At 42.8% G+C, this 144179-nt stretch overlaps 1 protein-coding gene and 1 pseudogene across 2 annotated transcripts; both read left to right on the top strand.

Moving 5' to 3' along the window:
- Positions 1 to 52897: 52897 nt before the first annotated feature.
- On the top strand, positions 52898 to 125306 carry Kbtbd12 (kelch repeat and BTB domain containing 12). 2 transcript variants are annotated; one of them, XM_004665118.2, is made up of 6 exons: positions 52898 to 52954; positions 61014 to 62194; positions 66900 to 67170; positions 70051 to 70201; positions 90297 to 90494; positions 124952 to 125306. In XM_004665118.2, exons 2-6 carry the CDS (start codon positions 61125 to 61127, stop codon positions 125131 to 125133), a joined length of 1872 nt encoding a protein of 623 aa, XP_004665175.2. In that variant the 5' UTR covers positions 52898 to 52954; positions 61014 to 61124; the 3' UTR covers positions 125134 to 125306. The 2 variants fall into 2 exon arrangements, with proteins under 2 accessions (XP_004665175.2, XP_045008578.1); XM_045152643.1 differs by lacking the exon at positions 124952 to 125306 and adding an exon at positions 107359 to 107408.
- On the top strand, positions 119870 to 122023 carry LOC123461422 (annotated as a pseudogene).
- Positions 125307 to 144179: the final 18873 nt, after the last annotated feature.

Raw genomic sequence — 144179 nt, 5'->3', positions numbered from 1 at the left:
GCACCCGCCCCCCCTTGTGCATCTGGCATACATGGGTCCTGGAAAATCGAATTGGGATCCTTTGGCTTTGCAGGCAAATACCTTAGCCACTATGCCATCTCTCCAGCCCTTGTTGGGATCTTGATTGGGGTCAGATTAAGCCTATGCATTGATTTGGGAATAACTGATATTTTAATTACATTGAGTCTTGTGATCCATAGTCATGGTACATCTCTCTTCATTTCTTTAGCTAACATCTCTCAGCCATCTTTCATATGCAAAAAAACATGTTCTAAACACACAAAAATGTGAATTATTTAAATGTAAATGGTCAGCAAGCAATGAAGTGTTTCATTTTCTTAAGTCTGCAGTTCTAAGTGGAAGGCAAAGCCCAGCACAAGAAGACAGCCCTCTGTAAATGGTGCCCTGGTAGGCAGCACCAGACACTCTGAAGAGCCAAGTTCTATGATCATAATTCACTTTTCAAGGGGAGCAATAACTACTGAAGAAAGTTGATATTAAAGATAGAATATCCACTGGATTGCAGACTGGTGCAAAACAATCCACTCAATTTTATACCCAAAGATTTGTTCCAGCGTTCACCATCAGCTTTCTCTGATGTCTTTCCCCTTTGTCCAGTAAGGATATCCTCTTGTTTCCACCTCACCACAGCTACCCAGGTCAGATGTCCTCCACTGTTCCCAGACTACTGAAGGAACATCCTAACTCATTGCTGCCTTCCTCTTACAGTTGCCCATGCATTCAAAGTTACTTAAACAAATCCACTTACATGACTGCCCTATCCAGTGAAGAAAGAAACTCAGCAGTATCTTGGGTTTTTTGTTTTGTTTTGTTTTGTTTTTTATTTTTTGGTTTCTCAAGGTAGGGTCTCACTCTAGTCCGGGCTGACATGGAATTCATTATGGAGACTCAGGGTGGCCTAGAACTCACAGCAATCCTCCTACCTCTACCTCCTGAGTGCTGGGATTAAAGGCGTGTGCCACCATGCCCAGCACAGCTGTACCTTCTTGAGAGTACTGTCTTTCATAACTGAGATATGCAAACATAGCCTCCACATACCAATGATCATTGAAGGAGACATGCTTAATTCCTCATTCATCAAAATTAAAAGCAAATGCTTCAAAAATTTGTCTAGGCTAAAATATTTGAATCACCATTCCAATTACTGATCTAGTTATAAAGTTAATAACTTGAATCCATATACTACATGAAATAGGCTATGCCTTCTGCCTCTGAGAAAAGCACCCATTCACTTGCTGCTGGACTGCTTCCTCTGCAGAAGAACACACAGAAAATTGAGTCTCCTTGATTAATGCTTTTAGTCGAGGTTTCTGACTATGACATAAATCATGATTTACAATGTGATTAGCACTGACTCCATGTAAACAAAACCCATACCACCTGGAAGCCTCGTACCCTGGGACAGATAGTTGGCCATCATACAAAAGACTCAGGAGAAGGCCCCAAGTAATTTTCAAAATGTAATCAGCCAAAGGAAATCTTTATTCAATAGAATTACAGCTTTTGACTCAAAGTGGTATGTCTGCTGGAGGACTCTGTGATCCACTCTATAAACCTGGTGGTGTAAGATGAAGAGAGGAAGTACAAAGCAAGGGAAGGATGCAGTGTTGGGCAGCATTTCCTCCTGCCAGACTGCAGGAGAAGAAAAGGAGTAATCATGCTGCTTGGCGGTACTGTTGCATTCCAGCAGTTTCCATTGACAAGATAGCATCCATCATGCTTTGCATGGCAATTTTTCTTTGCCTTTCTCCTCCAGCTCATCATAACGTAATTACATTCCATTTTTTCCTAGCCAGGGGCTGGTATTTTTCTCAGACAGGACAACAGCTGCAAAGCTCAACCTTGATGCCACCTTAAAGAGGTGAAATGCGTTAGCTTCTGTCCAGCCTCGGCAATTCTGGCGTTCACACTTTTATCAGGAGAACCCTCCTGCTTAGCAGATTTTTTTCCTGTCCCTACCAAAAATGCATTCACCTCTGAGACTTTCATAGGAATGTGCAGAAGAGCTTCAGGCACTTGGCCTGTACTTGTCTGTACTGTAATTTATCTTGAGCCATGCTATTTTCAAATGTGTTGAGAAGACTAACACTGCTCTCATGCTTTTTATAGCCCATAATTGCTAAAGGAGAATTGTCTTTGTGTCCAACCAATCTGAACGTCCTTATTCTTCTCTCAGTTTATCCCTACTCATGTATACTAGCATCAGTGCTGTCTGAGAGTTAAGGACATCAGGCCAAGATCTTATCATTAAAATGCCTAGGTTTTATGGCAAAAATTCCAAGACAGGGCCTAGAGAGATGGCTTAGCGGTTAAGGTGTTTGCCTGCAAAGCCAAAGGATCCTGGTTCGATTCTCCAGGACCCACATAAACCTGATGCACAAAGGGGCTCATTCATCTGGAGTTTGTATGCAGTGGCTGGAGGCTCTGGCATGTCCTCTCTCTCTCTCTCTCTCTCTCTTTCTCTCTCAAATAAATAAAATATTAAGAAAGAAAATATTTTAAAATTCCAAGATAATAACAACAACTAATTTTATGGGACTTCACTGAGACAAGCATGTTCCAAAGGCTTTTGGAGAAATGTCTGTTTGTCACAAAAGCCACAAAGATAAGACCCAGGATTCCTCTCAGTTTTTGAAGGAGGGAAAGGAAACAGAGAGAGGGACAAACCTTGAAAGACCAGAACATATGTGTTGAGCCAGGAGTTAAATTTGGGCAGCTGGAGGCCAGTATAATGACCTTGCCATTCTGCTTCTACTGGTGCTCAATGTCAACTCCAAAATCCTCAGGTGGGCCAGACTTGTCCTTTGTAGTCCTGCCAGGAGACGTTGGGCTCATTCCTCAAGTAGCAGTAGATTGACATTAAAAACCTGTTTGGGATGTGGAAGTGTGACAGTGGGGAAAGCTCTTGAGGCATGAAGATCAAATTCATAACCCAGCACCCAGGTGCAAAGTCAGGCATGGTGGCACATGCTTGTAATTCCAGCACCAGGGAGGCAGACAGAAGGATTCCCGGGGCTTATTGGCTAGCTAGTCTAGGTAACTGATGAAGTCTAGGTTCAATGAGACACATTGTTTCAAAAAACAAGAAGAGAGCACTTGAGAAAGATGCCCAATGTCATCCTCTGGCCTCTATATGCATATGCACACAACACACATGTGTATATATCCACACACAGCTTTGTTATCCAACTCTCCATCACTAACAAAATACCTGAGAGAAACAACCTCTGGGAAGGAACAGCTTATCTGGGCTCATAGTCTGTTGCAGTCAGATTCGAGTTGCTGGCAGAAAACATCCAACCAAGAACAACAGAGGGTGCATATCACCTCCTGGCCAACATTAGATGGGCAACAGCAAAGGACAGTGTGCCAAACACTGGCAAGGGGAAGCTGGCTATAATACCCATAAGCCGGCCCCCAACAATAATACACCTCCTCTAGGAGGTGTTAATTCCCAAATTGCCATCAGTTGGGAACCTAGCATTCAGAACACCTAAGTTTATGGGGGACACCTGAATCAAACCACCACACAGTCTCAGTCTATAATCACTTGGTCCCATTGTCTTTGGGCCTACAACAGCACAGGACATCACAGCAGGAGGGTATGGCTATTTATCTCATGTGGCTAGGAAATATGATAGAAAGGAAGGGATGAGGACCCAATATCCCTTTCAAGGACATGTCCCCCATGACCTCACTTCCGTCTACTAGGCTCCACCTCCCCATGTTGTACCACCTCCCAATAGCTCCATGGACTGGGGACCAAGCCTTTGCCACATAAGCCTTCAGGGAAAATTCCAAAGACAAACTAGCAAAACTGACAGACACTAAAAATAAGCTATGCTTTACACACTAGACACCTCGCTGATGGTGAGGAGTCTAATTGGCTCAGTCTTGGCTGCACACTATTAGCCTGAGAACTAGCAGTTTCCCTGTCTTCACATGGGGGGACTGAGGAGTCATGAAGAAGCTCACAGGTCCATGAAAAGAGGGGTCTAGCTGGCTGAAGTGGAACTCACTCATGACAAGAGGAGAGACAGAGACAAAGAGATGCCTGAGGTGTCCCAGCTGTTCAGCCTTCCTAGCCCAGCTGCCAGGCGTGACTAAAGAGACTTCAGGGTTACAGTCCACCACCAGCTGGTCAGTCTCTCCAGTTACCTTCAGCAAGGCCTTCTCAGGTGACTCAGCAAACACCCAGACAGACCAAAAAAGAAAAAAGAAAAAAGAAAAAAAAAAAAAGGTTGCACCTGTCTAAAACCCTCTTTTGTGTGGCTGGATACTGAAACACCATTCAAGACAAATGCAGAGAATATGTAGGACAATAAATCTCACAGGCTCAGATATGAGCTACCTGTTTGCAGAGGACCTGTTGTGATATACCTATGATATCTGCTATGTGGACGCTATGTGGAAAGTAGCATAGTTGAAAATTTTGCCTACCACCTGGAAACAAGGAAAAACATGTGAATCCTGAAACAAGACTATGTGGGAAGGAATTGTAGAGAGGGGTAAGTTAGAATTCTCTTGCCCAGCAATGAGTAACACAGCATGTCTGAGAGGCTGGCTGGGTCTCTCGCCCCTTGCTAATGCCTCCTACATGGACGCTGGTTAGGAGCAGGAAGTTAGAACACAGCTCAAGAGTCTTTCTGCTGTTCAAAAGAATGATAAGGTCTGGGCCCAAGTGTATAAACTAAGATCAGTTGTAAGCTGAACTCATTCTACTCTTTCAAGGTTCTGTTTTAATCTTGGCATTAAGGTCTTTTTGAACACTCCATCCTACTTGGGCTGTGTGATGGAAAAATCAGATGTCCTACCACCTTAAAAGGTAAGGAAACTGGGCATGATGGTGCCTGCCTTTCATCCCAGTACTCAGGAGGCACAAGTAGGAGTATTGATGTAAGTTCGAGGCCAGCCTGAGACAATATGGTGAATTCCAGGTCAGCCTGGGCTAGAGAAAGACCCTACCTCAAAAAGTCAAGCAAACAAACCACAATAAAAAGGTAAGGAATAGTGTAAGAGTTGCCATGTGGTAGTGTAAGAAAAAAGAGAAACACCATTTCCCAATCCTTAGGATGGCTATCATGAGAGTAAACAATGATAAAAAAAAGAGTGGAAGATGGAGAAACTGGAATATATGTTCACTGATGGTGAAAATCTAATTGGTGCAGCCACTATGTAAAGCAGGTAGAAGCTTCTACAAAGATTAAGAACAGGGTTACCATATGATACAGAAACTCCTCCCAACTCAGAGACTCACACAGGTCCATGTATACCAGTATTACTAGCAGCTTGACTTACCAAAGCCAAGAAGTAGAAACAGCCCACATCCATCAACAAATAAATGGTGAAACAAAACATGTGCTGCATATAGCTGTCTCTTGGTATCTACAGGGGATTGGTTCCAGGACCCCCATGGTTACCAAAATCTGATGGATGTTCAAGGCCCCTTATAGAAAACAGTACAGTATTTACACAGAACCATCCTACACACATCCTCCTGCATACTTTCAATCATCTCTAGGAGACAATATATATGCCTGGGATAACATAGATGCTGTGTAAATAATTGTTACTGTGTATCTGGAAGACATCTGCATGAGTTCAGTGCAGACAATGTTTATTCCACAGTTGGTTAAGTCTGTAGGCTTCATTGTGTGTAGGTGCAGAGGGATGGCTATTTATAAACAACAGAGCTTTCTTCAGCCTTAAAATGGAATGCAATTCTCACAGGTATTGTATGGAAGTGCCCTGAAACATTATGCTAAGCGAAGTAATCCAGACACAAAGAACAAATACTCTATAATTCTCCTTACATAGAATTTCTGGAACAGGCAAATTCATGCAGACACAGGTAGACTGGAGGTTCAGGGCTGAGGGTGGAAATGATGGGAGTCATTGTGCCCAATGTTGAATGGACCCAGAATTTCTATTGGGAAGATGGAAAAGTTATGGACATGGGTGGTGGTGCTGGTACATGGCATTGTGGATATACTGAATGCAAAGGGTAGATTATATGATATATGTTATATTTTTTTTTCACATAGTCCTCCACTCAACAGAAACTGGGGACCAAAGGGATTCAGAAGCAGCAGAGCCACCTGGCTCACTGCCTTGGATATAGCAGTTCTACTAGTTCTCAAAGACCTTGAGTCTCCCTGAGTACAGAATCCCTTAGCAGAGGACAGCAATGTCGACAGCAATGAAGACGATTTAACAAGTACTCTTACTGTTTCACACAGATGAACCATTCAGTCACCACAGCATCCTCATGAAGGTTCTAGTATTATTCTTGGAGGGGTGTGTGTGTGTGTGTGTGTGTGTGTGTGTGTGTGTGTGTGTGTCAAGTGAACCAATCCGCAGAGAGATGCAGTTCCTTGCCTGAAGTCACAGACCTGCTGTGCGACTCAGCACCCAGCGCCTGGGTGGCTGGTCTCCAGATTCACTGTAGCCAGAGCCTCCCACAAACAGAGACAGATGGAGGACGCCCCATGCAGGCAGTGATGCAACCATCCCACATTTTTCTTATGTCACCAGTGTTCTGGTGACTTGCCCATCAGCTCCTGGAAGGCAAGAGTCTCATCTTGCCCACCTCCACTTCCCAAACAACCTGCACGGTCACACACTCAGCCGGATGAATGGATGATATACTGAAAGGTTTGGATTCAGGTTAAAATAGATTCTGAAGTCTCTGCACGATTTGCTCCTTAACTTTCTTTTGCTCCAATCCACAAAAAAAAAGGACACATTGGCTATTTACCATGAAGCTTGGAATGATAACATCTCTAGGAGACTTGCAGGCATCTAACTTCCGCTCTGATTTCCTGACGGGGAAAGGACTCAGGTGGCTCCAGTTCTGTAGGTATGCTCCCTCGTCCCTTCCAGGGCCATTTTCCATCAGGACCTCCCCTTCATGTTCAGCTTGAAGACCAGAAGACAGGATGACTTGGGTGGCTCAATCTGCTCATCAGGCCTTTGCTTCAGCAGAGGGTGCATTGCACTTCTGATGGCCAAGTGACTGGCTGTGCCCTCCTCCTTCTGCACCCCTGTCCTCGGCACTCCTTCTTAGAGTGCCTGGAACTGCTTTCTGCTCCCTGGCTGTGACAAGGCCAGTCCCTGGAACACGAGAGGATGTGGCTGGGAACTATGAGGAGCTTTTGGAAAGAGATTCTTGTGTGGTTGCTGACTGAGATGAACTCAACACAGGGCGGGACTGACAGAGACATGAAGCCAAGCCGGGACTCCTGGCCAGCCCACTCTGGAGTCAACCCTGACTCTAGGCTTCTAGTCACTCTGGTACTGTTATGTGTGTTTTGTTTAAACAAGCCACCCAAGTTTTCTAACTGTAGCCAAGGGTATCTAGTTCATACATTCTTTCATAGCTTTGGGCACAAAAATGAAGTTTCTTCTTGCTCTGTGGCCCTAAGATCAGTGGTCTCCCCCTCTGCTTTCTGTGGCTTTAGTTACCCACTGTCAGCAAGAAGGGTGAGTACAGTGCAATATGATATTGAGAGAGAGAGGGAAAGAAGAGAGGGAGGGGGAGAGAGAGGAAAGAGAATAGGAGTGGGAGAGAAAGAGGATATACAATACCTTTTTTATGACAACATATTTTGTAATTGTTCTGTTTTATTATTGTTGCCTTAATTGTATTGTCTCTGGTGTGTAAATTAAATTAACCATAGGTGTGCATGTGCAGGGGATGCATCATACATGTGGAGCTTCATACCACTGGGAGCTGGGAAGGTAAGGGGCACACTATTCACTTACATGCAAATGGAGACTCAGTGGTATTACATGCTATGGTTCAAGTAAGTTTGAAGTTAATGCAAGCACTGGGTCAGACACAACTATTATAAGTTGTCACCAAGTAGACTGCAACTGCTGAAACACTATCACAGGCGCCTAGTGTTAGCACATACTCCTGCCAAGTGTGGTCAAGCACTCTGTAAGACCACAAACTCGAGCAGGAGGCAAGCCAGAGTCTCTGCCACATGTGGGCTGTGTCCTTTGTACCTGGAGTGGGGTTGCAAGGGGCAACTTCGTTAGTCTCTCTGAGTCTCAGTTAGATAAGTTTAAGTTATCCACAGAAGGCCCTGAGGTTATCAAATTAGAAAGTCAGAACTTGAACCTATAACCTTCTTGTTCCAAATCTACAATAACCAAGACCATGTGGGATTGACAAAAGAAGAGGAAAACAGGTTAACAAAACAGGAGAGAGCCCAGAAATAAATTCACATGTGTATTGCCAACTGATCTTTGACCCAGGAATAAAAGTGATGCATGGAGAAAGAAACAATCTTTTCAAATAATACTAAAACAACTGGACATCCATGTGCAAAATAGTGATGTAAATACATTTATACCCATCACAAATATTAACTCAAAATGGGTCAAAAAGTGCAAAGATATAAAACTCTTAGAAAATAACACAGGAGAAAACCTGGATGATTTGGGGTTTAGCAATAACTTTTTAAATTCAACACCAAAGCCCCCCCCCACACACACACACATACAAATTGATAATTTAGGGCTGCAGAGATAGATCAGTGGTTAAGGTGCTTACCTGTGAAGCCCAACAACCATAGTTTGATTCCCCAGTACCCACATAAAGCCAGATACATAAGGTGGTGCATGTTGCTGGAGTTCATCTGCAGGGCCTGGTATATCCATTCTCTCTCTCTCTCTTTCTCAATCTTTCTCTCTCTCTCTCTCTCTCCCTCACAGACTTGGTGGCACACACCTTTAACCCCAGCACTCAGGAGGCTGAGGCCAGCCTGAAACTGCATAGTAAATTCCAGGTCAGTCTGGGCTAGAGTAAGACCCTACCTAAGGGCTGGAGAGATGGCTTAGCAGTTAAGCGCTTGCCTGTGAAGCCTAAGGACCCCAGTTCAAGGCTCAGTTCCCCAGGACCCACGTTAGCCAGATGCACAAGGGGGCACACACGTCTGGAGTTTGTTTGCAGTGGCTGGAGGCCCTGGCATGCCCATTCTCTCTCTCTATCTACCTCTTTCTCTCTCTGTCTGCCACTCTCAAATAAACAAATAAAAATTTTTTAAAAAGACCCTTCCTAAAAAAAAAAAAAATTGGGGGCTTCCGGTTAAGATGGCGGTGTAGGTACCACGCCGAAGTAGCCTAGGGGGGAAAAAAGACCAAAAAAACTCAGCAAAATACACACTTTTACTAAAAAGTGAGGTGTATAGGAAATTGAAGCGGCAGCAGAGAAGTAGAAGAGTTCCAGAGCATCTAGAGCCTGCACAGGCGGGAAAAGCGGCTCCGACAGCTTGGCCAACCGCCGCGGCTGCAGCGCACCAGAAAGCCGCCAGACTCAGCTCGAGCCACAGGAAAAGCCAGGTGCGGGAGCTTCCCCTCACACCGCACTCTCCGCAACTCAGGAAACATGAGGGGAGAGTGGCAGCGAGCAACGGAGGAGCAGACCGCGAGGTAGAAGAACGCTTGGAGCAGCGAGAGAACCAGAGCAGCTGCGGCTCCCTCCCCTCCCCCACCGCCTGAGCCCAGCTCCGGCGAACAGAACAGCAGCCCGGGACCCGGCCACGCCAACAGCGGGACCCAAGCAGGAGCAGAGTTCAGCAGCAACATCAGCGGCTCCAGCACCGGTAACAGCGGCCCCAGCAGCAGCAGACCCAGGAGTGGCAGCAGCAGCAGACTCGGCAGCAGCAGCTTCAGGGGGAGCAGCGGCAGTGGACACAGCAGCAGCAGCTTCAGCAACAGTGGTGGCTCCAGCAGTGGCAGCTACAGCAGCAGCAGAGGCAGCAGCAGCGGTGAGTCCAGCAGCAACACCGTCAGCAGCAGTGGCTACAGTCCCAGCAGGGGCAGCTTGAGCAGTAGCAGTTCCAGCAGCAGGGGTGCTGATCTGCAGGGCCACACTTGCCAGGCTCGGTTTGCCCCGCAGGAAAAGCCAGTGCCAAGCTCCAGAAATCAGAACAGCAGCCCGACGGCCCAGGCAGCAACTTGACTGAGACCAAAATCATCCAAGGTAACTGGGATTGCACCAGGGAAGGGTCTCACTTGGTCACAAGCTGACTTGGATCCCTCAACAGACCAGAAATCTTAACCTCTTTGTCAATAAAGGATCTGGTCGTTATAATAACTACTCTTGCATACATATTCAGGGCTGTTTTTGATTGAATGTGTACAGTGTTTAGTTAAATTTTAGAATCTACCTGTATTTTATTCCACTCAGCCTGCTTGAATACTCCTATAGCAGGGAAACTCAACCCCTAAGAACATCTTTGTAGATACTCTGAGAGTCTTAAGAGCCACACCTAACACCTTAAGGTCCTACCCTGAAAATATATTACATCAAATCAATTGATACAGCTAAGAATACATAGCTAGCTAGAAAATCCAAGCATTAACTTAATCCAAGATGCAAAAATATATACGTTATAACACAAGAAACACTAAAAAGCAAGACGATATAAACCCACCTAAAAATATTAATGCATCAGAAATGTCCTCCAGTGAGAAAGAGTTAGAGGAAATGCCTGAGAAAGAGTTCAAAAGAATGATTGTAAATATGTTCAAAGAAGTCAGAGAACAAATCAAAGGAGTCAAAGAGGAACTTAAAGAGGAAATCAAAGGAATCAAAGAAGATGCAGGACACCAATTTCATGAAATGAAGAAGGCAATACAAGACATAAATAAGGAAATAGAAATAATAAAGAAAAACTAGTCAGAATTACTAGCAATGAAGAACACAGTTAATGAAATAAAAAACTCTGTAGAAAATCTCACCAGTAGGATGGATGAGGGAGAGGACAGAATATCTAAGCTAGAAGGCCAGGTGGCAGACCTAATGCAGTCCAACAAAGAGAAAGACAAACTTATAGAAAAGTATGAGTGGGAATTTCAAGATATTCAGGACACTATGAAAAGATCCAATATAATAAATCAGGGCATAGTACAAGGAGAACTCCACTCCAGAGGCATAGTAGGCATCTTCAACAAAATCATAGAAGAAAATTTCCCCAAATTGGGAAAGAGGTGCCAATGCAGATACAGGAAGCCTTTAGAACCCCAGCCAGACAAAACCCAGAAAGAACCTCTCCTCGCCATATTATAATCAAACTTCCAAACACACACACCAAAGAAAAAATATTGAAAGCAGTTAGAGAGAAAAATCAAGTTACCTACAAAAGCAAGCCCATCAGGATTACAGCAGATTACTCAACACAAACTTTTAAAGCCAGAAGGGCTTGGAGTGATATATTCCAAGTTCTGAAAGATAACAACTGTCAACCAAGGTTACTTTATCCTGCAAAGTTATCCATTCAAATAGATGGAGAAATAAAGACATTCCATGACAAAAGCAGGTTAAAGTAGTATTTGAAGACAAAACCAGCTCTACAGAAAATACTTGATAGAATCCTCCATGCTGGAGGAAAAGCACACATATAAGGAACCTAGAAAAAACAAGCAATACTCAAATACTAGTTAACAGAAGAGAGCGCAGGTAGAACCAAACACACACACACACATACACACAAAAATGGCAAACAAAAATACACACCTTTCAATAACATCTCTTAATATCAACGGCCTCAATGCCCCAACGAAAAGACATAGATTTGCAGACTGGGTTAAAAAGCAGGATCCTACAATTTGTTGTCTCCAAGAAACTCACCTTTCTACAAAGGATAGACATTATCTTAGGGTGAAAGGTTGGAACATGGTGTTTCAAGCAAATGGGCCTAGAAAACAAGCAGGGGTTGCTATCCTAATATCAGACAGGGTAGACTTTAGTCCGACGTTAGTCAAGAAAGATAAGGAAGGTCACTTTATATTGATTAAGGGCACACTCCAACAGGAGGACATTACAATCCTAAACATATATGCACTTAACATGGGGGCTCCCAAATTCATCAAACAAATACTATTAGAACTAAGGTCACAGATAACACCAAACACAGTGGTGGTGGGTGACTTTAACACCCCACTCTCATCAATTGACAGGTCATCCCAGGAAAGAATAAACAGAGAGGCATCTGGACTAAATGAGGTCATAGAAGGAATGGACTTAACAGATATATACAGGACATTTCATCCAAAGGCTGCAGAATATACATTCTTTTCAGCAGCACATGGAACATTCTCTAAAATACACCATATATTAGGACACAAAGCAAATCTTAACAAGTTCAGGGAAATTGAAATACTTCCTTACATTCTATCTGACCACAATGGAATTAAACTACAAATCAGTAGTAAGAAAGGCTATAGAGCATACACAAGATCATGGAAACTAAACAATGCACTACTAAATGATGAATGGGTCAATGAAGAAATCAAGAAGGAAAACCAAAAAGTTATTTAGTCAAACAATAATGAGAATACAACAAACCAAAATCTCTGGGACACAATGAAGGCAGTTCTAAGAGGTAAATTTATAGCCTTAAGTGCCTATATTAAGAAATTAGAAAGGTCGCAAGTAAACGATCTAATGCTTCGCCTTAAAGCCTTGGAAGAAGAAGAACAAGGCAAACCAAAAATCATTAGACGGAAGAAATAATAAAGATTAGGGCAGAAATTAATGAAATAGAAACAAAAAGAACAATCCAAAGAATTAATGAAACAAAGAGTTGGTTCTTTGGAAGGATAAACAAGATTGATAAACCCTTAGCAAATCTGACCAAAAGAAAGAGAGAAGAGACACAAACTAATAAAATCAGAGATGAACAAGGTAACATCACAACAGATTCCAGAGAAATTCAAAAAATCATAGGGACATACTATAAAAGCATATACTCTACAAAGTATGAAAATCTGAAAGAAATGGATGATTTCCTTGATCTATATGACCTACCTAAATTAAATCAAAATGAGATTAATCACTTAAGTAGACCTATAACAAACATGGAGATCCGAACAGTTATCAATAATCTCCCAACTAAGAAAAGCACAGGCCTGGATGGATTCACTGCTGAATTTTACCAGACTTTTAAGGAAGAGCTAACACCATTGCTTCTTAAGCTTTTCCAGGAAATAGAAAAAGAAGGAATTCTACCAAACTCCTTCTATGAGGCCAGCATCACCCTGATACCAAAACCAGGCAAAGATAGAACAAAAAAAGAAAATTACAGACCAATCTCCCTCATGAACATAGATGCAAAAATTCTCAACAAAATATTGGCAAACAGAATACAAGAATATATCAAAAAGATCATTCACCCTGACCAAGTAGGCTTTATCCCAGAGATGCAGGGATGGTTCAACATACGCAAATCTATAAATGTAATACATTACATAAACGGGTTGAAGGACAAAAATCACATGATCATCTCATTAGACGCAGAGAAAGCATTTGACAAAATCCAACATCCCTTCATGATAAAAGTCCTACAGAGACTGGGAATAGAAGGAACATATCTCAATATAATAAAGGCTATTTATGATAAGCCTACAGCCAACATATTACTAAATGGGGAAAAACTGGAAGCTTTTCCACTAAAATCAGGAACAAGACAAGGGTGTCCACTGTCCCCACTTTTATTTAATATAGTTTTGGAAGTCTTAGCCATAGCAATAAGGCAAGAGACACACATAAAAGGGATACAAATTGGAAAGGAAGAAATCAAGTTATCATTATTTGCAGATGACATGATTCTATACATAAAGGACCCTAAAGACTCTACTAGCAAGCTGTTAGAGCTGATCAAAACCTACAGCAATGTAGCAGGATACAAAATAAATACACAGAAATCAGTAGCCTTCATATATGCTAACAACAAACACACAGAGGATGAAATCAGAAAATCACTCCCATTCACAATTGCATCAAAAAAAAATAAAGTACCTTGGAATAAACCTAACCAAGGAAGTAAAGAATCTCTACAATGAGAACTTTAAAACACTCAAGCGGGAAATTGCAGAAGACTCTAGAAAGTGGAGAAACATCCCTTGTTCCTGGATTGGAAGAATCAATATTGTGAAAATGGCAATCTTTCCTAAAGCAATCTACACATTTAATGCAATCCCTAACAAAATTCCAAAGGCTTTCTTCATGGAAATAGAAAAAACAATCCAAAACTTCATTTGGAATCACAAAAAACCTCGAATATCTAAAATAATACTGAGCAACAAAAAAGAGGCTGGTGATATCACCATACCTGATTTTAACCTATACTACAGAGCCATAGTAACAAAAACAGCATGGTACTGGCACAAAAACAGACATGTAGATCAGTGGAACAGAATAGAGGATCCAGATGTAAGCCCAAGCAGCTATAGCCACCTGATATTCGATAAAAATGCCAAAATTACTCATTGGAGAAGAGACAGCCTCTTCAGCAAATGGTGTTTTGAAAACTGGATATATATCTGCAGAAGGATGAAAATAGATTCTTCTCTCTCGCCATGCACAAGAATTAAGTCCAAATGGATTAAAGACCTTAACATCAGATGGAAACTCTGAAACTGCTAGAGGAAAAAGTAGGGGAAACCCTTCAACATATTGGTCTTGGCAAAGACTTTCTGAATACAACCCCAATTGCTCAGGCAATAAAACCACAGATTAACCACTGGGACCTAATGAAATTACAAAGATTTTGCACTGCAAAGGACACAGTGAAAAAAGCAAAGAGGCAACCTACAGAATGGGAAAAAATCTTCGCCAGCTATATATCTGATAAAGGATTAATATCTTGGATATACAAAGAACTCAAAAAGTTAAATAATAAGGAATCAAACAAGCCAATCAAAAAATGGGCTATGGAGCTAAATAGAGAGTTCTCAAAGGAAGAAATACGAATGGCATATAAGCACCTAAAAAATGTTCTCCGTCACTAGTCATCAGGGAAATGCAGATTAAAACTACATTGAGATTCCATCTCACTCCTGTCAGATTGGCTACCATCATGAAAACAAATGATCATAAATGTTGGCGGGGATGTGGGAAAAAAGGAACCCTTCTGCACTGCTGGTGGGAATGCAATCTGGTCCAGCCATTGTGGAAAACAGTGTGGAGGTTCCTAAAGCAGCTAGAGATTGATCTACCATATGACCCAGCTATAGCACTCCTAGGCATATATCCAAAAGACTCATCACATTTCCTTAGAAGTACGTGCTCAACCATGTTTATTGCTGCTCAATTTATAATAGCTGGGAAATGGAACCAGCCTAGATGTCCCTCAACTGATGAGTGGATAATGAAGATGTGGCACATTTATACAATGGAGTTCTACTCAGTGGTAAAGAAAAATGAAGTTATGAAATTTGCAGAAAAATGGATGGACCTGGAAAGGATTATACTAAGTGAGGTAACCCAGACCCAGAAAGCCAAGCGCCACATGTTCTCTCTCATATGTGGATCCTAGCTACAGATGACTGGGCTTCTGCGTGAGAATGAAAATACTTAGTAGCAGAGGCCAGTAAGTTAAAAAGGAGACATAAAGGGTAGAGAAAGGAAGAGGGGAGGATACTTAATAGGTTGATATTGTATATATGTAGTTACAATGATTGTAATTGGGAGGTAATATGATGGAGAATGGAATTTCAAATGGGAAAGTGTGGGGGTGGGGAGGGAGGGAATTACCATGGGATATATTTTATAATCATGGAAAATGTTAATAAAAATTTTAAAAAATAAAAAATTAAAAAATTGCATTGTGAAGACAACAAAAGGAGAAGCTATATACTTGGAGAGCTGTTCTAAAGTATACAAAGAACTCTTTTTTAAAAAATTTTGTTTATTTATTTATTTAAGAGCAACAAACACAAAGAGAGAAAGAGACAGAGAAAAAGAGAATGGGCACGCCAGGGCTTCTAGCCACTACAAACAAACTCCAGATGTGTGCACCCCCTTGTGCATCTGGCTAAAGTGGGTCCTAGGGAATCAAGCCTTGAACTGGGGTCCTTAGGCTTCATAGGCAAGCGCTTAACCACTAAGCCATCTCTCCAGCCCCAAAGAACTCTTAAAATGCAAAAATTAAGGCTGTAAATGTAGTTCAGTTGGTAGTGTGCTTGAGCATTTAGGAAGCTCTGAGTTCCATCCCTGGCACCACATAAAACTGAGTGTGATGCACGTCTGTAATTCCAACACTCAGGAGGTATAGGCAGGAGAATCAGAAGTTCAAGGCCATCCTAGGCTATATACATAGGGAGTTGGAGATCATCCTGGACTATATGAAACCTTGTCTCATTCAAGGCAGGTATTGCCACATCAGTTAACCCTCTCTGGGAACACCCTCATGAGCATGCCCAAAGATGTCTCTCACTAATGCCCTAGGTGTGTGTATGTGTATGTTTAGGGTACATGGATTTTCATGTGTGTGCATGTGTGTGTAGAGCCCAGAAGACAACCTCAGGTGCCATTGCCCAGGTTATGTCATCTCCCTCTTTTTTTTTTGGTTTTTGTTTTTTGTTTTTTTGTTGTTTTTTTTTTTTTGAGGTAGGGTCTCACTCTAGTCAAAGCTGACCTGGAACTCACTATGTAGTCCCAGGGTGGTCTTGAACTTACGGCGATCCACCTACTTCTGCCTCCCAAGTGCTAGGATTAAAGGCGTGCACCACCACACCCGGCACATCTCCCTCTTTTTGAGACAAAGTCTCTCACTGACCTACAGCTCACCAATTACACTAGTCTAGCTGGCCAGTGAGTCCCAGGTATCCTCCTATCTCTGTCTCCTCAGCACTTGGTTACAGGTAAGTGTGACCATGTTCAGCATTTTTACATGGTTTCTGTGCGTTGAACTCAGGTTCCCATGCTTGCAAGGCAAACATTACCAACTGAGCCATCTCCCCAGTCCCACCCTAACCCTAACCCCAACCCCAATCCTGGTCAGGGTGTTTCTTAATCCAGTCAAATTGATTACTGAAATTAACCTTCACAATGGGCAAAAGACTTGAATATATATCTAACCAGAGAATCTATAGGCAGCATGTGAAAAGAAGCTCAACATCACATGTTCTTAGAGCTACAAACTAACACAATACTGAGGCACCCTGCACACGTACTAGGATGGCCCAAACTCGAAACACTGGCACAAGCACATGCCGGTTGGAATGTAGAGCAATAGAACTGCTCATTACTGAAGAGAAGGATGGTGCAGCCACTTTGGAAGATAGCCTGACAGTGTCTTACAGAACTCAACATACTCTGAGCATACAATCCAGCAGCCACTTCATGGTGTTTATACTAATGAAACAAAAACTCAGATCCACTAAAAAGAAACATATTAATAACTGCACACAAATGTCTATATATTTTTTACTCATAATTACTAAAACTTGGAATCAACCATGATGCCCTTCAGTGGGTGCATGAAAAATAACCATGATTCATCCAGACAACAGAATATTATTCAGCACCAAAAGGAAATGAGCTATCGGGCCATGAAAGACGGAGAGGGGAATGTCCCTAAGTGGCTTCTGGTTTTCTACGTGGAATAAGAATCACAGGCTGGGCTGGAGAGATGGCTTAGTGGTTAAGCGCTTGCCTGTGAAGCCTAAGGACCCCAGGTTCGAGGCTCGGTTCCCCAGGTCCCACGTTAGCCAGATGCACAAGGGGGCGCACGCGTCTGGAGTTCGTTTGCAGAGGCTGGAAGCCCTGGCGCGCCCACTCTCTCTCTCCCTCTATCTGTCTTTCTCTCTGTGTCTGTTGCTCTCAAATAAATAAATAAATAAATAAATTTTTAAAAAATAAAATAAAAAATAAAAGAAACTTTGTTTAAAAAGAATCGCAGGCTGAATGAGTTAGGAATCACTGTAAGTACAGAGGTTGGAAGGCAATGGCTTACAAGACAGAAGGGCACTCACTCTTTTTTCTCTGCTGCAGGAGGCTGCTAGGATAGTCCAAGAATGACATCATGATCCTTAGGCCTCTGTGCTCTGCTTGTCATCTCTTGGAAGCCCACAACCTTATGCAATCAGCCATACTCCTGCCAGTTCCTAGTTTTCAGATTCAACCAAGTGTAGATCCAAAATGTTTTCATTTTGCATGTGTACTGAAAAGATATAGATTTATTTCTTGTCACCATTCCCAGACAATTGAATGTAGCAAATGTTTACATGGCATTGACATTGCATTGGTTGTTATGATTTTAATGTCCTGGTTGCTGTATTTAGTATTGTTATTAGGAATATTTAAAATATATGGAGGGGGGGGCTAGAGAGATGGCTTGCAGGTTAAGGCACTTGCTTGCAAAGCCAAAGGACCCAGGTTCAATTCTCCAGGACTCATGTAAGTCAGATGCACAAGGTGGTACATGTGTCTGAAGTTTGTAGCGGCTAGAGGCCCTGGCATGTCCATTCTCTCTCTTTCTCTTTCCCTATGCGTCTTTCGTTTCTCAAATAAATATATTAAAATTAAGATATATGGAGGAGATGCCCAGGCTATATTCAAATGCTATGCCATCTTATGTGAAGGACTTGAGCACCAGAGGACTTTGGTATCTACAGGGAGGAGTTATCTTGGAATAGATGCTCTGAACGTTTGAACATGGATGTGGAGATAAGAACAGCCTTGGGGTGTTAGTCCTCACCTTCCACTTTGTTTGAAACAGGGTCTCTCGTGTTTTCTGTTGGTAATGCTAGACTAGCTGGCCCGTAAGCTTTGGGGTTCTCCTGATTCTGGCTCCTGCTTCCACAGGCAACCTGGGATTGCACACACATGAGCTATTTGTGTCTGACTTGTCATGGGTGATGGGGACCTGAGCCCCAGTGTCATGCTTGCATAGCAAGCACTTTTAAGCACTGAGCCATCTCCCCAGCCCTGACTTATCCCATCTTCAAGACATTTATTTTTCAAGCCTCTACATCCATCCAGCTACAGAGTCTATATAGAGTCTATATAATGACCAGATGCTAGTCACCTGGCACCCTTTAAGCAGGGTCAGCTGAGAATTTCTTTTTTTTTTTTTTTTTTTTTTTTTTTTTTTGGTTTTTCAAGGTAGGGTCTCACTCTGGCTCAGGCTAACCTGAAATTCACTCTGTAGTCTCAGGGTGGGCTCGAACTCTCAGCGATCCTCCTACCTCTGCTTCCCGAGTGCTGGGATTAAAGGCGTGCGCCACCACGCCCGGCTCAGCTGAGAATTTCTATGGATGTTTTGTTTGCTTTGCTTTTTGTCTTAAATCTCAGCCCTGTGTTTTCTGGAATAAAACTAAAACTAAAGGCATGAAATGTCCACATGGAAGCCTATGTCTTTGCTAACTAATTAAAAATATAATTTTAAAAGAGAGAGTTTAAACAGAAGTACCCTGGAGGGTTGTCATAGGAAAATCCCAGTGCCAGAGGTAGGATTCCTCCCAGTGAATTGTTGGTGAGGGAGGTCCCTGAGGCACCTAAAATAATACAGGCTATTGCTAATGGTCTTAGTTGCCAACCAGAACTAGATGTTAAGATCTTATTGTTGAAGATGCAACATACTTTGGTAAGAGGACACATAAATTAATCTGGAGTTGCAATGGTAACTTCCCTACTGACTAGATGTCACAGTGCTATGAAGGATGCTGGGGAAGAGAAGTCATCAATAGTCTTAACCAGCAATAGACCCTGAAAGGTACAACATCAAGCAGCCAAGCAAGATGTGCCCTCTAGCATAATAGTGGCACAGCTGTTATGTGGGTAAGCAACTCCTCTGATTGAATTTGAGGCCTGTTCCACGGTAGGGAATTCATGCCTGATTCTGAAAATCTAGTCAAAGTTCTATGGTTGGAAATGTCATAGATCCTAAGAAGCTACTACTGTTGTTTGGCTTAAAGGATAATATGTGGTGCCCATCAAATTGCCCTCTAAATATTTATGTTTATGCCCATAGATCAGTGCTAATCTCACCTTTGGTCAGGGAAGCTTGTTTTTGCAGATGGTAGTGACCCTTGAGGAAATTCCAAACTGATCAATCACAGTGTTGGGAATAAGTTACTACTGAGTGCTTAGCATTAAATGAGACACCTCTATCATGCCCTCTAAGGCTCAGAGAACACTGAGGAAGGGAGGGCAGAAAGAACGTAAGAGCTTGAGAACAGGGAGGGCTGCTTTGAAACGCTGCTCTCCAGACATGAAGTGGCTGCTGCACCCAGTTGCCTATCATTCCTTGCACAAGACATGACTTACAAAAATTATAACCTCTTTAAAAAATGTTTATTCTGGGGCTGGAGAGATGGCTTAGCAGTTAGGGCATTTGCCTGCAAAGCCAAAGGACCTTGGTTTGATTCTTCAGGATCCACATAAGCCAGCTGCACAAGGTGGCACATGCGTCTGGAGTTCGTTTGCAGTGGCTGAAGGCCCTGGTCTGCCCATTCTCCCTCTCATTCTCTCTCAAATAAATAAATAATAAAATATTTTTAAAAATTTTAATTCTGGGGATAAAATCCACTTGTTCATAATGATCTTTTCTTCACACATTCCTGGATTTGGGTTGGCCAACCCTTTGCTAAGGAGTTTCGCCTCTCTATGTTCATGAAACGTAGATGACATGTCATCTGCCTTTTGGTTGTTTTCTGTAAGATCTTTGTAGGGTTTTCATAGTGAAGTAGAATAAGCTCCCAAAATGAGTATGCAAAGGGTCTTCCTCCTTTATCTAAAAGAGTTTATAAGGTTGGCATGTATTTCTTTTCTTTGAAAAATTGGTAAAATTCACCACTGAAGCCATCTGTGTCTGGAGTTTTCTTTGTGGAAAGGTTTTAAATTATAACTTTAAGTTCTTTAACAAATATAGCTACTCAGATTTTTTTGCTTCTGTCAGATTCAAACAGTTGTGATTTTTTTTCAAAAAGTACTCTCTTCATTTCCAAAATGTCCATGAAATCTTGCCATTGTCTGTAGTGATGCCTCTTTTCAAGATGTAAGTAATTTGTATGTCTGTCCTTCAGTCTTTCTCCTTGTCTCTCTCCCTCCCTCTCTCCCATTTCTCTCAATATTATGGAAGTACCACTGGTATTTATTAATATTATTACAGTACTATTGTTTCTGTTTGTTTCTTTTTAAAAGTATTTTATCTTAGATTTTTATTTATTTATTTGAGAGTGAGAAAGAGAGAGAATGGGTGTGCCAGGGCTTCCAGCCACTGCAAACGAACTCCAGACGCATGTGCCACATTGTGCATCTGGCTTATGTGGGTCCTAGGAATCGAACCAAGGTCCTTTAGCTTTGTAGGCAAGGGCCTTAACCAATAAACCATTTCTCCAGCCCTCTGTTTCTTTATAGCTTAAATATTCTCGTTGTCATTCATTGATTTCTATCCTCATGGTCACATTCATCTGCTAACAATCTGGAAACCTGTCTCTTTTTCTAGCTCCTTGAGCCATAACTGGGTCACTAGTTTAAACCTTTCTTCTTTTTTTTCAAAAACTTTTTTATATATTTGAGAGAGAAAGAGAGAGAATGGGCACACCAGGGCCTCCAGCTACTGCAAACAAACTCCAGAAGCATGTGCCTCCTTATGTATCTGGCTTACATGGGTCCTGGGGAATCAAACTTAGGTCCTTAAGTTTCATAGGCAAGTGTCTTAACTTCTAAGCCATTCCTCTAGCTCCTTCTTCTCCTTCTCCTCTTCCTCCTTTTTTCTCTTCTTTCTTCTTCTTCCTCCTCCTTCTTCTTCCTCCTCCTCTTCCTCTTTCTCCTCCTCCTTCTTTTTTTCGAGGTAGGGTCTCTCTCTAGCTCAGGCTGACTGACCTGGAATTTACTATGTAGCCTCAGGGTGACCTTGAACTCACAGTGATCCTCCTACCTCTGCATCCCGAGTGCTGGGATGAAAGGTGTACACCACCACACCCAGCTTCCCTTTCTTCTATTTTTAATATATGTATTTAAATCTATAAAATCAAGGACTAAACTGACATTTTGATACACTGTATTTTCATTATCACTCAAGCTAAAAACATTTTTCAGAATTCCTTGTGATTTCTTCTTAAACCCACAGATGATGTAGAAATCTATTATTTAATTTCAACAGAGCTATAAAGTTTTTTTTCTTTTTGTTTTTGACTTTCAGATTAGTTTCCATATAATTAAGAAAACATCCTCTTGGGCTGGAGAGATGGCTTAGCGGTTAAGCGCTTGCCTGTGAAGCCTAAGGACCCCGGTTCGAGGCTCGGTTCCCCAGGTCCCACGTTAGCCAGATGCACAAGGGGGCGCACGCATCTGGAGTTCATTTGCAGAGGCTGGAAGCCCTGGCGCGCCCATTCTCTCCTCTCCCTCTATCTGTCTTTCTCTCTCTGTCTGTCGCTCTCAAATAAATAAATAAATAAATAAAAATTTTTTAAAAAAAAAAGAAAGCATCCTCTTATTTTAAAATGTTGATAGTTATTAAAGTTATTTATGAGGACTGGGGAGTTGGCTCCATGGTTAAAGGCATTTGCTTACAAAGCTTAACACCATGAATTCAAATCCTTAGTACACACATAAAGCCAGATGCATAATGTGGTGCATGCATCTGGAGTTTGTTTGTAGCAGCAAGAGGCCTGATATACCCATATTCTCTCTCTTGCTCTCAAATAAATAAAAAATAAATATTTTAAAAAGTTATTTGGTGATTAAGGTGCTTGCCTATGAATCCTAAGGACCCATGTTAAATTCTCTAGATCCCATGTAAGCCAGACACACAATGTGATGCAAGTATGCAAGGTTGAACATTTGCACAAGGTGGTACACGCATATGGAGTTCAATTGCAATGGCTGGAGGCCCTGTTAGGCCAATTCTCTCTCTCATAAAAAAAAAAAATTAAGTTACTTATGGGGGTAGAGAGATGGCTTAGTGGTTAAGGTGCTTGCCTGTGAAGCCTAAGGACCCAGGTTTGATTCCTCAGAATCCACGTAAGTCAGAGGCACATGATGGCAATGCATCTGGAGTTCATTTGCCCCGTCACACCTATTCTCTCTCTCTTTCTCTCTCTCTCTCAAATAAATAAAAATAAAATAGTATTTTTAAAAAGTTATTCATGGCCCAAAAATGTGATCTATATGTGATCCTATGAATTTGAAAAGAAAGTGTACTCTACACTTCATGAGCATTATGTTCTCATAGTATCTATAAAACTAAACAGGCTGGCACTGTGGTTTAAATCTTATATACCCTGAATCATTTCTTATCTTCTTGTTTCATTAATTATTGAGAAGAATCATGTAGTGTGGGCTGGGCTATTTCTTTTTCTTTTCTTTTTTCTATAGGAAGAAAGGGTTTATTTTGGCTTACAGGTTCCAAGGGAAGCTTCCTCGTGGAGGAAGAAGCTAGCTCACTTCCATAATCCATAGCAGAGAGAGACAAAATCAGTACCAGCAAGCACTAACAGCCAGAGCTCAAGCTAGCTCTCTACATGCCCAGTAGGGCTGGGCTCAAGATCTGTCTCCAGCAACACACCTCCTCCGGCAGGGCTTTGCCAGCTGAAGAATAAATAGGGAGCTTCGGTTGGGCTATTTGTTCTTTGAACAGTACACATTTCTGCTTCATGCATTTGGAAGACATTATGGATTTTATACACTCAGGATAGTGAAATTTTCCTGAAGAATCAGTCATTTTCTTCTCAAGAAAAGTGCATCTGCAGCCCCAGAAATGTGGCCACATTAGTTACCTCAGCGCAGCAATGATATCCATATAGCTGCACAGCTGTCTTATAGTTATTATGTTAGTCTCTTTTCTCATTGCTGTGACAAAGTAGTTGACAGAAGAAACTCAAGAGAGAAGCCAGGAGTGGTGAAGCACACCTTTAATCCCAGAACTCAAGAGGCAAAGGTAGGAGGATGGCTGTGAGTTCAAGGCCACCCTGAACCTACATAGTGAATTCCAAGTCAGCCTGAGGTAGACTGAGACCCTACCTCAAAAAAACAAAAACAAACAAACAAAAACAAACGAACAAGAAGAAGCTCAAGAGAGTAGAGGTTTATTTTGGATGGTGTTTCAGAGGGGATACAGTGCATCATGGCACAAAGGCATAGTGGGAGGAGCATGAGGCCAGTGATCGGCAGTCAGGAATCAGACAGCAATCAGTGCTAGTGCTAAGCTGACTTTCTTCTTTTTCCCCCCTTTTTAAATAAATACTTTTACTGATTTACTTGCAAGCATAGAGAGATAGGGAAGAGAGAGGGGGGAGAGAGAGAAAGAGAATGAGCATGCCAGGGCCCTAGCCATTGCAAATAAACTCCAGATGCATGCACCACTGTGCATCTGGCTTTACATGAGTAGTGGGGAATTTTTTTTGAACTCAGGTCATTAAGCTTTTTGGCTTCTTTTTAGCCACTGAGCAATCTCCCTAGCCCTTTCTTTTTTAAAAAAAGTTATTTACTTGTTTAGTTATGAGAGAGACACAGAGAAAGGAGCAGAAAGAGATAGAGAATGGGCATGTCAAGGCCCCTAGCCACTGCAAAGGAACTCCAGACACATGTGCCACCTTGTGCATCTGGCTTATGTGAGTACTGGGGAATTGAACCTGGGTCCTTAGGCTTTACAGGCAAGCACCTTAACCTCTAAGCCATCTTTCCAGCCCCCCCCCCCTTTTTTTCCTTTTTATATTCAGTCTGAGATCCTAGCTCCTAGGATGATGTCTTCACTCCTTTGTTAAACCTGTCTGGAAGCTTCCTCAAAACATATACCCAGAGGTGTATCTTCTAGGTGATTCTAAGTCCAGTCAACTTGACAATGATTACCCATCACAATTATACTTTTTTTTTTCATTCTCTTACTTTTAACCTCTCCATATCCTTATGTTTAAGGAGACTTTCTTATATACAAGATAAGGTTGGGTCTTATTATTTTCCATCTAAAGCAATACCCTTCATCTTTTCAAAAGTGGCTCTAGCCTAGTTATTTATTTTTATAGGCTATCATTTATATATATGTATAAATATAAATATATGTATATACCTATATATGTATATATGTACATATACATATATATATTTACAGGCAACAAACCATAGTATTTCCCTCCCCCACTTTCCCCTTCATAACTCTGCTCCCTGTTATATCCCCTCCCTTTCTCCATTAGTCTCTCTTTTAATTTGATGTCATCATCTTTTTCTCCTATTATGAGGGTCTTGTGTAGGTATTTCTAGGCACTGTGAGGTCTTGGATATTGAGGCCAATTTCTGTCCGGACAGTTGTATGTAAGGAATGGTACCCTTCCTTTGGCTCTTGCATTCTTTCCACCACCTCTTTCGCAATGGACGCTGAGCCTTGGAGGGTGTGATAGAGATGTCTCAGTGCTGAGCACTCCTGTCACTTCTTCTCAGTACTATGTTGCCTCTTGGGTCATTCCGGTGGTCACCACCATCTGAAAAGAGAAGCTTCTCTAACCAGAAGTGAGAGTAGCATTAATGTATGAATATGAACATTAAATATAGTGCTTTCAGGACAGTTTGGTGAGAGTAATATATGCATTTATCCAGACAAGAGCAGTCTACTCTATTTATATTTTTTCTTTCTTTGATTAGGTTTAAGTTTATCATCCTGCTATTTAGTCTCCATTGTCCATTCTGATCCTTTTTTCAGCTTTATAGGATTCTTCTGAATTGAGCACTTTTTAATTCTTTTTTTAAAATTATTTTTTATTAACAACTTCTATGATTATAAACAATATCCCATGGTAATGCACTCCCTCCCCCCACTTTCCCCTTTGAAGCCCCATTCTCCATCATATCCCCTCTCTTCTCAATCAGTCTCTTTTATTTTGATGTCATCATCTTTTTGTCCTATTATGATGGTCTTGTGTAGGTAGTGTCAGACACTGTGAAGTCATGAATATCCAGGCCATTTTGTGTTTGGAGGAGCATGTTATAAGGAGTCTTACCCTTCCTTTGACTCTTTAATTCTTCCTTTTTCTCTCTTCTATTGAATTTTTAGTCAGAAATCTTCCTCTTGTATTTGGTGGTTGCTCTGGGGACTGCCCATCTCCTTGCCATGCTCTGCCTTAAATTATTACCACACAACCTTAGGTGCAAAGTTAGACCCTGAGCCAGGTATGGTGGTGCACGCCTTTAATCCCAGCACTGGAGAGGCAGAGGTAGGAGTTCAAGGCCACCCTGAGACTACAGAGTGAATTCCAGGTCAGCCTGAGCTAGAGTGAGACCCTACCTCAAAAAAAAAAAAAAGAAAAAGAAAAAGAAAAAGTTAAAGCCTTGCGTGGTGGTGCACACCTTTAATCCCAGCACTCAGACTCAGTGTGCTAGCCTAATCTGGCCCTTGATGAGAGATCTCTTCCTGGGCTATGCCCTCACATGACCTCCTTGGGTATGTGAAGAGAGCTCTCATGTCTCTTACTCTTTCATAAGGGGAGTAATCACACAATAAAATCTCCATGCTCATGATCTAATCTACTTCTAGCTTCCACAGGCCTCACCCCAAAACATTACATTGAAACTAGGGTTCAACTTACAGATGTTGGGTGATATAAACAATACTAAGAACTTCCTTCAGTGTTTCGTATTTGCAGAATGAGTCAACAAACTGTTTTGGCTTTCCTTTTTGAAAATATCTTTACTTTTCCTTTGCTGTTGAAAGACATCTCACTGGTTTTAGAATTCTAGAGTTTTCTCCTTTTCATTTAAGCCCTTTAAAGAAGTTTTATGCCTGCTATTATTTCTGATAGTCAGCTCTCATTCTTTGTGTTTTTTTAATATGATATCTCTGTCACTATTTTTGTCATTCTTATTATTACTGTCTTTTTATTGCTCCTCTAGATACAATATAAATTTTTCATGCACTTAAGACTTTCCTTTTTTAGGGCCAGCATGGTGGCTCATGCCTATAATCTCAGCACTCAGGAGGCTGAGATTAGATCCCATGAGTTCAAGGCCTGAATGGGCTACATAGTGAGTTACAGGTCAGCATGGGCTATAATAGTATCTTGTCTTATATTAAAAAGATTTTCCTTTTTATTTTTTGCATCATGTGCTCAGGTCCTTACTGGGATCCTTCTTGGAGGCCACTGGACTCACTGGATCTATGGGTTAACACTTTCATCAGTTTTAGGAAATATTTGATCACTTTCCTCAAATACTTCTTTGTCTCATTCTTTCTCTGTTCCTTCAGGAACACTGATTAGGGAATCTGATACTGTCCCATAGGTCCCATTTTTAAGACTTTTCTCCCTCCTGTTCGTCACATGGTAATTGATGTCATCTGATTTGGTCTTCATGTATCGGTTGTACCTCTGCATTCTCTTAGCTGCATCTGATGAGATCAGCATTCCAGATGACTTTCAGTTCTGAGATTTCAAACTGGGTCCTTTACAGTGTTCATCTCCATCTGTTTACTCATTGCATCAACTTTCTCCACAAAGTTCTCTAGCACGGTTAAAACAGTTGTCTTCAAGCTCATTTGCCGATTTCAATATCTAGTTCTGAAGATCTCTAGCTCTGCTCACTATTGTCCCTCTTTGATAATAAACACAGTTTTCTCTCTCTTCACATGAAGAAATTATTATTGAGCCGGGCATGGTGATGCACACCTTTCATCCCAGTACTTGGGAGGCAGAAGTAAGAGGATAGCCGTGAGTTCGAGGCCACCCTGAGAGTACATAGTGAATTCCAGGTCAGTCTGGGCTAGAGTGAGACCCTACCTTGAAAAAAAAACCCAAAAATTATTATTATTATTTGGTTTTTAGAGGTTGGGTCATTCTCAGGGTGGCCTTGAACTCATGGCCATCCTCCTACCTCTGCCTCCCGAGTGCTGGGATGAAAGGTGTGCGCCACCACACCTGGGCTAAGAAATTTCTTTTGGTGTGAGCTGGACATTATGTGGCCCCTAATAGAGATCTGGAGTTTGTGGTCCTTTTCAAAAGATTGCTGGTTTTGTGCAGGGACACTGATCTGTCATCCTGGACTTACTGAGATTTCCAGTCAGGTCTACTTCAATATTTGCAAGTCATAGGGCATGACCTCAAGCCACAATCCTTACTCTTATTTATTTGTTTATTTATGAGAGAGAGAGAGAGAGAGAGAGAGAGGGAGAGAATGAACACATCAGGACCTTTAGCCACAGCAAACAAACTCCAGACTCATGTGCATCTGGCTTTATGTGGGTACTGAGGAATCGAACCCAGGTCCTTAGGTTTTTCAGGCAAGCATCTTAACTGCTGAGCCATCCACCAGCCCTGACAATTCCTACTCTTTTTTATGAGGGTGAGTGACAGAGAGAATTGGTGCACCAATGTCTCTAGTCACTGCAATCAAACTCCAGACTTGTGTGCCACCTTGTGCACAATGTGTGATCTTGTGTGCATGCGTCAGCTTGAGTGTCTGGCTTACATGGGTTCTGGGGAATCAACCCTGGGTCCTTAGGCTTCACAAGCAAGTGCCTTAATCACTAAGCTATCTCTCCAGCCCAATTCCTACTCTCAACAAGTGATCTTTAACTGAATGTCACAGATGCCCACCAAGATCTCCAGCATGGTGGGTAAATGACCTTTGAAACCTCTGTTTCACAGGAGCACTGTAGCATCTTGCCCTGGAAGTGCTCAGAGTAGGACCTGAAGGGAACTCTTATCTAGCATTAAGAGAAGACATTTCAGCTGCTCTCTCCCATTAGTTCCCTGCCACAAGCTGCAATGTCTTCACAGCCACCAACTATCTTGTTCTTCCCATCAGGAGACTGTTGTTCATTGACTATACTTTCCCATGGAGTGATTTAGAAATCCAGGTCAATATGCACGTTAGCCTGAGTACTCCTCTTAGTTCAGGATCATGGCTTTCAGTTACTCACTGTCCAATGTCTGAAACCATTATGTCATAGTTTTGCCCTTTTGTTCCAGTCGTATATGGTAGGAAGTTAAGTTCACACAGCTCTTGACATCTCAGTGAACAGTCTAGACATCTGTTGACTATGTGTGAGCATATGAGCGACAGGAAAGTTCACAGTTAGCTCATGTAAATCAACACCAAAAACTAAGCCACTGCTCTTCTCCCTCCAGACCTACCATAGAACTGAGTCAGGCCCCCAGCCTAGTTTCTGCTCCTTTTCTTTCCCATCAGACAATATCCTACAGCCAGTCTCATTCAAGGTCATATTCTATTCATTTCCCTTCTTTTCATTTCTAAGCCTTCTTCAGACACATGATTTAAAAAATGATTATTGGGAGGAAAGTGAGTTATTCCAGAAAAGCTCAAAAGAATCTCAAAACTACAAAGACTATGTAATATTAAAAAAAAATAGGAGAATAGCTTCTAAATTGTATAGTGCCCTGCTAAAAATCGAAAAGGCACGATGAATAAGATCCCTAAATAGCTATCAGCTTGTATTTCATTTTAACAAGGCAGAAAATTATCTTGATAATGCCCACAGAGGTGCAGCAGCAACAATTCTTACAAACATTAGTCTTTTGCATTCAAAGTGGTAATAAGTATTAAAGCTATCCCAATCACCAGTGGAGGTTAAAAATCAAAATACAAAGCTAAACACTAGGTAGGCCATCAATAAATCCCCAGGAATATTCTGGGCACCTGCTGAGGCTAGCTAAAAAATATATGATTTATCACAAAGAGTCTATGAATCAAAGAGAAACACAGACACACAATGGATAGCATTAACAAGCCATCATGTTCAATGTCGGGCATACTTAGGTGTTTTAAATAAATGTATAAGACCCAAGTCTTTAAGCATTCTTCACAATGGACCTGTGTTACTAGACCATTCTTAGACTCTGCCCTGGCTCCCTTGTTGACTCAAGCCCATCACCACGTTTACTGTTTACAAAAATTGGTTTAACTTGGAAAACAGTATAGCTTCTCCCCACAGCATTTTAGCTTCACATCTGGATGGGGAACCATCAGCTTACTGAGTCCATGCACGCCTGCTAATGTTTCCCCAAGCTTTATTTTGGAAATTTACTGCACTTTGGCTTTGAAACATGTGTATGGAAGATTTTTAACACAGAAGCCCTGGGTGCATTGTTATTCTTAAATAGATGTATGCAACTGTTAAATTTTTTATTTCTTGGGTTTTGTTTCCCACAGCTGACTGAGCACATTCCCTGTGAGGAAATAAGGTCAGCAAACAGCTGTGACAGTGAGAAGGGGGAGACTGCTGCTGCTGCTGAAATGTGATGGAGCTGGAGAAGCCACTGCCTGAACCACGTGATATGCTAAGGCATGGGAGCCTCACAAGAAAATAAATGTGTATCAACAACCCTTCGCAGAGCTATCTACGCATATAACATCTGTCTATAAAGTGTAACATTTATCCCAGTGTGTATGTGGCTGTAAGTCTAATGAACATTCAGTTTATGGAAGTTGAGGAAATTGAATGTTCTCTTCCTGGAAAGCAGCACATCTCATCCAAAACCTGCTCGCATGTGCTTGTCCACCAAAGGTGTGTCCTTTAGATAACCTGGGCCTCTGTTTCCTTAGGTGAAACCAAATGATGTCTCAGGACTGGGTTATCTTATCCCTTTCCCCACCCCACCCTCTTTAGAAGGACATAATTCTCTGGGGGTTTAATGTATGTGTTTCATAGACTTCTTTAGTTTTCACTCAGTGTCATGGATTTCAGTGAGAACAGTAGGAAGTGTTTTTCCCATGTCAGGCTAATGTTTAAAGCATAAGGAAGATGACATATGCATGACCCAGTTATAGACTTGTACTGCTTAGCCTAACCTTTCCAATTTTAAGTCAGAGGCTTAGGACTACAGTTTAGATCTGGAGTGTTAGCCAAGATTCATGATGGTTTGGTTGATTACCTGGGGTGCTATGCTACTGGGAGGTAGTGGAAACTGTAGGAAGTGGATGGGGCCTGGTTGGAGGAATGTAGATCATTGGGGATGTGCTCCTGGAGGGTATGTTGGGACTCTGTCCCTTCCAGCTAATCCTGCTTCCCAACTGTTGTGAGATGAACAAGCCTGCTCTTCAATGTACTCCTGCCATGATGGACTGCAACGTAACAGGCCCAAATCAACAGGGCCAAGCAACCATGGCCTGAAAATTCTAAAATAATGAGGTTTAAGTTGATTACCTCAGGAATTTTGTCAAAATAATGGAAATCATTAGTACTAGTAAGTAATACAGTAACCTAAGCATATGATAAAATAATTCATAAATGCCTATATCTCATGCTTTGATGTCCCTATATGTAACCTTGCCCAGATCTTCATTGCTATTCTCTACAATGAACATATTTATTTATCTTAAAATATCCATTGGCCCCAGATAATTATTAATTCAGCCCAACACAAAACCATAAACTCACTTTAAAACATTATCCATGCATGGTGGCACACACTTTTAATCCCAGCACTCAGGAGGCAGAGGTAGGAAGATCGACATGAGTTTGAAGCCTGAGACTACATAGTGAATTCTAGGTCAGCCTGGGATACAGTGAAACCCTACCTTGAAAAACCAAAAAGAAAAAAGAAAAACATTATTAAACTTACTTAAGGGCTGGAGATATGGCTCAGCAGTTAAAGGTGCTTGCTTGCAAAGCCTGATGATCCAGTTTCAATCCCCCAGTCCCCCAGTAGCCACTAGATGCATAAGGCAGTGCAGTGAGCAGTCATCATTTCTCACAGTGGGGGCTAGCTGAGTGGCTCTTTTGGTGTAGCACACTGTGATCACATCTTTAGTTATGGGCCCAGTGATATGGTTGGCCTGGAGAGGCCTTGCTGAAGCCAGCTGAGGCAGAGGCCATATGTCATCTGGGATCAACAGCAGGCAAGCCTGGGCTTCTCACCTAGAGGCAGAAGGAATTCCTAGCAGCCAGAAGGGCAACCCAGCAACACAGGCACTTGACAAGTCTCTCTGTTTGCCTGACATCTGCAGCCATTCCACTAGCCCACCTCATCAGAGCCCAGGCTCTATTGTAGGAGAAGGGCCACTTGACCAGGAGTCTACCCTTACTTGTTATATTCTTGTTTTCTTTGTTTCTGTCTCAGATCTATTGCCAAATATGTTCAACACTCAATGTTTTCCTGAAGTCTTCCAGTCACCTTTTGGCCGGCTGAGTTCATCCTCCAGTGGTCATCAGAAGGGGCTAAAATGATGAAGCCAGGGACATGGCCGTGGCATTCTAGCACACAAAGCACATGTTCACTAGCTGTAGCCAGCTCCACTAGTCAAACTTCCATTCCTGCTGTTAGTTAGGGTTCTCCAACAAGACAGACAGACAGAGACAAAGTCAGAGATAAGGAGAGAGACAGAGAGAGGGATAGAGACAGAGATACCAACAGTCACACAGGCAGGCAGGCAGGGTTAGAGACAGGGATAGAGACAGATGAAGAGAAAGTCAAAGGCAAGGACAAAGAGAGGCAGGGATATGGAGAGAGTGATAGAGAAACAGACAGGGGTAGAGGAAGAGGTAAGACAGAGAGACAGAGATACTTATGAGAATTAGCCCATGTTATCATGGAAGCCAAGAAATCTCAAATCTGCCCTTTCTAGCTGAAGATCCAGGAGAGCTGATGATGTTATTCAGTCCCAGTCCAAGGGCCTAAGAGCCAGGGGCACGATCATGTAACTCCTTATCAAGTGTGAAAGCTAGGAACCAGGGGCTGTCACATCCAATGGCAGGAGAGGTGGGTGCTCTCCTTAGAAGGGAACAAACTTCTTTCCTCTACACTTCTGTACTGTAGGTTTTCAGAGGCTTGGGTGATGTCTGCCATCAGACACACCTAGAAACAAGGTTTCACCAGGTACCTGGACACACTAAATCAAGGTGACATCCAAAATTAACCTCATGCCTAAGCGACTATGCTTTATTCAGTCAGCTGACAGCCCTCCGGTCTCACTGGATCCAGAAAGAACTTTCTCACGAAGAGGTAGGGCTGAGTTCTCAAAGCCCTGGCCTAAGGGAGGCAGCACCATCACTCTCAGACAGGCTCCCTCACATAGGGTAGTAGACTGGGTCACTGAACCCCCAAGTCAATAAAGGGGACATCCAGATCCTTGCTGTATAACCTCTAATCCGGACAGTGTCCTGTCCTATCTTTTGCTGAGCTTTGGCCAATGACAGGTTAAAGAGGAGGTACCAGCAGAGGCCTGAGAGTCCTTGAGTGGCCGGGCTCACCATCATTGCTGCTACCATTGCCATGAGCATATTCCTGGTTGATCCATTGATCCAAGGAGGATGAGAGATTCTCCACTACCAACTGGCCTACAATCTGCAGTGAGGGGTGACGCCACCCAAGCAGCCCAGGTGGGGCTAACCCAGCCAGCCTGCTGTAGCACCAAGGAGCGTTAAGCAACAGAGGCCTGAGTTGTTCAGAAGTATACTACTGCCATTGTGAGCTGCCACATGCTAGATGTAGCCTGGTAGCAAAACCCTCAAGGGTGCCAATGCAAGAATAACCTACTTCTTGTTTGAGTCGTCACCCTCTCAAGCCCAGGATGGAAATTCCTCCCCCTCCCACAGCAACTCAACACTGTGGCAGCATGGGCCAGCCATGCCCACAGAGTGGCAAGGAGCCCCACACATGATACCCATGGAGTTCTTATGTCCTCTGCGTTCTGCTTTCCCTGTCATGCTCAGACTCTGGGACATCTCCAGCTTCTTCATACCTATACAGAACTGTACAGCCAGCAGTTCCCTCGTATCTATTACTTGAATAGACTGATCAAAGAATATACTAGAAGGTCATTTCCTGAAAGTAACAATAGGACCATGGAGTTAAAAAAAAAACAAAAAACAGTTCTTGTGTAGAATACATCTAAATACACCAATGGCATTTTTTAAAAAAATTTTTGTTTATTTTTATTTATTTATTTGAGAGAGAAAGAGGCAGAAAGAGAGAGAGAGAATGGGTACACCAGGGCCTCCAGCCACTGCAAACAAACTCCAGATGCATGCGCCACCTTGTGCATCTGGCTTACATGGGTCCTGGGGAATCAAGCCTCGAACCAGGGTCCTTAGGCTTCACAGGCAAGCGCTTAACCGCTAAGCCATCTCTCCAGCCCACCAATGGCATTTTGAACAAATAAGTAAACTTATGGGAGTGGGATTTTGATTACATTTCATTTGAAACCTAGCTGTAGTGTTCACCACTGACACACATTCCAATGGGCTGCTGGGACTCCATGGCCAAAGAGGGAAACGTCCATTAAGTCCCCCAGAGTCCTTTCCAAAATTGGTGTGAAGGGAAACCTGCCTGGCTTAAAAGAACTTTGTCCTTTGGACTAATAAACTTGCTTAATCACTAGGCAGAATTAAAACTGGACCCTACTGCTGTACTTCTCAAAACTTTTAATATGCTAATGTACATTGTACAGCTCCAAGAGGGGTTATTAGCATGCAGCATTTCCTAAGCCAATTTGGCCCTGGAACCCTGAGAACTTTGTGTGCCTAGGACATTTGTATGATTCATATCAGCCTGTGGACCGTGGTTTGAGAGACTCTGATCCATTCCAAGGACCTAAGAGGTAATGAATCATTCTGTCAGTTGCACCACAGTTATATTTAACCCTCACCAGCCTGACTCTAAATTGACTACCCCAGTGGTTGTTCACCTTTTTATGGTCACAGCACATTGAAGGGATTGAAAGACTGGAGGCCAGGGGGAGGGGGATGGAAAGCCACCAAACAGGTCAGAAGTAATAACAATGAAAACTTCTCAGGCTGAACACAGTCTGTTTAAAAATATCCATGTTGTGTCACTCACTATCTGCCCTACAACACTGGATGTTTGACTAGAATAGTGCATGGACCAAACTAAAGTGACAAGGATGACAGGCTTCCAGGGAATGCTTTCTGTCCCTGTTGCCCACACAGCTCTCCCTTGGACTTTTCTTGCCCATAAACTGTCTCTTGCCTCTGGTGGCCAGAACAGTGATGCACAGTCACACAGGTACAGAAGCTCACAGCTCAGAAAGCCCAGGATCTTGGCCAGCTGCTGGCAAAGTGGAGGGAACCACAGAGCCAACCAGGGCACGTTACTTGGCACTCAAAGTACATAAGCACCAGGAATTAGATGGTATCAAACAATTGGCCTTTCCCCAATCAGTAAATCATCGAAAACAAAAGAAAAATACCTCCAGCCCCTTTGGCCCTCCAAGGCATAGGAATACATGGCCTTATATCTACATCAGTTGGGATTACCATCTGCATGTAGGGCATGGTGGTTTGAATACAAATTCCCAAAGACCCTTGTGTTAAGGCTTAGCCAACTGTTCATGGCACTAGAAGAGGAGACTTGTTGGAGGACAGTGAAACCCAGGCCCCTCATCTTCCTCTCTCTTTTCCATCCTTGCCAGCATACCTTCCCGCCATGATGTACTCCCTTATCACAGGCCCAAACACAACAGAACCAACCAACTATAGACTGAAACCTCCAACACTGTAAGCCAAAATAAACCTTTCCTTGTTTTAAGGTGATTGCCTCAGCTATTTTGTTACAGTAGCATGAAGCTGACTAACACCTATGGAAAACACAGAGACAGTCCAAAGTGCATGTCCTTAGTTTCTTTTCTCTGTGTATGAGGCAATGTGTACCTACTGCTTTTCCACTAAGTCAACCTTCTTGCCCTGCAGGGGAGCAGACAAGGTGGTCACCTTGCATGTAGGAGCCAATCTGAGAAGCAGCAGTCCAGTATAAGAAATATACTCATGGGAAGAGAAAGGAAGGGAGGAGGGTACTTAATAGGTTGGTAGTGTATATATGTAAGTACAATGATTGAGATGGGGAGGTAATATGATGGAGAATGGAATTTCAAAGGGGAAAGTGGAGGGGGGGAGGGAGGGTATTACCATGGGATATTTTTTCATAATCATGGAAAATGTTAATGAAAATTAAATTTAAAAAAAAGAAATATACTCATTGGTTGGGGAGATGGCTTAGCAGTTAAGGCACTTTCCTGCAAAGCCAAAGGAGTCAGGTTTGATTCCCCCATGCCTATGTAAAGCCAGATGTACAAGGTGGCACATGCATCTGGAGTTCATTTGCAGTGGCTAGAGGCCCTGGTGTGCCTATTCTCTCTGTGTATTGGCCTCTCTCTCTCTCTCTCTCAAGTAAGCAAATAAATAAATATTTTAAAATAAAAAAGAAATACACCAAGACAGCACAAACATGCAATGTCCATTATGCCCAGACAAGTGAAGGATGGTACTACTTTACAACTTACACCTGCAGGTGTCCAGCACCTAAGCTGCATATGGCCCAGAATAGCCATGAATACACCCCAACACAAAACCATACATGCTGAAAACATTATGAGGTTTTAAAAAGTTTTATAATTGTGCATGCGTGTGTGATATGTGTGTTCATGTGTGTGGATTTGGGGTGTATGCATGCTATGGGCACACATGAGGAGGACAGAGGACACCATTCCGGGGCCAGGCCTCTTCTGCCTAGTTTGAGGCAGGTTCTCTTGTTCTTGTCCCCCATGATGCAATTCTCCATGCTAGCTAGCTCACAGGCTCCTGGGAAATTCTCCTGTCTCTCCTCCCATCTCACCATCAAGGAGCTGGCATTAAAAAAGCCCACCATTGCTTCTGGCTCTTTTTCTACACGGAGTCTAGGGTTCCAAACTCAGGTCTCAGACTTGAGCAGCCAGCACTTTATTCACTGAGCCATCTCCACAAACCCCAATTATGAGATTTCTTGTGAATTAATTTGATGTAGTTCTCAAGTATGAATTTTGTAGAAGACAGCAATGTATGGCAGTGTGTGTAGGTGATGATGCTATATGGCAATGTCACGCAAAATAAACGTATGTGTGTATGCTCTTGCAGCCTGCAAGCTATGGGTTGGATACCCCTGGCACCAAGCTTTCTACTAGTAAATAATAAATACTTGGGGAAAAAAAAAACACTGGGAAATAAAAGGCCCTACTAATTATAACTACTGTCTGGAAAAGAAGCTGTACAAGGAATGCTGAAAAGGAAGAAAACAAACTACCAAGGACTATAACACAATATTCTAGAAGGTGTGGAGGTCTGCTCTAGATCTTGGATAGAATGCTCAGCATTGCAAAACTACTGTTTCCCTAACGTTTTAGTTTTGTTTTGTTTTTTTTTTAGTATTTTTGACTTGCATTTCCCTTTCCTACTTTCCCCAAGTTCCCTACTCTCTGTGTTTTTTTTCTTCCTTCTGTTTACATGTGACAAGTTGTTTTAGTTTATTTTGTGATTCTAATTAAATCATAAAATTATTCTTAGAAATTTAGACAAAATTATTCTAATATATAAATCGAAAAATAGATATGTAAGGATATCCAATAAAATTTTGGAAAAGCAAAAAAAAAAAAAATCTTATCCTAGCATGTGGTAAAGAATATGAAATAAACCTACATAGATTAAAGTGGAACATTAGTGAGCAAAATCCAATAGCACCTGAGGGAAGAAGAGAGTACACAAATAGACAGAAACATGGGAAATTTTGATACAAGAGGAAGCTATGTGATAAATATCTGTAAGGATAGACATGTTTGTCCTGATTTAAACCCATTACCTTATATCAACATACCACATGGTACCTCATAATATCTGTAATTTTTATGTCTTTTTTGTATCAGTTTAAAACTTTATAAAAGTATATCAAGGGGCTGGAGATATGGCTCAGCAGTTAAAGGTGCTTACTTGCAAAGCCTAGTGGCCCAGGTTCAAATCCCTAGATGCATGCATCTTGAGTTCACTTACAGTGGCAGGAGGCCCTGATATACCCATTCTCTCTCTCCCTCCTTGCAAATAAATCAATAAATTAATTAAAATATTAAAAGTAATATCAAGGAAGTTGAACATGAAATATTATAGGAGAATACAAAAGTATAATAACTATGTAAAAAGATATCCAAATGTATTAGTGATAAAAAAATACAATAGCACTTCATGCTTAACAGAAGAGCACAGACGAAAAAAGCCTGCACAATCCAGTACTGGCCAAAGGGTAGGGTGGTGGGCTCTTCCTGACCAGGCAGGCCAAAGGGAAACCTGTCAGAACACAAAGAATGCACAGTGTGTGTCCATGAGATCCCTGTCTAAGAGCCTCTCAGAGGAAGAAAAATCAGTCCACATTCAACAAGCAGTCTGTGCAAGGATACTTGGAACAAGAAGTCAGCAGTGACAGCAGTACAGTAAATTCTGATGCTCTGTACTATAAGAGGTAGCCACCAGAAGCTCTGATCTGTACTTAGCCACAAGGAAAGCCACCTGGAAACTGTCAAGTCATCAGACCATGTGACAGAAAAAGGAGCATGACTGCTCACGGAAAAAAAGTGTGTGTCCAAAGGGTTTACGCTTGTGGTTGCTATTGTAGTCCTTGGTGTCATTAGAACCTGTTTAAACAGTAATAATAAGATTAAAATGTAATTTTTTTTGCTTTGTTTTGTTTGAGACAGGGTCTCACTATGTAGCTCAGGCTGACCTCAAAGCCTCTATGAAAGTGGAGCTGGCCTTGAACTAGGGAGTCTCCTACCTTAGCCTCCTTGTGGATAACTATGCCTAGGTCTAAATATAATCTGCAAATATAAAACTTATCATCTGAAGTTTACTATAAAAATATATTCATTCCAATTTTAGTATATGTGCTGCCGAAATGAGCACAACAATATTTTCAAAAGAAAAAATGAGGAAGAAACGGACAAGAAAAGCCAAGTTTTTTTTTTGTTTTTTTTTTTTTGACCAAACCTTTAACACATGGGTCTTGCTATATATAGCCTATGGCTGGCTGCCCTGGAACTCATAATTCTCCTGCTTCTGAATGCTGGGATTGTCAGGGCCCACTGTTATGGTGAATCCCTACTGCCAACTTGATTGGACAGGAATCAAACAGGAGACATGCCTCTTGGGCAGAGCTTTAAGGGCATTTCCAGGAAGGGTTAGCTGAAGGGGGAAGACTTTCAGCCAGAGTGGTCCTCTGTATATGGGGGTTCCCGGGAAAAGCAGTGCTTGCTCCTTGCAGCTGAGTCCATCTATCTGAAACTCAGCTTGTTTGGCCTTCCAAAGTATACTGAAGACTAGCGGCTCTTTCAGAATCCTCACGCCTTCAGCATCAGATTAGGGCTGCTGAGCCACCCAGCTTCATGAACTGAGTAGCTACTGAGTTCTCAGATTCTCCAGCCTACAGCCAGCCATTGTTGGCTTCATCCCATATTGTGTAAGCTAATAAATCCACTTTTGTAACATATATTCATTTTATTGGTTGTATTTCTCTAGAGAACTCTGACTAATACATGCACCAAGTTTTTTTTTTTTTTTTTAACAGATCATAGTAAAGGGCCATTTGCCTTGCTGATAAGAGAGCAAACTCTACAGTTAGTACAGGAGAACAGATTAGTACTAGAGAAATGCAGGCAGAAATTTGAAATGAAGAGAGAAAAGAGTGAGTCCAGAAAACTCTCCAGTCACATAGTGGGAATTTAGTTGATTAAGATAGCATTTTAAGTTAGCAGGGAAGAGGTCAACTTTTTTTTATGAGAGAGACAAAATTGGCATGCCAGGGTCTCCAGCCACTGCAATTGAACTCCAGATGCATGCACCACTTTGTGCACATATGTGACCTTGTATACATGCGTCACCTTGTACATGTAGCTTACATGGGTTCTGGGCAGTTGAACCTGGGTCCTTAGGCTTTGCAGACAAGTGCCTTAACCACTAAGCCATCTCTCCAGCCCAGGAAAAGGTCAACTTTGCAATAAATGGTGATGAGAATACAATTGTACAGCTTAAGAAAAATGGAGGAATATTCTCTTTAACACAATTTGTTCAAGATTATTGAAATTTCAGATGTATGACTGGAGTATAGCTCAGGGGTGGAGCACTTTCCAACACAGGTGGGGCTCTAGGTTCAAACCTCAGCACTGAAAAGTGAAAAAATAAAAAGTAAAGATAGAGTTGGATGGCTTAGCGGTTAAGGTGCTTGCCTGCAAAGCCAAAGGACCCAGGTTCAATTTCCCAGGACCCACGTAACCAGATGTACAAGGTGGTGCATGCGTCTGGAGGTCGTTGCAGTGGCTGGAGGCCCTGGAGCACCCAATCTCTCTCCTTCTCCTTCTCTCTCTCTCTTCCGCTTTCTCTCACTCTCAAATAAAAATAAATAAATAAACAGTAAAGACCAAAAGAAAAAAAAAAAGGACCAGAGAACACAACTGGAGAATCTGAATAAATTTAGCTGCATGTGTGGAGAGAAGGGCAGAAATTTGAAATGAACCCTAAAAAAAAAAAAAAAAAACTAAATTGGTTATATAAGAAATTTAAAATGAATAAAATTAAAATATAAATCCCACACAAGGAAACATACAGTATCATGAAGTCAGCTTGGAGACAGAGAACCCAATCGTTAACAACGGCTAACTCTAGCCCATCTTTATTTTCTTTCTCATAATGTTTTGTATTACCTTAAGTTTTGTCCTTGAGCATAATATCTTCACGAACAAAATCCTTTTAAAAGTGAAAGCCAGGGCCGGGCGTGGTGGTGCACGCCTTTACTCCCAGCACTCGAGAGGCAGAGGTAGGAGGATCACCATGAGTTCAAGGCCACCCTGAGACTACAGAGTTAATTCCAGGTCAGCCTGGACCAGAGTGAGACCCTACCTCGAAAAACCAAAAGAAGAAAAAAAAAAGTGAAAGCCAGGGATGGAGAGATGGCTTGGTGATTAAGTGCTTGCCTATGAAGCCTGAGGACCCCGGTTCGAGGCTCAGTTCCCCAGGACCCACGTTAGCCAGATGCACAAGGGAGCACACATGTCTGAAGTTCATTTGCATCGGCTGGAGGCCCTGGCATGCCCATTCTCTCTATCTGCCTCTTTCTGTCTCTGTCTGTCACTCTCAAATAAATAAACAAAAAAATTTAAAAAGATGTGTGCCACCACACCTGGTTGTATTCTTTAAAAAAATAAAGTGAAAGCCAAAGGGAAATTGAAAGAAAGTAGAATTGCTTCCCACTAGGGCCCATTTCCCAAAGGTTCTGCCAACCCCCAAAGTGCCCCCTGGGACCAAACCTTTAACACATGGTATTTGGGGAACACTCTCCATGCAAGCCAAAACTTTTAGAAAGGAGAAGACAAGTCCCTTTCTCATGAAGGGCATGACCCATAAGTTGCCCATGCTACTTTCTCTCCCATGTCGTTGATCAGAACTAGGTCACACAGTAATATCTAGCTACAAGGAAGTGGTCTTTTTCTAGGCAGTCACATTATCTGGTGGTCAGGAGAACAGAGATTGAGGGACTAGCCAGCCACCTTTGTCACAATTACAGCATAGTGTGCAGTGCACAATCCCATCTGCATAGAAGAGAACTTACACTGACCTGCATGGAAGTACTCTATGTTCACACACATGTCCCTGGATGGAGGGGAGCATGCTTTTCTGCAATATATGTATATGTGTGTATATGTATATGTATATGTATATGTATGTATGTGTGTATGTGTATACATATATATATATATATATATATATATATATATATATATATATAACCACACATACACACACACACCACATATGCACATTTCACCCAAAATGAATGACATAAATTGAAGGTGAGGTCAGGGACTTTCTGATGGAAGACATCTCTAAGAAACAGTCTCAGTCTCTGAGATGCATGCAGGCAACCTATGGGGCACACACATGGGTCAACATCTATTGGGAAGGAAACAGGCCTGGCCAGAGAGAAGAGTGGGCTGCAATGCAATTGCCATCCAGGTTCCAGCTGACCTTCCAAAGATTTCAGGCCAGGACGGCCCTTCAGAGCTGTCCCAATTGACAGCTTGCACCTGTCACTGGATAGAGAAGGCTTCCAGTGAGGAGGTGAAACCTTAGGCAAGGCCACTCCCTTCCATCAAGTCAATTCCAGGAGGGCTCTGAGCGAGGACCCGTCAGCAGCCACCACTTAGTGAAATGTGCCTCTGTTCTGGTGGGCAGCTGAATTGGGGTCATATCGCCAACAACAGCAGGGACAGGCTTGAGGAAAGAAGGAAAGAAAAGCAGAGAGTACACCACACAGGCAAGGGCCTGGGCTTGTAACTCAGTTATCGTGTTGGATCTCCATGGTAGTCTTGCAAGCTGGGTGGTTAATTTCACCACTCTTATATCTATAGAAACTAAAGGTGACTGTTCCAAGTAAAACTTGGGAAGAGGCTGTAGCTAGATAGTAGAAATAAGATTAATATTCAGACAGGGTCCTTTGCTCTGAAGTTTTTTGCTGCTTCTAGAACTATGTATCAAAGATGAGGCCTCGTTTGGATCAACTAGGATGGAAACAGCTAGCCTCGTGGAGAAAGCCATGCTGGCTACAAGAATGCAGAAGTGAGAGCTCCTCTGCAAGGCAAACCTGGTATGAGCAGGTTCATAATGGAAGGCAGAACTGCTTTATGCAGCTACTGCTATTCTTCAGACTCAAGGCAAGAGCTGGAGAGATGGCTTAACTATTAAGCACTTGTCTGCAAAGCCAAAGGACTCAGGTTCAATTCCTCAGGATCCATGTAAGCCAGATGCACAAGGGGGTGCATGCATCTGGTGTTCATTTACAGCGGCTAGAGGCCCTAGCATGCCCAATCTCTCTTTCTCTCTCTCTCTCTCATAAATAAATGAAAATTTAAAAAATAAAAAAAATAAACACTCAAGGCAAGAGTGCATCACTGGAATATAAGTGAGAGAAAACATCAGGCAACCACAAACTGAATGGCTCTAGAAAGTTGCCAGCCTGAACTTTTCAAAAGTGTCAATGTCATGCATGGCAAAGGACAGCCGAGGAACTATTCCAGCTAACAGGGGACTGAACAGAAAGGGCAGGTACATGCAATGTGTGGTCCTGGATTGAGGACAATCATAGGACTTAGAGTAATTTTGTCATGGCCTGTAGGAGCCTGTGCCTGACAGAGGGCCGTGTGGTGGCCATGGCACAGCAATGGTTTCATTGGTAGTTTTAAGCTTCCTGATTCTGAGGACTACAGCATAGATATGCAAAGGAATACACTTGTTCTTAGCATTATGTGCTTGAGTGACCAGTGGTCTTGGAATAAAGGGTCCCTATGTCTGAAATTTGCTCTTGTCTCAGACCAGTTTCTATTGTTATAACAGAATACCAGGCAATGTTAAAAATTATTTTTATTTTTTATTTGCAAGAAGAGAGAGAGAATTATATGTGTGCGTCAGTGACTCCTGGCACTACAAACAAACTCCAGACACACATGCCACTTTGTGCATCTGACTTTACGTGGGTACTTAGGAATCAAACTGAGACCATCAGGCTTTGCAGGCAACACTTTGATCACTGAGCCACCTCTCCAGCCCCCACGTAATTGTTTAAGAGGCCTGGGCTCACAATGCTAGAGGCTGGAGAGTCCAAGATGGTGTGGTGACATCTGGTGAGGGCCATGATAGAAAGCAGAAGGCAAGCAGGCATGTGTGGGAGAGACAAACCATGAAGTGTGGCCTTGCTTCTAACAAGCTGCCTTATAAGTAATTCTTCCTATGCAGAGAGAGGGACAACTCATACCCCTGAGACCACAGAAATCCATCCACAAGAGTTCCACTCCCATGACCCAAAGTTCTCTCACTAGGCCCCGACTCCCAACACTGTTGAACTGAAGAATTATGTCTCAACATGAGCTTGGGGGTGGGGGATAATCCATATTCAAGCTATAGCAACTCTCATATAGTAGAAAAATAAAATAATACAAGAAAATGACATAAGCATGGTAAAAGTTAATAGTTGGCCAACCGAGGTAAGAGGTTCATATGAGATCACATTATTATTGTAGCTTTTTCATATGCTTGAAATTCTTTCAAAATGGAAACATGAAAACTATATTCTAAAACTAGAAATTGATAGAAAGGAGAGTACTTCATACGTTCCCATTGGGTGAATGTTACCATTAATAGGTTGTTGAGCTGAAACTGATGCTCAGAAAAATCCTGGAATATATTTTTCAAATGTTTTGTGAGCATTTAGGAAAGATTGGAATGATCTCTATAACCAATACGAACACATAAGCATATGCAGTCAGTTGAACCAGCCTCATTATCTTCTGTAAGGTAAAGAAACCACAGTGTACAATGAAGCTTTTACTCAGTTGTGTGGATAACTCCACACTTGAGAGCATTTTTACCACAACCTATATAACATCTTCTCAAAGAAAATTGGCTGGCTGCCAATAATTAAGGTGGCTGATTATTTTCTTAGAGCTGCTATAACACAAAGTTGGTGGCTTAAGCAATAGAGGCTGTTGCCTCACAGTTCTGGAAGTTGTTGGCTCAAGTTCAAGGCCTTACCATAGTTGGCTCCTGATAGCTGGGAAGAAAGGATCTGCTCCAAGCCTCTCTTCAGGTCTTAGGGATGGTCACCTTCATGTTCATGGGGCATTCCACTTGTATGCCTGTCTCCAAATTTTCCCTTTGTATAAGGACCCTCACTAGCTATAGCAGGAACATCAAGTGACTTCATGTTAGTTTGCTTGTCCCTATGTAGACCTTACCTCAAATAAGACCACATTCTGAGGTACAGGTATTAGGATTTCAATACATGGATTTGTTGAACGAGCACTTTTAAGTGCTGATCCATCTCCTCAGGCCCTAATACATGAATTTGAGAAAATATAATTCGACCCTCAAGTGGGAGAGAGAATCTCCAGAGCAGTGTCACAAAGTCCTCTTCTGTTAAACTTTATCACATTAAGACACTGCCCTAACTGTGGGGAAAGGGTTTAAAGACACAGAGAAAAATTAATAAGCAGACAGATGAGGCTGATGTGCAGCAGGATGGAACTGGAGGATGGGGTTTCCATGGCCAGCTCCCTTGTGTGCTAAACATCCTGGGATACAGCAGCCTCCTGGCTGGCATGAGGATTGATGAGAGGATGAGCAAAAGACATTATGCAAACTGTAAGCTCCACACAAGCTTCTAATCACAGACATGGCCCCTGCTGAGAGGCTTAATCAGAGTTCCAGCCCCAAGAGCTGTGCAATGCAGACCACAGCTCAATCAGTGAGCGAGACCGCACTCACATTTATTTCCCAGCTGTGGTGATCCAGTTTGGGAGACAGGGGTTTACTAATTTAAAAATCTAATTGTGTGCTAATTTGTAAAACATATTCAGGAGAATTCCATCCATTTCTTATTCTTCAAAAGCTTTGGGCATTCAGTACTTTGTGAGACCTTACACAGCTTTAAAAAAAAAAAATTCTCTCTCTCTCCCTCTATCTGTCTTTCTCTCTGTGACTGTCGCTCTCAAATAAATAATAAAAAAAAAATTAAAAAAAAATTATTTGAGAGCGACAGACAAAGAAGAGAATGGGCGCGCCAGGGCCTCCAGCCACTGCAAACGAACTCCACACACGTGTGCCTCCTTGTGCATCTGGCTAAAGTGGGTCCTGGGGAATTGAGCCTTGAACTGGGATCCATAGGCTTCACAGGCAAGAGCTTAACCGCTAAGCCATCTTTCTAGCCCACACAGCTTTTTTTCCTAGATATTTTTCCATACCTCCCATTCCCCGCCCCCCAGTCAGACAGAGGCTTATCACAAAACCCTTTATTTCTGTCACCTTCACATTTCCTTAGAGCAAGAAAAAAACCCAAATTATTCTACAATCCAGAGTTGAAAATGGAGTTTATATTTTTTCTTTCTCTCTTCCTTCATCTCCCTTGACCAAATCCCTTCTTCTTTACAACTAGTCCCTCTTCTACTTTAATGTCATTTTTTTGTCCTCCTCCATCATCCTGATACTACGTTAATGGGCCCAATATTGTGCAGTTCTGTCTGGTGCAGGTAATGACAGCCACCTTGAGGTCATGAATGCAACGGCCACTTTGTCTCTGGAAGACACCATTCCAAGACACTCTTCATCCTTTGGCTTCCACTTTTTTCCACCACCTAAGAGGGAGTTTAGACAGCCTGGGGCCACTGGGTTGCACTGGTGGAGCATGCCAATGTGGTATGAGTTCTCACCCCACTTACTAAACATTAGCAGGTAGAAGCATCTGGAGCATGGTGCAAGAGTTTTGGGAGAGGAGCTATAATGAGATGCATGGGCAAGAGTGCAACATGGGAAAGCAGAAATACTATGTTGCTATATTGATGCCGTTCATTTTGAAACACAGATCAGTTCAGTTGATGGGTCTGTCTTAATTCTCCTGCTGCTATAACAGAATACCGCAGACCTGGCAATTTATACAAAAAGGAAATTTGTTCCTCATGGTTCTTGAAGCTAGGAAGTCTGAGGTTGAAGAGCCACCTCTGACGAGGACTTCTGGTTTTGTTACAACATGGCAGAGGGGCAAGAAACACACATGAGACAAAGGGCAAAAACGGGTGGGATTTCTGCAATAACTACCCCACTCTGATCTTGCTCATGGCCCTGATTCATTTGAGATAGTGGTAATCTCACAATCTAGCCACCTCTCCAAGGTCCCTACTGTGGCAGGAAGAGAGAACATGCAAATCCCAGCAGCCATGTGCTGACCTCTGAGGATGCAGATGAGTGGGGTCACTCTGTCCCAGAGAATCTCACCTCCTAGCAGGGTAGAGACCCAAAACCATTATGGTGTGTGGGCCAAGGGCTATCAACCAGGGACAGGACAGAGCTGGAGTGCTCTGGGAACAGGAGATAGCATCATTGGTCTTCTGGAGATCAGGTATAGTAAAGACTTAAGAACAGATGTGGTACTAGATATAGGAAGTCATGAGAAAATCCCTCATTTTATCTATTCACTTACTCAACAACCACTTTTCCAGCACCCACTTTGCCCCAGGCTCTGTGTTAGGTTTTAGGATATGGGGGAAAGTAGAGACACAGTCCCTGTCCTCTCAGCATTTTGGGAAAGAGCCATTGGTCACATAATTACATAAACAAGTTGCAAAACTGAAAAAAAAAAGCTATAAAATACAGGCACACAGGCATTCTGAAAAGTGAAATAAATGTTTGTGAATTTAAAACCCATAGAGTGTTTATGGCATGGAATGCTATCATCCCTTCTTCTTCTGAATTAAAACTAGTATTTGCCATGCAAGATAAACTAAATTCCCTGATCCCCACCACCCTGCAGCCAGGGTTGGATAATGATAAGATACACAGTCATCTCATACTTGAGTATCCTGTTACAGGAAAAGGTTGCCCTCCCCTCTCCTCCTATTGGCTGGAGACAGTGCTGAACTGTCTTGAAGCCATCCTAGCAGCCTTGAAAAGTGCTCATCTGGGCGGTTATGCAAAAGACACTCTCTGTTCTAGGGAACTCTCATTCTGATTATTTGGAAGAGAAGTCAAGCAATAGATAAGGTCACGCGTTATTGCTTAACAATGTAACAAAGCATGACAACTAGTCATGCTTGTGTTAAGAAATGATTCAAACCCCGCCTAACAACATAGTGCTGAGAAGAAGGAACAGAGGAGTGTCCAACACTGAAAACATCTCTATCACACCCTCCAAGGCTCAGGGTCCATTGTGGAAGAGGTGGCAGAAAGAATGTAAGAGCCAAAGAAAGGGTACCATTCTTTACAGTGCAACTGCCCAAACAGAAATTGGCCTCGAAATCCATGACCTTGAAGTGCCCAGCATACCTTCACAAGACCCTCATAAGAGGAGAAAAAGATGATGACATCAAAATAAAAGAGAGGCTAATGGAGAGAGGGAGGGGATATGATGGGGAGCGGAGTTGTGAAGGGGAAAATGGAGGAGGAGTGGAGGGAAATATCATTGTTTATTGTCCATAAATATAGAAGTTGTCAATAAAAAAAAATTGTAAACCACCTAAGATAGGGTTTGGGTATTCATATATGTAGGATCTAGGAATTTCATTACTGAGGTAAATGAAATACTCTGGGCATGTATAGAGAGGAATTTTATTTCCAGAAGTTTTCATGACTTTTTTAAAAACACTATGCTAACTAGACTAACTTGTGTGCATCCTCAAATGCCCTCAGTATGAAAAATGCCTGAATATCATCATAGTCACAAAAGTGGAAAAATGTGGCTTAATAAAGAGATAAAAACTCCATTCTCTGAGCTTCTTGGTAATGGATTCCTAACTTGGAAGAGCCACCGAAAGAAATATGGTCCATAACTAGCTCATGACAGGATGAAAGAGATTATGAATAGGAGATGACTTCCTGTTCCATTTTCAAGATCTTTGGGGAAGGAGTTACATTTTGTGTCACCTGTCATGGGGAAATAATTTAGTGTAACTTGCTAGTTGCTTAAAGCACATGCTTAAAGCACTTTCACACCCACTGGCTCTCCTATTAACTTGCACATACATCAGACCCATTATCTTCTGCCTACTCTATTCCAGAATCTGAGTGAAGGAGGCCATGAGGCCTCAGGGAGCAGAACCCGGTCAGGACACTAGTTGTCCCAGTTTCAGGCCCACTGTTCTTTGCATTATCCTCTTTGTCTCCCAAACATCTGAAGTCAACATTCCCTGACTATGTATTTTACTGAGGACCTGAGCAAGACGCATGAGTGAGGCACGAAAGTGGAAAGGACAGAGGTCTTGGCTTATGGGATCTTTCAAGGCTGCTATAGTTCGAATCCGAATGGCCTCACAGTCCCACATGTTAAAGGCTTGCTCCTCAGTTTGACGTTACTCTGAGAGGTGGTAGAGACATTAAGAAGCAGATCTGAAAAAGAAGTCTTCAGACCATTAGGGTATGTCCTCCAAGGGGACTGTGGGGCCTCAGTCTCTTTCTTTCACCACCTTGGCCTTGCCCACCCTGTGCTTCTGCCATCATGTACTGCTGCTGGCCCAAAAGCAATGGGGCCAATTGATCATGGACTGAGACCTCCATCTCTCTTTATAGGGTGAGTTTCTGCAGTATTTGTTAAGTTCATAGAAAGCTAACTAGCACCATGGGGGAGGAAATACAGCAGATGTGGACTCGTGGCTATACTATAAAATACTATATCTGTAGCATAGAGTGGCAGACACTAACAATAATGCACTGAGCCCTTTGGACAAGGACAAAAAAAAAAAAAAATAGGAGGACATTGTAACTGCTGGAATCCCTGGCCTCCCACAGGGACCCATAGGTGCTGAACGTGAAGCTACAGGCCCTAATGCCAGCATGCACACCATGCAAAGAGTGACACTAAACACATGAGTCAGGAACCAAGTTCAAGATTTCACATACCAACTGTTTGACAAATCAACATATGTGATAAATAGTAAGACTTAATTAATAATTTGGCAAATGAATATTTTGAGATTAACTAATATCACTGAGTGATAAAGCCCAGAATTCTAAACTGGTCTCCAGACTCCAAGTCCTAACTCACCACACAGCATTCCACTTCTTAAAAGTGAAAAGTGAACTAAAACAGTCATAGAAAATTGAAGAGGCCTTCAAAGCAAGCTGAGAAAGACTCATTGGCTCCCACAAACCACCCTGTAAACAAAAGCAAAAGCAGGAAAGGAAACAGTTGTCAAAGGACCTAAATGGAGTTAACAGATAGATTAAGGGATGTTTGTGAGAAAGGGAGAGAGGAATTTCCTCCAATGACTTCAAATACATACATGGAGATACAAATGTATGTGAGAATACTTGATCAATACAAATGCTTTCTAAAACATTCTAAGAGACTTTATCAAGATCAAATTTGTTTTTAAGCTGAATATGGTGCCAATATACCTGCAATCCCAGCATGGGGAATCTGAGGCAGGAGGACTGAGTTCAAGGCCAACAGAGGCTACATAATGAATTCTTGCCTCAAAAACAGGAACACAAAAATTGTTTTCAGCTGGGCATGGTGGTGCATGCCTTTAATCCCAGCACTTGGGAGGCAGAGATAGGAGCAATACTGTGAGCTCAAGGCCACCCTGAGACTACACTGTGACTTCCAGGTTAGCCTGGGCTAGAATGAGACCTTACCTCAAAAATTTTTTTGCCATGTGATATGGATACATTAAACACATACACAGAATGATATCATTAACCTTAAAACAGAAGAAAATTTTCATATTGCTACAATATGGATGAAACTTCACATCATTATGTTAAGTTCAATAAGCCAGTAACAAAAGGACAGATATTCCATGCTTCTGCTTACATAGGTACTTAGAATAGGTAAATTCATAGAAACAGAAAATAACAATAGAGATTACTGAGTGCTTGGGAGGAAGGGGAAAATGGGATTTTTTTCTTATGAATTTATCTGGCATTGCCGCGGACTGACTCTCGGGGAGATCAGGACCGAGGGAGAACAAGGGCGAAGGCTCAAGGAGAACTCGGGATTCGGCGAGGAAATGACAGACAGACACACTCTAGGTAGAATATGCTGCTGCAATTTACTGAAGGTTTCATGAAGATTTTATACAGATTGAACAGGGAAACTTAGCAAGCCAACAAGTGATCTCAGAAATCATTAATCTAAACAATCTTGAGTATTGTTCTATTGTAAGCATACATGTAATGTTGATCAGGCAGGAACTGTACCCATTTTTTAAGAAGGACGCCTTGTATCATTGACCACAACATTATACAAACAGAAACTAGGTGTAAGGTGAATAACAGGTTACTTATTTCTTATGTCCCAAGGACTGTATAAACACCAAGGCTTACGCTTCCTTGTTAAGTGTTCCCATAAATGGAAGAGAATGCCATAGCCTCCTTTTTTCTTCATAATTCACCCATCTATTACCGAATTTATCATATCCTCCCTCATAGGGGAGTGGATCTAGGTAGTTCCCAGCTCTGGGAGTCTACTATCAGCCCTTGATCAAGTACTGAACATACCCCCCAGGAAGTTTCCTGGTGGGAAAGCCTAAGTTTTACAACTCCTTATCTGTAGAACTGTCATACTTCTAATGAACATTACCGATTAACATTTCTACTTTTACTTTCTCAGGATCAGTATTGTTCTAAAACATCATAAGCTGTTTCTACTCTATACCATCTAAAAACTGTTCTAGAGTTAATCTTTTATTCCTAGTAGAGTTATACATATCCTCCATTGCCCTAATCATAGGAGGGGCACATTCAATGCTTAGATTGTTTCTTGTATTCTGATTGCGTGCATGATTACTAATAAGTGTTGAATTAGCTGTTCTTAGACAAACAGCTAGAAGAAAGCAGGAAAGAAACAGCATTGGCGCCAGCAATTAGGTCGTCGTGACTTCATGGGCAGCAGGAACCTTTACAGTAACTGACTGCCAAGGGGTCACCGGGGGCATCCCTCCGAGGAGTGCTGGCCCTCTGTCCTCAGCTCTCTTCCAGTGCAGAAGCATTTCTGCTTGCTACACAGGCGAGGTCGCCGTGGACGTAGCATGGCATGATGAAAAAATCCTGGAAAGGGACAATGGTGATGTTTCTTATAGTGTTGGCTTCTTAATACTATAAGGAAATACCTGAGATGATTAGCTTATAAAGAGAAATGGTTTATTTTGGCTCACAGTTTTGGAGGTTCCAGTTCAAGATTGGGTAAACCCATTGTTTGGGGCCTCTGGTGGACATGGAGTATGTGGCACAGCAAACAGCTCATATCAGAGGAAGGAAGAGGTCTTGCTGGTGTCCCACATTTCCCATCTGGGGTGTGCCTCCCATGACCTAAGGACCTCTCATTAGGACCTGCATCCTAAGGGCTCTAACACTTCCCAATAGCACTATCCCCAGGACCACACCTTCAACACATGGAATTTTGGGGGACATTTAACACCCAAAATATAGCAGCTTTACAGCATTGTTAAGATATTTAACCGGGCGTGGTGGCACACACCTTTAATCCCAGCACTCGGGAGGCAGAGGTAGGAGGATTGCCGTGAGTTCGAGGCCACCCTGAGACTACATAGTGAATTCCAGGTCAGCCTGGGCTAGAGTGAGACCCTACCTCGGAAAACCAAAAAAAAAAAAAAAAAAGATATTTAAGGTCACTAGATTGAACACTTAAAATGATTACATTGTAAATTTAATGTTATGTATATTTTACTATAATTGTTTAAATGCAATATGAAGAAGATACAGCTTTCTGAGTTTAGCTTTTAAAATGGAGGCAGGAACTCTAAGCAAAAAAATGAAAACAGATTTTAGGAACTGGAAAAGAGCCAGGACACTGATTATTTCCTAAAACCCTCAGAAAGAGACACACCCCTGTTGGTATCTTCACTTTAACTAACTGGGACTATATTTTGGACTTCTGGTCTCCAAGCTGTAGGATATTAAATGTAAGGTAACAAATTTGTGCCACCACTACTATTTTTTCAGTAGTCAAACCAATAAGGCTTCTTCATTAACCAATTAGACATCTGTGACACTTCTCTCAAGAGAAGGTATCCTATCCCTGTGTCATCCCCAAGTGAAAACAGAGAGCTAGTCCTTATCCAGGAGTAGGGGACACCTCCCCCTTCTTGTGAAGATACCGCCAATCAGAAGCGATGACCCAGGCTGAGTTTCCAACTACAGCAAGTAAAAATACAGAAACACACACACACACACACACACACACACAGAGGCACGTATTTGTAGATAGCTATAAATGTGAACAGATGAACAATGAGTTGGTTTTAAATGTGAATTGGCCAGGCCATGTAACGTAACATCTGGGGCATACTTTATAGATAGATAGATAGATAGATAGATAGATAGATAGATAGATAGATAGATAGATAGATAGATAGATAGATATAGATGATATAGATATAGACATAGACATAGACATAGACATAGACATAGACATAGACATAGATATAGATGTGGATATATATGTAGGCTATACATCTAAAATTTGTATTTGACTGGGTTCCTGACCCTACCCTGAGCCAAACTCAGTGGGGTCACACACAGGATTTCCACACCTTTAAGAAGATTGAAATAAAGGATTTGTCACCTTAGAGGCTGATTTCAAAAACACACGTGTCCTCTCCTCTCCTCACAGACCACCCGCGGCCCCAGCGCGCGGCCCGGCGCGGGAAGCCCGTGCGCAGGCGCAGATAGCGGCGCGTGGCCGCACCTCCCCCGCGCGCCGGCCGAGCACCTGTCACCTCAGGGCGGCCGCCCGCGCCCTCCCGGCCCCCGTCCCTCGTCTATTTATAGCTCTGGCCATACGTATCGGGGCAGCGCTGTCAGCCAGTCTGGCCTGCCCGCCAGCGCCCTCCCGACCCGGGCGGCGTCCAGCGGTCGCGGCGCCATCGGGGAGCGGCAGCTGGGTAAGTAGAGGAGACACGCGGGTCCCTGGGACCCCAAGGCGGTCGGGCCACGGGCCGTGAGCTCTTCTCCTCCTCTTCCTCCTCCTCCTTGTCGCACGAGTCCCTTGCGTGGTCTCCATTAACACCGTCCTTGTCTGAAGTGCCCTGCTGACTAATTCTGCCCCGTCCTGGGTAGACTAAGCGCCCTCGAGGTGGGCGCCCCTGCCTTCCTGGAACCCACAGCAGCGCCTGGCATCAAAAGGGGTTCGGTTCGTTGAAATTCCATCAGTGCCCAGTGTATCCCTGGGCAACTCTCTTAACTTTAAAGCCAGGAAAAATAATTGCCCTGCACCCCCCCCCCACATGGTTCTTAAGAGGAACTAATGAGCTATAATGCATATGAAAGCACTTTGGAAAGGATAAAGCGCCGTGAGAATGCAAAACATTGTGAACTCTAGCAAAGAGGAAAGTTATTTTCTTCACCATCCCTATGGCTGGCTTCGTGTGTGGGATGAATTATTAGTATTAAATAAATCAGGACCTTTCTCAATGGAAAACTCAAGAGTGCGTTTAGGGTGGTGTTTGTGTTCCAAGCCGTTTTCTGCCATCACTGGCAAATATAGGATTTGAGCAAGCTGGTGACGGTGAAACAAAATAGGGCAAGGGGAGGTGATGGGTATAAACTAAAGGGTCACAAACTTAAATGGTTGTAAAATAGTCTAAATGGAGAAAGGAGGGTGAGAAAAGCAATGGCATAAGAATGGTCGATAATAACTGACACTTAGGCATAAGTAGAACAGTGTGCCATCTGAGAGGCTGCAGCTGGCTTTTCAAATTCTGGACACTGTTGTCACATGGGACTTAAGTAAGGATCCTTTGTTGCCATATTTGCCATAGATGCTCAAATGTTTCAACTCTGCATGTTGAAGCCAATGCAAGCTTCAGTTGTTTCCCAACAGCAGGGTCCTAGTCTCAGAGAGCAGATGATGACTGAATTCATTTTGAGAGGAGATAAAGTAGATGCATCAAGCTATATGGAATCCGGGTGATTTATAGACTTGGGCAGGAGGATAATAACTTGAAGTACTGAAGCCTGACTTCCATATGCCAAAGAAAAATCTTCAAAATAGTCGTTATTAATATGCTCATCTGACACATAAAGAAGGAAAAATAAGGTTTTCATCTAAGACTAAACAAAGCATTAATTTCAGCAGTTCTTGTGTGTCCATAATCATTACAGACATGGAACAAATAGAGAAAGAATTAAGATATAACCTTTACCCTCAGTGTGCTCATATCACTAAAAGTGGAGGGGGACATATGCATACTTGACTGTAATAGTCAATGAAGACCCCAGTGTGTTAAGTCTAGCCAGGCATGGAGGCAAAGGGCAGTTTCACTGAGAAAGTGATATCTGATTTTATTTATTATTTGCTGTGTTGGGAACTGAACCTGGGGCCTCATGCATGCTAGACAAGAGCTTTACCACTAAATTATATAGAAAGTGGCAACTGAACTGAATTTTTAAAAGTTGAACAGGGGAAGAAGGATTATCCTGACCTAAAGAATAACATGTATGTGTTAGAATTATTAAGCAGATCAATATTACTAAAATATTGAAAAATATAAAGAAGGAATGCCAAGAGATGAGGCCAGAAACTGTGAGGGATGCCAGACTGGAAGGAACCTTTCAATGCCTGGATGGAATGGTGTAAAAATGGAACTGGAACTTTTATTTCTGATAGGATGTTGACATTTCCTTAGTTTGCTAACTAAAATCTGTTGAGGAGCCGGGCATGGTGGCACACGCCTTTAATCCCACCACTCGGGAGGCAGAGGTAGGAGGATCGCCGTGAGTTCGAGGCCATCCTGAGAATGCAGAGTGAATTCCAGGTCCGCCTGAGCTAGAGTGAGACCCTACCTTGAAAAAACAAAAAGAAAAAAAAAAAATCTGTTGAGGGAAGTTAGGCAAACTGTATGGTTTTATGAACCCTTTCCTAATTACTTCTCTGGTCTTCAGGTTTTCTTTTATTTCCAGATAATAATCAGGACCATGGTATTGATCAACTCTATGATGATTATAATTTACTCACTGTTCTAGCCATTTTTATGAGAAAAAAAACATACAACTTAGGAATCCACTTACATTTCCCATCAAACAGATCAATGGCAAGGAAATGAACAAAGAAAGAGGGCTACTGTCATTGGCTTTCAAAGCAGTTGTCATTTGGACTGGAAGGTTCTGTGTTTTCCAGTCATTTATAAGTTGGGCTGACTACACTTTGATATGCAAATTTATAACATAAAAATTCATAATGTATTTTTTATCTCTGTACATATACCAAATATCCAGTCACTCCTAGACAAGGTTCCCAACATGGGTAAGGTTTTCAAATGCTATACATGATTAATACTAATACAGTATTTTAACTTAAATTAATTTATACAATATTCAAGATATTCAAAATGGCATGAAGGATAATGAGGTGTGTATTGGGTACCCACCATACAGCTAGGGAAATTAAACATTTATACAGTTGAAACTCTTTATCATCCTCCACTAGTTGTCTCCCCTTTCATACTTCCTGAAAGCAACCACTCTCCTGAATTCGGTGATTATAATTACCCTTCATTTCTTTATAGGCTACTACAGTTGTATAGCTGGCTCCTTAAAGAATACCTAATTTAACCTTTTGATTTGGTGTTTTCAACCTGAGCAGAAAAAAAATTCAAGAATAATGTCAAAAACTCCTATAATACTCTTTATCACCAACTGTTTATATTTACTTTGTGAATATAATTACATTTACTGTATTAGCATATGGAATAATGTTTTGCATATTTTAAACACATTTATGCCATGAAGCATATACTCTACAGTCTTTTTCACACATCACGTTTGTGATACATGTAGATCCAGCTTACTCATTTTTTTCTGTTGTACAATAATCTGTTGTTAATGGATATTGAGTTGGTTTCCAAATTTTTGCTATTTCAAACAGTGCTTCTATGAATTTAAACTAGTTTAACTCCAGTAAAACATGGAGAATTATTCTTATAAAAGAAAGCTTGGTCATGTATCAATCATTGCTCAGAAAAAGTAGCAACAGTAAAGATGATAAAATCAAACATTATGAAGGCAAAACATTTGAGGCTTAAAGAAATTGGCATTTTTGCCCCACATTAAATTTATCCCAGTGCATTTATCAAAACTAGATTTCATGGACATGGGTATAACTACATTTTGGTTTTGAGAAATAATTAGGCTTTATTCTTGTGATTTATATTTATCTTTGCTACTTCTTTTTCCCCATTGTTAGGGGTACTATTATTATGAATGCAGCAGCTCAGTCTTCTATAAATTGGAGCAGAGAATAACTTCCCATTGATATCATTGAGAACATTTATACAATTTTGTTTTGCTGATGAAAGGAGAATGCACTCTCTGCCCCCATTATGAGAAAAAGTTGCTGTCAGCTCTCTTCCTTTATGAGCTGTGTCTGTATCCACAGTGATTGGTATATGTATCCAAATAATTTTGTTTGAGAAGTGTCTGTACAGATATATCCTGCTTGAGCTTTGCCTAGCAAATTACACATTGTACACACATGGCCTTGGTCAGTTCTCCCAATTGTTCTTATATAGTTCCCAAAGGAAATCCCAGATGAGAACACTAGAACTCAAAGAGGCTAAGAAACATGTTCACATTACTGGGTTGTGGTAGACAAGGGTTCCAACGAGGCCTCAGTAATCCAAGCCAGTCCATGTCCCTCGCCTTTGAACTGCACTACATTATGTCACTGTAACATGAAAGTCCACTGATCATGCACTTAGATGGAAAGGACTAATCGAACCTTATTTATATGCTTTATCCCCACGAAGAGATCAAGATCTAGGAAAGTTAAATCATTTTAAGATTACAGCAAGGAAGCAGCTAACCTGTGGTTCACATCCAGGGCTTTCTCACTTCAAAGCACCCATCTGTTATGCCAAGATCTTCTTGCAGCCCATATGCAAAGAAGCAATGCTGAGAATATTTTGAAGTGTAATAGCTAGTTTAGCATCCAGATACTTTTCAGGATCTCTATCAGTTAATTTTATTTGATCTGCAAATCCATAGCAAGTAGAGTGGCTTTTAGGAATATGATAAACAGTAATTCAAAGAGATTCTTAATAAATATGCATGTCCATTTAAAGCACTTATAGAGGCTTCTTCAGAGGGTTTGAAAAATTTATTTGCATTTTGAAAGAACTTGAGTGTCTGTTGATATTTAAGCCAATGTTTGAGACAGAGGAACCATACCCAAGTATAACATTCATTCAAGAAATTGCCTTATACCTAGGGAAAAAAAATGATGAAGTTTTAAAAACAGGACCAGTCCCCTCTCAAAAAATTTCAGCTGGATTTCAAAGGGGAAATGGAAATTAGTCACCTGGACAAAAAAGTATTCAGCTCACAATCTAGAGTGGATTTATTTATAACACTGGAGCAGCAGTCGGCAACCTGCCACTTGTTTTTTGTATAGACCATGAGCTAAGAATGGGTTTCACAACTTTAAAATGACTTTTCAAAGTCAAAAGAAGAATTTGGAAAATAGAACATGCAAACACATGAAATTCAGTTTCAGTATACAAAACCCATCTTTCTGGCACACAGTCATGCTTCTTGTTTATGTTTGGTCTGTGTCTGCTTTGAGTCCTAAGAGCAAAGCTGAGTGGTTGTGATGGAACCTGGGTGGCCTGCAAAGCCTGACATATTTCTCCTCCTGCTCTAGCTTGCCAACCCTGCACTAGAGGGAGTGGGTAAGAGTGTAGACTTTGAGGTTAGATGGAATTAGGTTCACAGTTCATTTCCTTCCTCTATTAATGCTGTGACCATTTCATGTGAAACCGACAGAGAAGAGCGACTTGAGTATTGATTTTTATGAAGGAGAAATGAGGATAATAAGAAACCTTGCCTGGTGTGGTGGCTCATACCTTTAATCCCAGTACTTGGGAGGCAGAGGTAGGAGGATCACTGTGAGTTCAAGGCCAGCCAGAGACTACATAGTGAATTCCAGGTTAGCCTTGGCTAGTGGGAGACTCTGCCTCAAAAAAGAAAAGGGGAAAAAAAACTTGATGGCTCTCTTACTAGGCAGTATGATAATAGAAAAAAAAAAAGAATATAACAAAGTGATGTATATAGTTACAGTTACCTTAGGCAGCCTTTTCTCAATTATTCTATATGTACCACTTACATAAGTAAGCATTCTTGACTGCAAATAATAGCATTTTCAGTTCAAATCAACTTATGTTGTCTCAAAACAGGAAAATATTGACATCAGGCCTGTTTCGAATTCCATTGTTCTGGAAACTTTTCCAGGCCTTCTTCCCAAGGTCTGCTTTGTCCTGATGCTGGCTCACAGGGGCATATCTGCAGCAGCATTCAGCACATCCCAGTCATGGAGCCAGAGACCTGAACTTTACTGCTTCAGCTGATCTCTAATGCCATACCTGTCCCTGACACCATAATGAGGGAAAGGAGGGTCAGTGTGCTCCCAGCTGCACCAAGCGAAAGCAGGTTGAATACTGAGAGAAAAACTAGCATCATCTACCATGAAGCTGCCTACAAGATACTACCTGTAATATGTTTATGAAGAAAACAGGCATATGGCTCACTAGTTATCTTCAAAGCAATTCTGCCTGCATATTTAAAATAGCCATTAGGCCAAAAAGTCTCATCAGGTGTGTGATTTAGTTTCTACCTTAAAAGTGTGAAATCACAGGGTCCCAGGGTCTCAGGGCTCCTAACATCACCAAGACATTCTTAGAGCTAAATGAACCGCCTTCTATGTGTCAGATCCAGAATATCCCATCTGGAAGCTGTACTTGGTCTTCTGGCATCATGAGCACTGGCATTCTTTGAGGGATTCTTATACATCAATACAAATAAAATAGTAGACCTTTTAAAAAACATTTACTTCCTTAGAAGAAGGCTTAGATTCTGGGCAGAGTGTGTAGCTCTGTAGTAGAAAGCTTGCCTAGCATGTGTGAGACTGGATTAGATTTCCAGAACTGAAGAAAAAAACAGCTAATATTTTTAGCTCCAATAACAGCTGCCACATATACAGTGATGTGATTTTTGTGTAAAGAAGCCCATGTAATATGATTTGGGCTAGTCACCATGTGTATAAGAGTATTCAAACATATAATAACCTCGTAATTAACCATAAGTGAATAATCTTCGTAAAAAGTTGCAAAAAATTAAAACAAAGACATAAAACCAGAAAGCCCCTCTCTGGGGAAGCCTTAAGCTTTATTAAAATAAAGCAACAATTAATGCCAGAATGTCCAGCAAGAAGAGTTCATGGCAATTCCAGGTAGACACCTGAGGTCAGCTGCCTGTTGTAACACCACAAGCTTCTGCAACATGCTTCTTGGGGTCTTACAGTTGTCACTCTACAATTAAACATCCTTGTCGCGTGTCTAACACTTCTTTCCTGAAGTGAACTTTAATTCAACACTCATAAAAGGCCATTTCTGATGAGATGCCTAATTCCTTACAGGGCTACAGAAATTCAGCACATTTTGACCCTTTCTAGCTAAGCAGCATGTGTTCCTGCTATTACAAGTGCCACCTCTTTCTTGCTTAACTCCCAGCGCTAACTGCTGCCATCAACATTTATTCTCACTGCCTGCAGCTTCACAGCCAAGTGAGAAGTAGAAAAGGAGCCGGCCACCAGGACCTTCTCCTCCCAAGAGCTCCCGGCTCTGGGAATGTCCTTCTTTAAATCAGGAAGCTAATTAACTTCCCTGAGACCTCCTGTTCCAAATTGCCCCAGAAGGTAAAGGTGACACCACTAGCTTAGAGGCTTTTAATTAGAGTAGGGCTTTTTGATGCAAGAAGCAATTCCATTTCTGTCATTGTGAGACAGAAAACAAAGAAAAGCTGGGCAAGAAGGAAGAATGGAGAAGCCCAAAGGCTTCTATGTGTTCTATGGTGAGGATGATTTAGGTGTCAGTTTCAAACATCACAAGTTCTAAATCAGTGTACACTGGCTTGAGCATTAAAGCTCAGCAGAACTGAAATTAGAATTGCTTACCAGCTTGAATTATTTCTCCCATGTCAAAGTGTAAGCAGAAGCCTAGTGGACTGTTTTTTAGCTATTCTACTTCCAGGGTACATCCTCTATGGCCCTTAGTCATGGTTTTGTTGGATTAGTCATTATACATATGGGTAAGTATGTTGGAGGGGTTATGTGTAACTTATGTCTATAACCATGTATATCCATCCTTAGGATACTGTCCTAATGTGCCCTCTGACTGTGGTCCAGCTCTATTTGGTAACCAGCCATGGAAATACAGAATATATGCATCTTACTACTTCTTTATTCATGCTGTGAAGGACTTTTCAGTCCTAGAAAAGCCCTCACTAATGATTAGAAATATTGTGGTAGGAGTTAATAATTTATAATTTACATATCAAAATTATTACAGATACATGCTAGGCATGGTGATGCACACCTTTAATCCTAGAACTCAGGGGACAGAGGTAGGAGGATCACTGTGAATTCAAGACCATCCTGAGACTACATGGTGAATTCCAGATCAGCCTGGGCTAGAGGGAGAACCTACTTCGACCTTGAAAAGCCAAAAAGAAGAAGAAAAAGAAGAAAGAAAATTATTTCAGATACACAAGTAGTTTTCTTAAGCTGGAAAGACATAAAACAAGAAAAACCCTCTCTGAGTTGGAATGAATAATGTTTATTTATTAAAAAACTTAGCACTAAGGCTTGGTATTTCAAATAAAGAGAATTTCTTTTTTTAGACAAAATCTGTTTCTTGGCTGAAGAGATGGCTTAGTTGTTCAGGTACTTGCCTGCAAAGCCAAAGGGCCCAGGTTTGATCCCCAGGATCCATGTAAGCCAGATGCACAAGGTGGCGCATGCATCTGGAGTTCATTTGCAGTAGCTGAAGGCCCTGGCAAGCTCATTTTCAGTCTTTCTCTCTCTCACTCTCTCTCTTTCTCTCTCCCTCTCCTTTCTCGAATAAATAAGTAAATAAAAGTATTTTTTAAAACTACTTCTTTTCTTAACCACAGGAATGTTTCAGGAACCTCTGTTGCTTTGTGAGTAACCAGAAATGCAAGTAGCCCCTCAGGAATCAAGCTGAACTCAAAGAAGACTTGTTTAGGAGCTTTGAGAAGTGGGTCATGGAGTGCAAGATCAAGGGAAATGAAAAATGGCAACATAGCTTGAATTTACTGAATAAAATTAAAAACATGAAAGAATTAGCAGAAATGATTGATGTGGTACTCATAGCAGAAGAAGAGAAATTTCCTTGCCACAGACTGGTCCTCGCTGCATTTAGTCCTTATTTCAAAGCTATGTTCACCTGTGGCCTACTCGAGTGCACTCGGAGAGAAGTCATCCTCTATGACATCACAGCAGAAAGCGTGGCAGTGATACTAAATTACATGTACAGTGCGGCTTTGGAGATCAACAACGCCAATGTACAGACCGTAGCTATGGCTGCCTATTTCATGCAGATGGAAGAAGTCTTTAGTGTGTGTCAGAAATATATGATGGCTCACATGGATGCCTCCAACTGTGTAGGAATCTATTACTTTGCAAAACAGATTGGAGCAGAAGATTTATCGGACCAGTCCAAGAAGTATTTATATCAGCACTTTGCCGAGGTGAGCTTACATGAAGAAATATTAGACATTGAAGTGCACCAGTTTTTGACACTTATTAAATCTGATGACCTGAACATATCCCGAGAGGAGAGCATTCTGGACTTGGTTCTGAGATGGGTCAATCATAACCAAGAGTTGCGTGCAGAGCATCTTGTTGACCTTTTAAAGCAAGTCAGATTGGAGCTTATAAATCCTTCCTTCTTAAGGCAGGCTCTGAAAAGGAACACAATGCTTCTCTGTGATGCAGGCTGCATTGACATAATTCAGAATGCATTCAAAGCCATCAAGACACCCCAACAGCACTCACTAAACCTCCGCTATGGCATGGAAACCACCAGTCTTCTGCTTTGCATCGGCAACAATTCTTCAGGAATCAGGTCACGGCACAGGAACTATGGGGACGCCAGTTTCTGTTATGATCCTGTGTCACGGAAGACCTATTTTATCTCATCTCCCAAATATGGGGAGGGTTTAGGAACAGTGTGTACTGGGGTCGTCATGGAAAATAATACAGTGATTGTGGCTGGAGAAGCAACTGCCACCAGGCTATCTAGACAAAAGAACAAGAACGTTGAAATCTATAGGTTTGTATTGAGCATCAGGTTTTTTTTAATTTGCTTTGACATTTGCAATATTTCAGAGCGACAGAGAGAAAGAGGCAGAGAGAGAGAGAGAGAGAGAGAGAGAGAGAGAGAGAGAGAGAGAGAGAATGGGCACACCAGGGCCTCCAGCCACTGCAAAAGAACTCCAGATGCATGTGCCACCTTATGCATCTGGCTTATGTGGGTCCTGGGGAATCAAGCCTTGAACCAGGGTCCTTAGGCTTCACAGGGAAGCGCTTAACTGGTAAGCCATCTCTCCAGCCTAGAACTTATTTATCTTATTTTATTTTTATGTATTTGAGAGAGAGAAAAGGCAGACAGAATAAGCATGTCAGGGCCTCTGGCCACTGCAAATGAACTCCAGATGCATGCACCACCTTGTGCATCCAGCTTATGTGGGTCCTGGGGGTTCGAAGCTGGGTCCTTAGGCTTTGCAGGCAAGTGCCTTAACCACTAAGCCATCTCTCCAGCCCCAAAACGTATCTTATATGTATTTATTTGTAAGCAGAGAGCGATAGATAGAAGAGACACAGTCAGAGAGAATGGGTATGCCAGGGCCTCAGCCACCACAAATGAACTCCAGATGCATGTGCCTCTTTGTGCAGCTGGCTTTACATGGGTACTAGAGAATCGAACCTAGGTTAGGTTTTACAGTAAATGCTTAACTGCTGAGCCATCTCTTCAGCTCCAGAACTTATTATACTAAATATCTATCCCTGTCAATGTGTCTGTCTGTTCTGGTCTTCAAACATCTTCATCTTCACACTTTGAATGCCCTCCTCCTTCTTAGGGCAATGCCTAATTACACACCCCCGGACTTCCTTTCTTACCTGTCTTGAACTCAGTCAGGTTCCCATTACCAGCTAAATCTTCCACATTGGTCAGAATTAAGGTAAACTTACCAATTTCTTCCACCTTTTCCTCCATATGAAACAATATGGAAAGCAAGTAATGAAATTCTCAGCATTACCTTAGGCTTAAGTGGAAACCTCTTCTCCAATCAGTTAGTGTATTAGACTTGAGAACACTGGGAAACCATCTATCTCAGGTTACCTATCTCCCAAGACTCTTAATCTCTTCACATCACTGAAAGTCACATCAGTACCAGTTTTATGATAGGTGTGGGAAATGTCGTATCCTGTGCCACACTCCTGAAATATTGTCTTCATAATATTTTCATCATTTTGCTATAATTTCTTATTCCTTTAACCTTTGTCCACATGCCTTTCAATTCGCCTATACTGTATAGCTCATAGATCTCCATGCAGATAAATTTCTTCCTGACTTAAAGGAGGATGTAAACTAGCAGCCTGGTAGGTCTTGACTTTTCAGAAAGACACTCCTGGGCTGGAGGGATGGCTTGGCAGTTAAGGCATTTGCCTGCAAAGCCAAAGGACCCAGGTTCGATTCTCCAGGACCCACGTAAGCCAGATGCACAAGGGGGCACATGAGTCTGGAGTTTGTTTGCAGTGGCTGGAGGCCCTGGCATGCCTTTCTCTCTCTCAAATGAATGAATAAATAAAAATTTAAAAAAAGAAAAAGACACTCCTTTCAACCTCCTTTATCTTCTCATTTTGGCATATGGAACAGGTGAGGATGCCTACACCATACTTCAACTTCAACCTGTTAACATTGAATGCTTTTGTCACTTCTATTTCCTTTTTTGATAATTTATCTACTTTTCCCAGTCATAAGTTTTATTTTTATTTTTACTTTTTAATTTGTTTTGTTTTGTTGTTTTGAGGTAGGGTTCCACTCTAGCCCAGGCTGACCTAGAATTCATTGTGTAGTCTCAGGGTGGCCTCAAACTTATGGCAATCCTACCTCTGCCTCCCGAGTGCTGAGATTAAAGGTATATGCCACCATGCCAGGTTTTACTTTTATTTTTATTTATTTGAGAGAGAGAATGGGCTCACCAGAGCCTCCTGACACTGCAAATGACTCCAGACAAATCTACCACTTTGTGCATTGGCTTTGGGTATTGGGGAACTGAACCAGGACCAGCAGTCTTTGCAAGCAAGCTCCTTAAACCCCCTGAGCTATCTCTTCAGCCCTAAATCTTACGTTTTATGTTCTATCTAGGTATTTTATCTCTCCACTTTCAGTTCTAAATGTTACAACAAAAATTAGCAAGTCACTGGGCATGGTGGCGCACACCTTTAATCCCAGTACTCGGGAGGCAGACAGAGGTAGGAGAATCACCGTGAGTTCGAGGCCACCCTGAGAATATAGAGTGAATACCAGGTCAGCCTGGGCTAGATTGAGACCCTACCTTAAAAAAATAATAATAATAGCAAATCACCCAAACTTTCAGGAACTATATTTCATTTTATCTTTTTTTTTTTTTTGATGTTTTGTTGTTGTTGTCAGTTTGTTTTGTTTTATTTTGCTCTAGCTCAGGCTTACCTGGAATTCATTATGTGATCTCAGGCTGGCTTTGAACCCACAGCAGTCCTCCTACCTCTGTCTCTCAAGGGCTGGGATTAAAGGTGTGTGACACCATACCCAGCTTTATCTTGTTTTCTTAAACTATGCCTCAGAAAACCAGATCCCACTGTGGTTCTGTTTATATAGTCATTCAGTTAGCTTTTCTTCTGTGATCTCCACATGTAAACACAAAACCTTCCTTTGTCTGTGAAAATCCATGCAATATACTTAAAATAGCAGTGAAATTATTACATGTGATTCTAGGGACCCTGGCTTCTTTTCTAGAATTACGCAGAAGATAGCCATTGGAAAGGTTTGATATATCTCTGCATTCAGCTGTGACAAGCCAGACATGCCTCGAGGAAAGGAATATGCCTCCCAACTTCCCTGTAAAGCCTGAAGCCAAATGTTCTCTGGGGAATGCAAGATTTGGCCCAGAACAAGTGGGAGCAACTCTGCCTAGATGACTAACTGTCAGATGCTCATTAAAAACTGTATTCAGGAGACTAGAAAGATTTCTTAGCAGTTAAGGTGCTTGCCTATGTAGCCTAAAGACCCAGGTTCAACTCTCCAGAGCCCACATAAGCCAGACACTCAAGGTGACACATGCACACAAAGTCAGGCATGCGCACAAGGTCACACATGTGCAGTGGCTAGAGGTCCTGCACCAATTCTCTCTCTCCACATAAAAAATAATTTAAAAACTATATTCAATACAAAGCACCCATTAAAGTCCTTCATTCTCATCCTTGTTTCCAAACAGAACACCTGGCTCCTTATCTTCCATTTCCTGGATATTCTTTTTTTGATTTAACTCCAGGTGTACTTTTCTAGGTTTTCTGGGATATTTGATTTCATGGATTTTAATCCCACTGTTCCCTTAAGTATTTCTGTCCTTCTTGGGCTATCTATCTCACATGATTAGAAACATAGACTTACCTGCGAAGTGTGGTGGTACACATCTGTAAACCCCAGCAACTTTGTGGCTAAGACAGGAGGATAATGAGTGATTAGTGAGCCTGGGGTACATAGAGACTCTATCTCAAAAAATCAAGCATCATAAAACTGCATCCTCAATGATTTTGTAAAGCTTTCCCCTACCCCAAATCAGTTACTCCACTAGACTCCACAAGGCAGAAAGATCCACCTATCCCAGGATCCCTATGTCCCAAGACTCTTGCTAAACAGCCATAGCTATTCATGGAAGAAATTACCAGAATTACCATATCTAGTAGATTAAAATATGAAATGTCCAGTAGACATAGACAGATGGGTTTTATACGGTGCTTCTGACCCAATTTTAAACCAGTTAAGCTACAACTTGAAATTCTGATTAGAAATCCTGAATTGAGGTATTTCAGATTCTCTGCCCTAAAACAATGATTTCTTTAATGAAGTATTAAAATATTTATTATCCATAGAATCGGGTAATTTTATATTTTGTCTCTTTTTATTTGTTCCTGTTAAAAATGATTTGCTGACTTCCCTGTTGATTTTCTTTCTCAAAAGTTGGAAATATTGAAGATAGTCCTGGATAATGTATACTTTTAAAAAGTTTTATTTAGGGCTGGAGAGGTGGCTTAGAGGTTAAGCGCTTGCCTGTGAAGCCTAAGGACCCAGTTCGAAGCTCAGTTTCCCAGGACCCACGTTAGCCAGATGCACAAGGGGGCACACACGTCTGGAGTTCATTTGCAATGGCTGGAAGCCCTGGCGCACTCACTCTCCTCTCTCTCTCTCTCTCTCTCTCTCTCTGTGCCTCTTTCTCTCTCTGTCTGTCGCTCTCAAAATAAATAAAAATAAACAAAAATTATTTATTTATTTATTTATTTGACACAGAGGAAGGCAAACAGTGAGTGAGAGAATGGGTATGCCAGGTTTCGAGCCACTGCAAACAAACTCCAGACGCATGCACTGCTTTGTGTATCTGGCTTTACATGGGTACTAGGGAATCAGACCCAGGTACTTTGGCTTTGCAAGCAAACACCTTAACGGTTGGGCCATTTCTTCAGCCCATGTATACTTTTTTACATATATACTTTTCCTAAAATTATTTAGGGAGATATAGTTGTATCAAGCATATCATATTTTGTTCATTAATCCTTAGAAAAAATAAAACAAACCTATATCACTGTCTTGTGTTAATTTTTTCTCCTCCAATTAGAAAAGTCTTATTTTTAGTTGAAAAAGAAACTGAAATGTGTTTCTTGGATGAGTTGTTTTCACAATGACTAATCCTGGTTCTCTCTTTGTTAACTTACAGGTATCATGATAGAGGAAACCAGTTTTGGGAAAAGTTATGCACAGCTGAATTCCGGGAGCTCTATGCTCTGGGAAGTATCCATAATGACCTATACATTGTAGGCGGACAGATGAAAATTAAAAACCAGTACCTTATTACAAACTGTGTTGACAAGTACTCCATAGAACGGGACAACTGGAAAAGGGTGTCGCCCCTTCCACTTCCATTGGCGTGTCATGCTGTTGTAACACTTAACAATAAGCTATATGTCATTGGAGGCTGGACCCCTCAGGTTAAGAAATTTCTTGCATACATAACTGGCATGGCTATATGAGGCTGGCTTTGTTGGAAAATGTAGCAGTTGTTTCATACTAAAAGAATGGCATACATATGGATAAAATGCTTTCTACCTGATGTAATTACCTTTGTGTGCTGGGATGGACACCCAAACAAGAGCAGCTTGTGAGAGGAAAGGGTTTATTTTGGCTTAAAGACTTGAGGGAATGCACCATGGTGGCAGGGAAAAGATGCTAGAGCAGAGATGGACATCATCTCCTGCCAACATTAGGCAGATAACAGCAGCAGCAGTGGGAAAGTAAGCTGAACTAACACTAGCAACCTAGAGCTATATAAATCCTCAAGGTCCACCCCAAGCAACACAGTCCCTTCAGCAAGGCTCCACCTCCCAAATTTCCATCAGCTGGGGATCAAGCATTCAGAACACATGAGTTTATTGGGGACACCTGATTGAAACCACCACACTACCTCATAAAATAATAGGTTAAGGTTTGACAATGTTGAAGCACTTTGGGAGAAGGGACATTATAGTGTTGCTCACAGGCAGGAGTGCATTCAGTGTACAGGCTTTGATCTTCACAATCCTTCCCATTCGTGTTGATCAGGACAGACCTTGTGCTAAGAGTAATACCTGTAAGGAATATCTAAGGAGGAGGCAAAAAACCTGGATCCTCATCTGTCTGATAGCTGTATGATTTGGGACAATTCATTACTAGGTATTTAATATTTAATATTCTTACCATAATTAAGAAGCCAGAGTACCACCTCTGTTGTGGCACCATCATTTCCAAGAAAGTATGCTGTGATTGTAAACATCGTGTGTTGTGCCAGCATCTGCAGATGGAGAAACCAGAATACTATTGATATTGATGACCAGTGAAATGATAGCAAGTCAACATGGAAAAGCCAGCATTCTGACCACAGCTACTCTGCTCCCTTCTTTTGAGGGTTCCCCTGTGTCCTTGACACTCACAGTAATGCCTCTCCATCTGTCTCCTGCACTGACCATCATGCTTTCTAACAAAACTTAATCTCATTCAGTCATTGGCTTTTCCTATGAGATAAATTTATTTTTGCCTATATTTTTTGCAGCAGATTAGACTCACAATAGAACTCATAATTTTGTATTATCTTCATAAGCTTGGAATTTGCCACATGTCATACTTGTTTGTTTGTTTGTGTGTGTGTGTGTGTGTGTGTGTGTGTGTGTGTGTGTTCATATGTGTGTGGGCACACATAAGGGATATAAGTGTACATGTGTCAGCACATGGAGGCCAGAGGTCTATATCGGGAGTCTCCTCAATCACTTTCCCTCTATTTTTTAGAGGGAGTCTTACTGAGCCTAGAGCTCACCATTTTGACTGATCTAGCTAGCCAGTGAGCCCCAGGGATTCCTCCTCTTTCTACCTTACCAGTGCTGGAATCACAAACATCACTGTGCCCAGCTCTTAAATGGGTGCTGGGCATCCCCCAGAAAGTGCTTTACCCTGAGCCATCTCCACAGTCCTCCCTCATGCTTGTTTTTAAATCTTCACACATTTTGATTTGTGCTTCAGACCAAAAGTAGTACAGACTTCATCACAGCTAGTGGCTGAGACTGACAAGTTATGAGCAGTTACATTTTTTTCAGAATGATCTATTTATATAGTGAATATATGCATGAACAAGCCCACAAAATAACTGAGAACCTTTGCTTTACCAAAGTCAACAGTGAAGGAAAGGAAAGCAATGAACTTGCCATGTCCAAGCAGATGACATATGAACATGCATTGCACAGCAAAGGCTTCTGGCAGTCTCGCTGAGTCTCAAACATAGCACACAAACTGAAGGCCATCCAGGGGTTCGAGTGCACCACAGTGATAAATAGTTAACTAAAGTTAATGGCATACAACTTTCATAAGCATAGCAATTATTTCTTTGTTGAATACTTGGGTCCAAAAACATTATATACTTATACCCTTAGTCTGAAGTAATAAAAGGTTTCAAATATTATATATAAAAGGATCATTTCACCTGAAGTTTATGAGTAGAAGTCATTCACATCTATGTAAGAATAAAGTTATTCAATTTTACTATGTAATCATTAAATAAATACATAAGTACATAATATAAATGAATATGTTAAAAGTGCAAATAATTCATGCTACTCCACATATTTTGAAAACTGAATTCAGGCTATTCATATATAGTTCATAAATATGGTATAAAAATACATTAATTACTAAAATACTAAAAAAATTGCAACCTTTTTAATATAGAATTTAAAGAAAATTCTTAACAAATTATTAAAATGAGTTCCTCATTAATACTGAAACCCACACTTGTGATGTTTCGGAAGATACAGTTACACTTTACACACTGGTCAAAAGAGCCTGGTTTCATTTTGAAGACTTTTTCTTTGTTTTTGTTTTGTTTGTTGTTGTTGGTTTTTTGTTTGTTTGTTTGGTTGGTCTTTTGAGGTAGGGTCTCACTGTAGCTCAGGCTGACCTAGAATTCACTATGTACTCTCAAGGTGGCCTTGAGCTAACTCATGGCGATCCTCCTACCTCTGCCTCCTGAGTGTTGGGATTAAAGGCGTGTGCCACCACACCTGGCTTTATTTGTTTTTTGAAAAAAAAGGCAGCTTTTGTATCTTAGTGCTAAAATCACTGATTACTATAGACTTGCATATTAGCCCCATTATTGCAGAATATAAATCCCTCTGATTCTAACGTGATACTTACAACCCCAGGTCTTGGGTCATGGTGTGTTTGTGAGTATGAGCCATAACAGTTGCCCTGTGTTATCTCTGCTGTGTCTGCCTTGATTAATTGTGTCCATGACTTACAAGGTCCCTAAATGGTAGTTGTTACACCTGCTGTCATACCTCACACAGATGGATCTTCCTGATGAAGAGCCTGATCGATTAAGCAACAAACTGTTGCAGTATGACCCTGGCCAAGATCAATGGAGAGAACGGGCACCCATGCAGTACTCTAAGTACCGATTTAGCACGGCGGTCGTCAACAGTGAGATCTACGTCCTGGGTAAGAAGCAGCCAAACATTCAGAGAACATAATTACTTTTACTGTCTTAGCAGTTTGCCTCTGGAAGAATAAGTCTCCCTTCCTTGTGTATCCCAGTTCAAATACATATATGTAACCAGCCAAAAAAATTATTTATAGTTTTCTGAAGCACAGATCAAATAAGATTAAGTCCAAGCCCATTGACTCTGAGAGTTAAGGTGGTGTTTTTTGTTTTGTTTTTCTATTTTTAATATTTTATTTATTTATTTATTTGAGAGAGAGAAAGAAGAAGTTAGAGAGAGAGAGAACAGGCACACCAGGGCCTCCAGCCACTGGAAACGAACTCCAGATGCAAGCACCTCCTTGTGCATCTGGATTATGTGGGTCCTGGGGAATTGAACCAGGGTCCTTAGGCTTCACGGGCAAATGTCTTAACCACTAAGTCATTTTCCCAGCCCATTGTTTTGTTTTTCAAGGTAGGGTCTCACTCTAGCCCAGGCTGACCTGGAATTCATTATGGAGTCTCAGGGTGGCCTCGAACTCACAGTGACCCTCCTACCTCTGCCTTCTGAGTGCTGGGATTAAAGGCGTGCGTCACCACACCCAGCATAAAGTGGTTTCTGTGGCATCTTCAAGGACCTTAAAATGTAAAGCAGCAGTGTGATGTGTCCTGTGTTAGCAGGTGGCAAACTGATGAAACAGAATAAGCCTTTGGCCACATTTACGTCAATGAAATGTGGGTCTTGTCAGACCAATATAGTGGTGCTATTAAAGAGTATTATGACAGGCTCAACTATATCACAGATTTTGCCAGTCCTCTTCATTTTTTGCCTAACCCACCAAAAGGGGTGTGACCAAGGGGTTTTTATATGAATGCATTTTCTCTTACTCTCTTGAATATGTGCCCTCTGTACTAAATAACAGGGATTGGTGAAGGACTTCAGTTCGATGTTACTAAAGTAGGCAAAGAAAAAAAAAGAAAACCCACACATCTTCTTCAGATTCCCTTACTGCCTTGTGTTTTCCTGTTTTATTGAGGCTGTTGGTCTTCAGAGTACATTCTATCTCCCTGACATCGCCCACTATCACCCCCTACCTACAGTGTGGGTAGGCTCAGGCCTGGAGGCTGACTGCAGTTCTAAGATGGTGACTGTGCCGAGTCTATTTCCTCCCCATCTGCATGGGTGGCTAGCTGGCAAAAGCAAGATGATGATGAGTAGCTAAGAAATGACAAGGACAAAACTTGAGCTGTGGGGCAAAAGCAAAAAAAGACATGGGAATAGAAACAATTATTTTAAAATACTAAATGGAGGCCGTTATCTTTTGGCTGTTTGCACAGCATGAAGCAAAGTAATTCATGTACTCAGGAATTAGTAATTGTTTCAGTTAAGAACAATTGTGCAACATAATTTATGACTATCACAAATATAACACTCACAATTATAATTAAGTTTTTCCTCTAGATAAATGTCCCTTACTTATTATAACCATATGCTCTGCTGTAGGCCCCAAAGAGACAATACCTAAGTGATGATAGATCACCCGGGGTAAGTGCATTACTCATGGCAGGGAGGGGATGATCTACTGCATATATTAAAGTTGAAAGTAGCCAAAAACTAAGATGAAAATGATTATCATTTGAACCAAAATGATATTTCACCCTGAATGTGAAACCTCAACTAGGCTTGGTATGGAGTAAAAATTTATAAGACCTTTTTGTTAACTGTATGGGGAAGGAGATACAATCCTGGGTGCTCACACTCCACAACATGGACAAACATCCACTGAGCAGATGAAAGAGAGATTTAAAAGGACCTGTAAGGTTTGAAAAATGAAGTAAGAAAAGGAGTCTTATGTTTCCAGAAATGAAGCCTTGGGAAGGGTCAGGGAAGAACAGGTAAGGAGAATGGGATCAGCAATGCTTCGGATATGAGGACAATAAGAGTAGAAGACATGGGCTGGAGAGATGGCTTAGCAGTTGTGGTAGTTAGAATGGATCTCCTCCAATATATTCAGGAGTTTTTAAAGCTTGTAATTTAGACCTCCAGCTGCCTGGCTTGAGGAAGTGTCACTGTGGGTGGATCCTAGGGTTTGGTCCTGAGATGTGTTTGGGAAATTCCAGTCTAAAGATATGCAAAGTGCTAGAGCATTGCCTGGAGTTCCTGAATGTACTTGCTTTTGGTGATGGTGGTGACTTTTCTCTCTGCTTGGATCTGTGAAAGGGTGCCAACTTCTTCTGCCATTATGGAATTTCCCGTGGATCTATAAGCTTCAATAAATCCCTTCCTCCATAACTGTACTGGGTTTGGAACTTCATCCCAGCGATCTCAAGCTGTCTACTATAGTGGTTAAAGCACTTGCCTGCAAAGCCTAAGGACCCATATTTGATTCCTTAGTACCCATGTAAGCCAGATCCACAAGGTGGTACATACATCTTGAGTTTGCTTACAGAGGCTAGAGGCTCTAGCATGCCATTCTCTCTTTCTACCCCCTCCCACGCTCTCTCTCTGTCTTTACCTCTGAAATAAATAAAATAAAATAAAATAAAGAATAGAAGATAAAAGAAGAACATGTAAATAAGCCTACCATGGAAGGAGCTATGAGAGACAGTAGTACAGGTCCCACCATGGAAGGAGCTATGAGAGACAGTAGTACAGGTTCCACCGTGGAAGGAGCTATGAGAGACAGTAGTACAGGTTCTACCATGGAAGGAGCTATGAGAGACAGTAGTACAGGTTCTACCATGGAAGGAGCTATGAGAGACAGTAGTACAGGTCCCACCGTGGAAGGAGCTATGAGAGACAGTAGTACAGGTTCTACCATGGAAGGAGCTATGAGAGACAGTAGTACAGGTCCCACCGTGGAAGGAGCTATGAGAGACAGTTAGTACAGGTCCCACCACAGATGGAGCTATGAGAGACAGTAGTATAGGTCTCACCATGGAAGGAGCTATGAGGGACAATACTATAGGTCCCACCATGAATGGAACTGTGACACACAGTAGTACAGTTCCCACCTTGGGGTTGTGAGAGTCAGTTGTATAGGGCCCACCATGGATGATCTGGTGTTTTGAATGTAAGTGTTACCCATAGTCTCCGGTATTTTTGATTAAGCTTCTTACTTGGTTCCTACTAGTGGAGTCCTAGGAAGGTGGACCCTTGGTCTAGAAGGTATATTGGCTGTTGTTCAATCTTGAGTCCAGCCCTGGGTGTTCAGTCAGCCCTTCCTTGCTGCATTCTCTCTGTGCTGTGAATGTGTGATGTGATAAGCCAACTTCCTCTGTCATGATGAAGTGTCCCGTGTAAACTATAAGCCTGAAATAAACCCTTCTGCCTATAAACTGCTTCTGGTCAGGTGTGTTGTCCCAGCAACAAGAAGGTAACTACAGTAGAGTTGTGGGAGACAGTAGTACCTGTCCATCTGGATGGAGTTGTGTCACACAGTAGTACAGGTCCCACCATCGGCAGAACTGTGAGACACAATAGTACAGGTCTGACAGTGTACAGAGTTGTGAGAGATAGTAGTATATGTCCACCATGTATGGAGTTGTGTCACACAGTAGTACAGGTCCCACCATGGTCAGAACTGTGAGACACAATAGGACAGGTCTGACAGTGGACAGAATTGTGAGAAACAGTAGTAGTCCAGGTAAATTGGTTTGTTAGCTCATTTTCTTATTGCACTGGCAAAATACCTGAAAGAAGCAACTTAAAGGAGAAAAGGTTTATTTTGCTTGTGGTTTATGGTATTTCATCCCATCATGGAATACATGGCAGATAAGGCAAAGTAGTTTTCCTTAATAGACTCTAAGAGTCTCCCAGGGTATATGCACAGTCTTACCCTTCTCCTCATCCTACAGTCTGAGAAGTAAAACAACAATGCACAGCTGGGTGTCTGGCTGGCCTCTGGGTGGTCCACTTTGGGGAATGTATCACAGAACATTCCACATGCCTGGACACTAAACTGACACCAGGATCACAGTACACAGAAGATAGAATAGACCTTGTTACCTGTAGCTGACCAGTTCAAATTTCAAGAAAGGAAAAAGAAATAAAAGCGTCTGTGTTCTCTCTAGAATTTAAATAAGCCCCCTAGAGTATCATAATCAGAATGTCCAAGATACAAGCCATCACTGACTCAGCATACCAAGAACCTTGGAGATCTTAAGTCATATGGAAAAAACAATGACCAGTAATGACAAAGACATAAATGCTGGAATTATCTTTCACAGCTCTTAAGGCAGTAAGTTTTCTTAATTCTGCAAAATATACATACATTATGAACATTCTTAAATGCCTCAGCAAAGAATTAGAAGATATAAAGAAAAACCAAATTAAGGCAGATGGTACACGCCTTTAATCCCAGCACTCGGGAGGCTGAGGTAGGAGGATCACTGTGAGTTTGAGGCTACCCTAAGACTCCATAGTGAATTCCAGGTCAGCTTGGGCTAGAACAAGACCCTGCCTCAAAAAAAACCAATAAATAAATAAATAAATAAAACTCCTAGTATATACAATAAAATCAGTGTCTGGAAGATGCTCACATAATTTGGCATGAGGCAGTTTTGTGCCCTGAGGCCAACACCTCCCAGCTCTCCCTGCCTCTCTGCCTCTGGTAGTGCTCTTCCGCTCTTCCTCTGCGTGTTCAACTTTCTCCAGTTCCACACACAAGCCAGGCCATGCTGTCCATGTTTCATGCAGCGTAATATCCTCCAGTTTCCTCCACGTTGTTACGAGTGCCAAGATCTCCTCTGATGTGGCTAACTTCTACCCAGTCATCCTGTGTCTGGTCTGTCTCCTGGCTCTTGTGAGCTCTGCTACAGTGAGCACTGGAGTGTGCACACCTCCTTGAAGAGCTGATTACTTTTCCTTCAGATGATGGATCTTCGAGAAGAGGGATTATAAAATATTTTTAACCTTTTGAGAAACCTCAAAGCTATTTTAAATAATGGATATGCAAACTTGCACTCCCACTAGTGGGGTACAGGGGCTCCATATCCTTGCCAGCCCGTCTGTCTTTTGGATAGTGGACCTCTGAGCAACTGGGAGGTGAAGCATCACTGTGGTTTTGACTTACCCATTCCTAATGATAGTATGCTGGACACCTTTTCTTATGCATGTTGGACATTGTATGTCTTCTCTTCTCAGGGGGAAAAAATGCTTACTCAGGTCTCATACCCTTTTTTTTTTTTTTGGTTGGTTTTTTGAGGTATGGTCTCGCTCTAGCCCATACTGACCTGGAATTCACTAGGTAACCTGAGAATGGCCTCGAATTTATGGTGATCCTCCTACCTCTGCCTCTCGAGTGCTGGAATTAAAGGTGTGTGCCACCACTCCTGGTTTCGTACCCATTTTTTGAATACTTATTTGTTTATTTGTTTATTCTTTATTTATTTGAGAGAGAATATGGATGTGCCAGGGCCTTTTGTCACACTGCAGATGAACTCTAGACTCAAGCACCATGCTGTGCACCTGGCTTTCCATGGGTACTGGGGAACTGAAGTCGGGTCCACAGGCTTTACAAGCAAGTACCTTTAGCCACTGAGCCATCTCCCCAGGCCCTGATACCCATTTTTTAATAAGGTTGTTTGGGGCTTTGCTACTGGGTTGTGTGAGTTCCTGGAATATTTTGGACATTGGCCTGTTGCCCTGTGGGTGGTTTCCAGGTGTCTCCCTCACCTGCGGGTTTTGGTGGCTTTGGAGCTGTTTCCTTTGTTGTGCAGAAGCTTCCGTGTGATATAGTTCATCCACTTTAGTTCCCTTCCAGTGCCTGAAGTTGTGGTATTATGTCCAAAAGGAATGATTGCCAAGGCCATGGGCAAGAAGTTTCCCCTATATTTTCTTCTGAGTTTTATGGTTTCCTATCTTGTTTGTCAGTCTTTAATCCATGTGAGTTGATTTTTGCGTCTGATTTAGGAGAAGGGTCCAATGTAAATATCAAGTATTCCTAACATTGTTTATTAAAGAAGCTCTCCTTTCCCATTGTGTATTCCCAGCATTCCTGTCCAAAATTAGTTGACCATATATGTGTGGGTTTATTTCTGATCTCCCTGTTTCTGTTCCATTGGGTTATGTGTCTGTTTTTATGCCAGTAATATACTGGTTTAAGCCCTGTAGTTTTGTAATATAATTTGAAATCAGGAAGTCAGTGCCTCCAATTTTGTTTTTTCTCTATATTCCTCCAGTAGCCCAAGATCTCTTGTGGTTCTATGTGAATTTTGAAATGTCCCTTCTATTTCTATGAAATATGTTGGGGTTTTGGTGAGGATTGCATTACATCCATATATTACTTGGGATAATATGCACAAAGCTAATTTTTCAATCCATGAACACAGGATGGTTTCCATTTATTTACACATTCCTCGGTTTCTTTCATCAGGGCTTGATAGGCTTCAGGGTAGAGATTTCCCATCATCTTGCTTAAGTTTATTAATATTTTATGGATTCTTTTTTTTTTTTTTTTGGTTTTTCAAGGTAGTGTCTCAGTTTAGCCCAGGCTGACCTGGAACTCACTATGGAGTCTCAGGGTGGCCTTGAACTCATGGTGATCCTCCTACCTCTGCCTCCCAAGTGCTGGGATTAAAGGTGTGCGCCACCACGCCCAGCTAATATTTTATGTTTTTGATGCTATGATCAGTAGGATTCTTTTAAGATGAGATGTTGTCACTATAAAGAACCACACTGATGGGCTGGAGAGATGACTTAGCAGTTAAGTGCTTGCTTGTGAAACTTAAGGACCCCGATTCGAGGGTTGATTCCCCAGGACCCATGTTAGCCAGATGCACAAGGGGGTGCACACATCTGGAGTTCATTTGCAGCGGCTGGAGGCCCTGGCGCGCCCATTCTCTCTCTCTATCTGCCTCTGCCTGTCGTTCTCAAATAAATAAATAAAAATAAACAAAAATTATTTTAAAAAAGAACCACAACTAATATTCAGGAATGGATTTTGTATCCTACAGCTTTACTGAATTCATAACTTCTAGTAGTCTACTTTGGAATCTTTGAGATCATGTCACTTGCAAACAGAGATAAATTTACTTCTTCATTTTGATGTGGATGACCTGTTTTGTTTTCGTGTCCATGTGCTCTTGCTGGTACTTTCAGTGTTGTGATCTATAAAGGCAGCAAGGGCTGGCCCCCTCACCTGCCAGGCCTCATCAGTACTTCCAGTTCTGTGCTGTATAGAGGTAGCAAGGGCGGGCCTCTTTCCTTGCCTGCCAGACCTGATAGGAAAAGCTCTTCTTCCATTGACCATTACACTATCTGCAGGATTTTCATAAATGGCCTTCACTGTGCTGAGGAAACTTTCTCCTACAGATTTTGTTGAGTTTTACTGTGGCTAGATGCTGAGATGATCCCGTGACTTTGTCTTTCTTCTTTGCTACTTAGTGAAGGAGGAATTCACTTACCGAAGATGATTCTTACTGAGCAAGGTAAATTGATGACCTTACATGAGCAGGAGTTCACCTGGGTTGGTGTTAACTACCAAGGTGCTATCACATAGAAGTGTGGTTCATTTCCTTACTGAAACACAATGGTTCAAGGCAGTCCAGAGGATGCTCAGTGAGTGAGTCAGCTTCACTGTCTCTCAGGGAAGTAGATGGCCTCTTGCTGAAGGAAGTTGTTACCTGCTGATTAATTATATCAAAACCAATTTCGACGGTGACTTGCTATCATGGCCATAAGACAATTTGTCTTTTCCTAAGAGTGGGGGACTCTTGACTTTCTATCAGCCAATCGTCAGGGACTTCCAGATACCCACCACTGTCACTCATTCTTCATGAAACTAGGTTTTGTGTGTGGGTCTGATGTCCAGTCTGCATCTTGGACAGCACAAACTCACCCTGTTGCTGCCTTTAAATCACTTTTTGAGACATGTTATATGTATATTTAAGATTGGAGTGTTATAAGATGAGATTGAAGGGCAATTTAGTGGAGTGATCTAGGTCTTTCCAGGTCCCTCCATGGAAATAAGTCCCAGCAATGCCCAAGCCTTCAAGGGTCAGTTTGCCTTTTCTTCTTGCTATAATAGAAATTGCTCTGAGTTGCCTGTGGTGTTAATCCAGGTTCTAAGTGAAGTGTTAGCCATGGCATGGACCCCACTTGGCTATAAAAGACTAGAGACTTACTATTATCCTCAACCTTCTGAGCATAGCAATTTAAGATGATTGGTTGTATCCTGAGAGGCCTTGGGCTTAACCACTTTCTGTGTCAACCACACTTAGGAACAAATTTCTTAGCCCCACCAGAGTTGAACAGCACCTACAGATGGGATTGTTGTCCTCAGAAATCTGCTCTGTCAGCATTTGTTTGTCTCAAGAGAGCTTATCCCTTCAAATTCCTCTTCAGAGGACATAGTTCTCTGCGGATACTAGAGAGCCACTTGAGTGGTCTAATAGACGGATAGAGCCATTAGTCCTAATCTTGGCTGACATCAAAGACCTAATTCCCACACATGTGAGCTCTGCTTAGCTCTGGGGTTTATTTTCTTTGTTTCTTGTGCTAAACAGTCAATGCTATATCACAGGAAGGTATTTTCTTTCTCTCTCAGTGCAAGCATGATCTTTCATTGACTATTAAGTTTTCTCCTCTTCTCTCAGTGCAAACACATATCTTCATTGTTTCTTCTGTCAGCAGTGCAGGTGTCAGTGTAAGGTGTCTGTATACCATGCTACCAGCAGTATTCTGGAAGAGCCAAATGATTAGATTAGAATGGTCATCTTCCTTTAGTGGCTACTAAGGAGAAAAAGTACTGCCAGGGAAACTTTTTCAAGACAAGGTTTCCCTCTAGCCATGCTAACTTGGAATTCACTATGTAGTCTCAGGCTGGCCTCAAACTCACAGCGATCTCTGTGCCATCACTCCAGGCACTAACAGAGGAACTTTGTAAGTATCAAAGAAGTGACCATGATTCTAGAAGAATCGTGTTCTCGTGGGCTTAGGTGGAAGTGTTTGCTGTGACAACTGTCTCCTAAACCCACAAATTTTCTGTGGACCAAATGCTTCCAGGGATTATGTGGAGAACTTTATTTTAGGTTCCTATGTGTTAGTGTTTAAGTTTTGTTTATTTGTTTGTTTGTTTGAGGTAGGGTCCACTGTAGCCCAGGCTGACCTGGAATTCACTCTGTAGTCTCAGGGTGGCCTTGAACTCACAGCGATCTTCCTGCCTCTACCTCCTGAGTGCTGGGATTAAAGGCATGCACCACTACAATTGGCCATCCCAATGTTTTAGTTTACTTTTTTTGCACCTTTATTTCAGGTTTAAATCCAATCACAATAAGAAAAACAAGGTTGTTATTGCCTTCTTCTGGGTGTACCCTAGAAAATTGAAAATATCCTAAAGTATACTTTTAAAAATCTCCTTTATGTTTGTTGTATTTACAATTTTGAATTATTGTGTGACCCTGCATCACACACCCTAGCTCCAAGTCCTCCCACTGCTGCTGGTTGTCATTACACCTATTACTGCCATATTGCATTACCAGACTGCACATATAGGTACTGCCACACAGATCACACGTACAGACAGTGGTCTATCCACACAGATCACATGTGCAGACACTGGTCTATCCACACAGATCACATATACAGACAGCAGTACATCGCTACAGATCACACATCAGACAGCAGTATATTCACACAGATCACAATATGCAGACAGTGGTGCATCTGTACAGATCATACATGCAGAACCACAGTATTTCTGTATGGTTCATACAAGCAGTACATGCAGTGGTACATCTGTTGAAAATTATACATAAAATTAGTCCACAAGACCACATATCATAAACAATGTCTCTAGTGTTCGCAGAATAAAGTTCTAGGTTTCTGCCACTGTAACGACACACACACTCTCTTTTATGTTCATGGTTTGAATTTGTGGGCTAGGCAATGGCCTGTAGTCTGACTTCCTAATAAATGAGGGGCTGCTCTAACAAGCAGAAGCCCCAAACATATGTTTGTCATGTGGGAAGGTTGAGGTGTGGGAAATAATCTTGATCATCTGGCTAATCACCCTTACCTTTGCCTCTCTATGGTTTTTATGTCTTCTGGGTTAATTTCATGTATACAACGATTTCTCAGACATCTTCTTTGCCTCAACTAAGACACACATCCTTCTGCAGACAAATGCAGTTCCTGAAACTTATGATTACCGTGCAGTTTTGACCAACACTGTTTTCTTACTACTACATAAACAGCCATAGTTGTGACATGCATGCATGCTGAAGCTTGCTGAGTACTGAATAACAGGTGTCCAGGAAAGAACCTGTATTGCTTGCATTAACAGGTAAGCATTTAGTACCCTAATCTTATCTCTAACATCCTGTGTGGCCCATTGTTGTGCCAGGGTCTCTGCTATGGTGCATTTGGGTCAGAGAACTGTGCCTCTCTACTGCTCCATCTCCTCCACAGCGAGCATGCACTGGTGCCATGCTGCACATTCATGCCACTGCTGCTGTGTGGCGCACACACATTTTTCTATGAGCAACTCTGGAAATATGGTCCAGGTGTTCTTCCTATAGGAGCTAAAGATGGAAACAGGAGGCAGCTGGACACTGTGCCATATCCTGGTCCTGGAGGTTTTATTTTGGTTATAGAGATCTTAGAATTTGGGTCTCAGTTAAGATGTGCACTAATTTTTATTAGAGAAACATTTGTCTTTGAGAAGCATACCTTGGGCTTAGATGAAAACAGCTTCTATAATGATGGCAAACTAGTCGAGGGGTATATACATTAGTTACCCATAGATATCTCCTGAATGTCTACAAAGTGCTATGTCCACCTAAAGATAACGATACAGTAGACTCTAAGAGACTCCATTGCTCTTGTGTTTTGCCAGCTTTACCATTGCTTACTATGGGTTGTTCTGTTGGGTAGCTTCCTAGAAAGCTTAAGATAACTTAAGTAGTCTGTAGAGGAGACTAAATGATGCCTTGAGATTTCCACTTTAACTTTCTTCCTGAGCTGCTGGCAAGTGTGACAGTGTTGTTGGTGCAAAGGACAGCCTGTGAGATCCGCTCAGAAGAGACCAAGTAAACATGCTGCCTTCTGCTATACATTTTAAAAATGTCTTATTTTGTAAGAGAAGTCTGTCATTTGTACAGGGAAAACTTATCTTAAGAGATGATTAAGTGAAACTTGTCTACAAGCGGTGTCCAGAAAACTTAGTTCACATATCCTATGACTACAGGAAATCTGAACACCTTGTTTTCAAGTTTTTTTTCTGAGAGAGAGCAACCCAGAAAGTAATAGAGAGAGAATTGGTGCACCGAAGCCTCTAGCTACTGCAATTGGACTCCAGACGCAAGCACCACCTTGTGCAAGTGTGACCTTGGGCACATGCATCACCTTGGGCATCTGGCTTACATGGGTTCTTAGGAGTTGAACCTGGGTCTTTAGGCTTCTCAGGCAAATGCCTTAACTGCTAAGCCATCTCTCCAGCCCTGCTTTGAAGTTTTTAAATCCCATTTTTATGAACAAGTAAAGGTAAAAGGCAAATTCAATGCCGGATCATCTCACTAAAATTTCAAGAAAGATAGGGCACTCTGGATTCCAACTTATGATGCCCAGTTACAAGCTCTTATTGATCACCTGTTATAAAATGCTGGTTACAGAGGGCCCTGGGGTTCTCTCTATAAGACACACTTGTGTGCAAGATAAACTAGCAAACATCCTATCTCTCATACTGCTAGTTAAACATTTGAATAAATTGTGCTCTGAAGTGAAGATGTGTATTTATGAATATTCTTTGGATTCCTATCAAGCTTCAGAAATCACTTCAGATGGATGGGGCAGCAATATGGAGAGTGAGGAGCAGAATCTCTTTATGGAAGCCTTCAGACCCCTCCCCAAGCCATCCCTACCCACCAGTGCAGCCTCTACTCTCCCAGCCACAGGCCTCAGGTCATCTCTTGGACATGCCTATGCCTCCCTCTAAGCCATTTCATTCTCCCCTTACTGTGTGTCCCTCCTCTGGGCTGCTAACTTCTCCCCAGCCTCAGGGGCCAGCCAAAGTGCATCCCCACCCAGGCTTGTGTAACCCCTGATCCTCTGAAGCACAAGGCCCCCTGTCGCTGCCCTTGTCACACTGCATGCAGTAGGAAGAGACCTAGTCTTGTTCGCCTCTGTATCTCTCCAAGCTGGTCTGGCTTTATGGGCAAGATACTTGGTAAACATTTGTTTGCTAAATTGAATTTTCCTATCTCTGTAACCTGTCCTTCATGTAAAATGTCACAACAAAATCAGTGTTATAGGCCTGGTAACATTTTTTTAAAGGGAGTTTTCATTTCTCTGTGGAGGGAGATGGTCAATGTCAAAGCCTTCCCACACAGCTAATGCCCAAGCCATCCATGTTGTTCCTCAGGAAACCATTTTGTGCCTCATTGCTTTGCTGAAAACATCACAGCATTGTCTGAGACTGACTCAGCTTGAATGCCATTAGAGAGTAATGAAGGGAAAGTCACATGAAAGGTCTAGGTTATTAGAGTAAATGCATTTCAAAGATCGCTTGAGTGGTAAATTACTTTATCAGGTGATAGTGCCAAATTTCACTGTGGCAAGATTTTGCTTTTTTTTTGACAATTTTTTCAATACAAGTGTTTCTCAAATTACTCAGATTGCTTGTTGAGATGTTACGTGCCCAGTACCCATCTTTGGCAGATGCTGAGTCAGTAGGTCTGACAGAGACCTAGAATCTGATCATAGGGAGCTTCCAGGCAATTCTAAGGCACACACACACAAAAAAAATAATAGGACTGGACTTTGGGAGCACAGACATTGTCAGAAAAGTGACAAGATGATACCCATGTCCACAGAGGTAACATATGTTCAAAATATTTAGTAAGTCTTTGTTGTATGAGCCAACCCCCTGGGCTGGCTTTTAGAAAAGACACAGAGATATATAATGCAGAACTTCTTCCTATATCTAGCAATACTTGAATGGTCAAAGTACACTGAATGGATAAATTATTCTTCCCATGCCTGGCACTGTGTACAATTGTATTTGGTCAAAGTTTTCTGGTATGGATAAGTTGTCAGAGCAGGCTGTCTAGTGCCCTGAGCTGATAGCAAGAGTTTTCTTTGCTTAAAATGGCATTCTTCAAATCCATGTTGAACAAGGAAATGAAATGTGCTTTACCATTGCCCGAGGATTGGCTAGGTTTCCCCCTAGTGCCTCCTTGTTCTGAGAGTCATTGATCTAGAGATTCAATGGATGAAGAGGTTTTGAGCTGGAGTACAGGGCTTAGCATTGTTTTTTTTTTTAAATTTTTTAAAATTTATTTTATTTATTTGAAAGAAGGAGATAGAGAATGGGTGAAACAGGACCTTCATCCACTACAAACTAACTCCAGACACATGCATCACCTTGTGCGTCTGGCTTACATGGCTCCTGGAGAATTGTGCTTGACACTTCAGGGAATATAAAGATGTACACTGTGCCTTGAAGGGTTTCTGTCATGTGCTCTGGTGCTTTTGAGCTGCAGAATGCATTTGATTGATGGTCCTTAAAGAGGCATTAATAAGAGATTGGTCTGTATCTTGTTAGATAGTCCAACCCTAGTAGTCCAAATCTCAAGTCTCCCACCAACATGGTCCACTTCTAAAGTCATCTAGACATGGAAGTCTTAGTTCTTTGAACCCAGGTGACCTTAGAAGAAGGTGAGAGGATGACCCATTCAGCTCAGTTTCTATGGCTTGACTGTCAGCTCCCAATGAAGAAAGTGCTGGGCATACTAGTGTGAATTAAGCATTATTCTGCCCTCAGAAGAAATTATAGTCTAATCTAATTGGGAAAAATCATATGGATGATGTTGATGCGAATGTGTATCTATGTGTATGAAAGAGAGAGAAAGAAAGAGAGGGGAGACTGAGAGAATGTGTTTTTTTAGGAACCTGTTCAAAGAACAATGGCCACTCTGGGTGGAAACAGGAACAACTTTGTGAGAGGTTGGGGCAGCAGGAGTGGGTCAAACTGGGGAGGAGGAGGTAGAGTGTGCGTACTCATGAGCAAAGGCCAGAGAGAAAGGGTCTTGCCTGTCTGGAAAACTTGAGCTGCCTACAGCCATGGTGAAGGGAAGAAGAGAGGCAAGAATACAAGGAGTTGGGCAGTCCTAGAATATCAGAGCCTCCATTAGAGGAAGGCACAGGAGAGAACATAGTACCGTCTATAAAACTGGTGACCAAGAAGATATGGAGGGCAGTGTTGACATTCACCTGGTGCTGTTGCTTCCGACCTGTTGTGACACTTACTAGTCATGTTGTAAGCTTGCTCCTGGCCATTGTGCCCAGGCACATCCTGCCTTGTTCTCTTCTTATTGCCTCAGCCTTCAGACCTACTGAGACTCTGAATGACAAGCTGGCCATAGTATGGGGAAGACATGAGAGAAGGTAGGTCCAGGCTTTGAAAGACCAGGCATGCCTTGGAGACACTGTGGTCCAGTGGTGGGTGGAAAACAGCTAGGGAATGTTCAGGGGCTGGGATGAGATGACTGCTACAGCTGTGTGGTGCATAGCACTCAACTCTAGAACATTCTTTTTTCTTTCTGTCACTCTAGAACTTTCTATTCATGTGTTTATATTTCCACTTAGAAGGAATAAAACATTAAATATGTGATTTTTCTCTTCAAGATCAAGCTCTGACAAGTGGAACTTGGTCTTCTCTCTGTGTGGTTCTTGTTTGATCTGTTTGGAGGTGTTTTGTGATATTCTTTTGGGGATAACACATAAGATACAGGCAGATTGTTATTTTTTAAATATTTTTCTTCATTTATTTATTTATTTATTTGAGAGCGACAGACACAGTGAGAAAGACAGAGGGAGAGAGAGAGAATGGGCGCTCCAGGGCTTCCAGCCACTGCAAACAAACTCCAGATGCATGCGCCCCCTTGTGCATGTGGCTAACGTGGGTCCTGGGGAACCAAGCCTCGAACTGGGGTCCTTAGGCTTCACAGGCAAGTGCTTAACCGCTAAGCCATCTCTCCAGCCCCAGATTGTTATTTTTATTAGCCTGAGGAGAATTGCATGGAAACTATCACCTTGTCCTCTGAACCCATGATGCACTGTTTGTTAGCATTACCTAGCATTATCTAGAATTTGGTAAAAGACAGGTAAGGACTTTTTTCTAAAAATACCCAAGTCTCTGCATTAGACTTTGGAAAATAACAAGTTGATGTCTTAACTCTTCAGGCTCAAAACCTAGAATTCTAAAATAAGGGTGAGAAAAATCAGAGAGCTAACAACCTGTGTAAGAATGAAACAAATTGTCTTAGGCATTGCATGAGTAGCAAACAGGTTATATTTGACACATGAGTCAGAAAGAAGCCTGTCCACTCAGGTATATGGGCCAATTATACTCCAAGAAGCCAAGCATTTGCAAACCCTCTTCTCTCTGCCCCCATGTCCATCCCACAGCAACTATAGCTTGAATGCTTATGGCCAGGAGAGAGTCTTTGTGGGGTCAGGGAGCACTTCCCTCTGAAAGTCTTGCTCTGTAGCCCTGACTAACCCGATACTCACTATGTAGGCCAGGCTGGCCTCAAAGTCATGACAATCCTCCTGCCTCAGCCTCCCAAGTACTTGGATTACAAATGTGTCCCATCATGCCTGGCTTTTGTCTGACTCTTTTTTGCATATGTATGTGTGTGTATAATACTGTGGTGTGGTGTGGTATGTGTGTGGTGTATGCCCTGCTTGTGTACAGATGCACCATCTTGTCATGCATATGTGAAAGCCAGAGGAGAACAACAGATTCCTTCTCTATCATTTTTCTGCGCATTTCCTTGAGATGGACTCTCTTCTCTCAACCTAGAGCTGCAGTTTTCATGAGTCCCAGCAAATCTTCAGTCTCTGCTCCCCACAGAGAGAGCCTGGGGTTACAGGCATGCATGGCCATGCCTGGCTATTTACAGGGGTGTTGGGAATCAAACTCAGGCCCTCATGCTGGTGTTGCAAGTGATCTTAACTGCTGAGCCATCTTTCCACCCCTTGCTTAACTTTTGACCTGATTCCCTCTATCCAACCTCAAAATAAAATTTTGATCCTACCATGGGCAAACTACAGAGCAAATAATTAAATGGAGAAAGTAAGAAAAAGAAAGGTAAGATTTCAGCAATGTCAGAAAACACTAGAGAACTTAAAACAACACAGAGCATGAGAAAGAACCAGAATTGTCATCAAGTACTGGCCATGTGACAACCATGTTGCCTATGTGCAATGTACACAGGTAAATATACAAGAGAAAAGCTCTATGATGATACTTATGAGTAGAGCAAAGACAACTGAATTCCTTCTTGCCAGCTCCTCTGCATAGTTTTCTAAATAGCTTGATCCTTGCCACATGGTATAAAATTGGTGTTGCTATCCTTAGTTTACAGATGAGAAAAATCGAGGAACTAAACCAGCTAGCAAGTGGTGGCACAAGAATGTGAACCAGAATCCGTTCCCAAAGCCCCCACACTTACCACGGCACGTGGGTGCACACATGCACACATGCACACACATGCACAGTCATTCCCCAAAGCTGGGGTTAGCAATGCAAGCAACCCTGGGAGCGTGTCAAAACTATGAAATCCCTCTCTTATTTTGGCTCAAACCCAGAGCAGAATAGAATTTGCCTGCCACCTTGAGGCAACCCTGCAGCAGAAGGACACAGGGTCTTTCCCCACTATATTTCCTGGTAACAAGAAGGCAAGTCTCTCTGCCCTTAGCCAGCTGCCTGCTGGGCTCTCTGTGGGAGAGACTGATTCCCACAGCCTCCAGAAATGAAAGAATCTATCATAGCTTGGTGCAAGAACAGGGAGTCTTTATCTTTGTAGGAATGAAAGTGAAGAAAAGGCTGCAATCTGTAATTTTCTCCCCCAACCCCCAGAATAATCTAGGTATACATTTTGTATTTGGGGATGCATTTGAGCATGAGTTATGAAGATAATTTCTGTTCACTTGCTTCATTTTGGAAAAAAAAAGGAGAGAAGTCATGCTCAGAGATTCTGGTAGCACATAAATTAAAGATACAGAGCTATCTTATTGAAATTCTACAGATGTGCAGATCCCACTCTAGGCTTTCTCTCATCAAAAGGCTTCACTTGTACTGCTGGTGCTGATTTATTAATAAAGATCAGGCCCTTATTTGGTTATTTGTCTAATCAAGATTCACCTTCAGTTTAAGCTCATTAAGTCTGCTGCTAATGGAGTGTGCTTGAGGTGGAGCTACACCCAGTGACACAGAGAATGTGTCCCCAGCCTTTCGTGGCCAGGACAAAGACAACAAGCATGCATTAACCAGGTCACCAGTAAGCAGAACATGTGCACTAAATGCCCACTACTGAGAAAGGGTGCACCTCACAGGGTTAGCCTTGAACATTATAATTAGGTACACTTGATAGCAGAGCAACACTAACCAGCACTCTCATTATTCCAGAAAGTCAAGAATAATGCCAACTCTTTCCTGTTGGGGCAGCTCTTCCCATGGGTATTTGTGGAGAGTTTCGGAGTCCTTCAGGGTGACTGTGTTTAAACCAGTCTCCTAGTGTGGTGGTGATGATACAGACCAGTCCAAAAGCATCTCATCTGCATCTCGTGGGAGTGGGCAACTGGATTCATCATGGCCGTGTGTGTGTGTGTGTGTGTGTGTGTGTGTGTGTGTGTGTGTGCTCACGATGTGTATGAATGTGGATGCGTCCATGCCAGAGTGTGTGAGTGGAGGTCAGAGAACATTTTGGGATGTCGGTCCTTGCCTTCCAACTTTGTTTTGTGTTAATCACTGATTTTGCTAGGCTAATTGGCCTGCAAGATTCCTACAGATGCTTTTGTCTCCACCTTCCTTCTAATAGTAGACACACTGAGATTATAGAAGCTCAGCTATCACATCCATCCTTACATGGAGTCTGGAGATCTGAACACAAGTACTCAGGTTTTGCATGGCAAGTGCTATAGCCACTGAGCCATCTCCCTAGCCCTTTATCATAGTCTTGCCTTTCAGGTGCCTGTTGGGTTCCACCTCTTCTTTAAGGCCCTTGCTCCACAGTAGGAAATTCCACTTTCCCTTAAGCTAAGAACTGCGTTATTCCCACAGTGCCACATTGAAAGGGGTCTGCCTGTGCACCCAGAGCTGCTCAGCAGCCAAGGCCTGCATCCCTCCTTGGAAACATGGTAGCTCAGCCTTGGCATTACAGTAGGATAAATTATGCAGGAGATAAGACATAAAACAACTAAGCTTCCTAAATTCATAGCCTCAGTCCTTGGAGTCATTGTGATGCCATCAGCAAAGAGGAGGGAGAAGACATCTTCACAGCCCTCTTCCAGCATCTTTGCCACCTGGCACACATGCCATTCATGGTGTTCCCATCAGCCCTCCTGTGTTTGCTAAGAACTCTGTGGCAAGCCCTGTGACGCACAAGGTGTATGCAAAAGACGCATTTCGTGTGGAGGGCAGAGGACAACTTCGGGTGTTAGTTCTCACCTTCCACTTTGTTTGAGCTGGCTAAGAGCTCCTGGGAAATTCTCTTAGCTCTGTCTCTCCACCTGCTGTAGGCATACTGGGATTGCAGATACCACAGTGTCTAGCAATTAAGGCTAGTTTTAGGGATCCAACTTCAGGTACTCATACTTGTGTAGCAAGTGCTTTATCAACTGAGCCGTTCCTCTCCCCAGCTCCAGAGGACCTTTGATATACAAAAATACTCTGGATTGTGTGCATATTATGCGGGGGGGGGGTGGTCTTTGTGCCTGTGAGTTTTCAGTACCCCTGCCTACGCAGATAGGGAAAGCAGGTAGAAAGGGGCATTTCTTATGTATATATTCATTCATCATTCATTCATTCATTCCAGATACACAGTGTGTCAGGCACTGTGCAAGGTACTGGGGTTAGGTGAGAGAGTGACAAGAAAGCAGGTGGTGTACATATGGCCTGGCTAGTGCAGAAAGGGGCAGAGAGTGCTAAGTGGCAGCAAAAGAAGAAAGGCCAGGAGACTGTCAGGCTGTTTCTTAGCAAGCGGTGCCTTTGGTAAAGGCCATGGGATCAAAGCATTTCCAAGCTTTGGCTTTGTGATAAACAGCATATCCCAGCATGAGTCACTACCCCACATGTGCAGTGCCTCTTGCAGGGCCCTCCTGCCTGAACGAGCTGGTATGGCCAAGGCTAGCGCTTCATAGTCTTTCCATGAGACAGATTAGCAGTCTGGATGGAACAGAGTGAGGGATAAGAGGAGTGATTGCAGATAACAAATGTCCCTCCTTTTGAGGAATCCACTTTAGTCTCAGGAACTGCCATGGAGTCAGGAGCTGTAACACTGACATTTAAGTCCTTTTACTCATGAAGTTAGGAGAGCACAAAAACAACTCACCTACAAATTAGTGAGTAAGATTTAAAGTCATAATTCTGTAAATAAATATTCCTTGTTACCATTGCTGGACCTGTGAATCTAATTTGCAACTCTTAATATGTTTGCCCTTAAGCTCTTTATTCTATTTATTTGCATATATTACCCCTTCCACTCCATTAATTTCTAAAGAGCAAAAAATAATGCCTTATTTGTCTTTGTAAACTCCTTGTCATTCAGCATATTACCTTGCCTATAAAGAGCACTTGGTCAATGTCTACTGAATGAGCTATCTCATCTGAAATGGGGAGTCCCTGAGCATTTCTGGTTTCTCTGGTCTTCCTTTAACCCTAAACCTGAAATTGACCAAAGAGTCACCCATTCCTAATTGGTAAATCTTCACACAAGTAACAAAGAGGAGAAGAGAGTAGCTTGCAGTGCTGAAGGGTGGAAGACACCCCACTCACTAGCTACGCCAGCCATATTCTTACTCATGCTCAGCAGCAAACCAGATGTTTGAGTCGGTGACCTTCGGTTCTGACTGCACTGGGTATTGTCCAATCTACGTGGAATAAGCCTCATGCATAAGCACCAACAGGCAAAACACTGCATTAAAATGGAAATAAACTCAGCTATGGACCACATGGAAGGCATCACTGCTGTTTAAAACTTCTTAGAAACACATGAGAAGGGAAAAAGTCAAAGCCCACAGCCAGTGACACTGACCACACCATGAGGGATGGAGACCACAGTGGGGTTTTGGTTCCTCATCATCTCACCTTTGTGCTTCATTCTCTGAAGGTGGAATTGGCTGTGTGGGTCGAGACAAGGGCCAAGTTCGAAAATGCCTTGATGTGGTGGAGATCTACAACCCGGATGGAGACTTTTGGCGAGAGGGCCCCCCAATGCCAAGTCCCCTTTTATCACTCCGAACCAATTCTACCAACGCCGGTTCAGTGGACGGAAAGCTTTACGTCTGTGGAGGATTTCATGGAGCAGGTACTGGTTGAGCTTTAACCTCCCTTACTTGTCCCAATCATCTGTGCATGCTCACCAGAAAAGTGAGGCATTGGCAAGAACCTAGCTTTTAGGAGCCTGGAGCAGCTCCTTAGACTCTAGGGATTGACACCTACCAAAGGAAGCAGTACCATACCCAGGTAGTGAGGATGTTGTAGGTTTGGCCCATATTAGTACAGATGATGAGGAAAGAAATAGGAAAAGAAGAGGAAAACCTACCTGTAGGACTAGAGGAGAGATTTCAAAGCAGAAAGAATATAGGTCTATTTCTCTTTACCCAATTCAGGCAATCTCATGCAACCTCACACTTCTGGTGAGGTCAACTGTTTGAGACTATTTCTAACTGAATACCTTTATGCATTCACCCATCACTGAACTTACATAGAAAATGCACTCTCATCACACTTTAAACTATGCAGTCATCACTAGTATATATACTCACTACTGAACTTCATGTCCAATGCACCGTCATCACACTCTACAGTATGGAGCCATACTTAGTGTATATACTCACTACTGATCTTAAATGTCCAATGCACCGTTATCACACTCTACAGTATGAGGTCATACCTAGTGTATATACTCACTACTGAACTTCATGTCCAGTGCACCATCATCACACTCTACAGTATGGAGCCATACCTAGTGTATATACTCACTACTGATCTTAAATGTCCAATGCACCGTCATCACACTCGACAGTATGGAGCCATACCTAGTGTATATACTCACTACTGAACTTCATGTCCAATGCACCGTTATCACACTCTACAGTATGAGGTCATACCTAGTGTATATACTCACTACTGAACTTCATGTCCAATGCACCATCATCACACTCGACAGTATGGAGCCAACCTAGTGTATATACTCACTACTGAACTTCATGTCCAATGCACCATCATCACACTCGACAGTATGGAGCCATACCTAGTGTATATACTCACTACTGAACTTCATGTCCAATGCACCGTCATCACACTCGACAGTATGGAGCCATACCTAGTGTATATACTCACTACTGAACTTCATGTCCAATGCACCGTCATCACACTCGACAGTATGGAGCCATACCTAGTGTATATACTCACTACTGAACTTCATGTCCAATGCACCATCATCACACTCGACAGTATGAGGTCATACCTAGTGTATATGCCCACTACTGAACTTACATGTCCAATGCACCGTCATCACACTCTACAGTATGGAGCTGTACCTAGTGTATATACTCACTACTGAACTTACATGTCCAATGCACCATCATCACACTCGACAGTATGGAGCCATACCTAGTGTATATACTCACTACTGAACTTCATGTCCAATGCACCATCATCACACTGTACAGTATGGAGTCATACCTAGTTAATTTTCTCTCTACTGAGCAGTGTTACATACTCAATGCTCCATTGTTGTGCTGTACACTGTGGAGTCATGACTTGTAATGGAGAGGCTTTTAGGTATGCATAAATCTGGAGGTCAGTGTCTCTAAGTTCTCATTAGCCACATCAGTAAAGAAGATTAACTGCAGCTTTACAGTGACAAGCTGCTGTGATCTTGCTAGCTGACATGCCCATGAGAAATGTGACCTCAGAGCACTTAGAATATTGCAACAAGCCAGATTAAAATGACTTGCCTTCACTTTGTAAGCACACAATTATAGGTAACTCAGAGAACAGGATTTTTATTGTGAATTAAAAGACTTAGAGGACATGAATCAAATGCAGCAAGAAGGCTTTGTTTTGTTCTTCATTCAAACAAATCTTCTGTAGCAAGGCACCTTTTAGAGAGTGTGATAAATTTAAATATGGAGCAGGGGATTTGAAGGTATTAAGTATTAATTTTTAGGGGCAGTAATGGTATTGTATTTTTGTATAAATTGAAAGAAAAAGAACATTCTGAACAATTAAAGTTTATTTAACAGTATTTATAGGTGAAATGATCCACTTTGGAATATGCTTGAGTCTTCTACAGCAAAGTGTCTTAGTGGGAGGAGGAGCAATAACAGGCTGCAGCCTTGGGTGGCTGTGACGTTGTTGGAGCGAGATGTTGCCTACTTGAGATTAATTACTTGTACTGTGTTACCACTACATGCTTAACTGACCCACGACAAGAAGCTTGACTCTTTCATTCTCCAATTGTTCTTCAGAAGACTTCCCAGAGAGGTTTTTAAAAATAGCCGGGCTGGGCTGGAGAGATGGTTTAGCGGTTAAGCGCTTGCCTGTGAAGCCTAAGGACCCCAGTTCGAGGCTCGCTTCCCCAGGTCCCACGTTAGCCAGATGCACAAGGGGGCGCACGCGTCTGGAGTTCGTTTGCAGAGGCTGGAAGCCCTGGCGCGCCCATTCTTTCTCTCTCCCTCTATCTGTCTTTCTCTCTGTCTGTCACTCTCAAATAAATAAATAAATAAATGAACAAAAATAGCCGGGCATGGTGGCGCACGCCTTTAATCCCAGCACTTGGGAGGCAGAGGTAGGAGGATCGCTGTGAGTTCAAGGCCACCCTGAGACTACATAGTGCATTCCAGGTCAGCCTGAGCTAGAGTGAGACCCTACCTCGAAAGAAAAAAAAAATTGTCTTAATACCTCTTCTCTTTTGAATACATCACATGTAGGCCTTGGTTGAGATTGTGATCTCTCACAGTGACAAGTGCAACTGCAGCCCTGCCTGCATGAGAACGTGAGGAGGCAGGAGAAAGGGCCAGGTGAGGGCGCAGGCAGTGAGCTGTCTCCCAGCTCAATCTTGTGAGGTCTCTAGATCCCTAAGATCCCCTTTGGCTTTTTCTTGATCAGTAAGGAAAGGCAAGTAAGTATCCTTGTTCCCTCCACAGGATGGTGGACAGCAGTTTCTAAAGTGCTAGATTAAGGTTTGTTTTGCCTCATGTCCTTATTTTACCTTTCCTCATTTAATATTGAATTAGGGAGCTGATATCCTCCCCATTTTTCAGACATAAAATAAACTCATATACTGAGTCAGCCTCTCTTCTTGGAGCATGATGAACTGATAATGCCCTTAGCTGGCGGGAAAGGATTTCCCACATGAGCTCACAAAATCCATTTTAATTACTTAGTTTTAAGTTGGTAGATTTCCTTGGACTAGTTAGATGAATTGTCACTGAACTTTATGCAAAGTACTTTATGCAAAGTAGAGCAGTGGTATAATAGCATATTTGATCTAGAGATGTCCCCAGACCTAAAGAGACAGTACATTTTTTCTTCTTGTACAACAATAGATAGATAGGACCTAATACACACACACACACACATATACACATCCTTACTCTATAGCCCAGGCTGACCTAAACTCATTATGTAGCTCAGGCTAGCTTCCAACTTGTGGCAGTTCTCATGCCTCAGTCTCCCCCTGGCTCTTAATCTCTTATTTATTTATTTATTTGACAGAGAAAGAGGGAAAGAGAGAATGGGCATGCCAGGGCATCCACCCACTGCAAATGAACTTCAGATGTGTGTGCCCCTTTATGCATCTGGCTTATGTGGGTCCTGGGGAGTCAAACCTGGGTCCTTTGGCTTTGCAGGCAAACACCTTAACCACTAAGCAATCCCTCCAGCCTTTAGTCTCTTTTAATCTACTCAATTTAATAGGAATTTATTGAAACATATCACGACCATGTATCCAGGATTCACTCTTGAGATATTCAACATTTGATTAGAAAGACAAGTACTGCTAAATAATAACTTGTTCCTGGTCAACATAGTAAGTTGAACACCTTTATTTTCTCTCCAAGGCCCCCTTAAATGATACCAGATGGGCCTGGAGAGATGGCTTAGCGGTTAAGCACTTGCCCGTGAAGCCTGAGGACCCCGGTTCGAGGGTTGATTCCCCAGGACCCATGTTAGCCAGATGCACAAGGTGGTGCACGTGTCTGGAGTTCATTTGCAGTGACTGGAAGCCCTGATGCGCCCATTCTCTCTCCCTCTCTCTATCTGCCTATTTCTCTCTCTGTTGCTCTCAAATAAATAAATAAAAATAAACAAAAAAATTTAAAAAATGATACCAGGATGAACACAGCCAAAGAGAAGAGGACAGTAGCAAGGCTGGGGAGATTGTTCAGTGGTTACAGAAAGGGCACTAGAATTGCAATTGAGCATTGGAAGCTGGGAAGCAGATGAATGTGTGCTGTAACAAGACCTGAGAAAGTTTAATCTTAAGCCAGGCGTGGTGGCTCACACCTTTACTCCCAGTACTCAGGAAGCAGAGGTGGGAGGATCGCCATGAGTTCAAGGCTACCCTGAGACTACATAGTGAATTCCAGATCAGCCTGGGCCAAAGTGAGGCCCTACCTTGAAAAAAATAAAAATAAAAAATAAAAAGAAAGTTTAATCTTAAACTGACAACAAGATTTTAGCACTGAAATATCTCAACCACACCTTCCAAGACTCGGGGTCCATTGCAGAAGAGGTGGCAGAAAGAATGTAAGAGCCAAAGGAAGGGTAGGACTCCTTATAGTGCGCTCCTCCAGACACAAAATAGCCTGGATAATCATGCCCTCACAGTGCCTGACACTACCCACACAAGACCATCATACTAGGAAGAAAAGATCATGACATCAATATAAAAGAGAGACTGATGAGAGGGGGAGGGGATATGGAGAGTGGAGTTTTAAAGGGGAAAGTGGGAAGAGGGTAGGAATTACCATGGGATATTTACAATAATGGAAGTTGTCAATAAAAAAATATTTTTTTTTAAATGGGGGGAAAAAGAAAAGCAAAAACAGAGCTGGAGAGATGGCTTAGTTGTTAAAACACTTGCCTGCAAAGCAAAGGACCCAGGTTCAATTCCTCAGAACCCACATAAGCCAGATGCACAAGGTGGCTCATGCATCTAGAGTTCATTTGCAGTGGCTAGAGGCCATGGTGCACCCATTCTCTTTCTCTCTCTCTCTCTCACACACACACATACACACACTTTCACATAAATAAAATATATGTTAAAAAGAAGAAAAGCAAAAACAAACAAAAAAATCAAACCTTAGCCGTACCATCAAACTAGGTAACCTCAGATACAGGCAGCAACAGGTAAGTCAGGAAGAGGGAACAAGGATGAGGTTGAAAAAGTGAACTCTGATTAAAAGACAGGAACCCACCTGATGACTGCACTGATCTCAACAGTGAGGCCAGACCTTCATCCTAAAAGAGATGGAGGTGAGGACACACACTGAGGCCAGGCTTCCAGTCCTGGAAATGGGCGCTGATGAAAGACAGCGCAGACCCTCCAACCTCAGCTTTCTTCACCCCTGACACTCAGCATGCAGACAGCTGCACCCATGACCTGTAGTGAATCTCGCAGAAGGACCTACCATGCTACTCCACTGTTTCCTCTCCTCCTTCCTTCCTCCCTTCCTCCTTCCTTCCTGTTTTCAGACTGAGTCTCACTGTGAAACCCAGACTGATAGCCTGGAACTAGAGATCCTCCTCAGCCTTCCAGGTGCTAGGATTATGGGTGTCTCACATTTAAAGATGAGCAGACAGCTAAGGATCACCTGCACCTGAGGAAAGCGTGTATGTGAAAGATGGGAATCATAACATAGAACAGCTTATAGGAGCAGGGACCATCCAAAAGAAGTGCCCTCAGAAAGAAAAATGAGAGAGATTCTGTGTTAAAGGAACAGGAAGGGGGGCAAGGACCATCCAGGAGAAGAAGTATCCTCAGAAAGAGAAATGAGAGGGAATACTGTATGGGAAAAAAAAAAAAAAAAGGAAAGGAGTATTTAAAGGATTTCCTAAAAATCTTAAATTATAGCAGGAATTGAATCTACCATGGAAATGTTGGAGGGTATACTAGGGGAAACTTCCCATAAAGCACAGGAAAAAAAAAAAATCCTGCTGAGTATGGTGGCGCACGCCTTTAATCCCAGCACTAGGAAGGCAGAAGTGGGAGGATCACCATGAGTTCGAGGCCACCCTGAGACTGCATAGTGAATTCCAGGTCAGCCTGGGCTAGAACAAGACACTACCTCAAAACAACAACAAAAAAACAACTGCAAATGATATAATGAGAAATCAAGTCCAGGAGGCCCAGCATAGGAGTCATAGACACTGGCAAAGAAAACAGAAAATAGAAAGAAATGTGTCACTCATAAAGTAAGTGGAGAACATTTCACAGAACTGAAGTCACCAAATTGAAGTAAGCCACCAAATGCCCAGGGCAACAGATGACAACAAACCAAAGCCAGAACACATTATTGCAACATTGCAGAATGTTAGAGACAAACAAAAGATCCCAAAACTTTCTAAAGAGAGACATGGTTCATTTCATATAATGAGATTCAAACTCCTGAACTGTGATGTTGGAAGGCAGAAGAGAATGAAGCAGCTGCCTTAAAAAGTTCTTCCACCTGGGCTGGAGAGATGGCTTAGTGGTTGAGGCACTTGCCTGTGAAGCCTAAGGACTCGTGTTTGACTCTCCAGGTCCCACATAAGCCAGACACACAAGGTGACGCAAGCACACAAGGTTGCACATGCACACAAGATGGCATACTCATCTGGAGTTTGATCACAGTGGCTGGAGGCCCTGGCACTCCAATCCCCCCCCCCCTCTGTCTCTCATTTTCTTTCTCATAAAATACACACACACACACACACACACACACACACACAAATGGCCAGTCTGTTGAGCATGCCTAAAAAAAACAATCTTGGCTGTCCCAAATCCCTGGTGGTAGAAATAGTCACCTCATACCAAGCACTAAAGTCCACATGGGGTGTGTGCCCTAGCTGACTTCCAGGGATTCATGCTATGAGACCCAAAGTCCTAATGAGATCATTCAAAACAACAACAAAAAAAAGTATGTCAGCTGGGCTTCTGGGCCTCTGGTGGTCCCATGTGTGCTACTGTGTTCATGACAGGATCAAGTGTGCTGTCCTTATTAAGGAGCTAAAAATCATTGTGAAAGTGTTGAGGATAAAGACAGAATCAGAAGGCTAAACACATATGGAACTTTTTAAATAATAATAAGAAAGCGGAGAGGATTCCTGAGAGGATGTTGAGAGGAGACCCAAGAAGGATAACTGCACCATAGGCCCGGACTCCTCAAGGTAGAGATCAAATGTTGGCATTCTGAGAAGGTTTAGGCATTAAAGAAGAGCAACAAAAGAACCGAGAGTCAAATAACTTCTGAGAACACTGAGCTTTTGTTCCTGCAGTGTGCTGTGTGGCTCGGCTATGAAAAGCATTTATAATAATGTCATAATGATATAATGACTAAATATGGAGCTAGCTAACACTGCCTTAACTGGACTGGAAAATGGGGAAGTGAAAAGTGGGCAGATACAGTAGGATGTGAGACAATGCTGAGTCCACATTCTCCAAGTGGGAGTGAGAGTCCTCAGTGTCTTTGTCTATTTTCTGTTGCTATCAGAAAATACCTGGACTTGGATGCTTATTTAAAAAAAGTTTATATATGGGCTGGAGAGATGGCTTAGTGGTTAAGAACTTGCCTGTGAAGCCTAAGGACCCCGGTTCGAGGCTCGATTCCCCAGGCCCCACGTTAGCCAGATGCACAAGGGGGTGCATGTGTCTGGAATTCGTTTGCAGTGGCTGGAGGCCCTGGCATGCCCATTCTCTCTCTCTCTCTGCCTCTTTTTCTTTCTGTCTGTCACTCTCAAATAAATAAATAAAAATAAACAAAAAAAATTTTTTTTTTAAAGTTTATTTAGCTCAGTGTTTTGGAGACTAGAAGTCCAAGTTCAGGTGGCTCCAACTGTCCTCTGCTGAGGGCTCCTTGCCCCTTGCCCGTGTCACAGCATGGCAGGTGGCAACATGGTGGCAGTCCATACAGGGAGGAGAAGTCACATGACAAAACAGGAAGTCAGAATAATTTAGGAGCCATGCTATTTGCTATTTGACACAGCGCCTCACTATGTGGGCCAGGCTAGTCTCAACCATGATGATCCATCTGCCTCTGCTACGTGCTGCAATTACAGGCACGAGCTCCCACACTGGCCATACCCACTCTTGGCATAACAACTGCTCTCTTGTGGCACTAGCTAGGAGTCCCGTGAGAACTACATCAGTCCTTTCTGAGGGCAGCAATCTCATGCGCTGTTAAGGCCCTGCCTCTTAAAGGCTCCACCACCTCCAGCCCCACCACACTGGCTGTGACTCTGAAGGACACACTCAGAAGTACCCACACAACAGCAGTCTTTGTCCAGGGAATCAAGAGCCACAGTGAGATAAAAATATTACTGATAGGTGTCGTAGTCAGTGCCAGAAACCCAGCCCTAGTGGAAAGCAGGGATTAGGGGAAAACTTCCTTCAAGAAATGGGGCTTCTCTGGGCTGGAAAGATGGCTGAGCGGTTAAGCGCTTGCCTGTGAAGCCTAAGGACCCCAGTTCAAGGCTCTGTTCCCCAAGACTCACAGTAGCCAGATGCACAAGGGGGGCACGCATCTGGAGTTCGTTTGCAGTGGCTGGAAGCCCTGGTGTGCCCATTCTCTCTCTCTCTCTCTCTCAAATAAATAAATAAAAATGAACAAAAAAATATTTTAAAAAAGAAATGGGGCTTCTCACATCATCAGATACATAGCTGAAACTAAAACCAAGTTTAAAATGCACAGCAATAGTACATACAGTAAGGCATGGCATAGGGAGCAGTCAGGACCAGGCAGGCAAGTCTGCTGGGGACCGTTCACGATCTCCCGGCTTCAGCAGGTCTTATGGGCAGAGACATGGCTACCTGTGCTCCTGGCCATCTTTTCCAGCATCTTTGTATGGTAGGGACTTTAGAAGATCTGCTACCTCCCTCCATAGCAAAGAGCAGGCAGTCTTACTGGCCCTTGTAAAAGTCTCAGATTCTCTCAACCCAGGGTTGCTCCCAAGTACTCACAGGTGTTGGCTGGCATCTGCAGATCACCCTGTGAGAAAGAACATGGGCTCAAACCGCTGACATTCAAAATGCCTCCACACTGGCTGCTGCTATTTCTAGGCAGGGTGCTGCGCTTCCTCTCTGACCTAGGAGTCTCCTATCTTCGTCAGTACCCATGAGTATGCAGGGAGCTGCTGGCAAGATCCCTGACCTTCGCGGTTCTAGTCAAGGTCCTGCAGTGCTCCAGGGGGCTTTGTTCCCCACTTTGAAGTTGTAAAACTGAGAAAAAGAGACAACCCATAGAATGAGAGACCATAAACGAAATTTTACGACTCAATAATAAAAAGACAAACCACCCATTTTTTTTTTTTTTTAATTTTTATTAACATTTTCCATGATTATAAAATATATCCCATGGTAATTCCCTCCCTCCCCACCCCCACACTTTCCCATTTGAAATTCCATTCTCAATCATATTACCTCCCCATTACAATCATTGTAATTACATATATACAATATCAACCTATTAAGTATCCTCCTCCCTTCCTTTCTCCACCCTTTATGTCTCCTTTTCAACTTACTGGCCTCTGCTACTAAGTATTTTCATTCTCACACAGAAGCCCAGTCATCTGTAGCTAGGATCCCCATATGAGGGAGAACATGTGGCGCTTGGCTTTCTGGGCCTGGGTTACCTGACTTAGTATAATACTTTCCAGGTCCATCCATTTTTCTGCAAATTTCATAACTTCATTTTTCTTTACCGCTGAGTAGAACTCCATTGTATAAATGTACCACATCTTCATTATCCACTCATCTGTTGAGGGACATCTAGGCTGGTTCCATTTCCCAGCTATTATAAATTGAGCAGCAATAAACATGGTTGAGCATGTACTTCTAAGGAAATGAGATGAATCCTTTGGATATATGCCTAGGAGTGCTATAGCTGGGTCATATGGTAGATCAATCTCTAGCTGCTTTAGGAACCTCCACACTGTTTTCCACAATGGCTGGACCAGATTGCATTCCCACCAGCAGTGCAGAAGGGTTCCTTTTTTTCCACATCCCCGCCAACATTTATGATCATTTGTTTTCATGATGGTGGCCAATCTGACAGGAGTGAGATGGAATCTCAATGTAGTTTTAATCTGCATTTCCCTGATGACTAGTGACGTAGAACATTTTTTTAGGTGCTTATATGCCATTCGTATTTCTTCCTTTGAGAACTCTCTATTTAGCTCCTTAGCCCATTTTTTGATTGGCCTGTTTGATTCCTTATTAGTTATCTTTTTGAGTTCTTTGTATATCCTAGATATTAATCCTTTATCAGATATATAGCTGACGAAGATTTTTTCCCATTCTGTAGGTTGCCTCTTTGCTTTTTTCACTGTGTCCTTTGCGGTGCAAAATCTTTGTAATTTCATTAGGTCCCAGTGGTTAATCTGAAACCACCCATTTTTTAATTATTTTATTTTAGAGAGAGAGGGAGAGGGAGGAAAGCAGGGAGAGAATTGGGGCCAGGGTCTCAGCCACTGAAGTCGAACCCCTGATGCTTGTGCCACCTAGGGGGCATGTGCAACTTTGAACTTGCCTCACCTTTGTGTATCTGGCTTATGTGGGATCTGGAAAATTGAACAGGGATCCTTAGGCTTCACAGACAAGCTAACTGCTAAACCATCTCTCCAACCCCCACCCATTTTTTTAATTGCCAAAGGACCTTCCCCCTGTGAGCATCAGCAAATGTCAGGTGCTCAGCACCCTCCTCACCCTTGAGGAAATGCAGCCAACACTGGTGAGGTAGCACTGCATCCCCACCAGGATAGCTATGGCAGAAAGCTAGATCCTAGCAGGTGCTGGCAAGGACTGGGGAACTCCGAACCCTCAAAGACTGCTGGTGAGAATATAACATGTGTCATTGCTCTGGAACAGTCAAAAGGCTAAACCTAGAAGGATTCTAGATGACCAGCAGTTCCATTCCTACAAATACACACAAGAGAATCTAACTATCTCCACACTAAAGTTCATACAGGAACATTACAGTCAAATGGTGGAAATAATGCATGTGCTGACCAACTGAAGAATGGATAGATAACATATGCTATATTCACACAGTGGAATAGTATTTGGCAATGAAAAGGAATGAATTATTAATTCATGCTATAACATGAGTGAACCCTGAGCACATTATGACAAGTGAGAAAAGGCAATCACAGGAGATCACAATATTGTATGATTCCCCTGATATGAACTGTTCAAAAGAGGCAAATGCATAGAGGCAGAGTGGACTTGTGGCTGTCAGAGAGCAAGGACAGGGTGAGGGAAGTTACTGTCATGTGGACTGTTTATGTTGGGATGGTGAAAATGTGCTGAAATCAGATGGTGGTAGTGGTTGCACCAACTCTGCAATGATACCAGAAACCACTGGATTGTACACCCCCAAAAAAGTGAAGTGCATGTGAATTGTATGCAGTGATGCTGCTTTTAAAAGAAAGAGTAAGAGCTTTCCTTCTTTTTCCACAGTTGATGTTTGGGTTTGACACTGAGGAATTCAGCTGGGAGAGCATGTAGTTCGCACTTGGAGTGGAAGAGGCAGAAAAGTTTGTCTCAGAGACAGGAAAGAAAAGACCTTAGTGGCTGACGACACCTAGTGGTGGGAACCTATTCCCAGTTATAAGAACATTCAAGAGATGATTCTGTGGCCTTTGGGATTTGCAAATTCCTGGGCCCATGTTTGGGACTCAAGGATCCTGCCTTTCAAGGAATTGAGTGGGCTTGGACCATGAGCATCTAGTTAATGACCATGAGAAGTCAAATACCATGTTTTCTGGATCAAGTGTGTCCTGGGACTCTAGGTGCCTAGAGGCTCAGCCCCAGCTTCCACTCCTGCTCAGCAGCAATCTCCACTTGGGCTTCTCCCGATTCCTGGTACAGGACCTCCCACCCTACTACCGCAGCTGTAGGCTCACGTGCTTATCTGAAAGTTTCCTCTATTCCTCCCTCCTTCCAGGATTACAGAAGAGGTCTCTAGCAGGCAGTGGGGCAGGACCCGCCACTCCACATTTCAGCCCCTCTCTGGTTGCACAGGGTTCTTTGAGAGCTAAACACAAGGCCCTCTGCTTTCTACTCACCCTCATACTTGGCTGTTGTCTCGGGACCCAGCATCATTCTCTCAGGACTGGAAAAGCTCCCTGCCTCAATGAGTGTCCAAGATAGCTTCCTTCACATCCCCTTGGTCTGCTCTAGTCCAGCCTATGGCCCAGTCATAGTGTTAGTGCTACGGTAGCCACCAGAGGACAAACCTGAATTATCAGAGAGAAAATGCATAGGACAGTACATCAGGACTTCACTCACTAATGAATGCAGCATCAAACTGACCACTGATGGCCTGGTATTGGTGATGCCAGCTGCTTCTCTGAGCACTGTGCAAAGGTTAACTTATTTGATTCCCACAACTGCCTGCAAGGTAGATATTATTACCACCCTTCATTTATAGAGGCAGAAATGGAAGAACATAAGTCAGTCACATGGCAGGTGAATGTTGAATTTGGGATTCAGACCCAGTCTGGTCCCAGTGTCTACCTTTATAACCAGTAGACCAAAGTGTCTCTCCACACCAGAATTTGGCATGGAGCCTAGGCATCAATGCAGTCTAAAAGGTAACCAGATTGTTGACATATAATCAAAGCTCAGAATCAGCACCCTGGCTAATGCCTGTTGGAATTCATTTATTCAACATACTTCAACTGAATGTCATTATGTAACAAACTCTTATTAATTGTAACCCTAAACTGAGGGCAAAATAAGAAAGTTTCTGCAGTATCAGGATCATAGCCTCAGCCAGCAGCTTAGGATGGAATATGTTTCTTAAAGAAATAGAAAGTATGAACCAGGGAGTGATGGCACCTGCCTTTAATCTCAGCACTCGGGAGGCAGAGGTAGGAGGATTACCATGAGTACGAGGCCAGCCTGAAACTACACAGTGAATTCCAGGTCAGCCTCAGATAGAGCAAGACCCTACCTCACAAAAAAAAAAAGAAAGAAAGAAAGAATGAAAGAAAGAGAGTATGGAACAGAGAAATTACAAGGTGAAATCTTGTTTTCCAAAGCAAGTGAGTTGTCAAGGGCTGAAGGGAGTCATACCCAACACACTTTTAATTAAATCTGTGAAAATTAAAGGTAAAGAAAATATCCTGAAAGAAGCAAGAGAACAGTGACAGGTAATCTAGAAAGGATCAGTTATTACAATGACTGAATGTCTCAAGGCATGGAGTCCAAAGAGAAGAGGGCAAGTTGTCTAAAAGGATCAAAATAAATAAATGTCTATAGTCCAGTACCACAGCCAAGATGTTCTTCACGAATCAGGGAAACCTGAGATAAGATATTCTCAGATTAAAAAAAAAAAAAACAGAATTTATTACTAGCAGACCTACTCTAGAAAAGAAAGTTCCTAAAATAGGAAACAAATGCTGCCACTGAGAATCCTGGAGGGCTGAGGATGCAGCCCAGTGACGTAGCACTTGCCTGGCATGTGCACAGCCCCGGGTTCCATCCCCAGAACCACAGGGGAAATGGTAGAGAACCTGGAACCTCAAGAATCAAGGAAAGCCGGGCATGGTGGTGCATGCCTTCTTTAATCCTGGCACTCAGGAGGCAGAGGTAGGAGGATAGCCGTGAGTCCGAGGCCACCCTGAGACTACATAGTGAATTCCAGGTCAGCCTGAGCTAGAGTGAGACCCTACCTCAAAAAACCAAAAAAAAAAAAAGAATCAAGGAGAAGCGCATCTATACACACATAAACATACTCATGCAAATAAGTTAAAAATGGAAACTTCTGTGTTATGTGCACATTAGTCATAAGTATACTGAAGCCCTTAATACTAGGGAAAAAACTTAATTGCTAGGAATAAAAACAGATGCAACTTGATGGTAAAATGATCACATTGCCTAAAGCATATAAGCATGCTGTGTGTGCACTTAACAGATCCTCAATAATGCATGAAGCTAAAGTGACAAAACAAAAAGGAGATGTAATTCACAGGTAGAGTTGGAGGCTTCAGCACTCCTGCATTAGCACACAAACAGTCAGAAAATCAATCCAGTTACAGATGAACTAAACACCATCAACCAGTTAGAGTTAATGACATGTACAGATCACTTTATCCAATAACCAAATACACATTCATTCATTGTGGAAACAATGGGAACATTCATCAGGCTAGACTATATCCTCAGCCATAAACCAAGTCTTAAATGTTTTTAAAAGCATGGTTCATAATCATGATGGCATTAAACTTAACATCAGATATAGAATGGTAACAGGAAAGTTCTTGGAACAAAAATAATACACTTCTAATAATCCATGTGCCAAAGAAGAAACTTCAAGGAAACTCAGAAAGTAGATTGAGGGACTGGGAGGATGGCTCATTGGTTAAAGGCGCTTACTTGCAAAGCCTTCCTGGCCTGGGTTCACCTCCTAAGCTGCCCACATAAGATGGACACAAAAACGTGGCACTGGTACTCATCAGTTGAGGGACATCTAGGCTGGTTCCATTTCCCAGCTATTGTGAATAGAGAGGTTGAGCAAGAATCTCTAGGGTAGTGTGATGAGTCCTTAGAACATATGCTTAGGGGTGGTAGAGCTGGATCTATGGTAAATCTGTTTTTAGCTATCTCAGGAACCTCCACACTGATTTCTACACTGGCTGTACCAGATTACATTCCCGTCAATAGCGTAGAAGGGTTCCTCTTTTTCCACATCCTCGCCAGCATTTATTGTCATTTGTTTTCATGATGGTAGCCATTCGGACAGGAGTGAGATGGAATCTCAAAGTACTTTTAATTTGCATTTTCCTGATGGCTAAGGATGTAGAACCTTTTTTAGATGTTTATATGCCATCTGTATTCCTTTTTAAAAAACTCTCTATTTAGTGTTTTCATTTTTCATTGGTTTGTTTGATTTATTATTTAGTTATTTGAGTTCTTTGTCTATCTTAAATATTAATCCTCTGTTAGATGTATGGCTGGCAAAGATTTCCTCCCATTCTGTAGGTTGCCACTTTGCTCTATTCACAAGGTCCTTTACTATACAAAATCTTTTTAATTTCATGAGGTCCCAATGGTTGATCAGTGATTTTATTTCCTGAGCAACAGAGGTTATGCCAAAATGTTGAAGTATCTCCCCTACTTTTTTCTCTAGCAGTTTCAGAGTTTTGGGTCTGATATTAAGATCTTTGATCTATTTGGACTAGATTCTTGAGCTTAGAGAGAAATAAGGATCTATTTTCATCCTTCCACATACAGATAGCCAATATTTTCCCAAAACCATTTGTTAAAGAGGCTGTCTTTTCTTCAATTATTATTTTTGTCGAAGGTCAGATGACTATAGCTGCCTAAATTTATATCTGGGTCCTTTATTATGTTCCATTAACCTATGTGTCTGTCTTTATGGCAGCACCATGCTATTTTTGTTACTATGGCTCTGTAATATAGCTTAAAATCAGGTATGGGGATTCAGCCAGCTTTATTTTTGTTGCTCAAAATTATTTTGGCTAGTCAAGGTTTTTTGTGCTTTCAAATGGATTTTAGGATTGTTTTTTCTATTTTCATAAAGAATGCCATTGGGCTTTCTTGCTTCCTGGCCATCTTGACAGCTGCTCTTGGTTGGGGCTGTCCCGCACCTAAGGCAGGAAGATGGTGGCCACAAAGAAGAAAAAGTCCCTGGAGTCCATCACCTCCAGGCTCCAGCTTGTTATGAAGAGTGGAAAGTACGTGCTGGGTACAAGCAGACTCTGAAGATGAACAGGCAGGGCAAAGCGAAATTGGTCATCCTCACTAACAACTGCACAGCTTTGAGGAAATCTGAGATAGCATACTATGCTATGCTGGCCAAAACTAGTGTCCATCACTATAGTGGCAATAATATTGAATTGGGCACAGCATGTGGTAAATACTACATGTACACTGTCTATCACTGATCCAGGTCATTCTGACATTAGTAGAAGCATGCCAGGGCAGACTAGAGGAAAGCAAACTATGTAAAAAAAATTTTTCATAAAACTTGCCAGAGCTTGTTTTAAAAGAGAAAGAGAGAGGGAGGGATAGAAAGAGAGAGAGAGAGAGAGAGAGAGAGCTGGAGAGATGGCTTAGCGGTTAAGGTGCTTGCTTGCAAAGCCAAAGGACCTAGGTTCAATTCCCCAGGACCCACATAAGCCAGATGCACAAGATGGCACATGAGTCTGGAGTTCATTTGCCGTGGCTGGAGGCCCTGGGGCACCCATTCTCTTTCTTTCTCTCTCTGCCTCTCTCTCTCTCTCCCTCTCCCTCTGTTTCTCTCTCAAATAAATAAATAAAATATATTTTTTAAAAAGAATGCCATTGGAATGTTGATGGGGATTGCATTAAATGGGTGAATTGCTTTTGGTGAGATTGACATTTTTACAATATTGGTTATTCAAATCCAAGAACATGGGATGTCTTTCCATATCCTAGTGTCTTCTACAATTTCTCTCTTGAGTGTTTTAAAATTTCCATTGTAGAGATCCTTCACTTCTTTGGTTAGGTTTATTCCAAGGTACTTTTTTTTTTTGAAGCAATTATGAATGGGAATGATTCCCTAATTCTATCCTTAGGATGTTTGTTGTTGGTATATAGGAAGGCTACTGCTTGCTTGTGTTTATTTTGAATCCTGCTACATTGCTCAAAGTGTTTCTCAGCTCTAACAGTTTGCTGGTAGAGTCTTTAAGGTCTATAGAGTCTTTAAGGTGTATAGCATCATATCATCTGGAAATAATAATCTGATCTCTTCCTTTCCAAATTGTATCCCTTTTATGTATGTCTTTTGCCTTATCACTATACTTAAGACTTCCAGTACTATATTAAACAAAAGTTGGGGGGGGGGTGGACATCCTGGTCTTGTTCCTTATTTTAGTGGAAAAGCTTCAAGTTTTTCCTCATTTAGTATTATGTTGGCTGTAGGTTTATCATAAATAGTCTTTATTATGTTGAAATATGTTCCTTCTCTTCCCAGTTTCTGTAGGACTTTACCCATGAAGAGATGTTGGATTTTTGTCAAATGCCTTTTTTGCATCTATTGAGATGATCATTTGATTTTTGCCCTTCAGTCCACTATATAGTGTATTCCATTTATCAATTTGTATATGTTGAACCATCCCTGCATTTCTGGGATAAAGACTGTTTGGCTGGGGTGAGTGATCTTTTTCATATACTCTTGCATTCTGTTTGCCAATATTTTGTTGAGAATTTTTGCATCTATGTTCATGAGGAACATTGGTCTGTAGTTTTCTTTTTTTTGTTCTGTCTTTGTCTGGTTTTGGTATCAGAGTGATGCTGGCTTTGTAGAAGGAGTTTGATAGAATTCCTTCCTTTTCTATTTTATGGAAAAGTCTGAGAAGCAGGGGTGTTAGTTCTTTCATTAAGGTGTGGTAAAATTCAGTGAATCCATCTGAGCCTGGATGTTTTTCAGTTGGGAAATTTTTTATAACTGCTTGGATCTATGTACTTGTTATAGGTCTATTTAAATGGTTTATCTCACCTTGATTTAAGTTTGCTAGGCCACAGAAATCTAGGAAATCATCCATTTCTTTCATATTTTCAAACTTAGTGGGTACATGTTCTTAAAGTATATCCTTATGATTTTCTGGATTTCTTTGATATCTGTTGTAATGGTGCCTTTTTCATCTCTAACTTTATTAATTTGTGTCTCTTCTCTCTTTCTTTTGGTCAGATTTGCTAAAGGTTTATTAATCTTATTTATCCTTTCTTAGAACCAACTATTTCACTGGTTCTTTGTGGTGTTTTTTGTTTCTGTTTCATTAATTTCTGTACTCTTGTTTCTTCTTGTCTACTGATTTTCAGTTTGCCTTGTTCTTTTTCCAAGGTTTTAAGGTGAAGCATTAAGTTATTTACTTGCGCCCTTCCTAAGTTATTAATATAGTAACTTAAATCTATAAATTTACTTCTTGGGACTGCCTTCATTGTCTCCCAAGGGTTTTGGTATGTTATATTATCATTATCATTTCATTCTATGAGTTTTTTTATTTTTCAATGACCCATTCATCATTCAGTACTACTGTTTAGTTTCCATGATTTTGTGTCTGATTTATAGTTTTTCTTCCTCTTGATTTGTAGTTTAATTGCACTGTGATCAAATAGAGTACAAGGAATTATTTCAGTTTTCCTGTATTTGTAAAGATTTGCTTTGTGTACTAATATATGACCTATTTTAGAAAACATTCTATATACTGTCAAAAAGAATGTGTATTCTGCAGCATTTGATGGAATGTCTGTAGATACCTGTGGTGGTTTCATTCAGGTGTCCCCATAAATTTAGGTGTTCTGAGCACTAGGTTCCCAGCTGATGGAGATTTGGGAATTAGTGCCTGCTGGAGGCAATGAATTGTTGGGGGTAGGCTTATGGGTCTTATAGCCAGTTTCCACATGCCAGTGTTTGACACACTCTCTTGTTCCTATTGTCCACTTATGTGGGCCAGGGGTGACATCCACCCTCTGCTCATGCTATAATTTTCCCCTGCTATCGTGGAGTTTCCCTTTGAGCCTGTAAGCCAAAATAAACCTCTTTTGCCCACAAGCTACTCTTGGTTGGGTGAGTTCTATCAGCAATGTGAACCTGGCTGCAACAGTAAAGTGGAACCAAGAGTGGGATTGCTGCTAAACACTGACTGTGTGGCTTTGGCCTTTTGGAGCTGATTTTCAACAGGAATGAGGAAGGATTTGAAACCTTGGCCTGAGAGATGCCTTGCAATGCTGCAAGTACAGCTTGATTGACTATTCTGGTCTGAGCTGTAAGACCTGAATGCAGTAAGAAATATGGACTGTGAGGTTTGGCTTATGCGGGAGAGAAAGAGCTTTGCTTGGACTGGGCTAGCAGTTTGTGTGAGAAGCTTGCTCTTATGCCTATGTCCTGAGAAGTTGTGCAGGGTTCCTTTGCGTAGAAATGAACTTGTGTGAGCAGAGGTATATGGCACAGAAAGAAAACTCTTTGGGTGAACTGTTGCCCATTTCAGCTGCAATTGAGATATTACAACCTTTGAGACTGGGCTAGCTGACATGCACTAGGGCAACAGAAAGAATGTAGACAACTTTGAAGGGGACTGAGTGCTCAAGGAGTGTCCTGTTCTTCAAAGTCTGCTTTATTCCCCCCTAGATTAACAAATTGGCACCCTACCTGGTATTATGGAGTATAAGAAATGCAGGAAAGAGAAGGTCATTGAGTTTGCAGTATTGGATTTTGGAAATGGCCATGGGCTGTGTGAAGCAGGTTTGCTGGATGCCTGCATGGAGACCCCATGGAACCATGAGGATGAACCATGGATTGCACTGGAGACCCAGTAGAGATGCCAGGATCATGAGATGGCTGCTAAGGAGAGCTGCCAGTCCCGATGAAGTTTTCCAGGTCTGTGAGTAGCCTAGCTGGAGGGGCGGAATTGGAATACCAGAGACTTGTTGCTAGTTAGAATTACTGGACTTGGAGATTTGTCATTGAGTAGTTGTTGGTCTTGAACCTACAGAGTTTGATGTTTGCCCTGGTTGTTTTAAATCTTGTATTGGTTGAATATTTCTTTGCTGTGTCCATTGCAATGTTTTGTAGTATGAATGTTTATTCTGTGCCATTATGGGTTTTGGGGGGACTTTTTGATATTATGGCTCAGTTATTAGATCTTGAACTATGGGGATGTATGAACATCATTGGAATTGATAAAAAACTGTGGGGACTCTTAAAGTTGTATTGAATGTATTGTATTTTATATCATGTATGGATATCAGTTTATGGGGGCCAGGGGTGGAATGTGGTGGTTTGATTCAGGTATCCCCCATAAACATAGGTGTTCTGAATGCTAGGTTCCCAGCTGATAGAAATTTGGGAATTAACACCTGCTGGAGGTGGGGTATTGTTGGGGGCAAGTTTATGGGTTTCATAGCCAGTTTCCCCATGCCAGTGTTTGGCACACTCTCTTGTCCCTGTTGTCCACTTACATGGGCCAGGGGGTGATGTCCACCCTCTATTCATACCACCATTTTCCCTGCCATTGTGGAGCTTCTCCTCAAGCCTGTAAGCCAAAATAAACCTCTTTTTCCCACAAGCTGCTCTTGTTTGGGTGATTTCTACCAGCAATGTGAACCTGAGTGCAACAATATCTATTAGGTCCATTTGTTCTATGACATCATTTAATCCAGGTGTCTCTGTTTATTTATTTTTTTCTGGGATGACCTGTCAATTGATGAGAGTGGGGTATTAAAGTCACCAACTACAATTGTGTTTGGTGTTATCTGTGACCTTAAGTCTAATAGTGTTTGATGAAATTGGGAGCACCCATGTTAGGTGCACAAATGTTTAGAATTGTTATGTCCCCCTGTTGAATTGTTCCTTTAACCAATATAAAGTCACCTTCTTTATCTTTCCTAACTAATGTTGGTTTGAAGTCTATCCTGTCAGATATTAGGATAGCAATACCTGCTTGTTTCCTAGGCCCATTTTCTTGAGATACCATTTTTCATCCTTTCACCCTAAGATATGTCTTTTGTAGAGAGGTGAGTTTCTTAGAGGCAACAAGCAGAAGGATCCTGCTTTAAAATCCAATCTGCAAACCCATGTCTTTTTTGGTTTGGAAACTGAGCCATTGCTATTGAGAGTTATTTTTGAAAGGTATGTATTTATATTTGCCATTCTTCTTGTTTTGTAGTGCTTCCTGTTTTCCCTTGTATTAACTGCTATTTGAGTATTATTTATTTTTTCCTGTTTCCTCTTGTGTGTGCTTTCTTTTCTCTTCAGCATAAAGGATCCCTTCAAGTATTTTCTGTAAAGCTGGCTTAGTAGTCATATAGTCCTTTAACCTGCTTTTGTTGTGGAACATCCTGATTTCTCTATCAATTTGGATGGATAGCTTTGCAGGATAAAGTAATCTTAGTTGACAGTTGTTATCTCTCAGAACTTGAAATACACAATTACAAGCCCTTCTGGCTTTTAAAGTTTTTATTGATTAATTTCTGTTATCCTGGTGGGCTTGCCTTTATAAATGACTTGATGTTTCTCTCTAACTGCTTTCAATATATTTTTTTTGGTTTGTGTGTTTAATAGTTTAATTATAATATGGTGAGAAGTTCTTTCATGGTTTTGTCTGTTTGGTTTTCTAAAGGCTTCCTGTATCTGTATTGGCATCTCTTTCCCTATTTGGTGGAAATTTTCTTCTATCATTTTGTGTTTGCTCTCTTCATAGTGTCCCAAATGTCTTAAAATTCCCACTCATACTTTCCTACTAGCTTGTCTTACTTTTTGTTGGACTGTATTAGATCTGCCACTGTGACTTCTAGTTTAAATAGTCTGTTCTCTCCTTCATCCATTCTACTGGTGAGACTTTCTACAGAATTTTTTGTTTGATATACTGTGTATTTCATTTCTAGTGTTTCTGATTTGTTTTCCTTTAGTATTTCTATTTCCTTATTTATGTCTTATATTGACCTCCTTATTTCATTAAGTTGGTTTCTTATGTTCTCCTTGAGGAGTTTGTTTTCTTCTTTGATTCCTTTGATTTCTTCTTAGTTTTATTTGAGCATAGATGTAATCTCTTTTTTTAAGGTTTTTTGAGGTAAGGTCTCACTCTAGCTCACACTGACCTTGAATTCACTAAGTAGTCTCAGGGTGGCCTTAAACTCATGGTGATCCTCCTACCTCTGCCTCCCAAGTGCTGTGATTAAAGGTGTGTACCACCGTGCCCAGCAAGTATTAATCATCTTTTAATTCCTTGTCAAGCATTGCATCTAAATCAATGTCACTAGAAGTCATTTCTGATGGATTTATAATTTTTGCTGAAATTATATTGTCTTGATATTTTGTGTTTCTTGTATTATAATGTAGAGGGGGGATTGCACCTTGGTTAATTTGATGTTTGGGTTTTCTTAATATCTGCAGTATTCTTAGATGTGTAAATCAGAAGTTACATATCTTCAGGGTAGGAGTTTAAGGGGCCAGGTGTGGCTGTTATACTGCCAGAGTAACAGCAGAAGTGACCCTAGGTGTTGGGTTTGCCTGCTATGAAAGTGTTCTAGTAGGCTGGATAGAGCAAATTACTGGCAAATTCTAAAATTCAACTGAGCAATATATGTATTCAAGCAAAACCAGCACAGAGTATGTAAGAGTAGATATTAAAACAAACAGATAATACAGCTTATTTAAGAATGGAAAGCCGGGCATGGTGGCACATGCCTTCAATCCTAGTACCCAGGAAGCAAAGTAGAGGAATTGCTGTGAGTTTGAGCCCGCCCTGAGACTACATAGTGAATTCCAAGTTAGCCTGGGCTAGAGTGAGACCCTACCTCAAAAAAAAAAAAAGGAATAGCAAAAGCCGACCAACCATCAATCAAATCTAACACATAACCTGCCCTGATATGGAAGGTGCAACCAGTACTTCTAGTGCAAGCCTATATACCAGGCTTTGGGCCAGGTACTGACCCGATATAAGTAGGCCCTTTTATCTTTTGGGATAGCTTTGGTCTCACCTATGCTGTGTGTCCGCTTGGGTCCCTCTTTACTGCGTTGTGGGCTTGGCTAGGCTGCCTGCGTCAGTGGGTCTGCTGCTTTGATCACCTGTGCTGTGTGCTCTATAGCTGAGTTCCCTTCTCCAGGTCTCCAGTTGTTGCTGGCACTAGCAGTTGGGGTAGGGGAGGCTGTGGAGTGTGCCAGTGGAATTGTACAGGAGCTGCATAGCTGGTTCCCATGACCATCTTCTTCACAAACTGCTCATCCGGTCCCTGCTGTCTTTTCCTTCAGGTTTCTTATTTTGCAAGTAGTCTGGTGTGAGTGGAAAATCTCTTCACCTGGCTTCTCCTGCAGCTCAGGCAGAGCCGGGCTGCCATGCAGATGGGCACCGTAGCATAATCTGATTCTGGCTGGTTGCCTACTTGCTAGAAGCTCTGGGTCTCTCCTGCTTCTCCACTGTGGTTGATAATTCCTTATACACCTTCACTTTTTGGTAGAAGAGTGTATTTTGCTATTTGTCTGCTTACTCCCCGTCCCCCGCACCAGCTGCTTTGGCATGGATACTATACCACCATCTTACCTGGAACTCCCTAAATCTATTTTAAAAATGGGGTGGGGTGTTCAAGGTAGGGTCTCACTCTAGCCCATACTGGCCTGGAATTCACTGTAGTCTCAGGCTGGCTTCAAACTCACAGCAATCCACTTACTTCTGCCTTCTGAGTACTGGGATTAAAGGCATGCATCACCACGCCGAACTTTATTTTAAATTTAAATTTGTACTTTAAAGTTTTTTCAAACAGTAAATACCAGGTTAAATAATTCCAATTTTATAGTGTCTTCATTTAAAAAACAACAATACCATTTATAATAGTTCGTGTGTGTGTGTGTGTGTGTGTGTGTGTGTAAATCTAACAAAACACAATAAGATGGCAATTAAATATATGTTATGTTTTGGATATGAAGTATCCCTAATGGGCTGGAAATATGGCTTAGCAGTTAAACCACTTGCTTGCAAAGCCAAAGGACCCAGGTTTAATTCCCCAGGACTCACATAAAGCCAGATGTACAAGATGACACATGCATGTGGAGTTTATTTGCAGTGACTAAAGGCCCTGGTGCACTCTCTTGTGCTCTCCCTCTCTCTCTCTCTCTCCTTCCCTCCCTCCCTCTTTCTCTTTCTTTCAAATAAATAAAAATAAAATATTAAAAAGAAATGTCCTCCATGGATCATGTGTCGAAACATTTGACTCCAATGAGTGCTGCTGTTTTGAGAAGCTGTGGAACCCTTGGGAGTGGGTCGTAGCTGGAGGTGGCTGAGGAGTGGGCTTTGAGGTTTATAACCCAGCCCTGGTCTCAGGTTCCTGGTCTCCTCAGATGTGAACAAGCTACCAGTCATTCCCACCACCATGGAGCTGCCCATCACCATGCCTTTACCATGAGGGGTTGTGTCCCCTCAAACTCTGGGCTCAAATCAATCCTTCCTCCACTGAGTTGCTTCGTCTGAAGTATTTTGGTCACTATGATGAAAAAAGTAACAGTCCATAAATGAAATTGAGGGAAAACAAGGACGAAAAAATATGACAAGGAAGGTAGGAGTGAAGGCACTGTACAAATTCCCACACACTCGCTGCACTGGATATACTGTCACTAATTCTCCTCTGACTTCACTAGAGGCACTGTTGTGGATTTGTCATAACCTCGAGATAAGGACAAACCACTCTGTGTTTTTCAGAGAATGATTCTTCCGTATGCCTCATAGAAGCTCCTGGAAATGTAATATTCCCACAGTAATGAAACAGCAAGTTAGCATTTCACCAAACAGCAAGTCAGTGAAAAGCATTTCTCCAGGGCCTATACACCTGCATCTGATTCCTGCCTGAATTCAAAGGTGGAATTTAGATAAAAGTGATGCTTTCTTGACAGTTCCACTGACATTCTTCCCACAGCACAGAGCACCCCCTACAAATGGTGGGTGGACCCTAAGGCAGTCTACCATATACACGTGCTTTCACTGACCTCCAGTTTATCTTAAAAAAATAATGTGGGACTGGAGGGATGGCTTACCAGTTAAGGTGCTTGCCAGGAAAGCCAAAGGACCCCAATTTGATTCCCCAGTACCCATGCAAGCCAGACGCACAAGGTGGCGCATGCATCTGGAGTTTGTTTGAAGTGGCTGGAGGCCCTGGCATACCCTTCTCTCTCTCTGCCTCTGTCTGCCTCTCTCTGTCTTTCTCTCTCTCTCTCTCTCTCTCTCTCTCTCTCTCTCTCTCTCTCTCGAATTCATTAATTTTTAAAAAGAGGGAAAAGATGAGTTTTTTATTTATCCTACAATATGCTTTCCTGTGGAGTGGTGGAGATGGTGTTCTGCCCCACTTACTGCTGGAGGCTCAGCACATGGGCTTTCCTGACTTCTTGAGGGAACACGGCCTGTGGTATGCAGCTTGCTATTTTTAAAAATTAACTGAAAAGAGCTGACATGGGGTTCAACCTCCTGCTTCTTTTTCTCATTAGCATGATAATATTCCAAGGGCCCAAACTCATAAGTAGGTCGATTCAAACATCAGATCATTTTTCTTGCTTTATGAGCTCTGAGCTTAGAAGAGTACTGAGTGAGGTCATAGCAAGCTGTCAGGCTATTCCTGGTAGAAGTGGTACCAGTGTGCAGTGTTGTATGACACTGACTTCTGAGAAAAACAACCATTACCATCTTTATTTAAAAAAAAAACATTAAACTTCTTTTATTACAACTATTGCCATCTTTTGTTTGTTTGTTTGTTTCTGTTTTTGTTGATCGAGGTAGGGTCTCACTCTAGCTCAGGCTAACCTGGAATTCACTGTGTAGTCTCATGGAGATCATGGCAATCCCCTTTCCTCTGCCTCCTAAATGCTGGGATTAAAGGTGTGTACCACCACACCCAGCCAACTATTGCCATCTTTATCAGAGGCAGCTGCAGCCACTTGCAAGAGAGCCTTTAGATTGGACCTGTTGACATCCTCTCACAGAACAGGTGTGGGGAGGTCATCAGCTCTCACCTCATCTCAACCACTCCCTGTCCAGTTTGTGCAGTGATGCATGAGGCCTCCTGGTCTTGGGAGATAGAGTAGATAGGGGTGGACAATCAAGGGGCAGGAGGCTCTGTCCATGCATCTATGGGGAGGTCATTGTCCATGCTGGGGTGAGGCTTTCCAATGCTGCAGCTGCTATGGGACCACCACATTCCTGGAAGTAACTCCTCATACATGCTTTGTAAGGAAGCCCAATAAAGTCACTGGTTCCCCATGTTGAACTTTGATGGAACTGGACTCTTTAGTCGGTTGGGGGGTGCCCTTCCTGAAGGGAGCAAGCATATATTGGCCTCTCTCCAGAAAATAGGTCATGTAACATAGGGTCTAGTGAGCCCTCTGTCAGAGAGAAAGGCTGTCTACTTATCTTCTCTATTTCACAATTAACACAGTGATTTCAACCCCAATCAATGAATAGAAACTGTTAGGGAGGATGGCAATATACACAGGGGGTGGTTAAAACAGTTTCCTTAGAAACACTCAAATGAGAAAATGGAGGCTGATTAGTGGAGAAGAGCCCATTGACCTCAGTCTTAGGAGATCCAGCCTGCACTGGTTTGAATAAGGATACAGGGAACCTCATCCTGGATCAGAGTTCCAGGACGAACACAGTAAATGAGGAGAAGGTTACGTCACTTCATAGGAGGAACAACAGACAGGCACAGCTGTACTGGGCTGCCATCATGTGGGCCACCCACACTCCAGGCTTTCCCCATCTCTGTTGGGAGATGGTGCACCATGCTACCCATGAGGCTGGAGGTAGAGTCCTCCTCACGTGCCCATGCCTGACAGCCCCTACATTGAGCCATGTAGCCTCTCCCTTCTGGGACTCAGAAGGAGACAGACAGGGCTGTGGACAGAGGGGCAGTGGTGACATTCTGGCATCAGCTCCTGCCAGTCTGCAAGATGACCTGTCAACAACCCCCATTATGCCACAGCCAGTCAGACTGTCCCTGTTAGCCACCACAACCTGACTGACCAGTATAATAACCCTTCTGCACTTACCCACACAGCTTCAAACTATGTAAAGGAGAAACTACTAAAAACTATAATAAATGGGTACCTCTCCAAAAATGACTGGACTTGAAAACACCTTTCTAAGCAAATAATGATCAAGTAGATAAAAACTAAAGCAAAAACATTTAGCACTGAGCCATCCAACCTAACAGTCAGAAGCCACATGTGTCTATTTTAATTTTACATTAAGCTAACAAAAAAATAATTAGAATTGAAAACTCAGTTCCTCCATGCCACCAGCCACAGTCTAACATGCTCATGTGGGCAGTGTTCGTGCACTGGATGGCACAGGCTGCAGCACATGTGTCACCACAGGAGATCCCTGGAGGCAACTGCTATGAAGGAGCTCACTAGCATAAATAAGTGTGATTCACAGAAATGTAGAACCCCATGCCAAACGTACAAAATATGCATTCTCCTTAAACAATTCAAGCATACATATACTTTAACCATGAAGCAGAGCGAAAGAGAATCACAGGCTTGGGAGATGGCTCAGTCAGTAGAGTGCTGGCTGTGCAAGCATGAGGACCTGAGTTCAGACCCCCAGCACCCACATAAAATGCCAAGCATGGTGATACACACCTGCAATCCCACACTGGAAATATAGGGACAGTGGATCCCCAGAGCTTGCTAGCTAGCTTATCTGGCCAAATGGTGGGTTCTGGGTTCAGTGTCTCTTAAAAATAAAGTAGTAGGGCTGGAGAGGTGGCTTAGCAGTTAAGGTGCATGCCTGCGAAGCCTAAGGACCCCTGTTCCATCTCTCTCCAGATCCCAGCTAAGCCAGGTGCACAAAAGGTAAGGCAAGTGCAAAGTTACACATACCCACTAGGTGGCACAAGCATCTGGAGTTCCATTACAGTGGCTGAGTCCCTGGCACACCAACCTCTCAATCTCTCTCTCTCTCTCTCTCTCTCTCTCTCTCTCTCTCTCTCTGTGTGTGTGTGTGTGTGTGTGTGTGTGTGTGTTTCTCACTCTGTAAATAAATAAATAAAGTAGTAAGTGCATATGTATACACACATATGCCCACATGCATATGAACACGTGCATACACATACCATACAGAGAGAGGAAAAAAGTCTGAATATGTTTTCTGAAGTAGAAATTATAGAAGCTTTATACCTGTTCACATGCAATTAAACATTTTCAGTGAAAGAATAGTCAAATACACACACATTCTCACATTCATACTCAGTAGGAAATTTTCAGACATCATTCTAAACAAGTCTTGGATGATAGCAGAACTCAAGTCTAAAATTAAAACTATGGATAAATTTGCAGCACCCCAGGAATCTTCCAAGAAACATTCAGAAGAAATACAGGCTAAAAGGCATGTGTAAGAAGACATCCACAATGGAAATAGATGAACTCAGCACCCACTTTGAGAGGATAGATGAAAGCCCAAATGGAACCAAAAAAAAAAAAAAAATCCTCGGGTGTCTCCTTCAGCCAGGTTCCAATAGTTCTGTCTGTGCAGCAAAAGCTCTCGATCTGGCATCACAGGTCTGAACCGAATTCCCTGGCCCACACTGCTAGATTCATTAGGAAGTTGAAAGAAAATTACATTGAAAGATAATAAAGCCTTCCAACTCCCAAGATTAAAAAATATATCAAGCTTCTCATTAAGACAGCTGCTAAGCTGTGAGCCCTTCCCAATTGGTCTATAAATTTAGTATATAAATCCAATCAAAGCCATACTAATTTTATTTTTTCAGGACCAGGGATTGAACCCAGAGCCTGCTAAGAAAGTAGTGTGTGTCTGAGCTATATACCTCCAGCCTTCTTTCTGCTTTTCATTGTGACAAAGGGTCCTGCTAAAGTTACCCAGGATGGCTTGGAAGGCAGTCTGTAACCCAGAAAAGCAATCCTCCTGCTTTGAACTGGTGATCCACTTGCTTCAGCAAGGAGCTAGGATTACAGGCCTGCACCACCAGGCCCAGCAAAACCAAACTAATTCCACTCAAGACGTTTTGCTTATTTTCTTTGTTTTCAGAAACTTCACATTATGTAACAAACTAAAACAACCAAGCCTGTGTGCCCATAACCACTGCAGCAACCTTGTCATTCTCATCTTACCTGTGCCCCAATTACACTTTGATTTTCATTCCCCTTTCTATTCTTTCTAAGTAATTTAAAAGAACTGCGAGAATCAGACCATTTCAACCACAAGGACTTAAGTATCCATTCTGCTGGACAGGTACATAATGTGCCCTCCATGCTGGTCACACTCCTTACTAAATCATTATCATGCTTCACTACCATCCGATGCTCATTCTGCATTCAGGTTTTCAGGCTAGCTTGTCAGTGTTTATTAATTCTGGTGGTCTCAGATCCCCTTAAACTCTCATGCTTGTGTAGGAAGTACACAAGCATGAGAGTTTAAGTAGTACACTCCTGAACCATCTATCCAGTCCTCAAGCAGCAATTTTTAAAAATATAATATCCTTCCAGGCGTGGTGGTGCACACCTTTAATCCCCTCACTCAAGAGGCAGAGGTAGGAGGATCACCATGAGTTCAAGGCCACCCTGAGACTACATAGTGAATTCCAGGTCAGCCTGAGCTAGAGTGAAACTCTACCTTGAAAACCCTAAATAAATAAATAAATAAAAATGAAATGTCCTTACACAACCATCCAAATATATACTAATTTGATCCTTGCATGCTGAGGAACAAGAGAAAATAGTAAAGGGCTTTGTGCTCCATAACTAAACCATTATGTTTCCATAAGAGCAGACCACTGGTATGTCGAGTCAAAGCACTGCAGTTCTTCGCACACCTCTCAGGTCTGAGCCAAGGTTCTCCAGGCAGTGTGTGTGTTGGCACTGCGTGGCATGACAGCATGCAAAGTGCACATGCCATGTGCTCAGGACCAAGTGGGTGGGCATTTAGAAACCTTTTTCTGTTGCCAATTTTTTATGACCCTTATATTCAGTTAGGTATGTGGCCATGGTCCCCAGTTTAAGAAGCAGGGTTTTAAATCATCTAGATTACTTATATTGCCTAATGCAGGGTAAGTACTGTGCAGATAGTTCGTGTACTATTATGCTACCTAAGAAATGACAAGAGGGGGCTGGAGAGATGACTTAGTGGTTAAGGCATTTGCCTGTGAAGCCTAAAGACTCATGTTTGACTCTCCAGAGCCCATGTATAAGCCAGATGCACAGTGGCATAAGCATGCAAGGTCACACATGTGCAGAGTGGCACACACATCTGGAGTTCAAATGCAGTGGCTGGAGGCCCTGGCGTGCCAATTCTTTCTCTCTCACACACATACACACACACACACACACACACACACACACACACATATTCTCACATTAAAAAGAAAAAAAGTGGGCTGGAGAGATGGCTTAGTGGTTAAGCGCTTGCCTGTGAAGCCTAAGGACCCTGGTTTGAGGCTTGGTTCCCCAGGACCCACGTTAGCCAGATGCACAAGGGGGCACACGCATCTGGAGTTCATCTGCAGTGTCTGGAAGCCCTGGCGTGCCCATTCTCTCTATCTCTCTGCCTCTTTCTCTGTCTGTTGCTCTCAAATAAATAAATAAAAGTAAGCCAAACAAAATTTAAAAGAAAAAAAACCTGAGACTCCATAGTGAATTACAGGTCAGCCTGGGCTAGAGTGAGACCCTACCTCAAAAAAGAAAGAAAGAAAGAAAGAAAGAAAGAAAGAAAGAAAGAAAGAAAGAAAGAAAGAAAGAAAGAAAGAAAGAAAGAAAGAGGAAAAGAAAAGAAAAGAAAAGAAAAGAAAAGAAAAGAAAAGAAAAGAAAAGAAAAGAAGAGAAAGGAAAACCAGGCCAAGCCGGGCATGGTAGTGTACACCTTTAATCCCAGCACTCACGAGGCAAAGGTGGGAGGATTGCTGTGAGTTCAAGGCCAACCTGAGACAACATGGTGAATTACAGGTCAGACTGAGCTAGAGCAAGATCCTACCTCAAAAAAAAAAAAAAAAAAAAAAAAACCCACAAAACAGCACGTTTCACAAAAGCAATGACAAGAGGGTTTGGGGGCCAGAGTGGGGGTTGGAGCCTCAGGGCCTGGCTGACCCCATGCAGCTGCGCTGCTCACCCAGTGCTTCAACAGAGACAGCGTATTGGCAATTGCTGGAGACTTTTCAACTGCTTCTATTGATACTTGAGCGAGTGAAGGGTTTTCCATGCATACCCAAAGCAGCCCCAAATGTTACAAATTAACACAGGCAAAATGGTCTCACCCACACCAAGGTTGCTGAAGGAAGACTAAAGATGGATAAGCATTCCAACAGCGAGGCCATGACCTTAGGAACATCAGGAGCAACCGCTGCAATGCAATGCTGCCTAACATGATGTACTCAAGGCACCTCTTCCCTCACTACATTTGCATCACCCGGGGCCTTGATGATGAGAAGGGAGCTGTATATATCTGTGGCTCCTACCGGAGAGACCCCCTCCCGGGATGGAGGCTCTGTAAGTGCCGTGCTAGAGCCCCCGCTTGACAACCGGCCAGTTTCGAGAACATACAGAAGGTGGAGCGTGTCCTTGGACAGAGACGTGAGGCTGCTGAAAGACATCTTTGTTCCTGCAGCCGAGAGAGATGTGTGTACCATAGATGCCCTCAGGATCTGCGTTGTGACCAAATAGGGCATCCAGGAGACCATTTCCCTGTGGAAACATGGGCTGTGGGCTGCACCTTGGAGCTGCTGCATAAATTTTATTAAAAAGAAACCTAGCTGGGCGTGGTGGCACACGCCTCTAGTCCCAGCACTTGGGAAGCAAAGGTAGGAGGATCGCTGTGACTTCAAGGCCAGCCTGAGACTACGTAGTAAAATCCAGGTCAGCTTGGGCTAGAGCAAGACCCTACTTCAAAAAAAAAAAAAAAGTTTTTTAAAAAAACTGAAACCTGAACTGCTAAAAAAAAAAAAAAAAAAATGAAAGAAAAATGGCATGAGGCGTGTATGCATGTTCAGTCCAGTGCATTTTCCTCCTCTGCAGACTGCAGACCCAGGATGGGTTGACTTCACAGATGCAGAACCAGCGCATTCAGAGGGTCCACTGCATTCGCAGTAGCAGCTCATTTTCAGTTGTGCCAGACACTGTGCATGTTGTCACTCATGTGACCCTTTAGTCCATTGTGGAGCGGGGACAGGAACTGTTATTATTAGCCTACTTATTAGGAAACAGAGGTGCAGAGCAATGACATAAATGTCCAGGTGCCCGCTTTCCAAGTGGTCTGTCTAGTGTCAAACCACCCTCTGAAAATGGAGACCACCAAATGTGTGTCACCGCCCTTGCTTCTATGTTAAACCTTTTCAGTTGCAAACTACACTCACTTCCTCAAGTTTCCTTGTGCACAGAGTTATTGGGCGGGACCTAGGGCCAAAAACCACAACCCACTTGGCCTCATAATGATCTAGAACGTGCCCTGGTCAACGGGGATTCCAAGTACATCAGGAGGCCACCCTGGATCCTGTCCGTGAGTTGCCAAACCCTGGATCCTAGCCCAGTGCTCTGCCACACTTTCTACCCCTCCTCATCTCTGGGGCCTGTCACTTCTCCGCTGACCTCTGCCTGTGGTTTTCAACCTCCTCTTGTCAGTAGAGTGGTTTACCTGGGTGGACTCTAGAGAGACATGACCAATGAGTCAGGGAACACTCCTGTGGTTCTGGCCCTCTCTTCTCCATGCCCAGCCTCAGGGCTCCAAGGCCCCTGCGAAACTGATGCCCCACAGACCTTGGCCCAAGGCTCACTTCCTTCCTGCTTGGCTTTAGCCTTCTGGAAGTTTCTTTCTTTCATTTACTCTGGCTTGTATATAGTCCATTTTGACCCTCCTGGCCTTGATATGCATCAGGAGTCAGCAGCTTTTTTCTGATGATCAAATAATACAGTCTAGTTAATGGCTCTTGATAGTCCCAGATTAAAATCTCCAAAAGAGCGAATGCAGCTGACTCAGCCCACCTCTTTTTGCACCAAGTCCTGTGCCCTTGAGTCCATGCTGCCGCAGGAGCCATGAGCCAGGGCAGCAGGGGATGGGGGGAGGGCGTGTGTGTGTGTGTGTGTGTGTGTGTGTGTGTGTGTGTGTAAAATATGTGTATATGAGCCAGGTGTGGTGGCGCACGCCTTTAATCCCAGCACTCGGGAGGCAGAGGTAGGAGGATCGCTGTGAGTTTGAGGCCACCCTGAGACTCCATAGTGAATTCCAGGTCAGCCTGGGTTAGAGTGAGACACTACCTCAAAAAAAAAAAAGTGTATATGTTGTGTGTGCAGTTATGTGTGTGTGCAAATGCATATGGCCTATGTGCACGCCTGTAGAGGCTGGAACAGAATGTCGAGTGTTCTCTTATCACTCATCCACATAGTTCTTTCCTTGAGGCAATGTCTCCCCTCATCCCAGAGCTGCTGTCCCTCAGTGAGCCCCAGTAATTCTCCGCAGACAGGGGTGACATACATGCATGGTAATGCTCAGCTTTTTACATGGGTTCTGAGGAGTGGAACTTGGCACACTCCAGCCCAAGAGACCCTCACCTTTAAGCAGCAACTGCTCTTAACTAGTGAGCCATCTCCCCACTCCCTAGACCCATTTTTAAAAGATATTCAGGAAGCCGAGTGTGGTGGCGCATACCTTTAATCCCAGCACTCAGAAGGTGGAGGTAGGAGGATCACTGTGAGTTCGAGGGCACCCTGAGACTACATAGTGAATTCCAGGTCAGCCTAGGCCAGAGTGAGAAAAACAAAAATAAACCTTGAAAAAAAAAAGGTATTCAGAAATGGAGTGTACTTCAGGGGTACAGCACCTGCCTAGCAAGTGTAAGGGCCTGGGTTCTCAGAATTTCCAGCACCAAAAAATAAATTAATGAATAAATAAAGCAAGCAAGCAGGCCTTGATTTAAATTTTTTTGGGCTTAAAATGCCTATTGTACCACTACCACCTGCTGGCCAGAAAGAGGTATCGAGATAAAATGTGTCCAAGAGTCTAGACTTTATTAACACTTTTAATATTTTATTAGCATATATTAGTTATATGTCATAGTTTCATTATGACATTCTATAGCTGTGTATAATATATTTTAATCATATTCACCTGCCCTATTGCACTCTTTTGTCCCCCTCCCACTACTACCAACTCTCCTCCTCTTCCCAACTTGCACCCTTTTACTTTCATGGTCTTCTTTTGTTTTGTGATCCAGTGAGTCTCATCAGGGTTGTTACAAGAGGGTTTGTTTATAGGTGTATGCACACCTTACCAGTGGCTACACCACTGAAGAGAATGTCTCACCCACAACCATTGACTCAGGAAGGGGCCCCCGTGACCCTACCCTGTGACAGAATGTTCTTGAGCCCAGTCTTGTGCAGGTAATCACAGCTGCTGTGAATTCAAGTGCCACAGCCATGAAGACATGTCCAGAAGTCAGCATTCCACAGCTCTTCTCCCCATCCCCTGGTACGTGCATTCTTTCCACCTCCTGTTCTGGAGGGGGTGACATGGATGCCCCATTTATGTCTGAGCATTCAACGGTCACTTATTCACAGCACTCTGACAAGTTATGAATCTCTGCAGTTGCTGCTGCCCACTGCAAAAATAAGTTCCTCTGATCAAAGCTGTCACAGACATGGTTATTAGAAGACAGTTTGCTGGGCTCATCATGCCCATCTAGTCAAAGAACAATAGTAGCTTTCCCACTGAGGCCTGTGGCCTCCCTAGCCACAGGCTTTTGACCAAGTTGACTTACAGTACAACATGTGGGTTCTCTCCTGTGGAGCAGGTCTCAAATCCAATGAGAAGGTAGATTACTTCTACAACAAGATTTTGAAAAAAAAAATTTTTTTTAATTTATTTGCAAGCAGAAAGATACAGAAAGAGAGAGAATGTGTATGCCAGGGCCTCTAGCCACTGCAAATGAACTTCAGATGCATGAGCCACCATGTGCATTTGGCTTTTGTGGGTTCTAGGTATTGAACCTGGATTCTTAGGCTTCATAGGCATGTTCCTTAGCTGCTAAACCATCTCTCCAGCCCTACCCGTACTATTTTGTCTTCATACTTTGGTGTTTTTCAGATCGCCATGAGGTTATCTCCAAAGAGATTCTGGAGCTGGATCCTTGGGAGAACCAGTGGAATGTCATTGCTATCAACGTCCTCATGCATGACAGCTATGACGTCTGTCTGGTGGCCAGGATGAACCCCCGAGACCTCATCCCACCACCCTCAGACCTGGTGGAGGAAGGTGGTGAGCACTAAGGCCACAGCTGGAGACGCCGCAGCAGTCCTGGCAGCCAGGCTTCAGAGTACAGGGCAGCATACCACTGTGGCCCTGACATGTGCACTGCATGCAGACAGGCCCTGTGCACAGCAGAGTGCAGCAGAAGGGGGAGGGTAAAGTGCTTCCCAGCCTGGTAGGGTAGATAAGACAGTGCAGGGCAAATTGTGGGTGTGCAGGGGTTGGGGCAGGGGGCGGGACACAAGAATACAAGGTAGGGAGACACCGTGCTCTGTTGGGGATTCAAGAACAGCACTGCCCAAAGCAAGGGACAGTCCTGTGGGTGAGGTTATGGGAAAGACTAGACAAAGACCCTGAACTAGAAAAGTTGGTACATGTCTATAACATCCCAGCCAGCTGGGCCACATGGCCTGGGCACAGAGTTTGCTGCTGAGTGTTCAACACCTGCAAAACAGAGGATGGGCCTGAACCTGAGCCTGGCCATGGGGGTCACCTCCAAGAGATACTGAAGGAGGGAGGCTCTCTTGGGACTGTGCCTTGCCTCAGTCCATACATCAGTCTCCCCATCCTGCCACTGCAACGCCTGTGGTCTGCCTGGCCATGCCCAGAACCCAAATCTGTTTACAGGCCACAATGAGCAGAACATTCTGCCCACTTGTCAGTGTCCTGAGCATGCTGGGCCTCCCAAGACCTGTACTGACTAGACTTGCCTGGGTCTCTGCCAAGCTCTCAACCACTAGGACCTTCCACATGTTGACATTGGAGCACAGCAAGCCTAACTGACATGACCCAGGAACAGAGAGGATCTGAGTCAGAGAAAGGGCCTGCTACCCACCTTGAGATCCCTACCCAGAGTGGGAGGGTGAGGCAGAGTCACCACTTCAACCCACAGTTGATCATAATGAGTCCCTCCCAAACGTATTTTATGATGATATGTAACTGCCTATGGAAATCCACCTATTTCCTTCCATCCCTGTTTCAGACACACAGCAGATGTACTTTGGTGACTCCTCTTGAACTTCCCGAGAGTTCTTCACTGTGTGAAGCTCCTTGGAAGCAGTCATGGTGGGTGAATCCCATGGGATCTTCCCAGAGGATGGTATCCCTGCATAGAGACAACACCTCTTCGGTACACGTTGTCTATGACATACATGAGCTGGTATCTCCAGGTTTCAGCTGCTATCCCTGGCAAGAGACAAGGCCCAATAAAACTAGAGCCACTTAGAACTCATTTCTGACACCATAGAGAAGGTCTCAGGGGCACAGTATAGAACCCCAGAAGGCTACATGCTTGGACGTTGTCCCCTACACCTCTGTTGCAGTACTTGGAAGGGTCTTTGGGTTACCAGGATAGCATTTCAAAGCCCTGCTTGAGGGAGTTCCAGTGGGCTCATTCTGCTCCCTAGTGGAGAAATGGAATCTGTAGATTCCTTTTCTAGCAAGACAGTCAGTCACTCCTACTGGCCAAGGCCATCATGGCCGCCTCCGTGAGTTCCTCTTCACTGGTTCTGACTGCTTGCTCACCCTCCTGAGTATACGAGAAGCTCCCCTGTCACTCTGGATCACAGAGGCTGGCTATGAGCCATCACACATCTGGATGAACAACCTTGAGATCAGGGCTCTGGTCCATCCAACCCAGCCACTTGGCCAGCCAGGACTGTGGGTAGGACACTTGCCAGTCTTACTTCATCATCTGCAGAATGGGGAGGAAACCCTACATCCTTTACAGGGTTGGTGTGTGATGATGGTGGGTGGGGTGCTGGTGCCTATTAATCATGGAAGGAGCAAGCATGTGCTAGCTGCCATTACTGTCACCTCTATCCACATTCCCCAGGGCAAAGTGTGCACAGTAGAGCCAGTGCCTTAAGGAACCTCCGTTTCCTGGGAGAGATGTGAATGTGCTCTGAGCTGGTTTTCAACTTCCCCCATGCTTGGCACCTCTTGCCACCATGATAAGCAAGGATCCCCTGGGGTCCCCAATGCTATAAGTGGCTGCCTGGGGATGAGGTGAGGGTCTTTGAGGTGAGTCCACACCCACTTGTGAAAGCCAGCACCTATTTGTGGGCTAGGACACCACTATAAGGTCTTCTGTAAGGAATGTCAGGATAGGACTTCCCAGCAAGCTCTGAGGGAGAACAGAAGGATGACCAGTCTCCCCCTGGGGTGCCCCTGAGCTGCTTCCACACTGGAGGGGTGAAGAGGGTTTTTCAGACTTGTCCTACAGAACTCCAGCCTCCCACTGGTGCTCCCAGTTCTCAGCTATCTAGTGTGAGTTCCCTTTACTTCTGTATCTGTGTGCAGCGCTTGCTCCCGCAGTGCTCGCTTACGGGTCTGGGCGCTTCTGGTCTGACTTTCATGCTTGTCATTCAGAACCCGCACTGCCCACCTGTGGGCACTGCTGTTAGATTCTTCTCCGTCATTGGAAGTGTTCTGGTACCTCGTGGAAGGCTCGTAGAAAACTTCACTCTCTGCTGGCTCTTATCTTTGTGCCCCTGAGTGAGAAAACACAATAAGGAAGTAATTTGGATGCTGGACTGATAAAAGACTGCAGCTGTCAGCCATACGGTTCAGGGGGATGGCAGCATTGTTCTCAAATTGACTTTTTAATGAGCAAATGCTCTCAGCACAGACTTATAAAACACATTTTTACTAATGAAACATTGTCTGCACTTTGGCTTTCATATTGCAAGTCAATGTACATTTTGTGTTGAACAGGGGTCTTTTTCATGCATATACAGAGTGTCCCCAGAGTGGGCAGCGAATTCGGAGGACAGAAGCAGGTGGGGAGGTGGGCAAGGGGCAGCAGGTGGCCCGTTTCCATGGCAGTGGAAGCTCAAGCCCTGCTCATAACAACTTCTCATCCCACAGAAGGCAGATGTGCAAACAGTGATATTTTGTCTTTTTTGTTGTTTTTGAGATAGAATCTCTCACTGTGTAGGCCAAGCTAGCCTTGAACTCACAATCTCCCTACCTCACTTTTGTTGTTGTTTTGAGGCAGGGTCTCACTCTACCTCAGGCTGACCTGGAATTCACTGTGTCATCTCAGGGTGGCCTTGAACTCAGCAATCCTCCTCCCTCTTCTGGGATTAAAGGCGTGCACCACCATGCCCAGCTCTGCCTCAACTTTCTGAATGCTGGATTTACAGGCATGAACCATCATATCCAGCTGTGAAGTTCCATCTCATGAGGGCAAGAGCCAAACTAGCTCAGCAGGCACTATGCCAAGAGCCATCTTACCCTGTGTTCCCTTCCCATCTCTGCCATGACAAGTTACCACAGATTTAGTAGTTTAAAACAATACAGATCTGTTCCCTCACAGTTTTGTAATTCAGGATACCCTGTGGATCATTTTTTTTTATAACATTTCATTTATTTGCAAGGAAGGATGGGGAGAGAAAGACAGAGAATGCTATACCAGGGCTTCTAGACACTGCAGACACACTCCAAAAGCATACACTACTTTGTGCATCTGGCTTTACATGGGTACTGGGAAATCAAACCGTGGTCATCCGGCTTTGCCTTAACCACTGAACCATCTCTCCAGCCCCTCCCCTCTGGATCTTAGTGAGCTAAAGTTCCAAGTGTTGGCAGGCTGCAGCCTTTCTAAAGACTTGCTTGTTTCTTCCTTCTAAACCTGCTGCCATGTCTCAGTCTGAGGCCCCTTCCTCAGTCTCTGCAGCCAAGAACTGTGTGGCCCTGCCTTGCCTCAGATCTTCTGACTCCCTCCTCTACTTTTAAGGACCCTGTGATCACATTGGCCCACCTGGATGAGCTAGAAGACCCTCCCTATTTAACAGTCGATTGGTGTCCTCCTAGCCAGTAGCAAACTTAGTTCCCCTTTGCCATGTAGCAAAACAGATTCAGAGGTTCTGGAACTAAGATGTGGTGTGTTCAGAGAACCACAATGTTGCCTTTCCAACCCCAAATCCCTTACTTTGCTCACAAAGTACAATCCACAAGAATGTGAGTATACAACGTTTACTGGAACACACACACACACACACACACACACACACACACACACACACACACTAGAAGTCAGGACCCACAGGAAAAAATGAGAGGGATATGAATACAGATATCTGAGCACTGCCAGTATGTGTCTTGGGAACATGCTGGCCTATAAAGGACTGGGTAAGACAAAAACATGTGGCACTTGCTGGGAGCTACCTTCGTATATCCATGAGGAGCCAGCCACTGATGAAATGGAATGGAACACCCATGTGTGGTGGTGCACAACTTTAATCCCAGCACTCAAGAGGCAGAGGTAAAAGGATCACAAGTTCTAGGCCAGCCTGTGACTACAGAGTGAATTACAGACCAGCCTGGGTTATAGTGAGACCCTATCTCAAAAATCAAAAAAATGAAAGTGGGGGCTGGAGAGATGGCTTAGCGGTTAAGTGCTTGCCTGTGAAGCCTAAGGACACCGGTTTGAGGCTCGATTCCCCAGGACCTACGTAAACCACATGCACAAGGGGGCGCATGCATCTGGAGTTCATTTCCAGTGGCTGGAGGCCCTGGCGCGCCCATTCTCTCTCTCTCTCTCTGTTGCTCTAAAATAAATAAATAAAAATAAAAAATGAAAAAAACAAGTGGAATAAAAAATGCTAGCAGAAAGAACCAGGTTACAGATAGTATTGCAGTGCCCCTGAGTTAAGTCAGCCTCAAGCTAGCCCTGCCTCTGACCTTTCCAAGTTTGTGCACCAACCTCTCATATATTTTTTAAATTATTTTTATTTATTTATTTGAGAGCGACAGACAGAGAGAAAGAGGGAGAGAGAGAGAGAGCGAATGGGCACACCAGGGCCACCAGCCACTCCAAACGAACTCCAGATGCGTGCGCCCCCTTGTGCATCTGGCTAACGTGGGTCCTGGGGAATTGAGCCTCGAACCAGGGTCCTTAGGCTTCACAGGCAAGCGCTTAACCGCTAAGCCACTTCTCCAGCCCTCTCATATACTTTTGTACACACATCTCAAGTCTCTTTGACAGTGATGCAAAGGAGGGGGGTGTCATAAGTAGGAAGCAGGGATTCATAGAGTGGCAGGGTCACAGGTCACCATAAAGCCTGGGCAGCCAACTAAGGATTTGATTAAACACTCAGAAACTGAGTTGTATCAAGTGCATCACGAAAGGGGCCAGGCAGACAGAGCTGCCAAGTTCAGGGACCTGCTAGGAAAAGACTTCTGCTGGGGCTGGGCACCACCTCATCAGACCTTCATGATTGTCATATGTGGCCTACAATAAAACCCTGTGAGGAGAAAATGTTGCATGAACTCTTTTCTGGGGAGACACAAAAGTGCTTGCTCCCCACAGGCAGGGCACCCCCTACAGATGAAAGACCCACGTCTCAAATTCAAAAGGAAGATCATTGATCCACTTGGCCATGTGAGGAAAGCCAAAAAATGCAGTCCTACTGAGAAATCAGGTAGCTCTTTTAGGCAGCCAAGGGTGAGCCCTGAAAGGAAAAAGGCAGCACTTGCTAGAACCCAAAGGATAATCTTGCTTCTTATGTCTTGGCTGGCTCCCTAGACCTGTTTTTTCCAACAAACAACCTGGGCCCCTCCTGAGGGGGAAGTTTCTCCTGGGATTTAAACCTAATCCTAACATTGTGGTTGATCAAGCTTAGACCCTAGAACATGGCTAGCCTCTTCCTGAGATAGCCCCTATCATTAACCAATCCAACTGTCCCCTCTGGCTGACCTGAACCAGAAGGTAGGGTCCACCACCATAAGGTTATAAATATGTTTGTGGGTCAGGGCCAAGCTCTCTGTGCTGCCTGACCTCTCCTGAACTTCCAGCTGCTGGTGAGTTCCTCCTCCCCTAGCCCGGAGCTCTGAACTTTCTTTTCTTTCTTTTTTCTCCCTGGTTTTCCCAGACCCTCCACATGGGATCTCACCACATGGCTACCTTTTCTTGGCTCTGTACTTCCCTGAATAAATATAATAATTTAATAATTATCTTTCTCAGTCTTTTTATTCAACTCTTTTTTTAAAAAAAAAACTTTTTTATTGACATCTTCCATAAATATAGACAATAAACCATGATAATTCTCTCCCCTCCCCAACTGTCCCTTTCAAAATTCCACTCTCCATCATATCCCCTCCCTCTCTCCATTAGTCTCTCTTTTATTTTGATGTCATCATCTTTTCCTTCTATTATGAGGGTCTTGTGAAGGTAGTGCTAGGCACTGTGAGGTCATGGATATTGAGGCCAATTTGCATCTGAACAATTTCATTGTAAGGAGTCCTACCCTTCCTTTGGCTCTTACATTCTTTCTGCCCCCTCTTCCACAATGGACCCTGAGTGTTGGAAGGTGTGATAGAGGTGTTTCATTGCTGAACAATCCTTTGTCACTTCTCAGCACTGTGGTGCCTTTGGGGTCACCCCAGTGGTCACCATTATCTAAAAAGTGAAGCTTCTCTAACCTATTCAAGTCTTTGATTAGAAGTAAACACAGATCTAGGGTTTAGGGTTCAAGGACTTTCCAGAGCCCCTAGTACCCCCTTATATAGTAAAATGGTGATACCTATCTCCTATGGGCTTCCAGGAAGACTCCTCAAGGCTGTGCTCAGGAAGAATTAGTCAGTAAACCAAGGAGACAATGGCTCCTAGGAGAACAGCCTTAGGGGGCCTAGGTAGGACTCCATGCCGTGGGCCCACTCCAGATGAGAGAAAGAAAAAATAAGATACCCTAGAAAGACTTGTGGTGAAAAACCAAAGGCAACTGGAGACACTGGTAAGACGCTTGAGCATGTGGAAGGAAGAAGTGTGCAGGTGGAAATGTGAAGCAGTGAGAAGGTAAGGGAACTTCCAGTGTACCTCTGAGTATGAAATGAATCATTTGACATAGTCATGTCTGAGCACCAATAACACCCCCCTCCCCAAAGAAAAGTAACTGCTTGAGGCGCATGGAGGAAGAAGGGTGCTGACAGCTAACCACCCTACGCCTAATTCAGCACCCCAAACCAAAAAGGAGCAGCAGCAGCATGTTGTTTACAAATGCAGGGTAACTGCCCCAAACAAAGACCAGCTAAAAAGTTGAATGCAGAGAGTGGGTCAGTGGCTACCTGTGTCATTAGCAGCATTCTGGGACTTTTTTTTTTTTTTCTGTTCATGTACCAATCTGTAAAATGGTAACCACTTAACAGTTATGTTGTATTAAATCCATCCTCCCTCATGGTATGCATGTGTTGAAATATTACAGTGAACTTCATCAATATGTATAATTAACACATATTATTTAAAAATAAAATAGTAACAGGAGTAATAGAGCCTTAAGGTTTCTTTGCATAATAGCTTGTTAACCGGGTCAGTGCTCATGGGACACCAGCAAGCCATGAGGTCAACCCACTGCAGTGCAGATGCATATAGCCAGATGCAGGTTCATAGTGGACAGTCTGCCACTGAGCTAAGACCAGCTCTAGGTTTCAATTATCTGCCCCCATCCCTTTCTGTTTTCTCAGACAGCCTCACGTGGCTGGACAGGTCAGAGGTCAGTGAAAGAAGGAATATAATTAATTAGCCATGAAGTGAACTTATTGATTGTGTATTGTTGTATGTGGGGAAAATGACCAAGTCAAGTGGGAACATTCATTCCAAAAGCCCCCATCTAGCCCCTTAAGCCAGAGCTTTTTCTCCTGGGGCTTTTCTTATACAGCCAGGTCATTCATTATAACTTGTGGTCAAAGAATGTTCTCTTCTTTGCCTTGGGGATGGCTTTCCTAGGAAACCTAATAGCTCTGCTGAGACTGCATGTACTCTTTCTCTTGTATTTGAAGCCTGAGGCTGGTCAGTGCAGTGTCTCACATCTATAATTCTGGCACTCAGGCGGCTGAAGTGCAAGTATTGCCATGAATTTGAGGCCAGTCTGCACTAGAGTGAGTTGCAGGCCCACCCGAGCTATCGTGAGACCCTGCCTCAAGAAAAGAAACACAGCAGAGGCCAGTAAGATAAAAAGGAGACATAAAGGGAAGAGAAAGGAAGGGAGGAGGGTACTTAATAGGTTGATATTGTATATATGTAAGTACAATGATTGTGATGGGGAGGTAATATGATGGAGAATGGAATTTCAAAGGAGAAAGTGGAGGGGGGAGGGAGGGAATTAACATAGGATATTTTTTATAACCATGGAAAATGCTAATAAAAATTTAAAAATAAAACAAAAAGAAAAGAAAAGAAACACAGACATAATGCATGATGCTGACTTGGCCCAATTCCAATCTCCCATTTCCAGTAGCACTTAGGTTCACTGATTAGCATTCCTTGCCTCTTCCCAGCACCAGGCTGGCACTGGTGCCCAAGGGAAGCCAGCTCAGGGAAAAGTCTTAGCTGTGAATGCTTGGGCCCTGCCATCTGCCTGTGACAAAGCTGAACGTGTGGCAGACCACACCAGGGTGGGAAACAAGCTCTGTGGGACATTTTCAGTGCAGCCTAAATTGGCAAAACCTATTTTGAGGAAAATTTGACATGACTTATTCCAAACACTTTATTTATTTATTTTGGGGTTTTTTTGGAGTAGGGTCTCACTCTATGTAATCCCAGGGTGGCCTTGAACTCATGATGATTCTTCTATCACTGCCTTCTAAGTGCTGGGATTAAAGGCATGCACCACCATGCCCAGCTTAGTTTTTTTTTTGTTGTTGTTGTTTATTTAAGAGAGAGGAGGGTGTGTGTCATGGACTCATGCTGCTGAATATAAACTCCAGATGCATGTGCCACATTGTCATCTGGCTTTTTGTGGGTACTGGGGAATCAAACCTGGGCCTGCAAGCTTTGCAAGCAAGTGCCTTTAACCACTGAGCCATCTCTCCTGCCCCCAAACACTTTTAATTATTTTGACCCAGCAACTCCATTCTGGAGTATGCCCAACAGACTCCATATGTACATGAAGACATCCTCATATGCTAGTGAAGCCCGGAGGAAGCCCAGTGGCACCTACACATGATGTCCTTTCTACACAAAGCCCAATCTGCGGTCTCCAAATGGCACAAAAGGAGTGTGGTTTACAGCAGTGGTACTAACCCCAGGATTTGTGGCAAATTCAAAACAGGATGAGGAAGTATCTATACAGGAAAACTCCATTTGTGTGAAACAGCAAGAGATATGTGTGCATATGAGCTTGTGGGTGCATAGAACTTTCTAGAATGATACACAAAATACAAGAATGGGGAGACTGCACACAAGGGAGAGACGATTTATCTTTCAGTGTGTGTATCAGTTACTTTTATGGAAGGAACGGTTTAATTTGGCTTACAGTTTTATTTATTTATTTATTTGCAGAGAGAATATGAAAATGCCAGGGCCTGGCAAACAAATTCCAGGTGCATGTGCCACTTTGTGCATTTGGCTTTACATGGGTACTGGGGAACTGAGCTTAGCCGTCAGGCTCTGTGAACAAGCACCTTTAACCACTGAACCATCTCTCCAGCCCATGGCTTACAGTTTTAAGGGAAGTTTCATCTTGGCAGGAGCAGGAAGCAGGCAGCACATTACAGCACAGGAAGCAGAGAGAGAAAGAGAAAAAAGTGATGCTACAAAACTTCCAGTCCCACCTGTTTCCTCAAGCAAGGTTCCTTCTAAAGGTTCCACAACTTTTGGAACTGCTAGAGATTAAATATTCAAGCACAGGGGTTTAAGGAGACATTTCAAGCCATTACAGTGTGCATCCATTTGAATGCTTGATTTTTTTTTTTATGTGCATAAAATCAAGTAGGAAAGTGCTGCAGCTGGCGTGAAGATTTGGAGCTCTTGTGCACGGCCAGCTGGAGGGATGTGAAATGACACAGACAATGTGGAGCACTGTGTGGCCATTTCTTGAGCATTAACAGTGTTACCATGTGTCCCAGCAAGTCCACTTCTGGGTATATGTCCCAGAGAATTGAAAACAGGGACTCAAACAGATGTCTTTGCCAATATTCACAATATTCATTACGCTCAAGAACAAAAAGGTGGAAGCAAAGCCAAGTGCCCATCCACACATGGATGGTAGAATATGGGATGGTGTGGTCTTAATAAGGATGGAATTCTAACACTTGCTACCATATGGATGAGACTTAAAGCAAAATACAGCAGTCCCACAAAAGACTCCAGTTGTGTTATTTAGAGCAAACTCACAGACAGAAAGTAGAATGGTGGATGCTGAGCAGGCAGAGGGGTCATGAGGAGTTAGTATTTGACTGAGTTTCAGATTTGCAAGATGAAAAGAAATCTGGGGATGGTAGACGTGATGATTATATAACAATGTCAATATACTTTACATTTAGCTCTACATTTAAAGTGGTTTAAACAGTCAGGTCACAATAAAAAGTACATCTTTGGCTGATATGTTTCCTGAGAGATTCTGGAAGCCAGCTATGAGTCCTCCTCCAGGGAAGTCATCCATCTAGAACTAGACTGAAGCACGGTCAGGAAGTAAACAGAGCTGACATTTGGTGTGGGACAAGATGGAGCAGATATGTATAATTAAGAGTCCCAGAAGTGGGGCAAGAAAACACTTGATGACAATCTTCAGAATTTGGTGAGAGCGCTAAATGGTCCTGTCCAAAGTCTCCAGTCTCCAGGGAAGACAGGTGGAGTGCTATGAGCAGCATGGAGTGAGTCCTTAGGCCTGCTCCTCCCAGGATCATCTCACCATCAGGCTCATCTTCCCAGGTGGCCTGTGCCCACTTCAGCTGGGCACAGCCCTCCTCTAGAGTCCCTGTAGCTGGGTGGAAACCTACTTCCTTGCAAATCTCCCAATCCCCACCATAGCCTTTTGCTGTTCTTGAAAACATCAGGTGGCCCAGACCCTAACCCCATCTGCATCCAGGAAGGAAGCTGGCACTATCAAAGGACGAAGGGTGTGAGGGGTGAAAAGACAAACCAGCCCGGTCATCTGGCCAAATCACTGCAAGCCCAGGGATAATATGATAGACTGTGAAAGGAAAAGCTGCCACCCTGAAAATCCACATCCAGAAATAAAATAAAGACAACCCAAACAGGCTGGTTTATTTTATTGTCAGCAGACATGTAATGTAAGTATTGTGTCGAGAGTGAGAACTCAAGGTAAGTGACCAGATCCAAACCTCAGAAAGAATGGAGTTTTGTGGGCTGGAGAGATGGCTTAGCAGTTAAGCACTTGCCTGTGAAGCCTAAGGACCCTAGTAAGAGGCTCAATTCTCCAGGACCCACGTAAGCCAAATGCAGAAGGGGGAGGCGCATGTGTCTGGAGTTCATTTGCAGTGGCTAGAGGCCCTGCCATGCTCATTCTCTGTCTCTTATCTGTCTCTTTCTCTGTCTGTCTGTCACTCTCAAATAAACTTAAAAAAAAAAAGAATGGAGTTTTGTAAATGGAAAACATGTCAGTACATAGGAAAGCAGTCTTCTTATTGTAAACACTCTTTAAAAGATAAATTGACTATTAAAAGTAAAACTAGGGCTGGAGACATGGCTTAGTGGTTAAGTGCTTCCCTGTGAAGCCTAAGGACCCTGGTTTGAGGCTCAATTCTCCAGGACCCACATAAGCCAGATGCACAAGGTAGCACATGCATCTGGAGTTCTTTTGCTGTGGCTGGAGGCCCTAGTGTGCCCATTCTCATTCCTTCTCTCTCTCCCTCTCTCTCTCTCTCCCTCTCTCTCTCTCTCTCTCTCTCTCTCTCTCTGTCTGTCTGCTGCTCTCAAATAAATAAATAAAAATAAAACTGGTAGCTGAGGTAGGAGGATCACCATGAGTTTGAGGCCATCCTGAGACTACATAGTGAATTCCAGGTCAGCCTGGACTATAGTGAGACCCTACCTGGAGAAGAAGGAGGAGGAGGAGGGGGAAGAGAGAAGGAAGAAGAAGATAGAAGAAGGAAGAGGAGGAGGAGAAGGAGAAGGAAGAAGACAGAAGAAGAAGGAGGAAGAAGAAGAAAGAAGGAGGAGGAGAAAGAAGGAAGAAGAAGACAGAAGAAGATGAAGGAGGAGGAGGAAGAAGAAAGAAGAAAGGAGGAGGAAGAAGGAAGAAGAAGGAAGAGGAGGAGAAAGAAGAAAGAAGAAGAAGGAAGAAGAGGAAGAAGGAGAAGGAGGAGGAAGAAGAAGGAGGAAGAGGGAGAAGAAGAAGGAAGAGGAGGAGGAAAAGGAAGAAAGAGGAAGGAAGGAGAAGAGGAGGATGAAGAAGAAGAAGGAAGAAGAGGAGGAGGAAGAAAAAAGAGGAGGAGGAGGAAAAGGAGGTGGTAGTAGTGGTAGTAAAACTAGTGACAATGTTTTGTAGGATTTGTGACCTCTGTGGCTGTGAACAGTATGGACACAGCCATAGACAGAAAATGAGAAATAGAGTGCAGATGCTTGCAGGGGTTTGTGTACTCTTCTGAGCAGATATGGTACAATTTAATATTCAGCTGTCATTTATATATGTGTATTGTAACCCCTCAGGTACCCACAGCCAAGTAAAGAAAATAAGGTATTGCCACTAAGTGAGGATTAAAGAAAATGCTAAAAGAAAACAGGAAAAGAAGAAAAAGGAAGACAAATAGGGAAATCAGAAGATAGTGGGTATAAACACACACTCACAGTGCCCATGCAGCACAAAGCACACGGACACTCGTGAGAAGCCAGAGTGTCAGAGTGGGGAGAAAGCAAGGCTGAAGGCACAGAGATGCAGTTCAGTAGTTCAGTGGGAGATAGCTGTTCATCGTGTGTGAGGCCCTGAGTCAATCCCTGCTCCTGGAGGAGGGAGGGCAGAGGATAAAGAGGACCATTTCATAATGATACAGGTACCAATTTATCATATGAAGTCATAAAGTGTCAAAATATTTCTCTACTAAATCATGCAGCTTAAAATTTTAAAAATTGGAGTTCGTTTGCAGTGGCTACAGGCCCCAGGGCACCCATTCTCTATCTATCTCTCTGCCTCTCTCTCTCTGTCTGTCTGTTGCTCTCAAATACATACATACATACATACATATACATACATACATACATACATACATACATACAGAAGCCAGGTATGCACCAGATGTGGTGGTGCAGACCTTTAATTGCAATACTCGGGAGGCAGAGGTAGGAGGTGCTCCAAGAGTTTGAGGCCATCTACATAGTGAATTCCAGGTTAGCCAAAAAAAAAAAAAAAAAAAAAACCTAAAAATGGGATGGGAAGATGGTTCAATGATAAAAGGTTCTTTCTTGCAAAGCCTGCATAAGTAGCTACATTCAATTCCTCAGCCACCTACATAAAGTTGAGTGGGCATTTGTTTGCAGTAGCAAGAGACCCTGACATGAATGCATACACGCGCATGCGCACGCGTGCAAACACACACACTTTTTAAAATGTAAGGACAAAACTCACAGAATTTCTCGGTATTGGGATGGACATCTATGTGATTCCGGCACTGAAGAGGTGGAGGTGGGAGGATCAGAAATTCAATTCAAGGCTGGTCGTGGTGGTGCATGCCTTTAATCCCAGCACTCAGGAGGCAGAGGTAGGAGGATCGCTGTGAGTTCAAGGCCAGCCTGAGACTACATAGTGAATTGCAGGTCAGTCTGGACTAGAGCAAAACCCTACCTCAAAAAAAAAAAAAAAAGGAAATTCAATTCAAGGTTCATAGTAAGTTCAGCTGCATATTAAATTCAAGGGCAGCCTGGGATACATGAGACCCTATCTCAAAAAAGAGAAAAAAAAAAACCACTGACAGAAGTGAAAGGAGAACCAGTCCTACAATCCTACATTCCTCTCTCAATAAGTCTTAAAGTCATCTCCCCCAACTGACCTCGCATCTGACACCAGCAGAGGAACATTGTTCTTCTCAGGACACCATCCCTAGGCTACAAACCAAGTCTAAAAATTTTAAAAGACAAAAGCATTCAGGATATATTTTCCAATGAAAAAACAGTTCAAAATTAAGTGAGAAGTCAATTATAATTAGGCATTTATCAAATCCCCATAGGAAACTGAACAAAATGCTTTTAATAACCCAACAACCCAAGAAGAGATCACTGGGGTAAGGGAGATGATGCAAATTTAGAATTCTCCCAAATTAGCCTCCCGTTCAGTACAAAGCCTGTACAAACCCCAAAGGTAGTTTGTAGAAGTTCATGGTCCAGTTCTCAGATACTCCTGAAAATACAGTGTCTGGATAAGCTTTCTGAAGAGAAAGGCCTGAGGATCCACATCCTGATCATCGTGATCCTAAAACTTCGTGTAAGTCAGCCACAATCAGCACCATGGGGAAATGAGGAGACAAGCACAGGCTGGGTGGAGGAGGGCCCAGCAGTGGGCCCCACAGGTTTCTAACAAGGGTTCAAGACAACCCATCAGCACTTGTTTCTGGAACAGCTGGACAATCACATGGGAGAAAGTGGACAGTGACCCTACTTCCCCATGTAGTGTGACTATTACAGAGAAATCTATAATATGTCTTTAAGGAAACTTGAGCAATATTAAACTAAACTGCCCCTTGAAAGGACAGAAAATGTACTGATAATAGAGAATTGATCATTGGACCTTATTAAAATTAAAAGGATGCACATAGAAGAGGGCCCTGGGGCTGGAGGGATGGCTTAGCAGTTAACATGCTTGCCAACAAAGCCAAAGGACCCAGGTTCAATTCCCCAGGACCCACATAAGCCAGATGCACAAGGTGGCACATGCATCTAGAGTTCATTTGCAGCAGCTGGAGGCCCTGGCGTGCCCATTCCCTTTCTCTCTCTCTTTCTCCTTGTCAAATAAATTTTTAAAAAAATTTAAGAAGAAGAGGGTCCTGATGTTGTCCAACTCAGCCTCACCTGAGTATAATAAAATTATGGAGGAAATTTCAGGCCGAGATGGATGGGCCGTAGCTTTGGGTCTGTCTCTGTCAGAGCTGACACATCATAGTGAGAGCACATGATAGGACAAACTGCTTACCTCAAGAGGAGAGAGAGAAACCTTGGGTCTCACTGCCTCCTTCGAGGGCACACCCCCAATGACCTAAGAACCTTATTCAAATTCCCACCTCCTAAAGGTTACAAGATCCTCTAATAGCATCACCCTGGGGACCAAATGGGTAACACATGGACTAATACCTGATGTGAATAGGGGATTATCACAATGAGCTTGGTTTTAGTCTAGGGATGATCTGTGCTTATTTTCTAAGGCTTTGTGTCTTCTAGGGATGCTTACTGAAGCCTTTGCAAAGGAAGTGACTAGAAGTGTGGCTTTTGCTTCAAAATAATCTGCAGGTGGGGAGTGGGGGAAGGGAGAAGGCTGACTGGCTACAGAGGATAACATTTTCTTTTTATTGTTTATTTACTGGGGATTGAACCTAGGGCCTCGCACATTCTATGCAAGCATTCTACCACTGAGCTATATCTTCAGCCACCCATGTAGCTAGGATGACAGGCCTGTGCCACCAGCCTAGGCTTTCAGATGACTGAATACAGGACCATCCAGGACACAGAAAGAGAGACACATCACGCCACTCTAAAGGCCCTGTCAGCACTGGTGGCTTGACATGGTCACACAGTGGTTTGGTGCACTCCTGGCAAACACATCCAAAGCATTTGGCATCATTGAGCTTGGTGAAGCTGTAGAGCAAATGCCCCTCTACCCTATGGGGTGCAGATGGAGATATGAAGATATGGAGCAAAGGAGAAGGAAAGCCACCCCAACATCCCTCAGCAAGGGAGCGGGTGACTCTCTGTAGGTTGTTCATCCAAGGGGATCCCCAAGAGCATTAAAAGAAATAGACCAGGGGCTGGAGAGATGGCTTAGCAGTCAAGTGCTTACCTGTAAAGCCTAAGGACTTTGGTTCAAGGCTCGATTCCCCAGGACGCATGTATGTCCATCCAAAATGCTCAAGATGGTGCATGTGTCTGGAGTCCATCTGCAGTGGCTGGAGGCCCTGGTGTGCCCTTTCTCTCTCTCTCTCCCTCCCACTTTCTCTCTCTGTTGATCTGAAAATAAATAAATAAATGAAAATAAAAAAAGAATTAAAAGAAAAAGGAACAGACCAGAATGTGCATATCCATATGGACACGGGAATCTCAGACATAACACTGAACCAACAAAACAAGCCAGCCAGGTGAGAATTAGAGACTGAATGATAGCTCCCAAATGAAGCTTGAAACACACAAAATGGTATCACACGTGACTGGGAGACGTGTTGGACTATAGCAGAGGTGCACCATTACAGAAGTCAGACTGGCGCTGGCCTTGAAGACCACAGACTAGTTTTGCTCCACCTGGTGGTGCCCACAAGTGTGTTTATCAGTGTTTGCTATGCTTTCTTGTGTGTTTAAAATATATTTTATGTTTTGCTGGGCATGGTGGCACACGCCTTTAATCCCAGCACTTGGGAGGTAGAGGTAGGAGGATCACCATGAGTTTGAGGCCACCCTGAGACTATATAGTGAATTGAAAAACAAAAAAAGTAGTGTTTTAAATACACTAACTTGGGTTTAAACTACAACTGATAGTTCTAACCCAGCCTCCCCACCTCTGGCTGTGGCCTTGGCCTATCTTCTAGCCTGTCTGCACCTTACACCAGGTGTAAGGAAATAGTAACATGTATCCTATCCAGTGAGTGTGAGGAAGGCAAATTCAGTGTCCACTGTGTGTCTGAAGAAGGGACAGGAATGCTCTAGGACTCAAGGCTGGACCAGACAGACCTATTCAAGGGCTGAGGACAGAGTGTGTTCACAAGAGGGCCAGCCAAGTGACTAAACCAGAGTCCCCTCCATGTGGTCCATTCCTCCTGGGGCCAGTCCCCAGTGTGAGTTGGCCGTGACTGAAAGTTGTGTACTTCTCACAACAGAGCCATTTTCTTCTCCCCTATAACCCCCACTGTTCCAAGGAGAGATCTAATGATATCTTTCCACTTCCCAGAATGAGCTGAGCTCCTGTAATAAAAATTCTTTCTGAAATACATGTATTCATGCTTAAAGAAAGCACCTACAGAAAAAAAAAAATTAAGTCTAACATTTAGAGAGCTCATAGACTTGGTAGAAATTGTGCAGATCAAACACAAAAGTGAAGTTTGGAGGCTGGAGAAATAGCTTAGCCATTAAAGTGCTTATCTGCAAAGCCAGAGGACCCAGGTTCAATTCCTCAGGACCCATGTAAGCCAGATGCACAAGATGGTGCATGCATCTGGAATTCATTTGCAATGGCTGGAGGCCCTGGTGCACCCATTTCTCTATCTACCTCTTTTTCTCTTTCTCTCTCTTTCACACACACTCAAATAAATAAATAAAAATTTTTTTTGTTTTAAAAATGAAGTTTGGAAAAGAAAATAAATGAATAAAACTAAATGAAGTTTGGGAAATCCTAGAGCTTCCAAATAGTTTAGGCTAAAAGGGCTTGAACACAGCAGGAGGAAGGAGGAGCAATTCAGATCAGAAGGCCGCAGGCATAGGGATGGGAAGCCTGTGGCTAATGAAGCCTTTCTGGGACAGCTGAGATGGGCAGAACCTGGAGCAGTCAGTAGTGACACCCAAGCTTTGTCATTTGGAGCCAGAGTCAGTAAACATTAATAGCTAGATAGCAAGGGTTCCAGCCCACTGATCTCTATTGTGCACTCTTGGTTGGTTTTTCTTTTTCTCCACGATTCTTTAAAAATACAATTCTTCCACTAAAGCCTCTAGTTGAGTAACTCATGTTGATAAAAATAGCCCTAGGCGCTATATAAGTGTCTTTTGAGGATGTTTTAATCACAGGGCATGACCACTTAAGTACAAGCAGACGTTCTGGGCAGTATCATAAGCCAAGTGAAGTTGAGTGGATTTACAGTGGATCTGACTTGCCCAGGAACGTTCAGCTCTGTGGACCACTGCGGACTACATGCTTCCGTTTATCCAAAGATCGGGTTTGACCAGGCCTATGTTTGAAAGGCAGAGCAAAGGGCAATAGTCCTTATTTGCTGGCAAAATGGATCAGGGAGGGAAGTAAAGAGACTGGTGACAGGGCTTTACTTCCTGGAGATCATGCTACTCCTCATGGGATCCTTTCCCAGGGCTGGGAGTGGCTCAGCAGTTTAAAGGAACTTGGTTGCAAAGCCTACTGGTCCAGGTTCAATTCCCAAACTACCCATGTAAGCTGGATGCAAAAAGGGGTGCAGGTATCTTGCAGTGGCAAGTGGTGTCCCCCCTCCCCCTCCCTCCCTCCCCCCCCCCCACACAAATAATAAAGGATTTTTTTCAATAGATTTTTATTAAAAATATTTTTATTTATTTATTTGCAAGCAGAGGAAGATAGAGATAGGAGAGACAAACTGAGAGTATGGACAGGACAGGGCCTCCAGCCACTGCATATGAACTCTAGATGCATGTACCACTTTGTGCATCTGGCTTTATGTGGGTACTGGGCACTCAAACTCAGGTCATTAGGCTTTGTAGGCAAGCACCTTAACAACTAAGCCATCTGTCTGGCACTTGGTTTTGATTTTTAATCTCTTCTTGAATCTACTTCATGGATCACCACTGCTGTATTGGCAGGTTTCTCCACCTCCTTCCCAGCCTAAGGAGTCTTTGCTAGAATCCTGCTTCCTGCTCTGTGTTCTCCCTTAGAAATTTCACCTCCGCTCACTTTGCAACCTTCTACTCCTAGCTCTTCTCTGAGCCCCACACCTATTCAGTTTACCTTCCCGCCCCCACCCGCCATTAACTGCTAGAACCTCCAATTCTATGTGTACACAAAACATTCTCTCTTGCGCACACTCAGCATGGGTCTGAGGACTCACCACCTGCCCTCTTCCTGATTTCCTTGTTTTTAGCAAATGGAATAAATGACAACATTCTGCCAAGAGCCCAGGCCACAAGTCCAAATTAGGGACCAGGCAGGCAAATGACCTAAGTACAGCCTAAAGAGGTGGTGAAAAGCTGCCACCACTTGGCTGATATCTGGCATGAATGAATATATATTATGAATTATATTTATATATATATATATATATACACATATATATATACATACATATATATACATACATATATATATATATATAATGAATGAATATATATTAGCTCTTCTAATTTTCTTTGTTTTTTTTTTAATTTTTATTAACATTTTCCATGATTATAAAATATATCCCATGGTAATTCCCTCCCTCCCCACCCCCACACTTTCCCATTTGA

Source organism: Jaculus jaculus, chromosome 6, assembly GCF_020740685.1.
Source record: "Jaculus jaculus isolate mJacJac1 chromosome 6, mJacJac1.mat.Y.cur, whole genome shotgun sequence".
NCBI lineage: Eukaryota > Metazoa > Chordata > Mammalia > Rodentia > Dipodidae > Jaculus > Jaculus jaculus.
The sequence above is the reverse complement of the archived record's forward strand: the minus strand, read 5'-3'. Positions and strand labels throughout refer to the sequence as shown.

Excerpts from the sequence above, each read along its gene's own strand:
- Kbtbd12 (XM_004665118.2), top strand. The coding sequence starts at position 61,125 with ATGGAGTGCAAGATCAAGGGAAATGAAAAATGGCAACATAGCTTGAAT. Across the intron at positions 62,195-66,899 it reads AAGAACGTTGAAATCTATAG|GTATCATGATAGAGGAAACC; the intron begins GTTTGTATTGAG and ends GTTAACTTACAG. Across the intron at positions 90,495-124,951 it reads TGGAGGATTTCATGGAGCAG|ATCGCCATGAGGTTATCTCC; the intron begins GTACTGGTTGAG and ends GGTGTTTTTCAG.